We start from the raw sequence: 101,063 nt of genomic DNA on the forward strand, positions 1-101,063 counted from the left end.
GAATACTCAGTCTCCAAATAGTTTATTTATAAGGGTCTGCAGAGCCTGGTCAGTTACACAAAGGGCAATGCTCCCAAGGTGAAAGATCCCCTCCCATGGTCAAATACAGACTATATCTATTTTTCAGGAACAAACAGACTCAGATTACAAACAGATAACTGACTAGAAGTTAGGTATCAGGCACTCCATACTTGGACACAGTTAAAGTCATAGTAAGATAAGCATGCATATTAGAAAAACGGGCACCAAGCATTTCTTATCTCTACTGTGCTATGTGTTAGGTTGTACCAAGTGCACAGGCTCCTCTGTTTTCTTACTGTACACATCTAGGATTTTATCTTTGGCACTATTATTGTCATTCTATGAAGATGACAGCAGGTAGATGAATGCTAGAGAATGCCAGAGAATCTTTGGAAGTAACCCAATAAAAGCAGAAAGACTGATAAACTGAGGGGGACTCCTAGGCTGGCGGCTTTAGGTGATTTTAAATAGATTGATATTAAGATGTTTCTATGGAAAGGACAATCCGCTAGGTTTTTAAATCTAAATTATGACTATTGACTGTGATACACTGTTGCTGCTTTAAGAGTAGCTCCCCACTCAGAGGTTGCTGTTGGGTCCCTCATCTTTGGAGGGTGCTTTTCTGATCTCCAGATAATACAGACTTTCTTAATGGCCAGTGTGGGTGTCTGGTGTCAGATTCAGCCGGCACGGCACGGCACGGCACGGCACGGCACGGCACGGCACGGCACGGCACGGCACGGCGAAGAGCCGCTCAGCTGCGCCTAATCAATTTCGCTGCCCGGCCGATAAAAAGGGGAAGTGAAACCGCGAGCTGATTAGGGCCAGGTGGCGACACTTAACTCAAAACCACAAGCGGATACTTTGTATCAGCGCGGTTTCCCCTCGGGCACTGCAAACAAAGGAAAGCGCAGAGGCTCGGAAGCAAAGCAATCAAGAACTCCCGGCTTTGCGCGCAAACAGGCAAACCCAACAAAGGCAACAATAGCACAACCCATAGACTGCAATCAGAAAGACAAAAGCACCAGACTGAATCTGCCATTTGGGCGAGGGAGGATTACTGCGGGTAATCTGTAACTAAGCAACAGGTAAAGTGCGGGAACGGGGAAGCTATAAAATACCATGTAAGCTATGCCAAGCCAACCCTGGCTTTGTCTGTACTTACTTACGTTACGCTTGAGTAAACTTCTTTGCTGAACACACGTGTCATGAGAGTTTCTCTGAGACGAACGGGGTAAATCTTACATCTGGTTTGGCAGTCCCCCTGCAGGTAACCATATTGCATGGCCTCAGAAAACTGGGCAGATTCCTGGCTTTCGGGTGAGGTTCTGTGGCAGACTAGACCTCTCTGAAGTAGCAGAGATGGCACTGTGATAGTGAATGGCAGCCAGCAGTGATTTCTGGCTGGGGAAAGTCTTTCTGGATAAAGGAGAGGCGGGAGATCACCCACCTGCACCCTGGACAGCTGCTCCTTGTGAGGAGATCATGGCATGGAAGTCTTGTGGTCTTCTTGTGAGTAGGGCAACTGGGGGAGGAGGGAGAAACAGTGCATTTGCACATGCAGTGCACAGTGTTTTAAAGGACACTAAGTTTGACCAAACCCTCACCTTCTTAATCACTTTTTAATACAATCAATTTACAGTTGAAAACAGGTCTTTGAAAACAGCGGGACAAAGAAGAGAACTTCTCAGTGATTTAGCCTTCCTTCTGAATAACAGAAAGTAAAACAAAGAGGAAAACAATACTTTTAAAAGACTTTAAAACAACAGCAAAGTGCTTAACAAGATTCTGACTAAGAAAGTTATAAATGGATAAAGGGGACAGTAGTAATAGAGCAAACTAAATTCAACAGGGGCTTATCTGTTTGTTTAATCAGTGACGCCATCAGGTCATGCTGGAAGTGACGTCATCAGGTTGCACCGGACATGACCTGCGTAACCCTAATCCTCCCCCGGACATGTCCCATATAACCCTCCTCCCCACATGATGCAGCACTCACAAGGCCATAACCCTAACCGGACATGATGTGTTGAACCTAACCCCATCACTGAGAAAGGTGTGATGGTCAACCCTGGGCTGTCTGATTAGCTTAACCCCAAACCTAATTCTATGGGCATTCAGATCAAATCTAAATAAAGCGAGTAATTAATAGAACCCTAGGCTGCACTGTATTTGGGAAGCAAACCCTATTTGGGCCTTGTGAAATAAATAATGGCCCAATGTTGCTTTTAATTTTGTGGAATTTTAAAATCAACGGCGTGAATGCAGGAAAAGGAGATCCTAAAAAGGCTTTATTACTATGCAGTTTTAAAATCACCCCCTCGAACACTGGAAAAAGAACTTTTTAAACCACAGCAGCCCCAGAGTGATTAACCTAACCCAAACCCATATCCTAAGGGAAATCAAAATCACAGACAGCTTTACCTTTTGTAAAAGCTAAAGACATACAGATTGCAAATTTTAATCTGATCTAACCTAATCAGTTTGCACATTTAACCGATAACACAGGTTATGCGGGTCATATCCGGGGAGGATTAGGGTTACGCAGGTCATGTCCAGCGCAACCAGATGATGTCACTTCCATCACGACCTGATTAAACAAACAAATAAGCCCCTGTTGAATTTAGTTTGCTCTATTACTACTGTATAAATTTGAAATATTAACATTTTGGCAAAAATGCTTTTGACATTAATTGGAATTAAGTGAATAGACCAGACTTTCATGGGAATATTGATTGATTGACATCAAAAGGAAAAGAGAATTGGTGGAATTTACAAAACAAGGTGATAAGTATGAAATGAGACAGATTCTATCATTAAAACTATGGACAGACAGATTAGATTAAAACCTTACGGGTATAGTGGAGATGAAAGAGGGGAAAAAAGGAGAAGCTGGCCCTTTATTTTCACCTTTGTAATTGACTTCCTGTACTTCTACTTTTGGATCACAAATAAAAGAATGGCGACCACCAGAAAAGCTGCAAGGCTTGGTGAGGGAAGGAGAGGATCATCAGAACAACCTACAGAAAAGAGAATTACTCCAGCAATATTACAAAGAATGTTTGAAGAGGTAGGGAAGCAAGCATCTGAATCTGTCAAATCTGTTAAAATGAGCTGGTTCCTTTTGAAGGGAGAAAGGAAGAAAGGTTTATAAAGATGAAAGAGGAGACAAAAGAAGAAGTTACCAAAAAAATTGAAGAATCCACAGGGCACTTTACAGGAGAAGTTAAACAAATTAATGACAAAGTGGAAATTTTAGAAAGTAAAGCAGAAATAATAAACAGAGAGATGGAAAAGGACTTAGACAATCTGGCATTACTGGAATGGAGAGAAAAATAATTATGCTTAAAATTTAGAGCCATTTCAGAAGATTCTGGAGAAGACACCAGAGAAAAGGCTGTTCAGTCTTTAACACACTTGTTGGAATGGAATGAAGATGATATGGAGGCACAAATTGACAAAGTCTATAGAATTAACATGCAATTTGCAAAATTAAGAAATGTACCAAGGGATATTCTTGTGCACTTTGTCAGAAAGAAGACCAGAGATCAAGTTTTGCAGTACCATTTTACTACCAGACTGAAGATTAATAATGCGGATGTGATTGTACTTAAAGAAATCTGAATCAGGATACTGCGCAAATGAAGAGTATTTTTTTTTAACTGACAAGTTCAAACAGAAAAAGATACCATTTTGATGGGATAAATTAGAAGGAGTGATCTTCACTTTTAATCAACAGAGCTTCAGACTGAACTTAGTCCAAAAAGCAAGGGAATCTCTAGAAAAGTTTAAAGGGGAATTGGAAAGAATGCAAATGGAAGTGACAAAGGACCCTAAGCAATAGCCATGAAAAAAAACTGAGGATGAGACCAGCACATTAGGTGCTACAGGTATTGACTTTTCTGGCATAAATATGGATTTTAAATGCCTAACGTGAAATATAAATGGAGCAAATGCTCCTCAGAAAGAAGAAAATTGTCAGAACCCTTGCAATCAATCACTTGTACTGCTAGTTTGCTTGCTTCGTTTCTACCATTACAGAGAGAGGGAGGAAGGGGGGGGGGAATGGGAATGTGAATCATTAGGCGCAGATGAGCTGTTATCTCACTCTCAGGGATGCCCAATGCCATACCAACGTGAGAACCTGAGGACATCTTTGACATGCGCAAGAGAGATTCCAAGACTGAAGTCGGGGGGAAATGGGAGTGAGGTAAAATTAAGTTTTGGCACACATGAGACTCAGTTCCAGCTATACTTTAGAACTGTGCACTACTTTCTAGTAAATGAACTTTCCTTTGAACCTGCATTGGTTTCAATGAGAGTTGCTTTCATTGGGAACTGAGTACTATGGTTCTTACATATAGCTGGAACTGCACTTTTTGGATTTTACCTGGAATGAAAGTTCACTGAGGAAAGTCTGTTGGATTCACATCGAGAGGAATTGTGTGAGCTAGAGATGGCAGATGGAATTACCGAGGCGGAAATTGGAGCTCTTGGTGGCAAAGTAGGTGACTCAGCATCTGAATTGGAAATGGAGGTGACAGAGCCAGTGGCAAAATTGGCAGTGAGACTGAAAGAATGGTGGTTAGGCAGGCGGTGGACTAGATCCCAAGAGTCCAGGAAATTACAGGAATTGAATATTGCCTTGTCCTCCAAAAAGACCCCCAAGATGAACTGGTCAATGAGAATTGGTGATGGAGCGGAGGAGGCTCTAGATTCAAAGGGGAAGAGAGAGTTGGAGCCTCAGGTTGCTGTATTGGGGGGTCGTATGGATAAAGTGGAAGCCAAGCTTGATTCCATGACAGATGAACTGAAGTAGTTGAAAAGGATGCTAGGGAAAGTACTAGGCAGCTGAGACTGAGACTGTCAATCCAAGGGCTCCCAAATGACATCTTGGGACAGCGAGGAGGCAGGTGAGGGATCGGAACCCAGTGGTGGGGAGGAGACGGTTCCCCCAGGCAGGAGAAACTAAGAGGAAGGAAACCCATTATGTCAGTGGGGCCTGAAGATGAAGTTCAGGGGGAACCCGGATTTACAGACATCCAATCAGTCTCCACTGTCCCCACAAGGCTGATCCACTCCTTCAGGGTTTTGGGGTTGCCTCTGGCTAGCGAGTGTTCCAAAAAGTCAGGCTGGCATGTTTCCTGAGACAAGTGAGAATTTGCATGGAGAGATGTGGTCACTTATTTTGAAATGATGCGGAGAAAGTGGCTTATGTGCCATATTCCCTTGAAGACCAGGCAGTGGAATGGATGATAGAGATCCATGAGGCTGAAGCGGCTGAACTAACAAATTTTAACAATTTCATGAGTGCTCTGTGTGAGTGCTCTGAGGATCCTTTCACTATTACAAGGGCAAAGGTGAGCATTGAGCAAATTAAACAAGGTAATTGAACATTATCGGATTATGTGTTGGAATTCAGGCGGCTAGCCAAGAAACTCTGAGACTGGCTTGAAGTGTTTAAGATCCAGTATTTTCAGAAGGGGTTACAGCCTGACCTTTTGGAACACTCGCTAGCCAGAGGCAACCCCAAAACCCTGAAGGAGTGGATCAGCCTTGTGGGGACAGTGGAGACTGATTGGATGTCTGTAAAGAGAAAAAGCACGAGCACTCGACCCCCCACAAATTCATTGGGCCCAATAGCGAGGAGATTGGGCTGGAGACAAAAGGAAAGTGGCCAGGATCAACGACAAGGGAAACGTTCTTGCTTCTAGTGTCGAGAAGAGGGGCATTATGCTGTGAATTGCCCTCAAAACCAACTCCCACAGATCGCACCAAGAAGCAAGCAGAAGGGAAATCCCAGAAGGGTCCCAACCCAGAAAAGAGGAACAGGAGTGGAGGAACAGTTTCAAGTCCCATTGATAGTAGAGAGTGAATTCCCCAAGGATGAGTGTCAGCCAGTGGAAAACTCCAGCCACCTGCTTTAAAACATGCCCAAAGGCAGGCGGACTTAATGGTGAGTGGGGCTTGCAATCCCATAACAGTTGGGGTGAGACTGAGGGCATTAAAGACCAACCACAGAGCAGACTTGAATGCATTAATAGACTCTGGGTGCACATGTTGCTTAATCAACCCAGTTATTGGGAATGGACTTGGACTAAGGATGCGGAAGCTAGAAAACCCTATCGTTTTTATGGGACCCAAATTTGTGGGACCTTTTACAATAGAGTCATTGACCCTGTTGTAAGAACTGCTGTACTCAGTCCTCAATGAATGCAACTCTCATTGAAACCAATGCGTGTTCAGAGACAAGTAGATTTATTGAGAAAACAATAGTACACAGCTCGAAGGCAAAAAGAAACAGCTGGAACTAAATTCCCAACGTGCTAAACCCCAATTTAAAGTCTTCTCATTACCCCCTCCCCCTCGATCATCGAATCCTTCCTGTGCAGGTTGTCAGGGCTCTTAGATTTCCTCCATTGCTTTGGCCTTAATCATTCCTGAGGATTCGGAAATGGCTTATTGGCGCCTAGCAGTCCTTGCTCTGACCTTCCCCCCGCAAACAAAGCAGTCGTGTGAAGAAGTGGTAACAAGGATTCTGACATGCCGCCCCTCTGGAAAGAGGAGCAGCTTTGGTCTTCATGGCACAAAACTGGAAAGAGACTAGAGCAAGAGAATAAAACATTTATACCATTCCACCACACTTGTTATTTAGACTTGTCAGGGTATTTTCTATAAAAGTCTCTGATCAACCGGGGTGCTTTGATGTTGCTCTCAGCTGCCCACTCGCTCTGCGCCCCCGGGAAGTGTTTCTACTGAACGAATTGCAATCTCCCCCTACGTATCCTAGCATCCAGAATTTCCTGCACTTCAAAGTGCTGCTGGCCATTAACCATCATGGGCTCTGGTTGCTCTTGTGTGGGGAGCATCTGGGTGATTCCTTGAATGGTTTTAAGAGGCTGCAATGGAATACTGGATGAATCCTCCTGAGGGACTTAGGCAATTTGAGTCAGAATGTAACAGGGTCAATAACTCTCTCTATTGGAAAGGGACTGACAAACTTGGGTCCTAACTTTTTTGATGGCTGCAAAGTTTTAAGATACTTAATTGACAAGTACACCTGGTCCTCCACTTCCCCCAGTTTCTCCAGGGAATGTTTGCAATTGGCATACTTCTTGTAATTATCCCGGGCATCTTGCAGTGCTGATTTAACTATTGGCCATAGGTCTGTTAATTGTGTGACCTACTCATCTATTGAAGGTATGTGAGTGGTTTCTTGAGGAACCTCGGGGAAAGTGACAAAGTCCTGCCCCGTAGCATCTTTGAACGAGATATGTCTGGTGCTCTGATGTACCATGTTATTATACGCAACTTCAGCGAATGGGAGCAACTGTGCCCAATTTTCTTCCTGGTAGTTTATAATTCAGAGGCTCCGTCTATCTGGGGGTGGTTACTCAAACTCAGGGCTCAGTTTGACCCAATTAGCTTTAAGAACGCCCTCCCGAACTTTGAGGTAAACTGTACGCTGCAATTGCTAATTATTCAGGTTGGGGTTCTGTGCAGTCCATAAATGTGTTATATGAATAATTCAGCTAGTTTTTTCGCTGGGGATGGAGGCACACGCTATGAAATGGGCTTGTTTTGAAAACAAATCTGTTACCACCCAAATCATCATCTTTTTCTTGCTCTCAGGTAAGTCTACAATGAAATCCATAGTGATTTCATTTCAAGGTCTCTCTGGGTTCACTACTGTTTGCAGGAGTCCCATCGGCTTCCCCCCGAGCCTCTTCGCCGTAGCGCAGGTAGGACAACCAGCCACATATTCGGCTACTCCTTCCTCATAGAGGGCCACAAGAATTGCTGGTGTAAAAAGTGCTAAGTTTTCACAAACCCAAAGTGGCCCGCCATCTTGCTATCGTGGCCCCTCTCTAACACCAATTTTCTGGCTCCTGCCAGGACATATAACCTCCCATCCCTCCACCATGCTTCATCATGGTTTCCCAAAGCTTCTTAATTTTGTTGGAACCACTCGTTGGCTTGCAACTTGTAGTTTAGATCGCTCAAAAGGTCCCCCACTGGTTTAACCCCTGCGTGCCTACTTTTCGCCTGGGTCACTACTATCAGTCCTGTCTGGGGGTCTGGTATAACGGTGGCAATCACTGTCTCCCTCTGGCTGTTGTGCTACGGCAATCTAGATAAGGCATCTGCTAAGAAGTTCTTTCCCCTGGGTATATACTTTAATGCGACACTGAATCGACTGAAGAATTGTGCCCACCTCACGAGTTTTGGCAATAGTTTCCTTGGTGATTGTAATGCCTCTAGATTTTTGTGATCGGTCCAAACCTCAACGGATGAGCTGTCCCCTCCAGTAGGTGCTGCCAATTTACCAATGCCCACCTCACAGCAAATGCTTCCTTCTCCCACACTAGCCAGCGTCACTAAGTTTCAGTAAAATTCCGTGAAATGTAAGCGCAAGGGTGCAACACCCCACCTACCATTCTCCGAAGTAAAACCACCCCCACCGCCACCTCAGAGGCATCTGCTTGGATTATAAAGGCTTCTCTGGGTCGGGGTGCTTCAGGATCGGCTTGGCCATAGAGTCTTTTTAATTGCTCAAAGGCCTTTTGGCACTCCTCAGTCCAATTCAAAAGTGCCCCTGGTCTTTGGGCTTTCACTTTATTGTCCTTCCCCTTCATCTTTAATAGGTCTGTAAGGGGGAGGACGATCTGGGCGAAGTTTGGTATGAATTGGCGGTAGAAATTGGCAAATCCCAAAAAGCTTTGCAACTGCCTCTGTATTTTCGGTGCTTCCCATCCAACCGCATCCTGCACTTTAACTGGATCCATTTCCACCCCTCTACTGGATATTCAGTATCCCAAATAATCAATTCGCTCCTTGTGGAACTCACATTTGGAGAGCTTTGCATATAGCTGCACCTTTAACAATTTTTTCATCACCGCTCTCACCAATTTTACATGCTTCTCCATCATTTCTGAGTAAATCAGGATGTTGTCCAAATATACCAACACCCCCCTGTACAAAAACTCATGTAGCACCTCATTTATTAGCTGCATAAACACCCTGGGGGCCCCTGCCAATCCGAACGGCATCACTAAATATTGATAGCAGCCAAGGGGACAGCTGAAAGCTGTTTTCCATTCATCCCCCTCCCTAATCCACACTCTGAGGTACGCTTCTTTTAAGTCCAACTTGGTAAAAATCTTTCCTTTTGACAACTGGGCTAATAAGTCCTTAATTAGCAGGTTGTTGTTGTTGTTGTTTAGTCGTTAAGTCGTGTCCGACTCTTCGTGACCCCATGAACCATATTGCGCCAGGCCTTCCTGTCCTTCACTGCCTCCCTGAGTTTGCTCAGTTTCATGCTCATTGTTTCAGTGATGCTATCTAACCATCTTATCCTCTGCCGTCCTCTTCTCCTTTTGCCTTCAATCTTTCCCAGCATCAGGGTCTTCTCCAAAGAGATCTCTCTTCGCATTAGGTGACCAAAGTATCTGAGCTTGAGCTTCATTATCGATCCTTCCAATGAGCAATCAGGGTTGATTTCCTTTAAGATTGACTGGTTTGACCTCCTAGCAGTCCAGGGGACTCTCAAGAGTCTTCTCCAGCACCACAGTTCAAAGGCATCAATTCTTCGGCGCTCAGCCTTCTTTATGGTCCAGCTCTCACAGCCATACATTACTACTGGAAAAACCATAGCTTTGACTATGCGGATCTTTGTCGGCAAGGTGACGTCTCTGCTTTTTAATATGCTATCTAGGCTTCCCATAGCTTTCCTCCCAAGGAGCAAGAGTCTTTTAATTTCATGGCTGCAGTCTCCGTCTGCGGTGATCTTGGAGCCCAAATAAATGAAGTTTGTTACTGCTTCCATTTCTACCCCTTCTATTTGCCAGGAATTGATGGGTCCAGTTGCCATGATCTTAGTTTTTTTAATGTTGAGTTTCAAGCCAGCTTTTGCACTCTCCTCTTTCACCCTCATCAAGAGGCTCTTTAGTTCTTCTTCACTTTCAGCCATTAGGGTGGTATCGTCTGCATATCTGAGGTTGTTGATGATTCTCCCTGCAATCTTAATTCTGGCTTGTGATTCTTCCAGCCTGGCATTTCTCATGATGTACTCTGCATATAGGTTAAATAAGCAGGGTGACAGTATACAACCTTGTCATACACCTTTCCCTATTTTGAACCAATCGGTTGTTCCATGACTGGTTCTAACTGTTGCTTCTTGGCCCGCATACAGATTTCTCAGGAGACAGGTAAGGTGGTCTGGTACTCCCATCTCTTTAAGAATTTTCCACAGTTTGTTGTGATCCACACAATCAAAGGCTTTTGCATAGTCAATGAAGCAGAAGTAGATATTTTTCTGGAACTCTCGTGCTTTCTCCATGATCCAGCGAATGTTGGCGATTTGATCCCTAGTTCCTCTGCCTCTTCGAAACCCAGCTGGTACATCCGGTAGTTCTCGGTTCATGTATTGCTGAAGCCTAGCTTGTAGGATTTTGAGCATAACCTTGCTAGCATGTGAAATGAGTGCAATTGTGCGATAGTTTGAGCATTCTTTGGCATTGCCCTTCTTTGGAATTGGAATATAAACTGACCTTTTCCAATCCCGTGGCCACTGTTGCGTTTTCCAAACTTGCTGGCATATTGAGTGCAGCACTTTAACAGCATCATCTTTTAGTATTTTAAATAACTCAGCTGGAATACTGTCATCTCCACTAGCTTTGTTGTTAGCAATGCTTCCTAAGGCCCACTTGACTTCACTCTCTAGGATGTCTGGCTCAAGGTCAGTGACCACACCAGCATGGACATCAGGGACATTAAGATCTTTCTTGTATAGTTCTTCTGTGTATTCTTGCCACCTCTTCTTAATCTCTTCTGCTTCTGTTAGGTCCCTGCCTTTTTTGTCCTTTATCATGCCCAACTTTGCACTAAACGTTCCTTTCATATCTCCAATTTTCTTGTAGAGATCTCTAGTCTTCCCCATTCTATTGTTTTCCTCGATTTCTTTGCATTGTTCATTTAAGAAGGCCTTCTTATCTCTCCTTGCTATTCTCTGGAAATCTGCATTCAGTTGCTTATATCTTTCCCTTTCACCCTTGCTTTTCACATTCCTTCTTTCCACAGCTATTTGTAAAGCCTCATCAGACAGCCATTTTGCTTTCTTGCATTTCTTTTTCTTTGGGATGGTTTTAGTTGCTGCCTCCTGTATAATGTTACGGACCTCTGTCCATAGTTCTTCAGGCACTCTGTCTACCAAATCTAATCCTCTAAATCTATTCATCACCTTCACTGTGTACTCACAAGGAATATGATCTAAGTCATACCTGAGTGGTCTAGTGGTTTTCCCTACATTCTTCAATTTAAGCCTAAATTTTGCAGTAAGAAGTTCATGATCTGAGCCACAGTCAGCTCCTGGTCTTGTTTTTGCTGTCTGTATAGAGCTTCTCCATCTTTGGTTGCAAAGTATATAATCAATCTGGTTTCGGTATTGACCATCTGGTGATGTCCATGTGTAGAGTCGTCTCTTGTGTTGTTGGAAAAGAGTGTTTGCTATGACTAGCTTGTTCTCTTGACAGAACTCTATTAGCCTTTGCCCTGCTTCATTTTGTACTCCAAGGCCAAACTTGCCTGTTATTCCGATTACTCCTTGACTTCCTACTTTAGCATTCCAATCCCCTATGATGAAAAGGACATCTTTTTTTGGTGCTAGTTCTAGAAGGTGTTGTAGGTCTTCATAGAACCGGTCAACTTCAGCTTCTTCAGCATCAGTGGTTGGGGCATAGACTTGGATGACTGTGATATTGAATGGTTTGCCTTGGATACGCACTGAGATCATTCTGTCGTTTTTGAGGTTGTACCCCATTACTGCCTTTCCCACTCTCTTATTGACTATGAGTGCAACTCCATTTCTTCTAAGGGTTTCTTGGCCACAGTAGTAGATATAATGGTCACCCGAATTAAATTCACCCATTCCCGTCCATTTCAGTTTGCTGATTCCCAAGATGTCGACATTCAATCTTGTCATCTCATGTTTGACTACATCCAGCTTGCCTTGGTTCATAGATCTTACATTCCAGGTACCTATACAATATTGTTCTTTACAGCATCGGACCTTCTTTTCGCTTCCAGATACATCCACAGCTGAACGTCCTTTCGGCTTTGGCCCAGCCGCTTCACTCTTTCTGGAGCTACTTGGAATTGCCCTCCGCTCTTCCCCAGTAGCATATTGGACACCTTCCGACCTGAGGGGCTCATCTTCCGGCGTCATATCTTTTAGCCTTTTGACATTGTCCATGGGGTTTTCTTGGCAAGGATACTGGAGTGGGTTGCCATTTCCTTCTCCAGTGGACCACATTTTGTCAGAACTCTCTGTCATGACCTGTCCGTCTTGGGTGGCCCTGCACGGTATAGCTCATGGCTTCACTGAGTTACGCAAGCCCCTTCACCACGACAAGGCAGTGATCCATGAAGGGGTAATTAGCAGGAGGGGGTATTTATTCTCCTTGCAGATAACGTTCAACCCTTGATAGTCTGTGCATAGTCTCAGCGAGCCGTCTTCTCCCAGAAAAGGACAGGTGCCGCCAATGGTGATTTAGCAGGCTGTATAAAGCCCCTCTTTAAATTGGTATCAATGAAGTCCCTCAGTACTCCCAACTCCTTGGGGGTCATACAGTACATCTTAGGCTTAGGAAATTTCACCCTGGGTTAGATTTCGATCACACAGTCTGTTGGCCGATAAGGGGGGAGTTGGTCCAATTCCGCTTTGCTGAATATCTGCCTCAGGTCCCTATACTGCTCAGTGATTAAAGGGTTATCTCTGGCGTCATTAGGCTTCTGAATCTCCACGCTCACCAGTCTCTAGCCCCTTCCAGTGCTCGATATTCCCCATCCTTGAACCTCAAACTCCCCACCTTCCAATTCACTTTGGGATTCCTCTGTTTCAACCACACTAGCCCAAGTATTAGAGTGTGGTTGGCGATTGGGGTTACTAGGAAGTTCAAAGTCTGCTGGTGGGTTCCAATCTTCATCTCAATGGGTTTAGTATAAAATTCCACAGGACCCCCTCCTGCGATCAACCTGTCCAGTTGCATAAAGATGATAGGGGTTTCCAACTTCTGCACCCTCAGTCCAAGTCATGGGCAAAAGGTAATCAGGACCAGTAAATAATGCAACCACAAGTTAACTACCAGGAGAGGGCAGGCAATTAAGAAGCGGCAACACTGTAGTGCAGCTGGCTTCCCAGGCGCCCCAGGCAACTCCGGCTCACGACACGCCGGAAGCACAGCAATCAGCGGGCAATTCAAACCCAGATTAAAACCACCACCACAAGAAAAGCCCCAGGAACACAAGGGCAGGAGAGACAAAAGAAGCAGATCAGAACACAATAGAAACCGGCTAAATCTGCCATCAAGGTGAGGGGAAGGAAGATGGCCACAAACAGATGGGCAGTCCAGGGCAAGGGCAAGGGGTGGAACCGGGGGGTACTGTGGGTCAAGGGGGGAACCCTATAACAAGAAACCGCGCCAAGCCAATCCTGGCTTTGTCTGTAACTGTTACGTATTATGCCCGAGTAAACTAACTTTCGTCTGAGCTTGTGTCTCACGAGGTTTTTGTTCAGCGCCGAATGCAGCGATCCTTACATCTTACACTCCTGTTTCAAATACCTGGGGGTAGTCCTTCATTCCATTGACAGTAGGAAAGCTCACGGGGACCATGTTGCTGGAAATGCACAGATGAGCTCATCTGCCATCCTTAAATTCCTCAAGAGATGGCCACTATATTCTGCAGCACTCAAATTATTTGAAGCCGAGCCAATAGCACTTCTTTATGGTGCCCAGCTGGGTCCCTTCTCCAATTTTGCACCATTAGAATTTGTACAATCCAAATTTCTAAGATTGGCCTTCAAGTCCCAAAATGTGTAATTCCACCCTGAAACTAGAGACAGGTCTCATGAAAGTGAAGGCTAGAGTGTGGGTGACCATACATAACTGTTGGCACAGACTCTCTTTTTTTCCTCTTGGCTTTGCCCCATTAACTATGAGGGATGATTTTCAGTCCACATGGAAACAGGAAGTAGCAACTAAAATCTCATCCTTGGGCTCTCTCCAGATCTTCTACTCAGCATGGGTTATGACCAGGCCAAAGCACTCATCAAACAGCGTGTAGCAGACACAAAGCACCAATTGGATCTGCCCAGGTCCCCAACCTTTATTGCCAGTGAATCCAACAGGTACTCTGCCTCCTTTATGGCATGCTTAACTAAATTTGAAGTACCTAAACACTGGAAGGCCTTTACTCTGGCATGATGCCATGCCCTCCCCTCAGCTGTCCTTGCAGGCCAATACAGGAAGATCCCTTACCCGGAGAGACAAGGCCCCGTGACCCTGGACACATGGAAACAACAGAGCGTGTGCTTCTCCAGTGCCTGTATTACAGAGACATTTATACTAGACTGATCTCACCATTACTGCATAAATACCCAGGGTGCACAGGGCGATTCCCTGTTGCTTTCAGATACCAACCCTGCTACAACATATAATGTTGCCAGATTCTGCTCAGCAGCGATTAAAATTCATCAGATAATTTGACTTAATGAGCATCTAGTTTGTCATACTAGAATGTTAATTTGATATAGTCTGCCACATACTAACCTTTATGCCCCCTACACCCATCTAATACTCCAACCCCTTCTTTTAGATTTTTTTAGACTCTTGTTTTTTATACATACTTTCTGTTTTAATATGTATATTTTTAATATCTTCTAGCTTTTCATAATTTTTCTTTTAGATCCCTTTTAGATATATAGTTTCTATTTTCTATCTTAGCTTTTTATTATTTTTCTGAAGTATATTCTATGCTTTTTAAACTGACTGTGCCCTACCCTCCTTATGCTGGTCTTTGACCATAATAAAGATTTGATTTGATTTGACACCTCCATTTGAATCTCCTCCAATTCCTCTTTAAATTTTTCTAGAAATTCCCTTGCCTTCTGGATAGAATTCAGTTGAAACCTCTGCTGTTTAAAAGTAAAAATCACACCTTCCAATTTGTCCCATCGAAATGGAATATTTTTCTGTTTTAATCTATCAGTTAAAAAAGAACACTCTTTTCTCTTATACAAAATTCTAATAGGAATATCTTTAAGAACAATTACATCTGTATTGTCAATCTTCAATATATAAATATGCAAAAGAATTCTTGGAAGTCTGGTACTCAGACAAGGCAGCAATTAATAGACACATAGAGATAAACAGCATCTACATACTATTCAAAAGAGACAAAAGACCAGAAGATCGCCTCACCAGCATTCAATTACCAGCAATCATCTCCAGCAATCATCACCCAGATAAGCAAAGGTCACCACCAGGCACATAATCAAGCAGTCAACGTATGCTAATCAATGAACCACCAGAAGAGCAAAACAGAACCCCCACCCCCACCAGCACTGGCAAAGCAGACCACAGCAGATAAATAGAGAGTAAACCTCATCCCATTTTAGCACTGAAGATGTTACCTAGCTGGGTAATGAAACGTTTGCAAAAAAAAGAACCAAGCTCAGCGAACCCCAAGGACTCCACATATCAATCTTCAGTCTAGCATTAAAATGCTGCTGCAAAACCTGATCTCTTGTCTTCTTCCTGACAAAATGCACCAAGACATCCCTTGGAATTTCTTATTCTTCCAAGTCTTGTATTTATTCTATATACTTTACCAGTTTCTGCCTCTGTATCCTCCTCATCCCAGTCCAAAAAAATCGCTAAAGCTTTAATAACCTTTTCTCTAGTATCTTCACCAGAATCCTCTGGGATTGCTCTAAATCTCAAACAAAATTCTTCTCTCTTAATTCCAACAGAACCAAATTATCTAGTTCTCTTTCTAACTCTGTCTATAACTTCTGTCTTACTCTACTTTGTCATTAATTTGTTTTACATCTCCAGACATTTGTTTTACAGAGCTTTCCACCTTCTTAACTTCTTCTTTCATCTCCTCTTTCATCTTTACAAGTCTTTGATCCATTCTTTTTTCAAAAGTTGTTTAGTATCAAGTGATTCAGCTAACTTACTGCCTAATTCCTCAAACATTTTCTGAAGAAAATCTGGTGTAATTCCTCTCTCTGCAGGTTGGTCTAGTGATCCTCTCCTCCCCTCTGCTGTTTTTGCTGCTTTTCTGGTCATTGCCATTGTAATATTGTAATCCAAAATTGAAAGTGTCTCAGTTGCAAGGGAAAGAGTAAAAAGCAACCACCACCACCCTGCCTTTGTTTTTCTGTTTTGTCTTCCTGTGCCCTTAATACTTTCATCTCAAGTGACACTCCGCAGTTAGAGTCAGCATCACAGTCCGGCTCACATTACCGTTATCTTTTGTTTTATAGAATTCACCAACTGTCTGCACTCTTTAATAGCAAACAAAAAACATTCCCACGAAGGTCTGGTTCGTTCGTCTGTTTTAATTCCAATTTGTTCAAAAGCACTTTCACCAAAAATAATATTTCAAAATAACTTTCCCCTTTATCTGTTTTAAACTTTGTTACATCCACTCCTTGTCAAGCTTTTTGTCAAAAATTCTTCATCTTTGAAACCCCTTTTCTTTTTAATCAAGAAAGAATGTTGACTTACCAAGTGGAATTCTCTTATGCTGCCTCTCAGAAAATCTCTCTTTAGCTGTGAATTAATTACATCTGAAAGTGTTTAAGAAACGAGGCTTGTAAATCCTCGCCAGATGCCCTGTGGGACCTGGTCTCAACTGCAGCCAGAACTCACTAGAGCAGGTCATTGGACCCCATCCTACATTGCCAGACTGTCATGGAAAACTCAGAGCACAACACTGAGAAGAACCATGTTTATTGTTACAATAGCTGGGTGCCTGCTTTGCAAGAAAGAGGAATGCTGAACAATGAGAAAGGCTGCTCCCCAAGCTCCTCCCACCGTCCCCTCTAGATGGCCACTTAAGGGGGGAGAAGTTTGGACCTCAGCCATGGCTCCCTCTTCCTGTCAGCCTATAGCCTGGCTGGGGCCTGTGTGGCCTGACAGAAATTCCCAAAGGCCACCCTCAGTAGCCCCCTTCCCAGCCAGGCTGGGCACTGTGGCGCAGCAGCCCCTGGAGGCACCTCTTGGGCACCAAGCTTCTTCCACCTGCTGGAATGAGGGTGCTCCTGGCAGCTGAATGCTCAGCCTGGCTGGCAAGGCTGGTGGGGGGAGCAGGATTTCTACCCCTTGGCCAGCCCTGCAAGATGGGCTTAACCAGCAGCTGGGCAGAAATGAGGCTGGGGAGCCTTTTTGGTTTGGATGTATATAGGCTGGATATTTGCATACCATGGCTTGCATGATTATGATCTTTGTAGGTATAGACACATCATGGCATGCCTAAGATGTCAATCTGTGGTCATTTCATTTCATCTTTCACTGTGTTCAGTGTTCACGCTTCTTACATTCCATGTTCCCACTGTAATTTTGTCTTTGCACCTTCAGATTTTCTTTTCCCAAATGCCACATTGACATCTAGACATCCCAAAGGCGTTAATCATAAACACCACTAGTACTCAAAAGATCCTCAGCTTCTCCTCAGTGGCACATTGAGTGCCATCTGACCTGAGGGGCCCATCATCTAGCACTACACCATGTCAGCCTTGCAAGGTAGTCCAGACAGGAAGCACACCCAGATGAACAAATTCCACTTTATTGTAAAGTGGAATTGTAAATCTTACTTTACTGTAAGATTACATTTACAGTATATCTCCCCCCACTCCACCTTTAACGCCCAAGAAACTAGGGAAGGTCCCTTCTGAGACATTTGCCATGCCCCATTTCTGCTGCAGGTTCAGCTGCCTCAAGTTCTCCTGGCTGCAGCTCTTCCCCCATCTACCATTACACACTATCAGTCATTTTACATTTTCTATCAGTGTGGTTTCCTTAGTAAAAATACAGGTATGGTTTACCATGGCCTTCTCCCGCACAGTATGAAATGATGCCTTTGACATTGTCGCTGAAGTGATCCTCTGCCTCCGCTATCTTCCTAGATCACTGCTACCCAACAGAGGCTCCTGCTGGATTTAGCTGGGCAGCTGGGATGACCTTCAGGCCTTGGGTGACCCTGCTGGGGATATACACTCTTGGCATACACTCCCAAGGTTCTTCTTTCATCCCTCCCAGGAATACGCCCCCCACCCCCAGTCACAATGAGACAGCACAGCTAGACTTGGGGGGTGGGTGGGTAAAATATCCAGGCTTAAAAGTTGCGCCTTCGCGTCATTTCTGACTCCTGGCAGCTGCCCCTGCAGTTTTCAGAAGGGCATTGCCCTGGCCGCCTCCTTCCCAGGGCTGAGACTGGCCCAGAGTCCCCCGGCTGGCCTTGTGCCCATGGTGGGATAGAACTTACCTAGTCGCCAGGTTTCTAGCCTGGTGCCTTCACCATGAGACCAAACTGGCTCTACACATACATGCTTACTGATAACTCATAATTGGAATCAATAATTTTAAGCATTTGAAATTGTTTTTTTCCTTTTTTCTTTCTTTGGAAGTTGATATTGCAATGAAAGAAAAAATTAAAAGAAAACTTTACAGTATACAAAAAGCATTTGGATAGTCCCCTCTTGTTCCCAAGGTCAGACCGGCCTGGACCTTGATGGCCTTCTGGAAAGGCCTGAAGACATGCTCTGTCATCTGGCCTGGGGATCAGGCGATGGTGGTGTGGAACCTATAAAATGGTTATGTTGTTCCTGAATTGACTGTGTTCTCCCATTGATTGTATGGTACAGTTTTAATTGTTTGTAATGTTTGTGTAATTATTTTTTGGTTTCTGGTATTGTTTTTTTAATCTTGTAAGCCACCCAGTCATGTAAGTGAGATGGGCAGCTATATAAAAATAAATCAAATAAATAAATATCCAGTTTTTCTTATGGGTTTCTGATGAACTCTAAAGACATGGCCTTCTAGGAGGTGGAGATTTACCTGGCCCAGTACCTTAGTTGCTGTTTATATTTGTGTGGGAATTTAGCAGCATAGAAACCTTAGAAAATACATATATGATAACAGCAGCAAGGGTTTTATTTGCAGAGGAGGAAAGAGGTGACATTACCTACAATGAAAGAATGGATGGTGATCTTGATGGAGTTGGCTGATGGCGAAATTGACAGCTTTGATTCGAAAAAAGACATGGCGTAATTTTAATGTTAATTGGAAACCTTTATTTGGACTTTTTGCAGGAAACAGAAAAAAAATTATGTTGTATGGATTTGATGACGTAATATGGGTTAATAGTAATAATGGTTATGTTGTAAACTTAGAGCAAGAATTGGATGTATCCTGCTACTTACATCTGCTGTGAGGGTCAGAAGTCCAGTCTTTTTCTTTCTTTGCCTTTTCTTCTCTTTTCGTTTTCTGCACTTTTGACCTTGACTACTCTGTCTTCTTTTTACTTTCTTTCCTTAATATTGATTCTTGTTAATTTTTACTGTTTTAAAGTTTAATAATTTTTTTTTAAAAAGAAACCTTAGGAAATACAAATGTACAGTACCTACCCACCTAACTTAATATTTGTGAAAAATAGCTTCCAACAGTAATTTGTTGGAAATGAAAATGAACCAGCGGTACAGCGTGGTTGCAAAAAAGGGAAATATGAGTTTAAGCTGCATGGTTTCCAAATCACAAGCAACAGCTCCATGTTATACCACTCTGGTCAGACCCCACCTTTAATACCGTGTCCAGTTCAGGGGACCACACTCTCCGAAGGATTCAGAACAATGGGAACAGGCTCGGAATAGGGCAATGAGGATGATCAGAGACTAGAAAGTTACGATGAGAAACTGAGGGAGCTTGAGAAAAGACTGGGGGTGGGGGGTGGGAAGGATATGGTAGTCCTCTTCAGATCCCCGGAAAGATATCACAGTGAGACAGTAAGTCCTGTTTTCTCTCATTCTAGAATGCAGAGTGTGGAAAGAAAAATCCGAGGAACGTTTTCCTGATGGAAAGACCTGTGTGATTATGACAGTGTATGGACATGGTGGGTTCTCCATCTCTGGAGGCTTTTGAGAAGAGGCTGGCAGCTGCCTCTTGAGGAGGGCTTAACTGGTTTCCCTGCACACTGGTTAGTGCAAGTGGTTTCTGAGGTCCCTTTTAACTTCACAGTTCGATGACTCCGTGGACAGATTTAAGTTACAGAAAGGCAGATTCCAGTTGCACATTAAGAGAAGCTGCTTCGGAGGTAACAGCAGTTCCACTGTCAGGGGAGGGTTCCTCTTTATTGGATGAGGACGCTAGGCAGGGCTGCAGAAAACATTCCTAAAGCCAGTAACAAAGTATGCCAACAAATAAAGGGAACTATTTGGATTTGCCCCAAAGGATCAGGTGCCCTCATCCAATGGCTTGGGTGTAAATTATTTTGCTTGCACACACTGTACATAATACAAGCAAACTCATAGTGGTTATTGGTTGGTTATGGTAGTCACATTACACGGAATGCAGGCATCTCAAAAGTTACAGATGAAAAGTTCCCATATGCAGAGATTTATTCTCTCTCCTTTGTCTCTTATATGACCCACATCTTTGTTTACTGTCTCCATGACTGGTTTTGTCAACTACAATGGTGATAATCCTACTTTATTCTACCACAACGGGCATCTGCCTGAAATGCTCTCACACTGAGCAGAGAATTGGACTTTCCTATGCTGTAATGCTGATTCTGCCACAAGAAAATTGAATGCCAGCCCTCGGGGTCAGCAGCAAAACTGTCTTGTCCAAATTCAGCTTCAGCTGGTTCTCTAATGTCCAATCTCTTACAGTCTGGTGACATGCACGTAAACATAGCTAGACTTGTGGACACTAGCTTCCAACCCGTGTGTATAGGAAACTTGGCTCTCCTGCAAAAAAAAAAGGGTCTCAATGGGTTACATGCTGAACATAAGCCAAGAGTGTGAAGCTGCATCTGTAATGAGTTCCTCAGTGCTCCTCAGTGTTGTGCTTTGGTCAGGCTATTCCTAGAACATTGAGACCAGTTCAGGACTTCTGGTGAAGAAATGGCAAACTGAAGAGCAGAGCCGATGACCGTGGCAGAATGAAGAACCAGTGAATAGGCTGGCGAGTACACTGGCTCTTTGTAATTCCTCTCCGGACAAGGAGAGGACTTGAGATCGCCCACAAGTGCTCCAGACAGTTGCTCCTCACGAGAAGACTGCAAGACAGAGGTCTCTGGCAGGTTTAGAGCTCTGGGAGATGAGGGAATAATCATCTTGCTCAAACTGCAGTTGGTGCCTTTCCAAAGAACACTGGGTTTGCATACTTCTTTTCTTAATCACTTTTGGAAATTGCTTGTTAACTGCTTTTCAGATATTAGAAACCTTCAGAACAGCAAGTTTTACTACACCAGTTGAGTCTTCTTCAATCTTTAGCAAAAGACGTTTTATACTAGTTTAAAGGTTTTAAAAATATATATTTTTATTGGAATAAACAGCAAAAGGGTGATTAGAACTTTGATTTTGGAAAGTTACAAACAGACTAACATTTCAGATGTATTTGAAATAAGATTTTGGAATCAATTATAGGAATCCTTCCCATGGGAAAATACTTTTGCTTTGACTTCTTTAAAAAAACACACAATAGGATAAGACTTTGAAGGTTGGACACTAAAGGGAACTAGAAGGAATTAAAGATTACATTTAAAAAAGAATACTTAAATCTGATTTACTTATACAGAACAAAGCAAAATATTTTAACATTAGACATATTGAAAGATATGTTTGAACAATGGACTCAGAAATTAATTTTAAGAATATCTGCCTCTATAGATACACTGTATTTCAAAGATCTTATGGAAGCGGAACAAGTTTTACCTGACAAGACTGAGACTGACCTGAAAGTGGAAGTTAAAAATGATAGGCTACAAGAATGATATGGAAAAATGCTACACTGGACACACAAAAGAAATTGTCTGATGTCTTAATAATTAAAAGGGATATACAAATAACAAACCAAAAGAGTAACCTGGATAATTTTCCTATATTGGATTAACAAAAGAGGCTTGTTAAAACTTTTTTATGAGAAGGGAGAAAGAACAAAATGAAATCACGTTCTCAGACATTATTAGATCAAGATTGTTAAAAGTAAAAGGAATATAAAGTTGGTTTACTTGATCAAGATTAAAATAGATGTTATTTCTGGTAACTCTTAATGGACTTTTGCTGACATCAGGACTGAAATGATGAGGCTTTAAGGATTTGTTTATATGTAAGAAATAGGATATGGGAAGAAAAGATCAGTTATATTTTAAGAGATGATAAGTTACTAAAATTGTTTATTTTGTAATTGTTTAAATTGTTGAAGGGGGAACTTCATATATTTCTTTTTTCTTTACTATATTATTTTTTCTTTCTTTTCTATTTTTTTCTTTTCTGCATCTATTTTTTATTTATTTTTTAGTTTGTATTAGTTTTTATTGTTGCAGTTATAATTTTTAATAAAAAATTACTGTTAAAAAAATTAAAAAGAACATTGAGCCCAATTCTGGGCATGGCACTGTAAGAAAGGCATGTGGACAAACTTTAGCGTGTCTAAAACATAGTCCTTCCCCATGAAAAGGGGCCTGGAAGGAGAAAATGGAATGGTTGAAGGCATTGGTCTGTTTCGCCTGGAATAGACTACCAAGAGACATGAGAAGGGTCTTTCAAGACCTCGAGGGTTACCATGTGAAAGAAGAGGCAGAACTGTTCCAAAAAGCAGGATAAGAAACAGTAGCTTGAAACAAGAAAGTAGATTTCAGGGAACACCAGAAAGTATTCCTACCTCAAATAGTGTTCAACAATGGAACAGACTGTCTTGGGCAGTGGTAGAGGTGTTTGACACAGAGTGGACTTCCATCTGTTGGGGATGCCATAGGAATGGATGCCTGCGATGGGCAGGGGGTAGAACCAGAAGAACTCCAAGCTCTCTTCCAGTCCGTACCTTCTATAACTCTGTACAGTCTTTCCCAGCAGCCTCACGTGGATATCAAGAAGCATAGAAAAATGGAATTATGCAGGACACCCAAGATAATTCCCAAGGGAGGTAAAACAATGTGAAGCAACACCGGGGCTCTCTTCTTTCCTCAAAAACACTCCAGTCAATAGTGAACAGAAGGGGCTGAGAGATCCAGGAGTATCAACAGGACCACACTCCCCCATGTCTGCTGGAAGAGATCACTTCCCTCCACAGAGTGCTTTCTGCTTTCATGCAGCCTGGCGGTGAGACACCAGCAAAACACAACTCCATATAATTATTTCCATTTATTTGGCAATTGCTCACTTAAATACACAAGGAAAGTCACACTCATCATACCAAAATTTCTGTCCTAAAAAAGGTAAAATGAAGTAACTGAGTCTACAGAGCAATTTATCCCAGGTATGCGTATTAAAAAAGTGGATGGCCAGTCAAACTGCACTGATCAAAATAAGAGTTGACTGGAAGATGTAAGGGGTTCGGCAATGTTGTTGGAGAGTCACGTAGTACACAATACAAGGAAGAAAAAGATTCTAACATTAAACCCAGAGCACTTCCACTGCTCTTAAAATAAGCATATTCCGCATTGGGAATATTACTACAATATCAGTAATAGTTCGGCTCGCTACGAAAGTCTATATTGTGGACAGGTGCCTCACGCCTTACGCAAGCACTGCCCCAGCAATCATTTCCTTTAAGATTGGGGAGGGGAGGGGAACTGCGGAGTAGCATTAATAACCTCAGAAACCAGAGTCAATGGAGGCCCTTACCAGACAAGTGGGGAAGGGCCCAAGACGAGCAGTGGCCTGGCTGAACCGATCTGAAGACCGACTACTCTTCCTTGGGACACAGGCAATGAAACAAGCAGACCCCTAGATGCCAAAGGGACATCTGGGTTAACAGAAATTCAAATTGCAGTTTAGGGCAGATGGGACTTGTCTACCAACCAATGCCGCCAACAGCGGCATCATCCGTCCAACAGCACTGAAGGGCCAGGGAGGAGCCTGCTGCTTTGGAATGGTGCCCACAGCACCTCCTGCCCACCAGAACTGCTGGGGCACCAGCTGCCTGCCCTCCTCGCCCAGAGGTGCTCCCTCCACCAAGAGGACGGCTATACTGCTTATGGTATCAAGCGCTGGGCCTTCTGTTCCTCCAGCCTCAACCAAGTCACTAGTGGGCGAGGGAGAGGGAGGTGGGGGGTCTGATTCGAGAAATCCCTTCCAAGGTTACTGGGAATGCAACGGAGTGTGTTAACCCCCGGAAGCCAATCTGTTCATTATCCCTGCAGCCACAAATTTGCCATGACAGCGCAACCTTCGCTAGGCAGCGATCCACCCATGCCGAGGCACCACTTCTGGGGCCCTGCCTATCAACTGCTCTTCTCCAGGCCGAAACCCAGCCCAAGGGTACCATTTGCCTCAGAGCCTGGGGGATGCCTGTGGTTGGCGAGCAAGAGAAACGGAACTTAAAAGAGACATAAAAAAATCCAGCCAAGGTCAATACTCATCTAACTCTGCACACTGCAAATGCAGCCACTAGACGATCCCTAGCCACTGTTCTCTTTTCACAAGTTGTGCAAACAAACCTGAAACATTTACATATCACCCCCAGATGCCAGAGAGAACAGCTCAGGCACTGGAAGGGTGGCGGGGGTGGGCAGGCCGGGACATTTTACTTGGTTTTCCACGAAGGGAGAAACCAGTGCTGGACTGAGGGATGAAAACATGGCCAGACAGGTGGAGCCAAAAGAGAGGCTGAGGCGTGGACATCACACAAGGCCACAGGTTCAGCATATCTGTGCACGTGTGTGTCAGGCTGAAGCAGCAGCAATCTACCCAGCCGGAAGACCCCTCTGCTGCATCGGCCTTGCAAGAGGAGCAGCCTGCTTGCCGCTCACCCCCAGTGACTCCATCCGGCCCTCCCTGCCCAGGTCTCGAAGGCCTCAACCCCCAGGGTCAGCAGTGCCCGCAGGTAGAGGCACAAGGCTGAGAGTTGACGCAAGGACAGGGCCTGGGCTATGCCCAGTTTCCACTGCCACCTCCAAGCCAGGACTGGGCTTGGTTCAGCTCAAGCAAACACTTCCAGGTAGAAAGGGTATTCCCCTGCTCGCCAGAGGACCCAGTGTACTTTTAAGTGGCTGAACTCCAAGTGTCGCCTCCTTTCTTAAGCAGGTCCCTCCCAGCACCCGTGATATGGAGAACAGCCCCATTCTGCACCGCAACCACCCTTCCATCCCCCTCCCCCAGGGCAAAAAGAACAGCACGCGGTCTGTTCTCCTTGTCCTCCCCCATCCCACAGCCTCCTTTGCCCCACTCCTGAGCCACATTTCCTGGGCAGCAACCAGGACCGCAGGCAGGTGTTTGAATCCAAGAACAAGCCCAAGGAGGGCCATTGGTCTGGCATCGCCTCCCGATACCAGTTGCCAGGGTTGCGGGCGGAAGAGGGCGCTGTCTCTGTCTCCTGCCTGCAAGCCCCCGCGGGCATCTGGGTGGTCAGGTGTGCTGTGGCCTGCCCAGCAGGGCTGTCCCTGGGGCTCCTACCTCCACATCAAAGCCTCGCTCAGAGTGCCACTTTCAGGTCGCAGGGCAAGGCCCCTCCTCCAGGCACGCCTGAGAAAACCAGGCCAGGCAAAGACAGGCAGGCTTTGTCCTGAAGGGGGGCACTGCCATGGGCACACAAACAGGCTAGGAGTTAAAGAACTATTTAACCGATACACAAAACAGCATGCTGGGTGGGGCAGACGAGCAAAAAAGAGCCCCCCTCCCATTTCAGCCTTGCAATCGTTTCATAAGGTGCAGGGTGGGGGCGCAGGTCTGGCAACGTTCTCCACGGGCAGGGGGACCAGGAAGATGCCATGCCTTGCCTGCTACGTCCTGCCGACAGCCCTGATATGCTGGAGACGATGGAGTCCTGGGGCTTCAGGCAGCGTGAGAAGAAGCCTTCCCAGGGCTACACACGCACACTGGACCTCAGCCACCAGCCAGCCCAAGAAGGTGCGGTGGTCCTCCCTCACCAAGAACTTGTGCAGCTGCTCAGATGGTGAGCGAGCTGGAGCTAGGAAGCTGGGAGACGGAGGTGGCCAGGAGGGGGCTGGTGGGCAGCACCTTGATGGGCAGGTCCCAGCTGAAAGTATCTACATCCATCTGCTCCACTCCCGCCCAGCTGACGGCTTCTGACTGGTCCTTGGTGGTCACGGGCCCCTCTGCCACGTCTCGGGCGGTGACAAACTCAAAGTGGAGCCTCCACTGGAGGGACACTGCAGAAGGAGGGAGAGCACAGGCACTCAGGGCAAGTGGAGCCAGGCTGGCTTTTGGAGTGGACAGCTGGCCTGCTTCCCCCACCAAACCGGGAGCATGAGATCAGCCCCCCACCGTTGCCCCAGCTCCCAAAGCAGGAGGAGGGGAAAGGAGGCTCCTGGGAGGCTCCTGGTTCTCTCAGCTCACTCGGTGGGGAACTCGCCTATTAGGGGGACTGGTGCACAGCCACTCCCAGAAGATGAGGGCTTTTTCAGGTGCAGCCACCCAGCGAGGCAGAGGCGCACGCGTGGCTCACCAATGTTGGTGCTGAATCCCGGGGCTGAGCTGAGGGGGATGGGCAGGCTGAAGCTGGTCCTGGAGGTGTGCAGGCAGGATTCCTGGTGCCGGGCGTGGGTGCTGTAGGACACGGCCTGCCCCCTCCGGCGCTGGAAAGCCTCCTGGACCCGCTCCTCCGTCTGCAGGCTCACCAGGTACTGGCAGAGACAGGAGCCTGTGAACAAAGGCAGCCTCCCGCCCGTCTGCGCCCCAGGCAACCCCCGAGGGGTGCCAGGGCCCCGCCCTCACCTGCAGACATGGCGTATCCCCCTCGGAGAAGCTGAACGTCCCAACCACGTCCTCCCCAATCTTGTAAATGGTCTTGAAGATGCAGAAAGTGGCCACTCGGCCCCAGGCGTTGCTGATGTTGAACAAGTCTGGGAACAAAGGCAGTGATGTCACGAGACGGGAGGGAGGAGGGGAGCAGCGCTGTGGCCCAGCCCAGCACAGCCCCCAAATGACACAGCAGGTGCTTATGCAGCAAGGGGGGCCTCTGCCTGGGGCTGAGGGGCATGTGGGGAGCCGCCTCCCAAGGCTAACGAAGGTCCCCAGGGTGGAGTTTGTAAAACAGGCAGGGCAACTTCAGTCAACGGGCTGTAAGTGGGAGGGGGCTGCTGCCCTCAGCCTCAAGAGAGAAATGCTCGTTGGCCTGCCTGGGGCAGGAGTGGGCCGCGGGACTCGGCCAGAGCCCAGCCCAGCCCGGCCCAGCTTTCCTCTGGGCTCACCCACACACAGCACAGGATATGAGGCTTTCTCCCAAAGGGAACCGTTCGGCAGAAACCCAAGCATTGGCAGTAGGAGGGGGTGGCCACAGGTGAAGCCCCCCAGGAGGGCTGGAAGCCAAGGATGGGGTCCACAGCTCCAGAGGCCATTATGCTTTGTGGCTGGAAGGGAAACGAGGGAGGTGGGCTGTGAGGGATCATCTGGTGGGGTGGAAAGGCCACATTGTGGGACGGAAGGTGACCTACGCAAACTCCGTCGCGAAGTAGCAACTGTCAGGAGCTCTGTGGCCAGGTCTGCCAGCCGGGAAGACTTCTTCATGCTGCCTTCTTCCTCCTCCAAGAACGGGTTGGAGGGGGCGACAGCCTCATCCTGGGGGAAGGGGTAGTCTCCGAGCCCTAGGGAGACAGGGCACAAAGGTCAAAGGCCTGGCAGGCTGGCATTCCAGGCCAGAGGCCAAGGGTGGCTTACCCTGGAGCACCAGCACTCGGAAGGGGACCCGGAGGAGCTTGATGGCAGAATTCACCCGCTGGCAGCCGATGGTCAGCTTGTAGACATACTTCACTGCCTGGCCACGGAAGGAGGGCGGCCCGTCCACCGGCAGCGTCTCGCAGTAGGAGTCTGGGGACAGAGAGAGGGGAGGGGGCAGCTGAGCCAGCCCAGCCAAGATAGGCGGCCAGCTTTTGGGCAGGCAGAGAAACCCCTGGATGCCACAGCAGCTCCCTTGATTCTTGTCAGATGGGTGAGGTGTGGCGGGTACCCGCTTCTCCCGTTCTGCCCTCAGCCCGCTCCTGCTGGCCCTACAGCTCTGGCTTGACCAGTCTCCCATCCGCCCACATCGCCCCCATGCGCAACTTGGGAGAAGAGTAGGCAGTGCTCACAGCTTTTGGACTCGCCGGGATCCAGCCTCAAGTCGCAGAAGAGGATCTTTGGGGGGGTCGACAGGATGCACTGACCCCGCTCTCCTGCAAGACAATGCATGTCACTGGTCCTGACCCACAGCAAGGGCCTCCCTTTTTTTTTTTAAAATATCACTTTTATTAAGAATTTTGATTATAATAATATCTAATACAAGCTAGACTTAAAAAACAAGATTGGAAAGCAGTAAAAAATGCAAAAAAAAAAAATTAAGGAATATACAAAGCGACTTCTAATCTTTATTATAAGTATAAACAAATTTGGTGACTCTTGTCCTCCTCTGAATCTACAAATATTTATCTCTTCATCCCATATCTCATCTCTTATTTATAAACAACCCCAAAAAATGTCATCTTTTCAGTCCTGGCATCAGCAGAAATTCCATAAAAGGTTACCGGAAATAACAACATATGTTGTTTTAAACTTGATCAAATAAACCAAGTTTATATTCTTTCCTTTTACTTCTAACAGTCTTTAGCTCATTCAAATATTGTCGAATTAGATTTCTCTTAATTTCTTCTTTGTCTCGTTGCACAGACCTCTTCAAGGCTTTAACAAGCCTGTTTTGTAAATCTTCTTAATTTGTCATTTATATTTCCCTTTTAAATTTTAAAACATCAGCCGTTTTTTTTTGTAGATCCAACTAAACATCCTATTCTAAGTCTTTCTCTTGGCCTGCCAGTTGTAAAGCCATTTTTAATACCATCTCTATCTTGTCAGCTAGAATTTGTTCTACGTCTGTCATTTCTTCAATAACGCGTTTTGGACACAATCTATCCGTAGAGGCAGATATCCATGGCTACAGATAGTCCTTGCCTAATGACCATAATTCGGATTGGAAACTGGGTCACTGAGCAAAGCTGTCGTTAAGCAACACACCCACGTGACTGCTTTGCTCAACTATTGCAATCTGGGCACTCCTGATTGTGGCCGTTAAGCAATCTCCCAGATCATTAAGTGGATGGCGTGAAAGAGCTGACTGCTGAAGGATTTCAGCTCCCCAAGAAGCTAAAATTCTTCAGCAGTCAGCTTTTTTGCTCAGTCCTCTTTCTCCTCCCCTGCCAGCTCCAAAATTGCTCACCAGTGTCCCCTCTGCTCAGGGAAGCCGGCAGAGAAGACTGCAAATGGCAATCACATGATTGTGGGGTGCTTGGTAGCTGGCTGTAAACGTGAGCCGCTTGCCAAGCACCAAAAAGCAGCCACGTGACAGCGGGGGGGGAGGGGGCGATGTTTTATGATAGCCAGAAGTGCTTTATGGGCCATGCTGTAATTTTGAATGTTCGTTAAACCAATGGTTGTTAAGCAAAGACTACCTGCGCTAATTTCTGACTGCATTCTTTGAAAGTCTCCTTCAATATTTTCATTGATATGCTTTGCCACCTTCTACAGGCTGGTAAATCTTTCCTGCACCTAAGAACTTTAGTCCCTTCTAGCGTCCAGCTTTTGAAATCATGAAACTGCTTATCTTTGTTTTGCCTTGTAAAAACCAAAACAGAATCTGTTTCCCATGAGAAGCTGTTTGCTCTTTACAATTTTTGCTCCTTCGCAGAGCTGTCTTCAGTTCAGACCAGCAAGGGCCTCCCTTTCCCAGAAGTCAAACTTGGACCCTCCTGGGTCAGGCAGCAGGCACCAGCCCCACGAGGGACGCTCCCGCCAGGCTCCTCCCTTGACATGCAACTTACCTCTGTTGGGCACAAAGACGGTCTCGTTTTCCGCCTGGGCATCGTAGCTGGTGTCTTCTGAAGGTGGCAGAGCCACCCTGCTCTCGCTGGCATGCAACTGGCAGTGGATCTGAGCACTGGCCCAGGCCAGCATTTCACTGGAAGAAAGGAAGAGGACAGGGCAGGCAAAGAGAGAAATGGAAGTGAATGCCAGGGCCAGGCCACTTGGCAGGTCACAGCCAGCATCCCCTGAAAAGAAATAAAGCCCACAGATGGCAAATGCACCTTCTCCCACCAGACAAAGCCATCTCCAGAAGTTGTTTCTGGCTTCCCAGCAGACAATGCTGTTTCCTACATAAGGCCCTTGCCAGCCCTGACATTCGGCTGTTGTTGCTGCCGCCTCCTCCTCCTCCTCCAGTGGTGACAGGACTGGCTCCCCGTTTCATCTGGGACCACAGTGCCAGACCCTGCTCAATCCTTGCAGCAGACTCTCTTTGGGATTTCAGGATGCCAGGAGAGAACTTGGCGCGGGAACGGCACTGCTCCATTCAGTCCACAAGGCTTTCTAATCAGCAGGTACCTTTGGCACTGGTGCGGCTGGCTACGTGCAAGAGCCCACTTCTCATGAAATTATTCACGTCTTCCTCTCCTACAGTCCCGATGCTGCAGCCAGCTGGCCTGAGTGTGGCCCCGGCCAGGGGAGGGCCCGGGGCTCTGGCTCTGCCGCTGAGCTGCGGTTAGGAAGCCGCCGGGCAAAGGCCCTCCTGGCCACAGCTGCAACCTGCTCTCGAGCAGGAGTCCTGAGTCCAGAAGGACTCCCAGACTGCGCCCCGGGTCTGTTTGCAACCCCATCCGGTGCTCTGCGAAAACGTTTATCTAAAGCATTCAGACTCCCCCTCTCAGCCGAGCGATTCTGGCAAGCTACCGACACAGAAAGCACAACGCAAAGGGAGATGCGCCCCGGGGATCTGTCCGGGGTCAACGCTCTTCGCTGCAATGTCGCCCGCTTACACCGGCGCAACGAAGAGCCCCGGGCGCCGGCCGGGGCCTGGGCGACCCCGCCGCGACCCCCTTCGCGCGCACCCAGCTCCGCGGAGGACCCCGCGCTGAGCGCGGCTCCTCCAGCCACCGCGATCGAAGGGCGGCTGCGGTCGGCCCCGCTAAACGCCCTACTCCGTCCGCGGCCGCCTCGCCGAAAAGAGGGCGGCGAGCGACCGGCAGCCGCGCGCAGGCCCGGCCCGGCGCCTTTCCGACCAGCCCCCGCCGGCCTCTGGCGGCGCCTTCTGCGTGCTTGCCGGCCCCCGGCGGGGTCTTCTCCGGGTTTCCCGGGCGCCGCTGCGCGGCGCAGGGCCCGCGGTAGCCGGGTCTTCCTTCCCCCTTTCCGAGGCTCCGGATCGGCCGCGGCCGTGCCCGCTCTCCGGAGGCCCCCGCAGCGTAGGGTAGGAGGCGGCGGCCGCCAGGCCGTGCCCGGCCCCCGCTGCCCGTCCGCGCGAGGGCGCGCTGCGCTGCGCCAGGCCCGAGGTGCCCGCGCGACGGGCCGCTGGGCCCGGAATGGCCCGCCGCGCTGGGGCCGCGGGCGCCGAATCCGGCGAGGCCGAGCCGGGGGCCCGGATCGCGGCCGGCGCGCTTCGGGAGGCGGCCCCGGCTGCCGCGACGGGCCCTCACACCCTCCCACCCGCCGGCCGCGCAGCGAGCGAGGGCCGAGCGACGGACGCGGCGGCGGCGGCGGCGGCGGCGGCCTCGGGCGGGCCCGCCGGGGGGGCTCCGGGGCCGGCCGCTGGGCGGCGGGGGGGCGGGCAGGGGGCGCGCCCACCTGGAGGCGGAGGTGGCGTCGGGCGGGAGCGGGTTGCGCAGCGTCACCAGGCACTCCAGCGCCTCCCCGGCCAGGAACGCGGCGCCCCGCAGCAGTGCCGCCGACACCTCGATCATGGCCGCGGCGCGCGGGGCGGGGCGGGGCGGGCGGGCGCACGCGCGCTGGCCGGCTGCTGGCTGGCTGGCCGGCCGGGGGGGCGGGCTCTCGGGGGCGGGGCGCCGCCCGGCCCCGCCCAGGCGCTTTCCGGCGGGCGCGGGCCGTTGCGCTGCGCTGCGCTCCGGTGCGCCGAGCCGGGCCGCATGGCGACGCGGGGCTGCGCGGGCTGCGGGCGGGAGGCGCGCGGGGCGGGGGCAGAGCTGATGGGCCGCTACGAGGGCCGCGCGGCGGGGCGCGGCGTGCCGCGGTTCGGGTGGCGGCTGTGCCTGGCCCACCGCTTCGCCGAGCGCAGGAAGCCGCTGCAGGCCGCCGACGTGCCCCCCGCGCACGCCCTGCGGCACCTGGGGCTGGCCGTCAGGTAGGGCGCCGGGCCTTCCGGGGGGGCGCCTGCGCCGCGCCTCCCGCGCCCGGCTGACGTGCCCCGCCCGCAGGTACCTCGGCTGGTGGTACCGGAAGACCCGCGTGGAGAAGCGGCGGCCCTTCATCGACCTGCTCCAGCCGCAGCCGCTGCGCCCGATCTACGGTGAGGGGCGCGGGGGGCGCGGGAGGTGCGGGGGGCGCGGGGGGCGCGAGCGCTGACCGCCCTCCCCTCCCCGCTCTCCGCAGGCTGCCCGCTGGGGGGCCTGGGCGGAGGCACCGTCACGCGCGGCTGGCGTGGGGACTTCTGCAGGTGGCAGCTGACGCCCGGCATCTACCACCACCGCGCCGTGGTGGCCGACCAGGTGGGTGCGGGCGGGCGGGCGCGCGGGCGGGCGGGCGCGCGGGCGGGCGGGCGGGCGGGAGTCGCGGGCGCGGGGCCCGGCGGCGGGCGCCCTCCAGCTGCTGCTGCTGCTGCTCCTCCTCCTCCTCCTCCTCGTCCCCGCCAGTTCACGGTCTGCCTGCGCCGGAAGGGCCGGACGGTCTACCAGCAGGTGCTCTCGCCCGAGCGGCCCAGCGGGCTGCAGGGCTGGAACTGGGGCTTCTGCGGCCACTACGCCTTCTACCACGCGCTCTACCCCCGGGCCTGGACCGTCTATCAGTTGCCCGGGCAGGACGTGGCGCTGACCTGCCGGCAGATCACACCCGTCATCCCTCACGACTACCAGGTGAGCCCTCCCCCAGCTGTGGGGGAAGCCCGGCCTCCGCCCCTCCCTCCCCCTCCCTCCCTCCCCCGACTCCCCCAGAGAAAGCCCCGGAGCCAGGACTCCCCTGCCCAGGCCGCCGCTGCTGCGTTGCCCCCCCCCCGTTGCCTCATTGGCCCCTCTCGCCCCGGGCTTGGCTGGGGCTAGAGGGATCTCGTGGCGTCAGCCGGAGCTGGTAGTCAGAGAGGACCTTGGCCTGGGCAGCGCCTGTCGTCATGGGCTGGCCTCCTGTCAAGATTTTCACCCAGAGGCAATGGTGAAACTTCTGGCTTGAGGTGGAGCTTTAAAGGTAGTCGACCTTTTGAGAATACGGGAAAGCAGAACGCGGAAAATTCCTCCACAGGGAGAGACGTTGCTCCCCCAGGTTGGCCGCCGTGCCCCCCGCCCCCCTGCGGCTCTCCTCGCTCTCCAGTTCGTGGAGGCCAGGGGAGCTACGTGGGCAGCCGGATGCCCCTCTGAAGACCCAAGAGCGGCACTGCCAGGGCCGGGGGAAGAGCGTTGCTCCCCAGAAACCGTCCGTAGAACGGTCTCCTTGTCCGACCACCTCTGTAGCATGGCCGGGCCTGAATCCAGTCCAGTTTGTCCCTCTGTCTTTTGGGAACGCAGCCGGTCTCTTAGCGGGCTGCAGCCGGTCTCTTAGCGGGCTGCGTGACGAAAGCTGTGATGTGGCTGATTGGCTTGGGTACCGTGTGTGGGTTCCTAATCTGGGTTTGGGGATCAGCACGTCACAGGAACCCGGTCTTTGAGCCAAGGAGGCTGGAGAAGGAGAAAGCCCACTAGGGACGTGAGGGGACAGAGCCCTCCGGAAAGGCTTCCCCTACCGAATTCAGTGCCACAAGAGGGAGCGGCGGATTCCTTTAGGAGGGACGTGATAAAATGCTGGCGGAGGACGGGCTGCTAGCGCCTTCTAGCCAAAGCTTTGGGCGGGGGAGCGTTTGCTTCTGAATCCCATCTCACTCAAGTGCTCCTGGAAGGGAGCCGGGGGTGGGCGGCCAGACCAGGCAGGCCTGGGGTCTGAGGCTGTGTGGCTCCTCTGAGGTGCTCAGTCCACCTGTGTCGTGCGCTTAGGATTCGAGCCTCCCTGTGGGAGTTTTTGTCTGGGAGGTGGAGAATGAGAGCGCAGAGGAGGTGGAGGTCTCCATCATGTTCACCTTCCAAAACGGCATGGAGACCAAGGAGGACCGGCGAGGCGGGCACTGGAATGAGCCCTTCAGCCTGGAGAAGGAGGGCTGCTGCGTCCGTGGCGTGATGCTGCACCACGTTACTCCTGTGAACCCCTATACCCTGGCCATCTCTGCCCGGGAAAAGGTAAGCCCCTGGGAGACCCCAGGCAGCCCAGAGGCCGGCTTCCCCGGAAGACTTAAAGATGGCCCAGGGCAAGCGGGGTGAGAGAGCCATTCGTTGGGCAGCGGCCTGAAGTGCGGGTGGCTGGGAAAGGCCCGAAACGCTTGGCTGTCCACGGGGCCCTTTGGGGCTCCTCTTGCAGGCCTGTGGGAGGGGGCTTCTTGAAGTTCAACAAAGATCAGGAGCACCTCTTGGTACGTAGCTTTGCTGGTTCTGGCTTCTCTGCGGCTTCTCTACTTACAGCTCCCTGAGGGGCGAGTGCTCTTGTTTAAGGGAAGGGCCGGTAGGTGAATTCCCACCTCCAGTGCACGCGCCTCTGGGTTTTAGATGGCTCCCTTGCCAGTGGCCCCCCAGCCGGCTCTAAGGGTGCCTCCGTTCCTCCTGCGACGCCCGTGGCTGCCTTGGAGCTCCAAGGCCACGGCTCCAGTTGCTGCCCCCTTGGCGCTCTCTTGACTCTTGTCCTGCCCAGACAAGGCTGGGCGGGAGGAGCCTGGCCTATCCTACCCCTGCTGCCTCTTGGCACTGGCCTCTGCCAGCTGCAGATGGACTGGATCGTTTCCTTCTTTCTTGGCCCCTCAGGCAGGCGTCACCGTTACCCATTTCACAGCCTTCAACCCTGCTGGCACGGGACAGGAGGTTTGGCAGGATCTCCTGGCAGATGGCCGGCTGGCATCTCCTCCAGGTGAGTCCTGGGCTGTGGAAGGCAATCAGAGAAGGGCAGGAGGCTCGGCCCCTGACCTGCAGGGCTCTCTCTTGTAGGTCAGAGTCCCCCCACAGAGAAGGGGGAGGCTTGTGCAGCAGCAGTTTGTGCCACACGCGTGGTGGCAGGCCATGGTCACGGAGTGCTGGAGCTGGGCCTGGCCTGGGACATGCCTTGCATTCGCTTTGGATCTAGGGAGAAGGAGCATCATCGGTGGGTGTTTCCCGGGAAGGACTGGCTCATGGGGGGTCTCTGTGCCCACCTGCTCTCTTTCTCTCGGGAGGGTGACCTGCGTGGCTCTGCCAAGAGTGGGCCTCTTCTGCTCTGCGAAGTGGAAGCCGGCGGTCTCCAGGGCTGTGCGGCCAGGGAGCGTGCTCACCCCACGGGGGCTGCAGCGTGAAGTTGTCTCTCTTTCCCCGAAGGGCTAATGCATCTGGTTTCATCAGAGAGCCTTCCCCTCTGGGCTGGCCGGGTGACAAATCTGGGAGGGGCAGCGCTGGCACCTAGGCTTGGCCCAAAGGGGCTGGGCGCTGGGGCTTCGGTGGGTGGTTGGAACCCAGCCCCTTTCTTGGCAGCCCACTAAGTCATCCGAAAGACTCACCCCCAGACCACAACGCCGAGAGCTGCTGGGCCTCCTTGCCCAGAGGCTGTCCCGGTTCCTCGGTCAGGGCCAGGCCCCCTGCCTGCTGCTGCCTGCGGGGCAGGGGGAGCGCCTTGCCTGGAGAGTCCTTTGCGTGGGTCGGGGAAGCCGCTCCCAGCTGTCTTTTGCCTCCTGACTGGTGCCAGCAGACCCCGCTCTGGCTGGTTGAGGGTCCCGCCTTCCTCTCTGCCCGCAGGTGGTACACGCGCTTCTTTGGCAGGGACGGGGATGCCTGTCCAGCGCTCTCCCATCATCTGCTCAGCCGCTACAAGGAGTGGGAGGAGAGGATCGAGGCCTGGCAGGAGCCCATCTTGGGGAACAGGTAGCACCCCGGCTGAGCTCTGCAGGGGCTTCGGAGGTGCTGCTCCGGGCCAGATTTCTCCCTCCATCCCTCCGCTGAGGGGCCACGATCCGCTCTGGCCAAACGACGGCCGTAAAACACGGCTGCTTTCAGGCTGTGCTCCTGCCTGGGGCTGTCCAGGCTCCGAGAGCGTGGGGGGCCCTGCCTCCCCCACCACCCCAGCGCCCACTTTGGCTCCGCTTTGCTTCTGCTGGGCTGGTGGCCATGCCCTCTCTGCCCGGGTTACCAGGCCAGGTCTGCATGCCTGCCGGGGTCCTGGCCCTCCCTCTGCGGACAGCCAGCCCTTCGCTTCTCTGGTCGGATCGAGCCCGCCGCTGGGAGGATGCCCAGCTCCCCCGAGGCCCCTGCTGAGGAGCCTCTTCCTGCCTCTTGCAGCGACCTGCCCCCTTGGTACAAGTCAGCCCTCTTCAACGAGCTGTATTTCCTGGCTGACGGAGGCACCCTGTGGGTGGAACTGTTGCCCGAGGACAGGGCTGCGCTGCACGGCGCCCAGGGCCTCTCCCAGCTGCTTCCGGTCTTGCAAGAGTATGGGAGGTTTGCTTATCTGGAAGGTGGGTGCCTGTGAGGCTTTGCCCTGGGTGGCGTCCTGGGGTTCCCCCATGGAGGGGGCCACGAGGGGCTCCCTGGCATAGCGGTGCCCTAATTGATGCCCTGCTGCTGCTGCTGCCGCCGCTTCCTTCTAGGCCAGGAGTACCGGATGTACAATACTTACGACGTCCATTTCTACGCCTCCTTTGCTCTTGCCATGCTGTGGCCCAAGCTGGAGCTTAGCCTGCAGTATGACATGGGTGGGTGCCCTTCTCAGTTCTCTCTTCCCCGCTTTGAGTGTCGGTGCGGCATTCCTCGGCCAGGATTGCAGGAGGCGTGCCCCAGGTGGCGGGTGTTCCTCTTCTTGGCCCCGGTAGGGCTCTGTGGGTGGCAGGGGAAGCCCCCCCCTTGCGCTCCATCTCTGCTGATGCCCTGGCTTGTGCCAAGGGGGCAGTCCTCTTAGCTGGTGGCAGAGTCTCCCAGGCAGAGGGCTGGGTGTGTGGGCCTGGGGCTCTGGGCTGCTCCTGGAGCGGCTGCTAACTCTGCCCTTCCCTGCTCCAGCTGCCGCTGTGCTGAACGAGGATGCGCGCACTCGGCAGTACCTCATGAGCGGGCAGATGGCCCCGGTGAAGCTGCGCAACGTGGTTCCGCATGACGTCGGAGAGCCAGGTGGGGCATCTCCCGTCCGGATGCAGGCCAAACCCGGCTCCCGCGGTCACCGGGTCCGAGGACGTGGCGCGCTTTCAGCCGGCTGTACCTGGCGGTTAGCAAGCGTCGTAGCCGCTGCCGCCCACTGGCCCCGGGCTCGGGGGTCTTGCTGCTTGGGAGGGAGGAGAGGGTGTCGACCTTCCGGGGCTCTCCCTCAGGAAGGCGGGGGGGTCCAGTTCAGCCCCAGGCTTGCCTGAACGCGCCCAAAGGACAGCTCCCCCGGAGCCCTCTCGCCGAGTCCTCATCCTGGAGAAGGGATCGGGGTGCGCGGGACTGCTCCGGTGGGCTGCACGCCCTCTGCCGTTCCGTGTCTTCGGGCAGGAGGAAGCGTTGGGCTTCTCAGCAAAGGCTGCCTTGGGCTGGGCAGAAGCCTTTGGGGGAATGTGGGGCCCCTCCTTGGGCATGCTGCTGCAGGACCCAAGGAGTGTGGCGGGGCCCCTTTGGGCTTGGCTGGGGAGCAGGGCTGCCACACCTACCCCGCTCTCTTCCGCCAGACGATGAGCCCTGGCAGCGGGTCAACGCCTACCTGATACACGACACGGCTGCCTGGAAGGACCTCAACCTGAAGTTTGTGCTGCAGGTCTACCGGGACTACTACCTCATGCAGGAGACGGCCTTCTTGCGGGACATGTGGCCTGTCTGCCAGGTGGGGAGGCGGGCAAGCTGCAGGGCGGGGGCTGCCTGCGACCCACGGGCCCCCACGGACCGCTTCTCCTTTGCCTCCCGCAGGCCGTGATGGACTCGGAACTGAAGTTCGACACCGACGGCGACGGCCTCATTGAGAACTCAGGCTTTGCTGACCAAACGTACGACGCCTGGGTGGCGACCGGGGCCAGGTGAGGGGTGGCAGGAGCCGTGCGCTCAGTCTTCCACCTCGGGGAAGGCTGTGGGCGTAGCCCGGGCGGAGGAGCACCCATTTTCTCGCTGACCCTTCGTTTTTCACTTTCTGGCTTCCTCTTTTCCTTTCCCCTGAGCAGCAGGGGTGGCCGGCCTTCCCTGAGGGGCTTTGAAACCTGCTCCTGCAACCCCATTTTGTGCCTCTAACCTCACCTCGTGTAAAAATCACAAGCAACTCCTGTTGCATCCCAGCTCCAGACCATTGTCGCCTTTCTCTGACGGAGGCTGGTTAGCCAGAGTCTCCGTGACCCAAGCCCAGGCCTCCGTAGCCAGAGGGTGGTGCTGGGGGTCCATTGGGGGCTGAGCCCCTCCTTCCCTGGAACCCAGGGTGCAGCCTGCCCGGGTAGGCCTCGGCAGGGAGAGCTGAGGGCACAGCGTTCCGGCACAGCGTTCCTGGGGCGCTTGAGCTCTGCAGCGGCTGCCTCGGTGGCCTGGCATTAGGCTTCCATTGAGGGGATGGGCCCCCCCCAACAAATATCACCATCCCTGCTGGTTTCTGGGGTACTGCGCAAGGCCAGCAGCTGTAGCCGGGTGCTCTGCTGCCCTTGCCTCATCTGGAGGGGGCTGAGTAGGATGGAGGCGGCCTCCCTGGTTTCCTGCTCTGCAGAGCTAGCAGAACGGAAGGAGGAGCAGCCACCACAGTGGGCAAGTAATGTGGCCTTGATTCGGGGCTTCCTCCGTGGGCCTCTGTGCCTGTCGTGCCAGGAAGATGACCCGGAGGGAAATGGCAAGGCGCGTCACCTCAGCCAAGAGGGCTGAACGCTCCTGAAGGAGGCAGTGTTACGGTTCCCTGGCGTGGCGGGGAGGCAGTAAAGCACCTCTGCTGCTCGGCAATTCTGCTGCCGATTGATGTCAGCCCCACAAGGCAGATGCGATCGGGACAGCGGCTCACTTGAGATGGGCTCTGGTAACAGAAGCTCGCAAGCCGACGGCGCTTCAGCCACCCGGGAAGGAACGGGGGTCACTCTGGACGTCTGCTCTCTCTGCTCACGTGACGGTTCTGGCCTGCTTCCTTCAGGCTCGCCCGTCTGCCCTCCCGACGCCAAGGAAGGGGGATTGTGGGTGCCCAGCCGTCATTCTGAGGGACGTGTGGCAAGTGGGTCTTCCTGGGCCTCCTGGGTGGCAGTGGGGCATCAGGATGCCCCTCTCCCCCCCCCCCGCCCCGGGGCTGCTCGGAGCAGGCTTCCGCCAACCTCTTCTCCTCTGCTTTGCCAGCGCCTACTGTGGCGGCCTCTGGCTGGCGGCCGTTTGCATGATGTGCCGCATGGCCGAGGTCTTGAGGGACGGGGAGGCCTTGGAGAGATACTCAGCTATCCTGGCCAAGGGCGCTGCGGCGTTTGAGAGGCTGCTCTGGAACGGTAGGTCCAAGCCCGGCGGGGCAGCTCCTCCAGGGTGGGTCAGCGGGCCCAGAAAGCCCCCCGGGACCACCACCTCCTCTCTCCGTTGCAGGGAAATACTACAACTACGACAGCGGCCGCAGCCCTTCTTCGGACAGCATCATGTCGGACCAGCTGGCCGGGCAGTGGTTCCTGCGGGCATGTGGGCTGGGCGAAGGGCGGTCCGAGGTGAGGGCCGGTGGGGAGGGGCCTCGCTAGCTGCGAGGGTGGGCCGGGTCAGGCCGGGCCTGGGTGCAGGCCAGTCTGCCAGCAAGTCTTCCTCTGGCCCGCAGGTGTTCCCCCGCAGCCACGTGCTCAGTGCCTTGAAGACCATCTTCGAGCTGAACGTGCTGGGCTTTTCGGGAGGGGCCATGGGGGCCGTGAATGGCATGCGCCCCTCAGGGCTGCCGGACACCTCCAGCTTGCAGTCGGACGAGGTGTGGGTCGGCGTGGTGTACGCCCTGGCTGCCACCATGATCCAGGAGGTGGGTGATGAGGACTGGGGGATGGGTTGCCAGCTTGGTAGGTGCCGGGCTGACTGGACTTCTCTCACCTGCGCGCAGGGTCTCGTGCAAGAGGGCTTCCGCACCGCCGAAGGTTGCTACCGGACCGTTTGGGAGCGGCTGGGGATGGCTTTCCAGACCCCCGAGGCGTACTGCGAGAGGAGGGTCTTCCGCTCACTGGCCTACATGCGCCCCCTCAGCGTCTGGAGTATGCAGCTGGCCTTGGAGCAGCGGGTGGCACAAGGGCACCCCATCCCAGCTCAGCCTGTGGCCAGTTCGGTTCACCCCTGAGCCAGGGAGAGGCGGTCAGGTGCTTTGCTGCCCCTGGCCTCGGAGGTCGTCTCCACGTTGCCGTCTTGCGCTGGAGCTGGTCCGTGGGTGCCATCCGGTCTGCTCCTGGCGGGTGTGAAGGAAGCCTCCCTTGCCCCCTCTGCCTGGCACAGCGGTGCTGCCTTCTCTTGGCTGCCCTCAGGCCAGAGCTGAGCTCTTTTTGCAAGGGGGGCAGCTTATGATGAGCTTGGAAGTCTCAACATTCTTCCGTTTTCAACAAACGCCTCTTTTTTGATTTGCACACAATCAAGTTCTATATAATCTGGAGTTATTTTTAGATGCTGAATAATTTTAATTTAAAATAAATGGAACTCAGCAAGGAGGCTTTGCAGAGCCGTGTGTGAAGGTGGGGCGGGGGACACGTTGCCTGGGTGCTCTAATGTCTCTCTGGTGCGGGTAGAGCTCCTCCCTGCAGACTGGGGGCCCCCGAGTCTGGTCTCCCCCGTGGTGGCTTCCAGGGTGGGAGGCTTTGCTGCAGCCAGGTTGCCAGCGCCTGGTCTCCACCAGGGTCTTGCCAGCCTGTTCTCCGGAGACTTGGGCACAGGTGCACATTCACCAGGGGCGGCATCTAGCCGGGCAGGCCAGGTTTGGGTCGGGGAGGATTTGCCTCCAGTGGCTCCGCAGGGCTGCCATTCCCTTCCTCTGGAAAAGTTCAGAGCTTGCCAGTCCCGCCTGGCCTTTGTGCACTGTGTGTTGGTTGCCTTGAAGCCTTTGTCCGGCACTTTCCCACGTGGTGCGTAATTTTTGACTGGGTCTCGTGGGCTTGATCTTTCATACGTGTTCATTCACACAAACCTGTGACGTGGAGCTCCATGTTGTTCTTGCCCCTGGGCAGTACACCCTCCCTGACCTTAGCAATAACATATGGGCACTCATACGCTGAGATGTTGTCTCATGACCTCTGGGAGGGGACGCGTGGAGGCAGGCCACGTAAAGGGCTCCAGGGGGCCCTAGCTGGGAGGGGAGGATCACCCGGTGCCCCAGAGCTGCTACCAGAGGAGGAGGAGTTGCTGCGCACCCCTGGAAAGCTCTCAGCAGCAGGATTGGGCTCTGGGGGCACCCGACTGGTTCATGGCAACCTGCTGCAGAGCACGCCCAGCTGCATCTGTTCGGCTCCCTGGCCATCCCCCTCTTCTGCAGCTTGCAGTGACTGCGCCACGCGAGACTTTGGCCCCAGCCCAGGGTTTCAGCAGCTTGAGCCCCCCCGGGAGGTCAGAGAAAGCCTGGGTGCTGCTCCACCTTTCTTGGGGGGGGGAGGTGAAGGGACCTATTGTAGGTGGCACTGCATCCCAGTCTGCTGGCCCGTCCTGGGCGGTCTCTGCCCTGAGAATAGTGGCCCTTCATTGAGCGGACCAGGCCTGGGTTAGCCGTGTGCTCAGGAGGCACAGCAGCGGCTCTGGGGCAGCCGCTCTGAATGCTGACCCACCGAGGAAAGCCTCTGGAACAGCCCTTCTTTGGGAGAGCTGTGCTTAGGGGAGCTGCTGAATGCAACGCCCCCCCCCCGCCCGAATGCAGACTTCTGGTGCAAGACACCGCGCAGCCCCTCCCCTAGCTCTGCGTTTGGGGCAGGAAGGGCAGCACCCGGAAAGTGCCTTGCCCAAGACCCCCTGCTGCTGCTGCAGACCCAAGGGAGTGGGGGGGGGGCTGAGCGGAAGAGCTGGAGGGGCGAAAAAGGCCCCACCCAGGAGATGCCCTCAACAGAAAGGGGAAGTGCGGTTTCTGCTGGCGTCCGAGCTCTCTGAGAAACGAGGCGATTGCCCAAGCCTGCTCCTGCCCCCGGGCGTGGGGTTCTTCGGCCAGAGCGAGGCTTGTTGATCGGCGAGAGGGGACAGCGCGGCGCCGATGCCGAGGGGGAAGGCCGAGGGAAACGCCCTGAGCCGGGGCCGGAGGAGGCGGGGGGGGCGCTTAGGGTGTCGCTCCTCTGCTCGAGATCTCTGCGCGATCGGGGCCCTCGAAGTCTGAACCGCTTTCGGGCCTCCTGAGCTGCTGCCGGCGGCCACGTTTCGCAGGAGCCTCTTGAAGCTGCGGGGCGCGAGATTCGCCCGCCTTCCAAAGCAGCCCCCTCCGTCCTCCTGCGGCCTGGCGGGCCAGTGGGCCGCAGGAGGAGAGACGGGCTTTCTCGGCGCCTTCCTCCTGAAAAGGGAACTGCCGCCGTGAAGAGAAAAAGGAGGAGGAGGAGGAGGAGGAGGAAACGGGGCCGTCACTGGTGCTGACTCCAGAAGGGCAGGAAACAGCAGCCAGGCTTTCGCAGACCCCACCCCGGCCAAGCGCTTCGATTTTCCCGGGAGGGCGTCCGGGGTCATGCTGCTCTGGGGCCTCAGAGGGGCAGCCGAAGGGGAAGGCCGCCGCCTGGGGGCTCTTGGGGCGGAGAGGAACAGCCTGGGCTTACGCGGGGCTCCGAAAAGAAAACGGAGATGACCCCTGAAGACGTATTCAGCAGTCAGACGTTCTACTTCGCGGGGAACGGTTAGTTCCCTTTTGCCCCCTTTGCGTTCGCCTTTCGGTTTGGGCTGCGCACTCACCAAGCCGTGTAAGGAAAAGGACAAAGGGTCGGTTCTTTCATGTGGCGGTTCTGAGCCATTAAGGTAATCTGGAACAGAGTCTCTCCTAATTTGCCGGATGCTCCATTAAAGCACTCGGGACAGCCACCCTCCGAGTTGCTGAAAGCAATTTTGCTAAAAAGGTTAGCACGGAGGACTTGAAGAAGGCAGGCGTTGCTCCTGATTTTCCTTTGCGTTTGTGCCCAGCAGAATTGGATGGAAAATTCTGTCCAAGAAGTAGTGAAAAATTCCATTTGCTTTCATCATCTGTTTCCACTTGTTGAGCAAGTTAGTTGTGTAGATGACAAACTCTTCAAACATTTTCCTCTCCTTACCGAATGGAAGGAACACCTAAACGGATTATGGGAAGAGAGCACAAAGGGAGTCTGTAGTTCTCCCTTTGCATAAAGTCTTCCCTGTGTACAGGCAGCACTCATTTTCTCATTTCTTTCTTAGCGTATAAACTATTTTTGTTTATACAACCACACAAACCTAATATTAAATAATTGTTAATTAAATATTAAACAACTTGTTTAAAGTGAGGGGAAGGGCGGTGTAGTTCTCTCTTTCCATGAAGTGTTATCCCTTTAGCCTTCCTGATAAGCAGATGCCCATCCTCTAATCTCTTTCAAGACAAGCGAGGTGATGAGAAGCACTTGGAAAAAAAGACACAGCTGGCAAAGGAAATCAAAGCTTGAGATAAGAAAAGAAAATACAACTGGAGCGGTCAGGGTCTCCCTGGGTACTTCTCTATCCTGGTACATACCCTGGTTTCCACCAAGCGCCTCCACCCACCCGTGTGTTGCCTGCCCTTCTCCAGGCTTCTGACCCCTCTCTTTCAGGCCCTCCTCAACTCCCCCTCCAGCCAGATCGCCCTCGCATCCCCTTCACAGACAAGGGAGCCCTGCTGATCTGGGGAGCGGGGGAGACCTCAGAAGGGCCCCACTAGCACGCTTTATGCAGAGGCATCAGCTTTCGAAGGCAGGCTTATCCCTTTAATAAAATGTGTGGGACGGAAATGCTACGTAGCGGTAAAAGGACCCCCCCCATGCACATGTCAACTGCATTCACATGCCTCCCCCCCCCATTCATATGAACTGCTTCAATATACACTTTGGGGAATTTTAATTTGGCCAGGGAAGTTCTGATTTTGGGGGGACCCTGTGAGATCAGGGTCCCAGTGATAGAGGCCCCGTGCGAGGCTCTGCGGGGGGGGCACCAGCCAGTTCAAAGGGCTAGTGAATCCCGGACCGTCTCTGGAGGGGGGTTGGTCGGAATTGGTTGGGGGACTCAGCAAAAGATTCCTAGGTAGGCTGCGAGGGGGGGGGGGAGGAAAGGGAAAAGAAAGAAAAAAAAGGGGAAAAAAGAAAATAAAGGGGTGGTGTGTAGTTGGTTGGATTCTGCTGATATTGTGGTTTGTGTACAACCCTGTCCAGTTATTCGCACTTCCTGTGGTTGTGTAAGTTTTGTGTATGTTTTCTAAGTTGAAGCGCATCCAAGAAGAAAGTTGAGGGGCTTAGTTGTTTGTTGGGTACCACGTAATCTTTGTAGGATGCGTGTGTGAGAGTTGTGTCCATGCCATCTGGAATGCCTCCTCTTCTCTGCCACCCTCCAGAGGGAAAGGGGGAGGGAGGCCGATTCCTCGGGCAAGGCTTCGTGTGTAGACGAAAGAAACTCCGTCTCTGAGTGTTTGTGTTTCCCCTGGCTTGATTTCCTGATGGTTCTTCTGCCCAACTGGGCTGCGCAAGTGTGTGTGTGTGTGTGTGTGTGTGTGTGTGTCTAAGCGTGCACAAATCTCCCCTTTTGCTGATCAGGGCTGTGCCTGATTTCCTAGCTGCACGTGGGGAACTGGAGACTGCTTGTGCCCCAGTGGGCTGTGCTCGAGGGGACTTGGGAGGAAGGGTGCAGGTGCAGGTCGGGGATTCTGGCCTTCCTTCTTTTATCACTGCAATACGTGGGAAAACCGCGGGTAAAGCATGTTGTTGTTGCTGAACTGAAGGAAAGTAGTGCCTCTTATGGGAAAGGCTTGTATGCGCCCTGTCTGTGTGGTGTGGTGTTGGTGCATGGGAAAGGCCGTAAGCTAATCACTTGCGAGCCCCCTTTCGCTCCGCTCGGAAGCCCTTCTGCTGACTTGGATGCCTGGCCGAAAAGCGAGGAATGCTCTGCTGAAGCGTGCGCCATGTGAGTGAGTGAGTGAGTGAGTGGCCGGCTGGCCGGCTGCTGCCTCTCCAGGAAAGCATCCAGAGGGAGGAGAGACCCTGCAGGGGCAAGGATGGCATCTGGCTCCAGCCTTTCTCCTGCGTGCCTAATCTCCTCGCAAGCTCAAGGCCAAGGTTGCCTGCCCCGTGCCCGTTTCCTGCCTGCTAGTTGCAAGACCAGGAGCAGAGCGGGAGGAGGAGGGAGTGCTTCCAAAGAACACCAAGGGGAGCTGAACCCCCAAGACCTCTACTGGACTTTTACGGACTGTGCTGTATAGTTTACGGAGTCCTGTTGCTTGCTTTGCAAGTCTCCCATCGACTGCTTTGAGCCTGCACCAAGATTTCACTGAGTGTCTGTTTCTACACCGGCAGAGTGCAACCACCCTGGGACTGGGACTTATCTTGGCTCTTTGGGGACTGCTAGTTTGCACCTTCCAGCGTCATATGGAAGCTATATAACTTTGTTTCCAGTGGCTCCAGTGGCGTTGCGTGGACTAATCGTGCTGGCTGGACGGTCATCCCGGCGGCCAGCCCTCTGCTGCTCATTACGGGAGACCCCTCCCACCGACTGTTTCGCCGGCGGTTTGCGACCAAAGGCAGAGGCGGAAGGCGAGGAGGAAATCACCCCCCTCACCCCGCTCAAGTGCTGTGTCAGGAGCTGCCTGCTCCTACCAGATGCAACACGACGGAGCTGTTTCGAGACGATGTTTCAGCTTATTTTGTTCCTGTTTTTCAGTTGAAAGAGACTTTGGGAGGGGGCTGGGAAAGGATTTGGGGCCTGCAGATTTGTTTGCAACCTCAACAGTTGGACCAAATTTTTTAGCTAATTTAATATGGATATTTATATTTTTACTATTTTTATTGTTTTGGATTTTAATTGTGAGCCACCCAGAGTCACCCTCTGGGGGAAATGGGCGGCATATAAATTTAATTAATAAATAAGTCAATAAGTAAGTAAGTAAAGTACAGATAGTCCTCGCTTAACAACCTTTCGTTTAACGATGGTTTGAAGTTACGACAGCCTTGGAAAGAATGCTTTATGGCCCGTAAAGCACTTCCGGCTGTTGTAAAATTTCACGCTGCCCCCACTGCCATCATGTGGCTGCATTTCAGGCGCTTGGCAACTGGCTCGCATTTACAACCAGTTGTCAAGCGCCCTGCAATCATGTGATCACCATTTGCAGTCTTCTCTGCCGGCTTCCCAGTTGGAAGCTGGGAGGGAAGGTTGCAAGCGGAGGGGACGCGCAGCTGTACAGGAATGGGCCTCAGATTTTCAGGATCTGAGCTCCATTCCTTCACACCGCTGAGAGGGGAGGGCAAAACCTTCAGGGGGCTTTAGGAATGTTTGAGAGCAAAAGGCCTCCCTGCCAGGAGGATTTCAGCACCCTACAGAATTTTCACTCTGAAATTGCTCAGCTGAAATCCTTCAGCAGACAACTCTTTCCCTCTGTCCACGGAAGTCCCAGAAGATTACTAAACAACCCACAACTGGGAGTGCCTGGATTGCAGTCGTTGAGCGAAGCAGTCATGTGGGCATCTCGCTTAACAACTGTTTCATTCAATGAACAAGATTCCGGTCCCAGCTGTGGTGGTTAGGTGAGGACTACCTGTAGCAGGATGGAAACGGGTGATCCTGCTGCAAACAGGATCAGAAGTTACATGTTTGGGGGCCACCCCGTATATCTTTGCATTTGCAACCGCATCAGTCCCTCAGAGCCCTAGGGAGAGGGTCCTGTCAGGGTGGAGGTACCAGAAGAATACGGAAACCATTTCCTTAGCTGGAGTCATTAGCAGCTAAAGGATCTAGAATGGTACCAGATCAGTGCCTAAGGACTACCGTTACTGTCTCGGCTTTAGCCTCCAGTCAGAGAGTTTGCGGGATTATTGGGTTTGGTTTGTTTGTCAACACCTCAGACCCATCTGCCCCGAGGCACTAGCAACGAGAATGCTCTTAATTTGGATGACTGCGTGTTGAAGACCCCCGACGGGCTTCCAGGTTACAGCCAGTAACCTGGAATCTAGTAGGCAGGGATAAATAACAGCCAGGTCACATGGAGGGGTTTATCCAGAATATTCCAACGTCACGCTGTAATTCCCACCGGGTCTGCCTTCCTCTTTGTGCTGGCCTTGCAAAGGAGGGGGCCCAAGGGATATAACCCTGCTTCTACTTTGGCTCAGCAGAGAATCAGCGCTTTGCTGTGGGTCCAGCCTACACTGCGTTACTGCTTGCATGCAATCAAAGAAAATAGTGTTGCATCTTCAGAGTGACTTGGCTGCATTAGGTGAGCCAGGTTTGGGCCACAACGGGCTGCATAGCAATTCCCCCCCTCCCCCGCTGTCGCCAGTTCCTCGGCTTCAGCTTCCCGCGGGACCAGCAGACTGATCGCCGTCAGAGGCTGATCTGCCCAGAGTCTCCAGGTCCCCTTCGGAACTCTGTATGGGGAGCGTCCCCACATCTGGGCACAGAGGTTCCTCTTTACTAAGTCCGGCGTTTCATAGAAAGGGCGGGGGGGGGCCTGCCTCTCGCTTGCCTTCAGAGGATGGGGGCGGCCAGCGCAGCGAGCGAACCTCCCGGTGGAGCTCCAGGCGGGGAAACGGCCCAGGCAGCCGCCCACCCCCTTTCTAAGCCTAGCTCGGGACCTTCTCAGAAAAAGGGTGGAGGTCGGTCACCCCCGCCCCCGCCCCAGGAGGACTGGCAGCTGCTGCAGGGTTTGGGGCAGAAGTGCCTCCCTCCCCGCCCCACTGGGCATGCCGAGGATTAACTTGTGCAATGGGGCGGAGGGGGGAGCCTGACTTAACGGGGGCGGGGGAGTGGCTCACAGAGTGCAGCAGCCCGGCCCTTCGCCCCACACAGCCGCATTTCCCGGAGGCGGGCGGGCAGTGCAGCAGGAGGCGCTTGGGGATCCCCAGGATGGCCTTCGTGGTCTGCCCCCCGCCCCTCCTTGCTGCCGAAGTGCTAGTCAGCACCCGCGGCAGCGGTTTCCCAGAAAGCGTCCGCCCCCTCGGTCGGCGCTCCTGCACCTCCCCAGATGCGGGGGGGGGGGGGTGATAGCTAAATCCGGGGGGGGCAGAGTGAGCGCGAGCTATAAGAGGCGCCCCGCCTGGGGCTGGTCATACTCAGCTCCTGGAGGCCACGATGGCGATGGGCGCAGCTTTCTGGGTGCTTGGCTTCCTGCTCGGCTGCTCAGGCACCTTTGCTGAACCCCAAAACTCAGAGGAGCCCACCATCCCGCAGGTAGGGTGTGGGCTGGCGGGCAGAGGGTCCAAGCCTCCCCCGTGGGAATTCCCCACTACCGCGCCTCTGCTCGGGTGGGCTGCAGGAGCAGGACGGCTCTTGGGGAGCGGGCAGGTGGGCGGGCAGCGCAGGCTCAGCCGCCGGGCAGGCGGACTGCGCCGAGGGTCCCTCTTCCTTGGCATCGAGAGCCAGAGGCAGTGGGTCCGGCACAGCCGGTTGCCTCCTCGGCAGCACACAACACCCGGACGTCCCGGCCTCCCCCGACAGCCGAGCCGACCTCTTCCCTCCTGTGTCCCCAGCCGCGACTTCGGCAGCCTGACTTGGGGTTGGCAGGGCGTTCTCGCTGGCTGGCCACACTGGGGGTGGGCGAAGGAAAGACCAATCCACGGGCGGCCCAACCTGGGCAGGGTCTGGCAGGCACCTCAACTGACAGAGCCTTTGGGATGGCCCTCCTTGTGCCAACACCACAAGGTGTGGGCAGCCCTTGGAATCAGGCACATGAGAGCAGCGAGATTTTTCAGATGCCCTGGGGGGAATGGCCAGAGTCCCTAGCCTGTTGGACAGCTGGACCTGGTTAGTGCTGTGAGCGGCTGTCGCCCCTCCCTGTCTCCTTTAGTGCTCCCTGACTGGCACGTGGGTGAATGACCTGGGCTCCAGGATGGTCATCTCTTCCCTCAACGATGCTGGGCAGTTCACCGGCTCTTACCTGACCGCAGTCTCTGTCACTGATAACACCATCCAACGATCGCCTCTGCATGGAGTCCAGCACCATGTGCACCAGCGGGCGCAGCCCACCTTTGGCTTCACAGTCAAGTGGAAATTCGCTGGTATGGGCACTTACAATTTGAGGTGGAGGCCAAAGGAATGTGGGGAGGGAACCTAGGGGATCTCCCCTTCCTTAGATTTCTGCTTCTTGCCAGATTCTTTCACTGAAAGTTCTTCCCCTCATTAGCTGGAGCTGCCCAAAGACTTTGAAGGCCATAAGACCTCCCCCATCTATGGAAAATATCACCCCCCCCCCAGTGCTATACTACCTTTGACCTGCAAATGAGTAGTCTCTCACTGATTCCCCACCTCAGAATCTACCACCGTCTTTGTGGGCCAGTGTTTCCTGGATGCCGACGGAAAGGAGCAACTGAAGACAACCTGGCTGCTGCGTGCGGAGGTGGGATCCATGGCGGAAGATTGGAAGGCAACCCGGTAAGGAAAAGTGGGGCTGAGCCATTGTGCTTCCTAACAAGGAGGCACTAGGAGTCTTTCTGGGGCACCCTTCCCCCTCCCAATCGGCAAGCCCCTCTGCCTCTTCTTTGCTCTCCATGCCCCCCTTGAAACAAAGTTCAGTTGGCTTGGGTCCCTCAGAGAAGTTCCAGCACCCCGGGCTGACCCAGAGAGGGACTTCGGAAAGACTTTCCCTTGGCCACCCCCTTTGCATTGTCACATGAGTGGGTGAAGGGGGGAAAGATGGGGGCGTGGGGTGGGGTGGGGTGGGGTGGGGTGCTCAGACACGAATCCTAGTCGTGCCACCATGGATTTTGACATCTCTCCCCCTCCTGCTTCATTGTAGGGTTGGCACAAACACCTTCTACCGATCCAGTTGAGAGGATGAAGAGAGCAAGGCTTCTGTGGGTTTTGCCGTGGGGGGCGACGGGAGGGCAGTCCTTCCTACCTCCACCCCGGCATGCATCAGCCGCTCTTCCCCAATAAAACTTTTGCCTGAAAAGCATCAGCCTCCCTGGTCTTTCAGAAACTGCCTGGATGCCAGCCTGCAGGCTTCTGGGAGATGCTGGGTACAACCTGGGGGGAGAGGGCTCAAAGCTAATTCTGGGGCTCAGGGGCCCCTTTCTGGTACTTCCCCCTTATTTGGGCAAGGATCGGCTTGGCACACGAGGTGAGGGACCTGTGTAGATACAGACAGGTGGGGAGCCCCAAGGAGATGGGGGCATGGGGAGGCTCTCCTGAGGGTCACTCACCCTGAGCTGGCTCTTTCTCAGCTGCTGCTCTGCGCTGTGCCCAGCAGCTGCCCTTGAAGACCATTGGAACCTGCAGCTGGTCCACAATGCAGCAGCGGGAGCAGTTGCAGGCACATCCTGGTGCGCCACGGAGCCCCGCTGCCTTATACACTGTGCTGATCCTCAGTGGGCCTCCGAGCGCAAGTCCAGGTGCTGGTGGTCGCCCACGAAGCCCTTTGCAGCACCGACCAGGACATGCGCAGGACCGTCTGTCTCCCACCGTCCCTGCCATCTGAAAGGTTGGACAGGGCTGGCACACTCTGGGTCCCTTCGGTTAACCAGCGTCCTGCGGGGGGACCCAGGAGATGCCTCTGTGTTCATGGACCGCGTACCAATAGATTATTTGTGGTGTAACGTCAATGCAACGTAAGCCTTTCGCAGGATGAATGGTGGAGGGGAGGGAAAGTTTGGCAGGTGGCAGTGGGATGCACCTGAGGGAGGCCACGGCCTTGGAAATGAGGCCGGCCCGGCTGCTCTGAGTGTGTCCCAAGGGGCTTTGAACCGCTCGGTCGGGAGACCGCAGTCCTAGAACGGTCCCCCACCACGGGCAGGGGCTCAGGCCAAATACCGAACGGCCCCTACTCCTGCACGGTGCCAAGAAATCCCAAGGGACAAGGAGCGCAAGGTGCAGGATAGGGCGGAGACGGCCTCGGTCGTGACCTGTGCCTATACTTTCCTCCATTCTGTATTAGTGAATAAATATAAGTGCTCTTCTCCTTTAATTGTAATCTTTAATTCCTTCTGGTTCCCTCTAGTGTCCAACCTTCAAAATCCCATCTTATCATATATATTTTTTAAGTATTCAAAACAACAGCATTTTCTTATAGGAAGGATTCTTATAATTAATTTCAAAATCTTATTTCAAATCCAACTGGACCCTTAGTCCATTTGTAACTTTCCAAAATCAATGCTCTAATCACCTTTTTGCTGTTTATCCCAAAGTAAGAATTTTTAAAATCCTTAAACTTGTATAAAACGTCTTTTGCTAAGGGTTGAAGGAAATTCACCCAGTGTAGTAAAACTTGCCATTAAGAAGGTTCCTAATATCCAAAAATGTAATTAACAAGCACTTTCCAAAGGTGATTAAGAAAGGAATTATGCAAGTCCCGTGTCCTTTTTAAAGGCGCTGAGCCGTGACTTGGGCCACCGTGGCATGCTCTCATCTCCCAGTGCTCTCAACCCACCGGAGACCGCTGTTTTGAGGTCTCCTCATGAGGGGCAGCAGTCTGGGGCACTTGCGAGTGATCCCAGCCCTCTCCTTTGTCTGGAGAGGGGCCACAACGAGTTGGGTTTTCACTCGGGCTCTTCGTTCTGTTGTGGTCGTTGGCTCCACTCCGCGGAGCTGTCTTCAGTTTGCCATTTCTTCCCCAGAAGTCCAGGCAGAGCGATTGATCGATGGATCAAATTTATATGCAACTGCAATCTCAGGACTCTCTCAGTGGCTCACAAATAGCATACAATAAAATATGGGATATAAAGATGGAACAGTGCCCCCCTCCAACACAAAGCATGTCATCAGGCCCAAAGGGCCTTGAGAAGAACTCTGCTTTGTTTTTTCCAGAAGGTAGATAATGTCAGAGACAGATGAACCTCCAGCGGGAGGCCATTCCACAGTATCGGGGCAACCACCAAGAACCCCAGCCTGCTGGCCCACACCCCTGTCATCTTGACTAAGCCCTTTCTCCACATTCTTACAGGGCAGCAGAATCACCTGCTGGGCATAGGCCTTGCAATAATACCTGCAGGATGGTTACAGCCTCCCTGCCTCCTTCTCCTTCCACATAGCCAGCATTACCACCTGGGTAGCAGAGAAAAGAGGTTTCAGCCAAGAAGAACCTTTCATGAGAAAGAGTCAAGCAACTGTTTTCTACTTTGGCTCATCGTATTATTGATCCATGAGTTGATCAAGCCTGATCAGCAAGGGCAGGGAGAGAGCAAACTCACGCAACATCGGCTGTGGAGTCCCGTGTTATGCTAGTGGGGAGGGAAATGGACAGGAGCACCAATCTAATGATGGAAAATGACTGACTGTTGTGCTTATCTATGAGATTTGTATGTCACTGTAATCATATACAGGACTCCCAGCAGTTGACAATATAAGCATAAGAACAGAACAAAACAGGATAATAAATAATATGAAATCATACACAGGAACAAATTATAATCTAGTTCCCTTATTCCCTGTTGCGGTTTTGCTGTCCGCATCAGGGTGGGCCACTCATGGGGTCTCGACAGGCGAGAGTGAAGACAAACACGCAGGTTTTCCTCGAGGTGAGTGAGCCCAGAGCGTGTTCTGAACTACTCTTTTATTGGGTATTACAAGTCAGGAAGCAGGTGGTGGGGGCAGGTTGTGGGGGCATATAGCCTTTTATAGTCATGCAACAGCTTTAAGCAACACTATTGGTTTATTCTATGTTTCCTGTATAGCCTGTCATGGTTATACGTTTCCCTACTTGCTTACGTAGCATCAGGTATTTTTCAAGCAGTGATCGCCTTATCGTGCTTTTAGGTGCTTTTATTATCTGGTACCTTCCCTCATCCTAGGTTTCTGGTTCGTGTGTCGGCCACTGGCCTGGCCACACTGCAGAAGCCTGAATCAAGTTTCTGATAAGCAAGCATTTTATTCCAACAAAGAAACTCGCCAAACTATTTATTCAACACATATACCGACTCCATGGCGCACCCCAGAAGGTCATTTCAGATCGCGGCCCACAGTTTACCTCCAAATTTTGGAGGGAATTTATTAAATTGATTGGTTCCACACAAGCCCTGAGTTCCAGTTTTCATCCCCAGACGGATGGGGCTTCTGAGAAATTGAACTCATTATTGGAACAATATTTAAGATGTTTCACCAATCGCCAACAAGATGATTGGACAGAACTGTCACCTTTTGCTGAAGTTGCTTACAACAACACTGTGCACCAAAGCACCGGGTTTACGCCATATACAATAGCCACAGGGCAAGACTTCATGCCCATTCCTGAGTTGCCTTTAAAGGATTTTCGAGAACTTTCAGCTGATCAATGGATCAATAACATCACAAAACTCTGGCCTCTGATTGTTAAATCACTACAAAATGCCAGAGAACAACATAAGAAATTTGCTGATAGAAAACGTTCTGAAACACCTCCTTGGAAAGTGGGTGACAAAGTCTGGCTTTCTACCAAAAACTTAAAAAGCACTCAACCCTCTAAAAAACATGGCCCTAAATTCGTAGGGCCTTTCCCCATTGAAAAAATCATCAGTCCTGTGGCTTTTAAATTAACTCTTCCAAAACATTACAGGAAAATACACCCAGTTTTTCATGCCAATCTATTGAAATCCTTCAAGGACTCCAGCACGTGGCTTTTTCCCATTGTTCCGTCTGTATAATATGTCCAAAGTTCTTAGCCCGTTTTATCATACACTCCTTCACTTGTTTTTCTTCCGTTTCAAATTTCAATAAGAGTTTATACATTTTGGCAATTATGTCTTCAATATATGTACATAGTTCATAGTTCATAGTTCAGTTTCAAATTCCGCCTTATGTTGTTCAATTCCAAATATCCTTTTATCTACCTTAAATCTTTCTCTTAACTGTGCATTGAAAACTAAATCCCTCTGCAGTCAGTTGATCCCTTGATTTCATCTTATACAGTGGTACCTCGAGTTACAAATGCCTCTGCTTACGAATTTTTCATGTTACGACCAGCTCTGGCCCCAGAAATTTACCTCATGTTGCGAACCACCTCGAGTTACAAACCGGATCCGTGGCCATTTTCCACCTCTGACACGTGGTCTGCGGCCATTTTCCGCCCCTGACACGTGGTCCGGGGCCATTTTCTGCCCCTGACACATGGTCTATGGCCATTTTTCCACCCCTGACTCTCCCTCCAAGCAATAGCTGCCTCCCTGTCCTCCACGCCAGAACGGATTAATGGTAATTACATTGAACCTTATGGGAAAATTTGCCTCGTGTTGCAACCAATTCGAGTTGCAACCAGAGTCACAGAATGGATTAAATTCGTAACTCGAGGTACCACTGTAGTCTCTGTGTTCTTGTTTTAACAGCTCTCGATATGCTAACCATTTCTCTTTGCCTGCTGTTTCTTTCCTGTAAAATGCTTCTTGTGCAGAGAGTGATGGAGAAAACAGAGGGGACCTGAAGCAAACGCACCTTATCCACTCTGGTGGGACAGGAAGATGTCCTCAGGGAGAGCCAGTCCCTGAAATAACCTGGCCCTGTGACATACAGGGCATTAAAGGTGATAACCAGCACCTGGAATTGCACCTAGGAAGAAACTGGAAGCCAGTATACTTGTACAACAGCAGTGTAGCTTGGGTGAACCAAAATTGCACGCACCATTGCATTTTGGACCAGTTGAAATTTCTGGGTGTCTTTGAGGATAGCCACATGTACGAAGTACCGCAGTGGCCCAAACGGGAAGTGACTGGGGCACGAGTCCAGGCATGGGTGCAATTGGAACTCAAGGTAAACCCGTGCAAAGGCCCTCCTAGCCACGGCTGCCATCTGTTCCTCGATCAGGAGCCGCAAGTCCACAAGGACCCCCAAATTGCACACCTCCAACTGTTTGGAGGAAAAGAAGGTAACCCTCCAGATTCAGGGGATGCAAAAACCCAGAGTCACTCTGTCTTGCTAGGGTTGAGTCTCTGCCAGTTTTACTCCATCCAAACTGTCATAGCCTGCAGACATGGGATAAGCACCTGAGCAGCATGACCTGTGCAGCCTAGGGTGGAGATGTAGAATTGAATATCATCAGTGTACTGATTAGACTTAACCCCATGCTGACAGATTACCTCAACCAGCAGCTTCATGTAGATGTTGACTAGGAGGGAGGGAGAACTGAGCCCTGAATTACCCCACATTGGGGGAGCCTAGGGCAAGGTCTCTCCTTCCCCAACACCAACTGGAACCAGTCGTGGAGGAAGGAGAACTACCACAGAACAGTGCCCCCCACCCCAATCCCTAGAGCTGATCTAAAATGATACCATGGTTGATAGTACTGTTAGCCCTTTGAAATAGTCCAGACAAGAAACACTACCAGGAGCATCACCACTATCTTTATATGTAAGGTTACATTAAACAGAATCTTGCAAGACTGAAAGTATTTCTCTCCTCTTCTCTTTTTAGTCTCTGGAAAACTAGGGAGGGTCCCTTCTGAAACGCAACTCAGATGCAATAAGAGTGGAGAAGTAAGTCTTCTTTGCGACTCTCATTGCCACAGGGTAAGTCCTAATAAAGGTTCTTACCTGTGCCTGGTCAGACTTGTCCTTTGCCTTTCTTTAGCAGCAGCCTAGGGGTCTTTTGCACTGCTGTGCCTCCCAGAGCTGTTCCGTAAACCCTGCGGGGACCCTGCGGGGGCTACAAACACACATAATCCACATGGGTGTGATCTGGTCCAAGTCCCTCATCACATCTTCATTCCAAGCCGCAACCAAGACCTCAGCCGGACCGTGCACCAGAGCTCTGGGGATGACCCCAAGTTCCCTCTGAAACTCCACTGGGTCCATCAGATGCCAAGGGTGGGCAGATCAAATTGGCCATTCCTCCCTCAGGTGGGGTTGGCTACAGAGAACTCCAGGGCCAAAGGGAGTGATCTGTCCATGACAAGGGACTGAAGATAAAATCCTTCATCCCCAAATCACATTGCCACTGCTGTCAGAGTCTGCACACTCATTTCCCAAGTTCAGTAAATCCTCTGGACTCGAATTAATTCCATTAAAGATTTCTTTATTGAGAGTAGTATACAGTTTCTATAGATTGTTGAGTCTAACCATTCCCAGGCAAAAGCTTTCCTTTTAACCCCCCCCCCCCGCTTCTACTGTGTTTTCCTGCTTGAAATTCCTCGCGCCTTTGTCCTGGTCTCACGGTTGCTTGACCTTGTTGGTGCCTCTGCCTACATAATGGAAGCACCTGGCTTGGGCATTTCCCTCCCCCTTCTCTCCTAACTTTGATGGCAGGAACAAGCAAGCGGGCCTCCAATTAACCATTCTAACATTTAACCCTGTCAACTATGCATCACTAGTCTACACTAATTAAGCTTTGATTTGTAGCTTGCCCAGATCCTGACATGCCACCCCCCAACAAGACGAATGTCTTCACATTCAGAACAGGATCTGTAAGAGAACACAATATACATATACAATGACAGTTTGCATAACATTTCAGAAATTAATACTTAGGTTTGGATATTTGGCATAAAAGTCTGCAATGAGCCTTGGTGCTTTAACTTGTGCACTATCGACCCATTCATGGTGTGTTTTTGGAAGATGTTTCCATTGAGCCAAATATTGAAGTTTGCCTTTATTTTTCCTAGAGTCCAATATGGCTTGTATTTCAACGTGACTTTCTCCTTCAATCATAATTGGGCTCCGAGGCTGTTTGGCTGGATGCCACGTGCTGGAGTCCTTGAAGGATTTCAATAGATTGGCATGAAAAACTGGGTGTATTTTCCTGTAATGTTTTGGAAGAGTTAATTTAAAAGCCACAGGACTGATGATTTTTTCAATGGGGAAAGGCCCTACGAATTTAGGGCCATGTTTTTTAGAGGGTTGAGTGCTTTTTAAGTTTTTGGTAGAAAGCCAGACTTTGTCACCCACTTTCCAAGGAGGTGTTTCAGAACGTTTTCTATCAGCAAATTTCTTATGTTGTTCTCTGGCATTTTGTAGTGATTTAACAATCAGAGGCCAGAGTTTTGTGATGTTATTGATCCATTGATCAGCTGAAAGTTCTCGAAAATCCTTTAAAGGCAACTCAGGAATGGGCATGAAGTCTTGCCCTGTGGCTATTGTATATGGCGTAAACCCGGTGCTTTGGTGCACAGTGTTGTTGTAAGCAACTTCAGCAAAAGGTGACAGTTCTGTCCAATCATCTTGTTGGCGATTGGTGAAACATCTTAAATATTGTTCCAATAATGAGTTCAATTTCTCAGAAGCCCCATCCGTCTGGGGATGAAAACTGGAACTCAGGGCTTGTGTGGAACCAATCAATTTAATAAATTCCCTCCAAAATTTGGAGGTAAACTGTGGGCCGCGATCTGAAATGACCTTCTGGGGTGCGCCATGGAGTCGGTATATGTGTTGAATAAATAGTTTGGCGAGTTTCTTAGCGTTAGGAATTGAGGCACATGGAATAAAATGTGCCTGTTTGGAGAATAGATCAATGACTACCCAGATGACTGTGTTGTGATTACTTTCAGGTAAGTCAACAAGAAAGTCCATGGCAATCTCTTTCCAAGGTTGTTGGGGGGTAGCCAGTGGTTGTAACAGTCCCAAAGGTTTTCCTCCCCTCTTTTTTGCCATAGCACAAGTAGGGCATGTATTCACATATTCAGATATGTCCTTTCTCATAGTAGGCCACCAGAATTGCCTACATAATAAATGTAAAGTTTTTATCAAGCCAAAATGTCCAGACGTTTTGTCATCATGGCCTCTCTGTAGAATGTCTTTACGTAGGGAGGATGGTACATACAATTTGTTTCCCATCCACCATGCTTCTTGTTCTTTAGTTAAAGTATGTTTATTTTTCTGACCACCATTCATCTGATTCTAATGCTGCATTTATTTTTTGAAGCAGTTCATTAGTTGGTGAAGGCTTAGGATTTCTGGCCTGAGCTCTGGTAAGTGCCATTGAGCCAGGTTGTGTTCTGGGAATCACTGGTGCCACTATTTGCTCTCGTTGGCTGTTATGTTGAGGCAGTCTAGATAAAGCATCAGCCAGAAAGTTTTTCCCTCCTGGGATAAACTTTAGTGTAAATTTGAAATGGTGGAAAAATTGAGCCCAGCGAACTTGTTTGGGAGAAAGCTTCCTGGGTGTTGTGAGGGCCTCTAGATTAGATCAACATTTTGTTGAAACTAACCATTCCCAGGCAAAAGCTCTCCTTTTAACCACCTTTCCCCCTCCCCCCTTCTACTCTGTTTTCCCGCTTGAAATTCCTCACGCCTTTCTCTTGGTCTCACAATTGCTTGACCTTGTTGGCGCCTCTGCCCCTCATCACATCTTCATTCCAAGCCGCAACCAAGACCTCAGCCGGACCGTGCACCAGAGCTCTGGGGATGACCCCAAGTTCCCTCTGAAACTCCACTGGGTCCATCAGATGCCAAGGGTGGGCAGATCAAATTGGCCATTCCTCCCTCAGGTGGGGTTGGCTACAGAGAACTCCAGGGCCAAAGGGAGTGATCTGTCCATGACAAGGGACTGAAGATAAAATCCTTCATCCCCAAATCACATTGCCACTGCTGTCAGAGTCTGCACACTCATTTCCCAAGTTCAGTAAATCCTCTGGACTCGAATTAATTCCATTAAAGATTTCTTTATTGAGAGTAGTATACAGTTTCTATAGATTGTTGAGTCTAACCATTCCCAGGCAAAAGCTTTCCTTTTAACCCCCGCTTCTACTGTGTTTTCCTGCTTGAAATTCCTCGCGCCTTTGTCCTGGTCTCACGGTTGCTTGACCTTGTTGGTGCCTCTGCCTACATAATGGAAGCACCTGGCTTGGGCATTTCCCTCCCCCTTCTCTCCTAACTTTGATGGCAGGAACAAGCAAGCGGGCCTCCAATTAACCATTCTAACATTTAACCCTGTCAACTATGCATCACTAGTCTACACTAATTAAGCTTTGATTTGTAGCTTGCCCAGATCCTGACATGCCACCCCCCAACAAGACGAATGTCTTCACATTCAGAACAGGATCTGTAAGAGAACACAATATACATATACAATGACAGTTTGCATAACATTTCAGAAATTAATACTTAGGTTTGGATATTTGGCATAAAAGTCTGCAATGAGCCTTGGTGCTTTAACTTGTGCACTATCGACCCATTCATGGTGTGTTTTTGGAAGATGTTTCCATTGAGCCAAATATTGAAGTTTGCCTTTATTTTTCCTAGAGTCCAATATGGCTTGTATTTCAACGTGACTTTCTCCTTCAATCATAATTGGGCTCCGAGGCTGTTTGGCTGGATGCCACGTGCTGGAGTCCTTGAAGGATTTCAATAGATTGGCATGAAAAACTGGGTGTATTTTCCTGTAATGTTTTGGAAGAGTTAATTTAAAAGCCACAGGACTGATGATTTTTTCAATGGGGAAAGGCCCTACGAATTTAGGGCCATGTTTTTTAGAGGGTTGAGTGCTTTTTAAGTTTTTGGTAGAAAGCCAGACTTTGTCACCCACTTTCCAAGGAGGTGTTTCAGAACGTTTTCTATCAGCAAATTTCTTATGTTGTTCTCTGGCATTTTGTAGTGATTTAACAATCAGAGGCCAGAGTTTTGTGATGTTATTGATCCATTGATCAGCTGAAAGTTCTCGAAAATCCTTTAAAGGCAACTCAGGAATGGGCATGAAGTCTTGCCCTGTGGCTATTGTATATGGCGTAAACCCGGTGCTTTGGTGCACAGTGTTGTTGTAAGCAACTTCAGCAAAAGGTGACAGTTCTGTCCAATCATCTTGTTGGCGATTGGTGAAACATCTTAAATATTGTTCCAATAATGAGTTCAATTTCTCAGAAGCCCCATCCGTCTGGGGATGAAAACTGGAACTCAGGGCTTGTGTGGAACCAATCAATTTAATAAATTCCCTCCAAAATTTGGAGGTAAACTGTGGGCCGCGATCTGAAATGACCTTCTGGGGTGCGCCATGGAGTCGGTATATGTGTTGAATAAATAGTTTGGCGAGTTTCTTAGCGTTAGGAATTGAGGCACATGGAATAAAATGTGCCTGTTTGGAGAATAGATCAATGACTACCCAGATGACTGTGTTGTGATTACTTTCAGGTAAGTCAACAAGAAAGTCCATGGCAATCTCTTTCCAAGGTTGTTGGGGGGTAGCCAGTGGTTGTAACAGTCCCAAAGGTTTTCCTCCCCTCTTTTTTGCCATAGCACAAGTAGGGCATGTATTCACATATTCAGATATGTCCTTTCTCATAGTAGGCCACCAGAATTGCCTACATAATAAATGTAAAGTTTTTATCAAGCCAAAATGTCCAGACGTTTTGTCATCATGGCCTCTCTGTAGAATGTCTTTACGTAGGGAGGATGGTACATACAATTTGTTTCCCATCCACCATGCTTCTTGTTCTTTAGTTAAAGTATGTTTATTTTTCTGACCACCATTCATCTGATTCTAATGCTGCATTTATTTTTTGAAGCAGTTCATTAGTTGGTGAAGGCTTAGGATTTCTGGCCTGAGCTCTGGTAAGTGCCATTGAGCCAGGTTGTGTTCTGGGAATCACTGGTGCCACTATTTGCTCTCGTTGGCTGTTATGTTGAGGCAGTCTAGATAAAGCATCAGCCAGAAAGTTTTTCCCTCCTGGGATAAACTTTAGTGTAAATTTGAAATGGTGGAAAAATTGAGCCCAGCGAACTTGTTTGGGAGAAAGCTTCCTGGGTGTTGTGAGGGCCTCTAGATTAGATCAACATTTTGTTGAAACTAACCATTCCCAGGCAAAAGCTCTCCTTTTAACCACCTTTCCCCCTCCCCCCTTCTACTCTGTTTTCCCGCTTGAAATTCCTCACGCCTTTCTCTTGGTCTCACAATTGCTTGACCTTGTTGGCGCCTCTGCCCCTCATCACATCTTCATTCCAAGCCGCAACCAAGACCTCAGCCGGACCGTGCACCAGAGCTCTGGGGATGACCCCAAGTTCCCTCTGAAACTCCACTGGGTCCATCAGATGCCAAGGGTGGGCAGATCAAATTGGCCATTCCTCCCTCAGGTGGGGTTGGCTACAGAGAACTCCAGGGCCAAAGGGAGTGATCTGTCCATGACAAGGGACTGAGGGTAACATCCTTCATCCCCAAATCACATTGCCACTGCTGTCAGAGTCTGCACACTCATTTCCCAAGTTCAGTAAATCCTCTGGACTCGAATTAGTTCCATTAAAGATTTCTTTATTGAGAGTAGTATACAGCTTCTATAGATTGTTGAGTCTAACCATTCCCAGGCAAAAGCTTTCCTTTTAAACCCCCCCCCCCCCCCGCTTCTACTGTGTTTTCCCGCTTGAAATTCCTCACGCCTTTGTCCTGGTCTCACGGTTGCTTGACCTTGTTGGCGCCTCTGCCTACATAATGGCTTGGGCATCTTCCTCCCCCTTTTCTCCTAACTTTGATGGCAGGAACAAGCAAGCGGGCCTCCAATTAACCATTCTAACATTTAACCCTGTCACCTATGCATCACTAGTCTACGTTTAATTAAGCTTTGATTTCTAGCTTGCGCAGATCCTGACAACTGCCTTGAGACAAGAAACAGATCACTACCGCTGTGAGTTGAGCCTCCACTAAGTTGGATCAGCTCCATGGTTGCCATGGTGCCATAAATCCCAGACCATCTCTGAATCATGAGTCTAGGGAACTCCACCGGCATCCTCTGCCTGATGCCACACTCAAAACGCGGGTTGCTAGATGTGGCCTCAATTGTCCTCCAAGAGGCCTGGGCAAAACGGTCTTGGTGTTGCTGTTCTTGAAGGTCCTGAAGTAGACCAACTGGAACACGGGTAGCAGCAAATCTTTCTGGAGGTATGACAACGGCAGGCCGAGAGTCAGTGTCTGAGCGTGCACATTCAGCTTCCCGGAGAGGGCATTCGCATGCTTGTCAGGGCTTGTTATGGCTGCTGGGGATGTACGTAATTTCAAAATTAAAATTAATTTAAAATTAAAGCGGGAGAAGAAGAGCAACCATCAGGTTTGTTTTTGTCAATACCTCAAACCCACATGCCCCAAGGTGATAGAAACATGATCCAGGGAGAGGCTCTTAATTTGGATTACAGTTTGCTGAAGTTCCCAGAGAGGATCCCGGGTTACAGGGAGGATCGGTGTGTGCGCGTCACTTTAAGGAAGCTGTCCTCTGGAGTGGCCCTCCTCATCTCTGACTTCTTAGAAAGCCCCTTGCTTGACTTACAGCAAAGGACAGTATTCTTTGAGAATGCTATTGCCGCACTATGCACACGTTGCAGGAAGCATCTGTGAACGTTTAGTTATAGAGTTGCTTCCTCTGATCTCACTGACACTGAAAGTACATAAGGAAGAACACCAAAGTAGGAATAAAGTATGGCCCCCGAGTGACCAACCTAATGCGTGAAAACTGATATTGCTGTAGCATGCAGGCAAACACAATACTTTGCTCAGGTAGGTCTTGCTCAAAGTACGGAAGCTAGTTTGGAAGGTCAGCTGCTGTCAGGTATATGCGACTGTTCTTTTCGCTTTGTTTTCCTAGGCTTCTATTTAGGTTTATGTATAATGCTTGCTTTGCAAGTCTCCCATTGACTGCTTTGAGCCTGCACCAAGATTTCACTGAGTGTCTGTTTCTACACCGGCAGAGTGCAACCACCCTGGGATTGGGACTTATCTTTGCTCTTTGGGGACTGCTAGTTTGCACCTTCCAGCGTCATATGGAAGCTATATAACTTTGTTTCCAGTGGCTCCAGTGGCGTCGCGTGGACTAATCATGCTGGCTGGACGGTCATCCCGGCGGCCAGCCCTCTGCTGCTCATTACGGGAGACCCCTCCCACCGACTGTTTCGCCGGCGGTTTGCGACCAAAGGCAGAGGCGGAAGGCGAGGAGGAAATCACAGCCCATCCCACCCCACCCCAGGTACTGTGTCTGCTGCTTGCTCCTACCCAGATGCGACGTGACGGAGCCATTTCAAGATGCTGTTTCAGCTTATTTTGCTCCTGTTTTTCAGCTGGAAGACCAAGACTTCAGGAGGGGGATGGGAAAAGATTTGGGCCCTGCAGATTTGCAGCTTGCCTGTTTGAACGTTACTTCTGCTTAAGTAGTCAATCAAATTGCTTTGTATGGAAGTGAGAGTTGGGAATGCGAGGAAAGAACACTGTGAGCTGGGTAAGGGTGAGTGTGGGAACGAAGGGCGAATGAAGCGAAGATGGAGATACAGGGTCAGGAATGAACGTGTGACGTCGAGATGGTTTGAAAGTCGACGTGGAGTGAATCGCAGAAAGGACTTGTTTCGTTCCCAGGTTTGCTCTGTTGCTGCGACCCCAACCCCTGGGCCAAACAGTAAAGGAGCAGGATGGAAACAGGGGTGATCCTGCTGCAAACAGGATCAGAAGTTACATGTTTGGGGACCACCCCATATATCTTTGCATTTGCAACCGCATCAGTCCCTCAGAGGTGGGGGTACCAGAAGAATACGGAAACCATTTCCTTAGCTGGAGTCATTAGCAGCTAAAGGATCTAGAATGGTACCAGATCAGTGCCTAAGGACTACCGTTACTGTCTCGGCTTTAGCCTCCAGCCAGAGAGTTGCGGGATTATTGGGTTTGGTTTGTTTGTCAACACCTCAGACCCATCTGCCCCGAGGCACTAGCAACGAGAATGCTCTTAATTTGGATGACTGCGTGTTGAAGACCCCCGACGGGCTTCCAGGTTACAGCCAGGATTGGTGTGTATGCTTGACTAAGGAAGCCGTCCTCTGGAGTGGCCCTCCTTACTTTTGACTTCTTAGAAAGCCCCTTCCTTGAATTACAGCAAAGGAACATGATCATGATCATGATGCTATCCGTTCGATCATGTCTGATTCTCGGCGATTCTATGGACTGGCTTTCTCTACATTTTCCGATCTTGCACGGCGTCTTTCAGTTGTTTTATGTTCTGGTTGGTGTCGGCTTTGATGGTGTCTAGCCACTGTTTTTTGGTGGCCTCGTTTCCTTTTACCACTGACCATTCCGAGCATAACTGCCTTTTCCGGTGAGTTTGATCGCGTGACATACCCGACATAAGCAAGGCGGAACTTTGTGATTTTGCCTTCCGGCAATATGTCTGGTTTTATAGGCGCCAGAACTTTCGTGTTTGTCACTTTTGCTGTCCAGGGAATACACAGGAGTCCTCTCCAACACCAGAGCTTGAGCGAGTCGATTTTCCTCCTGTCGAGTTTTCATGGTCCAACTTTTGCAACCGTAGGGAGCTATGGGAAACGCGATAGCACGGACTAATCTGCATTTCATTGCCAGGCTGACGTTCTTGCTTTTCCATATTCAGTTCATGCTCATCATTGGTGTGCGACCCAGTGTGATTCGATGCTTTATTTCTGGACTGCATTCACTGCTTTGATCAATCTGCAATCCTAGGAAAGTGAATTCTTGCACGCCTTCGATCTCTTCACCATCAACTGCTATTGTGACATTTCCATTCCTCACAGTGGTCGTGAGCTTGGCCTTTTTGATGTTCAAGAAGAAGCCAAATTTCTCGCTTTCTTCTTTAAGCCTTTTGATGAGATGTTTCAGGCCTTCTTTGGTTTCGGAGAGGAGAGTTGTGTCATCAGCACATCAAAGATTGTTGATATTCCCTCCTCCAATATTTACTCCAATTGTTGATTCTTCAAGTTCCAGCTTCCTCATGATCACATCGGCATACAGGTTGAATAAGAAAGGTGAAAGAGTGCAACCTTGCCGGGCCCCTTTCTCTGTCTTGAGCCAACCAGCATCTCCGTATGGTGTTCACTCTGTTTGGTGAATCACTTCCTGATTTGTGTACAGCAACTGCACCAATTTGACCAGATGTGTTGGCACCCCAGGGTCTTCTAGGGCTCTCCACAGCTTGTCACGATGGACACAATCGAAGGCTTTCTTGTAGTCAATAAAGCAGGTGTAGATGTTCTTTTGATGTTCTTGAGATTGTTCCATGATCCTGCATAGATTTGAATATGGTCACAAATGCCATGACCCCTTCTGAAGCCAGCTTGAACACCTGGTCATTCCCTTTCGATGGTCGGCACCAGATGTTGTTGAATGAACTTAAGGAGAATCTTGCCCGTGTGATGGAGGAGGACGGTTGTGCGGTAACTGGAGCAGTCCTTGGATTCAGCCTTTTCTGGCAGTGCAATGAACGCTGATCGTTTCCAATCCTGCAGCCGTGTGTTTGCTTCCCAAACTTTCTGGCACAAGGCTGCGATGGCTGTGGGTGGCACAGGCCTCAGCAATTCTGCCGGGACGGTATCAACCCCCGGGGCCTTGATGTTTGGCAGTTGGCTCATTGCCCAACGACTCCTTCCTGAAGTACGGCTGGTTCTCCTCCTGCTTCTCTTTCCTCTTTATCCTGAGGAGGCTGGGCCTCTCTGCTGCTGGCACATAGCTCTCCTGCATATTCTCGCCATCTGTCCGTGGCACCTTGTTGGTCAGTCGGTTCTTTCCCTTGTTTGTTTTTGATCATACTTTTATGAGCGGGAAGTGGTGTTCGAATCCTTTTGACTTACGCAGAGGCATTCCTGATGTGGGCCTTCGTGCAGGTCGGTCACCCCCACCCCCGCCCCCGCCCCCGCCCCAGGAGGACTGGCAGCTGCTGCAGGGTTTGGGGCAGAAAAGCCTCCCTCCCCGCCCCACTGGGCACGCCGAGGATTAACTTGGGCAATGGTGTGGGGGGGGGGGAGCCTGGGTTAATGGGGGAGTGGACTCACAGAGTGCAGCAGCCTGGCGAAGGAAAGACCGATCCACGGGCGGGCCAACCTGGGCAGGGTCTGGCAGGCGCCTCAACTGACAGAGGCTTTGGGATGGCCCTCCTTGTGCCAACACCACAAGGCGTGGGCAGCCCTTGGAATCAGGCACATGAGAGCAGCGAGATTTTTCAGATGCCCTGGGGGGGAATGGCCAGAGTCCCTAGCCTGTTGGACAGCTGGACCTGGTTAGTGCTGTGAGCGGCTGTCGGCCCTCCCTGTCTCCTTTAGTGCTCCCTGACTGGCACGTGGGTGAATGAGGTGGGCTCCAGGATGGTCGTCTCTTCCATCGGTGGTGACGGGCGGTTCACCGGCTCCTTCCAGGATACAGTCTCTGCCACCAACAACACGATCCAAACCTCACCTGTGTTTGGAGTCCAGCACAAGTCGGCCCAGCCTGTCTTTGGCTTCACAGTCAACTGGAAATTCGCTGGTATGGGCACTTACAATTTGGGGTAGAAGCCAAAGGAATGGGGGGAGGGAACCTAGGGGATCTCCCCTTCCTTAGATTTCTGCTTCTTGCCAGTTTCTTTCACTGAAAGTTCCTCCCCTCATTAGCTGGAGCTGCCCAAAGACTTTGAAGGCCATAAGACCTCCCCCATCTATGGAAAATATCACACACACGCACACACCTGACTGCTATACTACCTTTGACCTGCAAATGAGTAGCCTCTCACTGATTCCCCACCTCAGAATCTACCACCGTCTTTGTGGGCCAGTGTTTCCTGGCTGCCGACGGAAAGGAGCAACTGCAGACAACCTGGCTGCAGCGTGATAAGGAGGGATCCCTGGCAAATGGTTTGAAGGCAACCTGGTAAGGAAAAGTGGGGCTGAGCCATTGTGCTTCCTAACAAGGAGGCACTAGGAGTCTTTCTGGGGCACCCTTCCCCCTCCCAATCGGCAAGCCCCTCTGCCTCTTCTTTGCTCTCCATGCCCCCCTTGAAACAAAGTTCAGTTGGCTTGGGTCCCTCAGAGAAGTTCCAGCACCCCGGGCTGACCCAGAGAGGGACTTCGGAAAGACTTTCCCTCGGCCACCCCCTTTGCATTGTCACATGAGTGGGTGAAGGGGGGAAAGATGGGGGCGTGGGGTGGGGTGGGGTGGGGTGGGGTGGGGTGCTCAGACACCAATCCTAGTCGTGCCACCATGGATTTTGACATCTCTCCCCCTCCTGCTTCATTGTAGGGTTGGCACAAACACCTTCTACCGATCCAGTTGAGAGGATGAAGAGAGCAAGGCTTCTGTGGGTTTTGCCGTGGGGGGCGACGGGAGGGCAGTCCTTCCTACCTCCACCCCGGCATGCATCAGCCGCTCTTCCCCAATAAAACTTTTGCCTGAAAAGCATCAGCCTCCCTGGTCTTTCAGAAACTGCCTGGATGCCAGCCTGCAGGCTTCTGGGAGATGCTGGGTACAACCTGGGGGGAGGGGGCTCAAAGCTAATTCTGGGGCTCAGGGGCCCCTTTCTGGTACTTCCCCCTTATTTGGGCAAGGATCGGCTTGGCACACGAGGTGAGGGACCTGTGTAGATACAGACAGGTGGGGAGCCCCAAGGAGATGGGGGCATGGGGAGGCTCTCCTGAGGGTCACTCACCCTGAGCTGGCTCTTTCTCAGCTGCTGCTCTGCGCTGTGCCCAGCAGCTGCCCTTGAAGACCATTGGAACCTGCAGCTGGTCCACAATGCAGCAGCGGGAGCAGTTGCAGGCACATCCTGGTGCGCCACGGAGCCCCGCTGCCTTATACACTGTGCTGATCCTCAGTGGGCCTCCGAGCGCAAGTCCAGGTGCTGGTGGTCACCCATGAAGCCCTTTGGAGCACTGACCAGGACATGCGCAGGACCGTCTGTCTCCCACCGTCCCTGCCATCTGAAAGGTTGGACAGGGCTGGCACACTCTGGGTCCCTTCGGTTAACCAGCGTCCTGCGGGGGGACCCAGGAGATGCCTCTGTGTTCATGGACCGCGTACCAATAGATTATTTGTGGTGTAACGTCAATGCAACGTAAGCCTTTCGCAGGATGAATGGTGGAGGGGAGGGAAAGTTTGGCAGGTGGCAGTGGGATGCACCTGAGGGAGGCCACGGCCTTGGAAATGAGGCCGGCCCGGCTGCTCTGAGTGTGTCCCAAGGGGCTTTGAACCGCTCGGTCGGGAGACCGCAGTCCTAGAACGGTCCCCCACCACGGGCAGGGGCTCAGGCCAAATACCGAACGGCCCCTACTCCTGCACGGTGCCAAGAAATCCCAAGGGACAAGGAGCGCAAGGTGCAGGATAGGGCGGAGACGGCCTCGGTCGTGACCTGTGCCTATACTTTCCTCCATTCTGTATTAGTGAATAAATATAAGTGCTCTTCTCCTTTAATTGTAATCTTTAATTAACCACTGGGCATGTCCTCGTACGGTGTCCATTTTATAGAGAATTACGAACAAAATTTATTTCTCCAACGATCAGCAGATATCCTGGCTGACCGGACGCTGAATATCTTCAAATTCTCCTCAAAGATGAGTGGAGTAATGTTACAGTGCAGGTGGCAAGATTTTGTGCAGCGGCTCTTAAGAGCCGATGTATTATTGTGAACAATTGATATAAGCATTCTGTGTTTCTATATTTATGTACTCAAAAACCGGTATTAACTCTTAATTTTAATGGTTTATAATGTGTAATTTTAGGACAATTGAAGCCATGGTGCATAAGTTACTGTAAGTGATTTTTAATTATAACCGACGAGTACCTTGACTAGCATACTTTTGGATATATAATCCCTTATTTGGATTGGACATATTTCATGTCCTTCCCTTTCTTTTAATATTGTACTGGTCTAATTGACTGTAATAAAGTTAATAATAATAATAATAATAATAATAATAATAATAATAATAATAATAATCTTTAATTCCTTCTGGTTCCCTCTAGTATCCAACCTTCAAAATCCCATTTTATCATATATATTTTTTAAGTATTCAAAACAACAGCATTTTCTTATAGGAAGGATTCTTATAATTAATTTCAAAATCATTCAGAATACTGAACGGCCCCTACTCCAGCACGGTGCCAGGAAACCCCAAGGGACAAGGAGCGCAAGGTGCAGGATAGGGCGGAGATGGCCTCGGTCATGACCTGTGCCAGAGCCACCCGTTTCAGGTTTCAGACTCACACGCGCGCACACACGGAGTTACTAGGTGATGACAGTAACTTACTCAAGGCTGAGCAGATAAATGGCGGATGAGGAAAGGAAGGTAAATCAAAACAGAGTCGCTTGGAAATAGAACCTGCCTGTTTACTTTCATTTTCCACAGGAACACACAGAAGAGAAGTCAAAATCTGGTCCGAGGTTCAGAGAGCTGAACCAGGTTCATTGGCCAGTCCGGAGGCCAGAATTTCAGGGTCTTTACATGACCAGAAGACGCAGAACGGCAGCCAGATCAGGGCAGGAGTCCGGACTGCCTCTTAAAGCAGGCTGCAGCCGGCTCCCCTCGACGACTCTGCTTCCTCCCTTGCTCGCTCGGCCAGGAGCCGCACCGAGCTGCGCTCTGCCCCGCTCACCGGGCTTGGGGACCCGGCCTCCTCGCCTGACTGCTCCAGCTGTTCGGGTGGGGCCTGTCTCCGAGGTGATCCCTGGCTGGGTGTCTCCAGAGGGTGGCGTTCCAGTGGTTCGGCTGGAGCAGCTTCTTCCTGGGCTGTGACGTCCATCCTTGGCTCCAGTCGGTGTTGACGGGAGGGGAGAGATTTTGTTTGGCTGAATTTGTGTCATTTTTAGATTGTTTTAGTGCGGCTGTCTGTGTTGTTGGCCGGAAAACCGGTGTTGGGTAGGTGTGGGGATCTGGCGCGAGGGTCTCCAAATAGCACGCAGGACGAGAGACACCCGACCCAACCTGACCCGCCTGTTCCTGCCGCCATGAAGGAGGGCCACCCGAGGGGCCCGGCCCGTGGGGCCTCTTGTGCAAGATTCGAATGGGGGGAGGAATAAGATTGCTCGGAGTTTGACACAAATGGCACGTGCACATAGCGCCTTGCCTATCCCATAATATACAAGGGGGGGCAATTATAATACAATTATAATATCCTAGGAGGGGTGGTTTTAGGGCGCTTTCGTCATAAGGTCGCGATAGTTCACCGGTCGAATCATAGAACCGGCCTTGCCTGGCCCGGACCGCTAGTGCCAGGCTCTCTCCTTCTCCCTCAGTTTCATAACCCCCTTTTCAGCCCAGCAAGAGTCAGGATCGGCCATCCGTTGGTTTTAGGTTTCATCTGTTTTTATGGATTTTGTGAGGGGGGGATGAAGCCATAGAAGAAGACCTAGGTTCAAATCCTCGATCAGTCCGGAAGCATAAACCCTGCTTCTCCGGCAAGCGCGTGGCCCCCTGAGCCTTCCGCTTCAGTAGCTTTGCCGGACTGATCGAGGATTTGAATCTAAGTCTTCTTCTATGGCTCCGTGCAAGTTGGGAAGTAATGCTTCAAAAAGGCAGTGTTGGGGGAGGCGCGTTGTTCCATATTTATGTTCCATATTTGATTGTATGTTCTTATTTTGTGAGCCACTGAGAGAGTCCTGATTGCATTTGATCGATCGATCGATTGATCGATCGTGCTGGCCGCAGAGAGAAGACTGGCCCCTTCAGTCTTGGTATTCCAGAAAGCCTTAAAGACTCCCTTTTTAAACAAGCATTTGATCTGAGTTGATGGTGGCTGGGGGACCATTTTTTGCTACATTACACTAGTTGGAGGGTGTTGTGTTTTCATTGTGAATTGGTTTTTTTTATGCTTTTATTTCTGGCCACCCAGAGTCCATTGATTGGGTTACCACGTTTTCACAAATAAACAAACCACCAGAGCAGAATCGCTAGGAAGCGCAGCCGCGTGTGTTGGAAAAGGCATCCGGGGGCTGAAAAGCAAGCTGCTGTGCTCACCTGGCACAGAGCATCTGGGAGCTGCAGTTGGCGCAAAATGCACCTGCGCAGGCAGCTGTGGGCGCTTCTCCATCTGTGCGCGTTTTACCTCTGCCCCGTGAGCTGCACCAGTTGCCAGTTTGCTTCTGGGTTCAATTCAAGGGGCCGTTTGTTGCCCATGGAGCCCTCCGTGGCCTTGGCTTGCGGGGCTGCCTCTCCCAAGTCACGTCCACCCGCCCCGTCGGATCGGGCAGGAGAGGCGTGCCACTGGTCCCGTCCGCTTAAGAGCACCACCTGGCGGGGCCTGGGGAGAAAGTCTTCACTAAACGATTATGTTACATAATACTTCCCTGAGTGTTACTTTCTTCGGTTTAATATTTGGAAAATTGCAGACGTTGTTTAGAAGCAAGAGCTATAAAAGTGTTCCTTGCAGTACTGGTGCTGTAGTTAACTGGATCCCATGGTTGTTAGGCAAGGCAACTTCCTGCCAGCTTCTCACTACCCAAGTCAGTGGGGAAGCCAGCAGGAAGTTGTAAATCCCTGACCCTCGTGGGGTTGTGCGAGAGGCACCGTCTGAGTCAGGGAGTGTGTGTGGGGGGCATGAGAATTGCTGCAAGGGTCAGGGAGGGTGCGCAAGAGTTACTGTGTGGGTTGGGGAGGGGTGCGGGAGTCATCGCGTGGGTCAAGGAGGGTGTGTGAGAGGTGCCACGTGGGTTGGGGAGGGTGTGAGGAGGTGCGCGAGAGTTGGGGAGGGTGCACAAGGGTGCAAGAGGTTGTGGTATGGGTCAGGGAGGATGCACGGGGCTGTGGCGTGGGTTGGGGAGGGTGAATGAGGGTGCAAGGGAGGCACAACAAGAGTCAGGGAGGTTGCACGGGGGGTGTGAGTGGCTGGTGCAGTGCGAGCACAGAGGGTCTGGGGGAGGGTGCGTGGGTGGGGGAGACTTACCCCAGCAACTTGCAACCTTTTCTGCAGGCTTCCCCATTGGCTTTCTGGGGAAGCCAGCAGAGAACATTGCAAATGGCGATCACATGATTGCAGGGTGCTTGGCAACCGGTCATAAGTGCAAATGGGTTGCCAAGGGAAAGGGAGAGAAAGGGAAGAAAAGGGAAATGGAAAGGGAAAGGGAAAGAAAAGGAAGAAGAGGAAGAAGAGGAAGAAGAGGAAAGGGAAAGGGAAAGGGAAAGGGAAAGGGAAAGGGAAGGAAAGGAAAGGAAAGGAAAGGAAAGGAAAGGAAAGGAAAGGAAAGGAAAGGAAAGGAAAGGAAAGGAAAGGAAAGGAAAGGAAAGGAAAGGAAAGGAAAGGAAAGGAAAGGAAAGGAAAGGAAAGGAAAGGGAGGGTCGTTCCTTTTCCTCTTTCTGTCAGACTCCAGATTGGCAGCAGGGAGGACTTGGTTTGTTCTCTTTCTTTGGCAGATTCCCCAAGGGAAGCGTGAAGAAGCCGGTCAGAGAGCTTGGAGCCCGGCCCCAGTTAGCCACCATTCCCCTCTCCTCCTCCTCCTCGTTGCTCTGCTGGGAGGAAGCTGGCTCTCATAAACGGTCTGTGGCCTTCCTTTCCTGCTGGACAACGAACCGTACTGGCAGTGACGGTGCGATGGGCTGGCTTGTTTCTCAGTGGCCCCTTTGCCTCGGGGCCCAGAGGGCTGCAGGCTCGGAGCCACCTTAGAAGTCTTGGAGCTCCGATGCAACGCGCGTCTCCGGCGGCCCAGCTCAGCCAAGCTGGCTCGGGGCTGCTGACCAGCAAAGCGAAACGAAGCAAAGCCGCTTCAGCGAGGCCCGAAGAAAAGAGTCCAGAATGCAAACAGCCACAGCACACAAATAATGACGAGACGGCAAAGCAGAAGTCCAAACATCAAGGGCCGCCTATCAGCCCCGACCCATGCAAGGCCCACCGCTGCGTCACCCGCGGACGACCATCCGGCCTCCAGCAGAAGGCAGCTCCCTAGGTTGGGCGGCAGCCTGTCCCCCATCCCCAGAGCCCGCTGCTTCTGGCCCTGCCTCCCCGAATGACCGCAAATAGCTGTAGCCCACCCTCCACCGCATGGCGCTTCAGCAATCTGAAGATCGTTATCGGATCTCCCCTCAGTCCTCTCTTCTATGGGCGAATCATAACTGTGATCACGGAACGCCGCCGTTCCTCAGAGGGCTCGGTCTCCAGACAGCGCACGCTCCTGGTAGCCCTCCTCGAAATCCACCCCAATTTGTTACTGCCCTTGTTGAACCGAGGAACCTGGTATCCTGAAGAGCTGTGGCCCAGGAAGAGCAAAGGGGAGCAGTGGCTCTCTGCGATCGGGACTCACCACTCCTGCCAATGCACCCCAAGATGGCATTTGCCTTTTCAGCAGCTGCAGCACACTGTTGGCTCATGACTAATTTGGGTTTCACAAGAATACCCAGATCGCCTTCACCTGTGCTACTGCCAGGCCTGGTCTCCCCCCTCCTGTGCTTGAGGGGAGATCACAGAGGTTAAGTCATTCTTCCTTCATGGAAAGTCTGAGCGATATGATTACATACGGTCAAATTTTAATTTTTTAAGACTTGATGTTGTGGGATATTTAATTGATCTATATTGTTGTTATCATTTCCTTTGGCTTTTTTTTTTTTGCTTTGAAGAGAAGAGAAGAGAAGAGAAGAGAAGAGAAGAGAAGAGAAGAGAAGAGAAGAGAAGAGAAGAGAAGAGAAGAGAAGAGAAGAGAAGAGGATGACTTTATTGCCATTTCACTACACTATACCCCAAGCACATAATAAAATAAAATTACGTCACAATTGACTCCCAATTTGACCTGACTAAATACAATTTAAAATACCATGGTACTATACAATGTACATTTTTACCATCTGGCAGCAGATTACATTTTGCATTTCATAAAAAAAATGTAATGAGTATTCAAAAGTCTACTAGCCTGGGAAACAAAACTGTTACTCAATCTGTAGCTGCCCTACATCGAATATGGCGGAACCTCTTCCCAGAGGGTTACAAAGAAAACAGGCCATGATGTGGGTGGGAAGCGTCACTGACAATCTTTCGCGCTCTGGACAGGCAGCACGCATATGCTAGGTCTTGGATGGGAGTCAGAGATCCCAGTTATCTTTTCTGCTGCCCTTACTGCCCTCTGCACAGACCTTCTATCCGAGGCACTGCAGCCCCCAGAACAGATGCAAATACAATTTGTAAGTGTGCTCTCTATAGCGCCTCCATAGACAGGAAGGAGAAAGGGGGACGGAAGGTGGACTTTCCTCATCCGGCGCAGAAACTGCAATCGTTGCTGTGCTCGTTTGACCTGGAATTCGGTGTTAAGGGACCAGGTCAGACTGTTCCTTAGCTGTGCGGCTTTGCAGTCCGCATCAGGGTGGGCCACTCATGGGGTCTCGACAGGCGAGAGTGAAGACAAACACGCAGGTTTTCCTCGAGGTGAGTGAGCCCAGAGCGTGTTCTGAACTACTCTTTTATTGGGTATTACAAGTCAGGAAGCAGGTTGTGGGGGCAGGTTGTGGGGGCATATAGCCTTTTATAGTCATGCAACAGCTTTAAGCAACACTATTGGTTTATTCTATGTTTCCTGTATAGCCTGTCATGGTTATACGTTTCCCTACTTGCTTACGTGGCATCAGGTATTTCTCAAGCAGTGATCGCCTTATCGTGCTTTTAGGTGCTTTTATTATCTGGTACCTTCCCTCATCCTAGGTTTCTGGTTCGTGTGCCGGCCACTGGCCTGTCCACACTGCAGAAGCCTGAATCAAGTTTCTGATAAGCAAGCATTTTATTCCAACATCTCCTCCGTTTTTGTTTTAAAAGTAAAACTGGTGGATTCCAACTCTTCGTCAGAGTCTAATATGCGGAGGGATGCTTTTTCCATATTTTCTCCAGACCGTATTGGTTGGTAATGGTGGCGTTCCAGTACCATATTTTCCAAGGCACCTATTTTAGTTTCCACAAATTTTGTTAGGCGAGATAAAATGCAGGGGCCTAATGTACATGCAAGGAGTAGCAATATCAGTGGTCCTGCTATGGTACCTATCAGGGTGGTCAACCATGGGGAAAAGTTGAACCAGGATTGAGACCATCCTTGCTGACCCTCCCTCTCCTTTTTACGTTTATCCAGGCCCTCCCTGAGTTTGGTCATGGAGTCCTGCACTATGCCAGAGTGATCTGCATAGAAGCAACATTCTTCTCTTAAAGCCACACATAACCCCCTATCTTTTAAAAAAAGTAAATCAAGGCCTCTTCTGTTCTGCAAGACCACTTCTGAGAGGGAGGTTAGGGATTTTTGTAAGTGAGAGATCGAAGTTTCTATTCTCTCTAAGTCTTCATCGATGGCTGCCCTAAGGTGGTGATATTGGACATACTGATTTGCAAAGGATGCTATCCCAGTTCCTGCTCCTGTTAGGCCAAGTCCTACCAAGAGAGCTACTGTGAGGGTGGAAATGGGTTCACGCTTGTGTCTTATGAGTTCTGACCCTGAGTAAGTGTTGTAAACTTCTTCTTCTGTGTGGTAGTATATGCGTGGCATGACCTGGACAAGGATGCAAAAACCTTTGGTGCTTATTACATGACCATGGGCACAGGCCGTGAGGCCTGTAGAGCAAGCCCACCATCCATCTGTGGGTGGTATGTAAAAGTGTTGTATCAACCTCACTATGTGTTGTGTTGCAGTATTGTTTATACTGTGTGGGAACCTGTCCAAGGCAGGTTCCCTTGCCTGAGATTGACTGCAATGTTTGTGAGCCATGTTTCCATCTGCATGCCTTGTCATTCGAGGAAGTGTTGTATGGAGAAACAAGCCCTACAGCCTCATAATATGGGGGTCGAACATCGTAGCAAAACCAGCAGGCTGTAGTAAGGTTGGGATTGGTGTCATTGACCATGTGATAGGTGGCTGTGACGATGTCCCAAAGGGGGTTCCCAGGGCGGCTCCGTGAAGGGGAAAAGAATAACCGATGGAAGTAGGCGAACTTTTCCCGGGAGTGGGGGTGGGTTGTGGGGGTGGCTCCCTGCGGTTGGCTGGTATTGTCTTGGGGCCCACCGGTACCGGGGGTTCTATGGGGGTTTGTGTTAGGCGTATAGTAAAAATATTCCCTGGCTCCCCGGTTTTATCATGAACTCGGCCTCCCCAAGTGACCCCTGACTGCCACCCCGTGTGTCGTTTTCCCTCAGTGGTGAAAGAGATTTTAACCGGATTACAATTAACATATGTTCCAAATTGGTTTTGCTCACATCGTACGTTCTCACCAGTCCGTCTGAGTGTAATAAGATCACCTCTGAAAGGGGGGTTCCATGTTATTTCTCCCGTGGAGACGCAGCTCCAGTCCGCACAAAAATAATCGTTTTCCCCACCACACTTCTTCCGGTATGTTGTTGCCCTGACATGGCCGGGGCAGACATAAAGGGGCCATCTCTTGATCCATCTGTGGCTAACCATACCCGGTCTGTTGGGAGAAGTGGTGGTGTCCATCATCACTCCAAAGTCAAAGTACAGGTCAGGAAACCAGGACCCCGGCACCGCCATAGATGAAGTGGAGTTCAGGATGTCTGCGTGTGCGTCCAATACCGCCCACGTTAGGTTCTGGGGTTGATGGGGATTGTGCTGCGCATAGTTAGGTGCGCAGAGGGCAACGCTCAGTAGCTGAAGGGCAACCGGGAACCACAGTATTCTTCCCAATTGAGGCAGATGTGACATTTTGATTGAGGCCCTTCCCTTGGTCTACCTTCTGTTGTCCCTGCTGTCCTCTTCCTCGGCCGTATGTTGAGGGTCAGCTTCCGGAGTGACACCAGTAAGGCCTCTTATGTGGGGAGGAGGAGGGACGTCTTGGGCGTCCGGCGAAAGCGGGAGATGACAAGGACGGACGCAGCGACCAGGGACCCACAGAACCTTATCGGGAAGCTGAATGGCCGCGTAACCTCGACCCCAGGTGATGAGTTGCGCAGGCCCTCTCCAGGCGGGGTCTGGCAGGCAACGATAGTAGACAAGTGGTCGTTGGTGGTCAGCAGCAGGTTGTGAGGCAAAGTGACGACAAGCAGCAGAAGTGGCAGGTAGTCCGGTCAAGTTGAGAAAGTTAAGAGTATAGAGGCAAAGGTTGAGAATGTCTTGCACCGCTGAGGCTAGGGGCCCTTTCCCCTTGGTTTCTATATATCTGTCAAGAGCATGTTTTAAGGTCTGATTTGCTCTTCCAATTATGGCTTGACCTTTGCTGTTGTATGGTATGCCGAATTTGTGTGTGATTCCCCATTTCTGGCAAAAGGCGGCAAAAGCACTGCCTGTATAGCCAGGCCCATTGTCTGTTTTAAGTTCTTTTGGGCGTCCCAGCGTTGCAAAGGTTCGAATACAATGATTAATAATGTGTTTAGAGGCTTCGCCCCTTTGAGGGGTGGCCATGATGAACCCCGAGTAAGTGTCAATGGAAACGTGTAAGTACTTCCATGGGGAAAAAGAAGCATATTGGGTAACATCCATTTGCCAAATTTGGTTGCACTCTGTCCCCCTGGGGTTAACTCCCATGGGCACAGAGTGCGCTTGTTTGCTACAGGTGGGGCATTGCTGTAAAATTGCAGTGGCCTCTGTAGCAGAAATTTTGAACTGCTTAATGAGCGCCTTTTTATTCTGGTGGAAATAGGAATGACTTTCCCACGGAGTGGGTGAGGAAAAGGCAAAAATGAGTGGGGAGGAGGATGCAGCCGCGGCCGCAGCGTCGGCCACGCTATTTCCTTCCTGGAGGATACCAGGGAACGGTTGGTGGCTACGAATGTGTGCAACATGGAAAAAATGAGTCCTTTTAGAAATGAGGTGTTGTAAGGACAGAAACAAAGATAGAAGAGTTGGTTCGATAGAGGGGGATAAATAGGCTTGATAAATGGAGGAAATAATTTGGGAAACATAAAAACTGTCGAGAATAAGGTTAAAAGATTGATGAGGAAAGGCCTCAAAAGCAAGGATGGAAGCATAAAGCTCTGCCCGTTGGGCGGAGGATTGTGGAGGGGTGGTTTTTGTGTGCCATTGGCCGTCAATCTGCCAAGCGCAGGCGCCAGATTTTTTGCTGCCGTCGGCGAAGACAGTGACTGCATCATGAATGGGGAAAGGAGACATAGGAGTTTGCCAAATAAAGGGAGTGGTTCTGAGAAGTTGTACCCGAGGGTCTGGTGGTGGATGGCAAGAGACAGTGCCAGGCCAGTCAGCGAGGGCAAACTGAAGGTGGTCGCTGACCGCTAGCAGTGACTCCCATGTGGAGAGAGAGCAAGGAACATAAATGACAGAGGGTTCAACACCAGCTAGGGCCTTAGACCGCAGCCGACCTTTGGTAATAAGGGAAGCAAATTGAGCGGGTTTAGTAGTAAGCGTTGCACGAGGCGTGTGAGACAGGTGGATCCATTCAAGGATTAGCAATGAAGGTGTCACCTGAACCACCGCACCTGTTGGCAGTGTCAGCGTGTTCAGTAGGAGCAAAGAGAAAGGCAAGTTGTCTTTCATGCGATCCACCCATTTGGTACGTAGGGCCTGATTAATTAATTTTACAGCGTCCAATTGTTCCTTTTGCAAAGGGATGACATCTGCAGGTTGCTTTCCTTTAGTTAGTGCCGTGAATAAGGGAGAAAGTTGAATGGTGGAAAGACCTATATAGGGGCGGATCCAGTTGATGGATCCCAAATATTGCTGTAATTGTAGCAAGGTAGGCGCAGGTGGCAATTGAATGTTCGGCAAACAGGGGTTAGCGTGTGATTCAAGCACCTTGTGTCCCAAATAATGAAAAGGTGATGAAAGTTGTACTTTGTCTGGTGCAATATGTAATCCTCCTTGTTGCAATATGTGTTGTAGGTGAGGCAATGTTTTTAAGACAGTACCTTTGGGTCCTGGTGCAGCAACCAGAATGTCATCCATGTAATGATAAACTAAAAATGACGAATATTTATCCCTATAGGGTTGTAAAACCTGCGATACAAAGTATTGACACATGGTGGGGCTGTTCAGCATTCCCTGTGGCAAAACTTTCCATTGATAGCGAGAAGTTGGTTGAGAATTATTGAGCGCAGGTACAGTAAAGGCAAAGATATGTTTATCTTTAGGATGCAAGGGTATAGAGAAAAAGCAATCTTTAAGATCAATGATCATCATATCGTAACTTTGAGGAATCAAATTTGGATTTGGGAGGCCACATTGCAGCGCCCCCATTGGTTTGATAATTGCATTCACCGCCCTAAGGTCATGAAGAAATCTCCATTTACCGGATTTCTTTTTAATTACAAAGACTGGAGTGTTATAAGGGCTTAAAGAGGGCTCAAGGTGCCCATTGTCCAATTGTTCATTGACCAATTGTTTTAATACAGTGAGTTTTTCCACTGTGAGCGGCCATTGATCTATCCAGACTGGAGTTTGAGATTGCAATTCCAGCCGCAAAACAGCTGAAACAGCCATTATTGCAAAATAAGCTTGGTTTGGAATTGGGACATCAAATCTCGTCCCCACAAGTTAGTATGTAAAGGTAAAACTACAGGCTTAATGAAAGCGGTAACAGGGCTTGTGGCTGACGTGACTGAGATCCAATTGCAGCTGATCTGAGCCGTCTGGATCCCTCCTACCCCTCTGACGGATGGGGCAGGGTCAGTAGGCCAATCGGCGGGCCATTCAGCTGAGCAGATGACCGAGACGTCGGCACCGGTATCTAGAAGACCGGAAAAAGAACGTCCATTGAGTTTAAACTTGGCTACTGGCCTTTTGGAGTTGACGTTTTGCTCTATAGTCATACAGTCAGAAAAAGTCTCAAGGGGGATCATTGTCGCCACCACATCTCCCTGTTTGATGGTTACCGGAGAATTAACCATAATTGCCAAGGCAAAATCAGAAAAGGAGTCAGCACTGCGCAAAAAGGGGGCAGCTATGACTCCTTGAGCGGTAAGGTCCAAGTTAGGGAAAACAAGCACCGGCATTTCGGGGGGCAATGTCAAAGGCAAGCGAGGCGATATAAAAAGATGATAAACATGAGCGGGTAAAGAATAGGTCACGGTCTCGTCCGCAGTCATCTCTACAGAGTGAGGGGACGGGTCCTCATTGGGTAATTCAGCCTTGGGGGTGGGGCTGGCTGCATGCCCCACAATCAGTTTCCCGAATTCTGCTGACTTTGATTAAAGGACCTGCATTGGTTGGCCCAATGAAATCCTTTTTGCATTTTGGACAAACGGTCTTAGGCTTGACTGCCTGTTGGGAGGAACTGCGATGTGCGCCCTCCTGGTGCCCTGCACTGAGATTTGAAATGACCAGGTTTCCGCAATTGAAGCAATTTCCGGCAGGGCGTGACACAGGAAGTGCGTCTTGTGGCGCGAGGGAGGAAGAAGAAGGCGGAAGCAAGGTTGTGGTAATGGCGGAGGCCAGCGCAGCCATTTTGTGGCTGGTGGTTCCGACAATACGACATGCTTGGAGAAAATCAGCCAGGGTGATGCCAGGTTTGTTAGCTATGGGCTGGAGCACCTTTTGACAGTCCGAATTAGCATTTTCATAAGCCAATTTCATACACAGTTCACCTCTAGCATCTACGTTGTCAATTTGGCGTTCTAATGCAACTTGAAGGCGACTAATAAAGAAAGAATAGTCTTCTGTAGGCGATTGAATTATTTTAGAAAAGGTTTGCAAAGGTTTGCCCTGATTGTCATCAACCTTTCGTAAGGCTGCTAAGGCACAATTTTTAATAATAGGAAAAGCAGCTCTATCGGAGTTTTGCTGTTGTGCAATAGTGCTGATGGTGCCAGTCCCCAGGACATCGTCAGCAGTAACATTTTGAGGGAGTCCAGCATTTATGGCAACGGCAGCCTGTTTGCCGTACTCCGAATTCCAAATTACATATTGAGCAGGGGTTAAAATCATGCCAAAAAGCGACTGCCAATCTGCAAGCAGCATTTCCACAGCAGCAGTAGAAAGCGAAGTAAGCAAGCCCATAACATAACGCGACTGCAGGCCATAATCTCTAACAGCACTTTTAATCTCTTTGATTTGTTTGTAATCTATGTGCGTATGCACCGGCTGGCCGGGAGCGCCCGCAGCAGCTCCGGCGGGCACCACCCAGGTCACCGGAAACATTGCACACGCTTCAAGATCCTCAGCAGAGAGTTGACCTGACTGCTGAGCAGTCTGCATAGCTCTGATTATGTGACCTCCCCTTTGAGGTTTTATAGTCAGGGGGGAGCTTGGAGCCATGGGAGCCGTGGGACCATTGGCTGGATCAAGGCACCCAGAACCTGCTGACATGGGAAGTAAAGTGGCCGGAGAATTTTTAACAGAATCATACGGGGGTGGTATGGGTTCTGCCGGCATTTGGTTTTCGAATTTATGGTGAATCATTAAGCATTCCATGACCACACGCCATGAGGTCAGAATTTGGACCGGGGCCCTAGGGGCCGCGTGGAAGTATTCCCCCAATTTTGTCCATGTGGATATTTTCAGTGACCCTTTTTCAGGGTATGATGGACATTGTTGCCAAATGTAAGACAAAAGGCCAATTAATTCTTTGTTTTTCAAACGGGGAGGGTTTTGCCTCCGTTTGAAGAAATTTTAGAGGAAGATTCGGTTAATTCCCTCAATTCCTTCAGATGCGCTGTCTGTTGTTGAGAGAATTTTCCGCCCATACTTACGAATATCCAGCCGTGTTTCAGACGGGACGAGTGCACAGCTCCCCTCGAGCGAATAAGTAAGGACGGTCCGAGACGCACCTCGTGAAGTCACGCGATCACGTCGGGGTCACCACAATGCGGCTTTGCAGTCCGCATCAGGGTGGGCCACTCATGGGGTCTCGACAGGCGAGAGTGAAGACAAACACGCAGGTTTTCCTCGAGGTGAGTGAGCCCAGAGCGTGTTCTGAACTACTCTTTTATTGGGTATTACAAATCAGGAAGCAGGTGGTGGGGGCAGGTTGTGGGGGCATATAGCCTTTTATAGTCATGCAACAGCTTTAAGCAACACTATTGGTTTATTCTATGTTTCCTGTATAGCCTGTCATGGTTATACGTTTCCCTACTTGCTTACGTGGCATCAGGTATTTCTCAAGCAGTGATCGCCTTATCGTGCTTTTAGGTGCTTTTATTATCTGGTACCTTCCCTCATCCTAGGTTTCTGGTTCGTGTGCCGGCCACTGGCCTGTCCACACTGCAGAAGCCTGAATCAAGTTTCTGATAAGCAAGCATTTTATTCCAACAAGCTGCACCCCTAGAAATCTAACACTGCTGACTCCACAGCCATGTCATTTATGAAAAGTGGAGTGTGACTACACCGGTTCTTCCTAAAATCTATAATAATCTCCTTAGTTTTTTCCATTTAGAACCAGGCTGTTTTTATTACAGCACTCCACCAAGCCCTTCGCCTCCCCCGTAAGCCCACTCATTGTCATCCCTGATAAGGCCCACCACCGTTGTATCACCCGCATATTTCACAACCGAATTGGTGGTGAACCTGGCACAACAGTCATGGGTCATCAGGGTGAACAACAATGGGCTCAGGATGCAGCCCTGCGGGGAGCCGACGCTCAGAGAGATCGAGCGAGAGATATTGTTTCCCACTCGCACCGACTGAGACCTCTCAGTAAGGAAGTCGAGTAGCCAGTTGCACAAGGGAGTACTGAAACCCAGTGAACCCAGTTTGTCCACCAAATGCTGGGGAACAATTGCACTGAATGCTGAGCTGAAATCTACAAACAGCAATCGCACGTAACTCTTCTTCTCCTCAAGATGTACCAGGCTCGTGGGAAGAACAGAGGAGATGGCATCCTCCACAGAGCGATCCTGCCGAAAAGCAAACTGAAGTGGATCAAACGAAGGAGGGAGTCCGGAAACAACGTGGTCCTTCATCAGCCTCTCAAAACATTTCATCACGATGGGGGCGAGTGCTGCCGGGCAGTAATCATTGGGACCCGTGATTGTAGATCTTTTTTTTTGCTTTTTTTCCTAGGCTTCAGTTATTTTCTGGTTTATTTTGTTTGTATTATTGTTTACTATCATACCTGATTATTGTTTTCTTTTATTATAGGTGAAGCACAATATATTTCAACATTACATGTGATGAAAATTGAATTTACCCCAAGCAGTGAATTCGATCCTTCCCCATGAATGTAAAAGCTTTCTCCTCCTGCCTTAGGAAAGATTACAGTTCACTGGCAAGCCATGGAAGAGCATCCGCACCCCTTGCGCCGTGTCCGGCCGCTGGCTGAGATGGAAGGATTGTTCCCCCAAGGGCTCTCCACCCCTCCCAGACCCACAGGAGGCTCTAAAGCGTGCTGCCGCTGTTGCTCTCCCCTACCCTGCCAGCACAGATGAGGTCAGCAGATGGGGTGGTCCTTACTCCCTGGATATGAGGCCAGTTAAGGACAGAGATTGGCTTCCCTTCCTTTCCCTTCCCTTCCCTCCCACTAAACATCAGCAGCCACCATTCTCTTTACCCTGGGATGGAGCTGTGGGGGGGTGGGGGGCTTGATAGATGGCCAGAAAATGGATTTAGCCATGTGCTGCAATTCACGGTTTGGTGCAAGCGTGTTATGCAGGTGCATTCAAAAGGAGCCTATCAGCTGACAGGACTTTGGTTTGATGCTATCCCACTTCCTTTCTCCATCACTGACCAACAGCCTCTCCTCCTCCCCCCACCCCCGGTCCTCACCGCTAGGCCGCTGCTGTCCAGGCTCATCCAGGCCTCCAAACTGGAACGGGACCGGCTTGCAGACCTGGTGCAGAGGGGAGAGAATGGGAGCCTTCCACTCCCCAAAGCTGAATGGCCCTGGCCCCCCCACCAGGGGGGAGGGGTGCGATAGACGGTCTCTCCTGGCCAACAGGCATTGGGCCGATGGCTCTGATTTTCGGAGCTGAGTCGCAGTTTTCTCAGCATGGAAGGAGGCTGGGTCATCCCTTTTCTGCCAGGGTGGCCTGGGAGGACTCATGAGGACATGGGCTGGTCTGCTGGCGAAGGGCATTACAGCTCACCAAACCCCTGGGACAAGGGGAGAAACCCCCCTTAGACAGGCTGACCCACAAGAGCTGAGACTGGGGAGGAGGAGGAGAAACAAGTGAAGTGCTTTTTCTTTCCAAGATGGGAAGCAGGCAGCAGCAGAGACTCGTGGCAACACCAGCCCAGCACCAGGAGGAAACACGGCAGGCCAGCCTGGCCATTATTCTCGCCTGAAGACGTTTGTGCCAACCCTGCAAAGACAGGCAGAGCAGTCAAGGAGAGGGCAGCCGGGCCTGCAGGGGTCAGCCACGGGGTCCGGAGCCGCCCGGGCCTTCACGCTCTGTCTTCCAAGGGGCCCCTCCTGCGACCCCACCCGGTCTGCGTGAGAGAGGGGGCTCTGGCGATGATGAGAAGGGCAGCCAGCGCAGGCAAATGGAAACAGGCCACCTCCGGATTCCAAAGGAGGAGGCGGACCAAGCCAACCAGCGGCCCGGCCCAGGCAGTGCCCCCCATTCCTTGCAGCCTGGGGGCCTGCCCCTACTGCACCTGGTAGCTTTCCAATTGTCTCCAGCAGAGTCCATCTCCTCGCGCAGGAGCCACATCGTCTCCAGGGTCTCCTCGCCCTTGCTGTCCACAAACCTCTGCCCCACAAAGACAGTTGTGGAATCTGCCAGGAGGACAGGAAGCAGAGATCTTGGGAAGGGGCCAGAAGACCCGGGCAGCTGCCAAGAGAGTAGGCAAAGCGCCATCCGCCCTTGGCTGCCAGCAGCGCCCCTCTTTGGGACTTCTGGGGCTGGAGGATCTTATGCAAGGGGCTTGGGGGTCAGGTGAGGTCCCAGCCCCAGGGAGGGTGGAGGGCAGCCCTGGCTCAGCCCCCCACCTTCTCCCCGTCAGCGCTGCTCACCTGAGAAGGCCCAGTTGACAGTGAACCCGAAGGTGGGCTGGTCCTCCTTCGAGGGGTCATGCTGGACCCCAACCAGGGGCGATTTCAAGATGGGCTTTTGGGCGGCAGAGACGGCAGTCAGGTAGGAGCCAGAGAACTCGCCCTTGGCATTGGGCGGTTCCAGGACCATCTTGGAGCCCAGTTCGTTCACCCAGATTCCAGCCAGGGTGCCCTGCTGGGAGGGAGGGGGAGAGGGAAAGGGTCAGGCAGGGCAGCTGGCCGGCGGTGGCTGAGCACCCGCTGGCGATCCACCCTGCTGCCGCTGCTGCTTCCAAGCTACTTCCCCCCTCCCTCCGGTCCGGGGCTGGTCCCAGTTTCGAGGGAGGTCGATTAAACCGCCTCCCCTAGCCGACAGCTACGGGACGTGGCGCCCGGAAGTGGCAGCCGGCGACGCTCCGAGGGGGACCCCGCCACGCAGGGCGGCTTGAGTTCGGGGCACGTCCTCCTCACCGACTCCTCCGCCAGGGCTCCAAACCCGGCACAGGGGAGAAGCCTCCCCTTCTCCCGGGAAGGACGGGGAACAACGGGGTCCTCGCCCGGTCTCCTCCCTCCCTCCCGGCGGCAAGGCAGGAGGCAGAGCCGGGTCCCCGAGGAGCCGGGCCCGGATGCTCAGCGCCCCGGCGGTCCAGGTCGGGCGCGGGCTGGGGAAGCCGAGCGGAGGAAGGAAACAGGTGCCGGCTTACCCGCTTGTTCTTCTCCGCCGCCCTGATCACCGGCAGGGCCTGGCAGCTCTGCACCGACGAGACGGTGGTGGCGGTGGCGGCGGCCGCGCACAGGACGCCGGCGATCACTTTGGTCCACATGCTGGAGGGCTGCGTGAGCGTGACTGGCCGGCAGCTGCCCCTTTTATCGCCGCCGCCGCCGCCGCCGCCTTTCCTGGCCGCCGCCGTTTCTGAGAAATCAGGGGAACTGCTTGCATCCGAAAGCGAAAGCGCCGGGCCGCCTGCTGAGTCAGGGGATTTCCCAGACGGGCGGCCAGGAAGGGGCTGGTCCGCTGGCCGGCCTGCCGGCGAACCGAGCAGGGAGCTCGGAGGAGGCCCTCCCTCCCCTCGCCTCCCCTCGCCTCGCCCGCCGCCGCGTGCCAGCCAGCCAGCCAGCCGACCTCTGTGGAGCTCGCCTGCCAGGCCGCCAAGGAAGCGGACCCCGACCGAGGGCCCCAAGCTGGCGGTTCGAGGGAAGGCGCCGCAGCCGCGGAGATCAGGCGGGCCCGGAGGGCACGACCTGCGGCTGGCTGCCTTGCTCGTGGCTTGGCATGCTGGGGGGCCCACCCCGTCGCGCCTCTGCTCTGGGCCAGCACGGCTGAGCGCTGCCCGGCGGCAGCAGCAGCAGCAGCAGCAGCAGCAGCAGCTTTCGCGTGCCATCTGCGGCGCCCCCGCCCCTCCCCTGGGCCACGCGCAATTCCTCCCCATCTCGCCCCCGCCCCGCCCGAGACCGTCCCACGGACTGAGCCGCGACGCTTCGCCCAGCCCGCCGGGAAGCGTTCCCGAAGCACAGCTCGCGCCCCCGTTTCCTGGCCCGGAGAGGCCACCTGACCTCTCGCCGCCCCCTCTGGCCGCAGAAGCGTCGCCGAAGGGCCCGCTGCTGGCGAGCGCACGGTCTCGCTTCCCCGCGAGCGGGAAGAGCGTCTCTGTTTTACTGGGAAGCCGCCGGTGGGTGCGAAGCTTTCTGTTTGTCTGTTTATTTAGCCACCCGACTCGACAATGACTCTGGGCTGCAAACAGTAATAAAAGTAAAACAAATACATATTCAAAAATGAAAATACCAGCGGCTGAAAAACCAAGAGTCCTCCAGTAGCCAGGTCCTTTCACGCACTTGGGGTGCTGGGGGCCCTTTACAGGATCATCAATTTATAGCCCCAAAATAGCTCTAAACAACTTACGTAGTCGAGGACAAAAATAAAATAAATATAAAAAGAGAAGAACAGCTATGCCCAGACAAAATCGCCCAATACATTATCAGAAAAAAACCGCAGGGGGGCTGACAAACAACCCAAGGAGCAACCTAACTCCAGGCAAAGCCAAGTTCTAGAACACACAGAACCCTCCCGGCAGGCAGTTCTGCCAGCTCCTGAGGAGATGCCACTCCAGAGGGCAGGTGCTGCGGCAGAGAAGGCGTGCTAAATGTCATCGTTTAATTAAGGGGACCCAGAGCACTCCCACTCTGCCTGAACTTACTGGATGGGCAGAAACCATTGACTTTCTTCCTTGGGCTTTCCAAGGAAGAGGAACAAATAGGAAGTTTCATGGGCTTCTACGGGAGGGATGCCACCCAGCATTCCAGGAAGAGGAGGGAGAGAAAGGCAGGCTGCCACGGAGACAAGGAACCCAGGGACTCCCCCAAGAGCGAAAGACGTGTGGCGGGGATGGGTGACTCGTTGAGAGGAACAGAGTTGGCAATCTGCAGACCAGGCATGATATCAAGGGAAGTCTGTTGTCTCCCAGGTGCAAAGACCCAGGCTGTGACAGAGCCTCACCCAACTAATCAAACCACTGACTGCTACCCCTTTCTTCTGCTTCATGTTGGAACAAATGGCACTGCCAGAAAGAGCCTGGGAAGAATATCGAGGGGCCTCCATCGAGGAGCCAGGCAGGAAGGCAAAGGTCTTTGGAGCCCAGGTGGTGTTTTCGCCCGCACTTCCATCTGGTGGTCACGGCCCACGAAAGGAGCAGAGAAATCCGGAGGTGAATCGCTGGCTGAAGGGATGGCGTAACTGAGATAACTTTGACTTCCTGGACCACGGTCTTCACCACCTACAGGAAGGGCTTCTGCTGAGAGTAGGGCTAAACCTCACAGAGCCTGGGAAGGATGTCTTTGGAAGACATCTCGCTAAGGTCACCTGGAGGGCTTTGATTAAATCTGGAGGGGGTGGGAGACCATTACCGAGAACCACACCCAAAACAGAAAGGCGGTAACCCTTACAACAAGGAAGGAAGCTGACACGGGCTGCAGACCACACCCCGTCCCTCTTCTCTGGGCCATGGCTGCATTTCCTCTTTTCCAGCCCCCTCCCAAGCAGATCCGTGGAATCCGCCCCTCCCCTCCCACTGCAAGCACAACCCAATCCAAGACAGAGGGCACCTCTTGCATTTGCCCAACCTCCCACAGCATTTGCCTGATCAGCAGGTTGGAGGCTGATGTGACCACCTTCAAAGCCCTCTGGGCAGTGAGCTGTGCCCCATCTGCCTCCCGCGCGCAGTCTCATCAGCCAGGTCAACAAAGGCCCTCCCACACTCTGCCCGTGGGGCTTCACCAGCCCGCAGCCTCGCTTTTAGCGGCATGTCTGCTGGGGGGCTCGGCAAAGCAGAACCTCGGCTTTGCCCGTCCCCCTGGCCTTGCTGCACAGCTCCCCGCTCCGCTCCTTCCTCCACCTCTTGGTCGCAAGACCACAGAGTTCCCCTTCTGTCTTTCCGGATTCCCACCCGTGCCAGCTGTTACCACCCGCACGTGCAATTCTGTAGTGTGTAACCTCCTCTCCTCCGCCTTTCCTAGGCCCAACTGACAGTTGCCACATGGCGTTGGCTTTCCCAATTCTTGGGCCTCCTGGCAGGGGGTCCTGCCAGTTCCCTGGCTGCATACACACCATGCCTAGTTTGCAGCTCAGCATTTGTAGCTAGGGCCTGTCACTGAGGGCAGTCCAGAGGAGCCGCCCCACCCCTGCTCTGTTGTTCCTCTTTTCTCCAGCCCTCAAAGCTTTACATGCTGTCTCGAGAGCATGCTTCTCCTGCGACTCTGGCCACAACTGACCTGCTCAGCCACAGGGGGCCACTTTCCGCACTTTGGGCACCGAGGGATGCAGCTGGACATCCCTGTCCTACCTTTTCCCCCCAAATGGAGGCATGTTGCAATGCTTGGAATCTGCCCACAGCCCCAGTTGTATTATGGAGGGAAAGGAAGCCCTCCAGACAGCAGAGCCTTCCATAAGAAACAAGTGTTAATTGGGTAGAATGTGCCCTAAAGGCTCTCCTGCTCTCTACTGCCTATTTGTTTATATGCAGGTAGTCCTTGACTTACAACCACAACTGGGATCAGAACTTCTGCCACTAAGTGATGTGGTTGTTCAGTGACTCGTGCCTGATTTTATGACCTTTTTTGCCATGGTCATTAAGCAAATCTGGCTTCCCCCATTGCTTTTGCTTGTTGGAAGCCCCCTGGGATCACAAATAGTGATCACGTGACCACAGGATGCTGCAACCATTATAAATACATGCCAGTCACCAAGCACCCAAATTTTGATCACACGACTGCATGGATGCTGCAATGGTCATAACTGTGAGGACCGGTCGTAAGGCACTTTTTCAGCACTGTTGTAACTTTGAATGGTCATTAAATGAATGATTGTAAGTCAAGGACTACTTGCATTCATTTTTTTGGATTTAGAAGTCTGTCCAACTCCATAAGACTCTGGGTGGTGTACAAAATTAAAAGATAATTAAAAATCAGTAAAACAGTGAGAAACATACCCACTTTGCCTGATTGTACGAGATGCATGCCATCAGAGATAGGCAGCCCACAAGCAGGGTCAATGTCATCTCAGTACCATGCCCCAGTCTGCAACCTGACTGAAAAAGGTCTAGATCATCTGTTTCCTCCAGGGCTCTCTGGAACCGCCTTCTCAACAATCTTCCTTCAAAAGGAAAGGTTGGAAACTGGCCAGGACTGTTGGGTCCAGGGGTGATTTCTTCAGGAAGGGGGCACTATCACCTCCTTCAAGGCCATGGGACCGCCCCTTCCTCAAGGAAACCAACGCTGACTCATGGGCCCAGCCACAGATTGCCTCCTGGTGGCTCTAATAAAGAGATGGCTGGGCTCGCCACCCCAGGGACCATCTCCACCTTCTCAGGAACCGCAGGCGCGAGCACCCCAGCGCCACCTGCCGGACGGTGCCTCAAGCACCTCGGCAATTCTGATCGGAGCCAAGCAGTTGCAATGGGAAGGGCCACACGCAGTTCTACCACCGAACTCTTCCCAGGGCACCGGGGCCCTTCTGTCATCCACGCTGCCTCTATTCTTAGCAACGGGGGGCCAGAAGCCAACCCTGGCAATACTGACGCGCTGTGGGGCTGCCCTTGGGTGGTGCCGGATGGGGAAGGAGGACTTAAGGCTGCCCCGCTTCTGCGGGGAGCGGAGCAGAGGAGGAGGCGGTGCAGTCAGGGCATGCTTGTGCCCTGCTTGGGGGCAGCGGGGGAAGGGCCATTGTTCAGCTTGCCAAAGTACCATTTTCCCCTTGTTCTGAAACCTCGCTACACCCTAACCACCCGTAAACTTGCAGGAAAAGACAGGCGCCCTTCTGTGGGAGTGATTGGAGAAGTCTGGGACACACTGAGAGACACTGGTCGCTCCCCACCACCCAGCCAACTCCTCACTCACCCACTCCACGAGCATACTGCTGTCCAGTTCCTTTCGGACACAGTTGGTCCACCTGCCCCCTTCTGTTCCTGGCGCCTCGTTTTTTCCCGGCTCCCAACAAGGGAGCAGGCCTCTCCAGTTGTCTTTGGGGAACACGGGGGGGGGGGGAGGCAGGTTGGCACTTGCTTGCCAGTGTCCCTGATGTGTCTGTTTCAGTCACTTGCGCCCCTCTCCTTGAAGGAGCTACTCAGTTTCCATCGATACCGGACTTTGGTATTGCACAAACGGGGCAGAGTCTGCCTTTCTCCCCCTAGAAGCAAATCAAAATAATGCCTCCACCTCCAGGACTTTAAACTGGGATATTTTAACAAATGAAACAGGAACCTAATCCTTGAAATTAGCTTTTCTGTTACCTGCATTTACCGCTCCTCATAATCACCGCCATTCGTTCTGAGCGTTGCAATGCAGTGCTTTAAGTTGATAGTGGTGCCAGGTTCAAGGAGACACACGTGAACCCAACACCTGCATCCCAAAGTGTATAACCACGTATTTTCCTGCTAAAGCCTGGGATGTGAATTTGGGCGGGGGGGGGAGCAAGTTAAGTTTTGCGATGATGTTCCATAGACTGACAGTTTGGATCATAAAGATCAGCCCACGTTTTGTCAGCAGTCATAATGCTGTGAAAAAATTCACCTTCGTTCTTGTAGCAAGACAATTGCTAGCAACATTTAACTCCTTAAACTTTCATGCCTGCTGTCAGCATGCAAGAAACTCATTTTCAGAATCTTCCGATGTTGAAAAACATCAATAACGTGACTCGCATGCTCCTGTGAAATGCCATGCTTGACAGCAATTTCCGTTGGTGTGTTCTGCCAATTGTCTTTAGGCAGGTCATCAAATTTTCTCATGTGAAACTCATCAGTTGCTGTCACAGGCTGTCCATTCTTGATGGCACAAATCAATTCTTCCCAGTTCACCATCATTACATTTTTTGACACACAACACATAGGCTAACAGTCATCACCATAAACAACCTGCATTTGGTGGTGAATTTCAATTGGAGGGACTTCTCTGGCAGTCAAACATTCAATTAGCACTGACAGGCAAGCGCTCGCGGCAGGTTTCCATATCGGGAACACCACCACCACCTCTTCTGACGGCAGCTTCTGCCAACTGAAGTGAAAGAACAGTTGCTAAACAACACCCCAGGCCATTTCTAGTGCATCAGGGCTGCCTTCTGCTGGTGACACTGGAGTCTACTGTTCATGCCACCCTTGTAGAATCACAGAGTTGGAAGGAGCCACGAGAGCAACCTAGTTCAGCCTGCTGCCACGTGCAGGGGAACCAATTAGACTGTCCTCAGGCGGTGGCTGTCCGGCCTCTTCTTCAACCCCTCTAGAGCTCGAGAGCCCCCAACCTCCCAAGTTAGGCTGCTCCACTGTTGTAAAAGGAAGCCTTTCCTTACCTTTAAACAAAATCTAGGGAGCTGCAACTGATGCTTGTTATTTCTGGTCCTAGAAAATAGTTTTTGGCTGCCTCCTCCACTCTGATTCTCACTCCCCTAAATGTGCCTCCCCTAAATGAGCCTCCGCTGATTCTCCCCTAAATGTGCCCTAATGTGCCTCCACTCTGATTCTCAGTCTCCTCTCACTCCTCCAGACGAGCACATCTTTGATAGGGTGCTTGTTCTAAGGCAGCCCAAAACCGTGTTAGCCTTTCTAAACGTCATCTCACAGCCAGCTCACGCGCAGCTTGTTGACGATCATGTTCTTCTCTGACATAATTGTTCAAGGCCCTCAATCCCCCATCTTATACGCACCCCCTTCTTTCTCCTCCCTAAACAAACGTCTTACATTTTGCCCCATGGAAGAACGTACTCCCCTCTGCCCCGTCTCAAGGTGCCCGGGCTGCTACCTCCTCCTGCCTTCCTGGGGGCTGGCCAGACCCGTCCATGTGGGGCCTTCTGCAACTCCGACAAGCAGCCCGTCGCTCCTCTTGTCCCAGAAGGTTGAACGGCCCCAGCCCCAGGGCAGGTCTCTGTGGGACTCCACTGATTACCGCCCTCCAGGGCAATGTACGGCCTTTGCTGCAGACCCTCTCGATATGGCAGCCCACCAGTGGTGGACACTGAGGCTGTTTCCGCCCAGGGGTCCTCCATGTGTTTCTTTTAGAGCAGCAGCCAAACCTTCCAAAACTAACATAGCTGGACCTGCAGCAGCCGAAGGTCGAGAAGAGCTTGGTAGCAAAAGCTGGCCCTTTTTCTGGGTTTCCCCCATGAACCAAAACCAAATTGCGCAGGGTGGCTTTGCTCACCATGCCCAGCCCTGCTAAAACTAACCCTGGTCAGCACTGTCTTAGTCCAGCCACTAAGTCTTTCACAGACCTGCTTAATCCTGTTGTGCAAACATGGCCATGCTTCCGCCGCGGCCCACCATACAGGCCTGCAGCCAAGAAAGAACTCCCCGTGCCTGCCGCCACTGCTGGAAGGGAGACGCTGAGGAGTCTGCGGCAGGCCTCCACGGGGCTTTGGATTCAGCAAGGAAGCAGGGCTTGGCCACGCAGCCCAACGCAGCCCTGCGGGCGGTCCAGCTGAGACGCCTTTGACCCGGGACTGCAGGGGAGCGCCTGTCGCAAGGGAGCCCAGCACCGCTCCCACGCTCTCCACGTGAAGCCCCATACTTCTCCCACCTCCTTTCCCAAAAGGCCCCGACGCTGGGAAAGGGAAGAAGAGGACGGCCAGCTGCAAGAGGGATGGACTCGGTCACAGTGGCGACGGAGGCGCCCTAGGGAGAAGGCTGGGGCCAGATGACCCTGGAGGAGGCCTATCGAGGCGGTCGCTAAGGCGGCGCATAACCCCCAAGTGGGAAACGAGGGGTTGGGATTCCTGAGAGTTCACATGGGAGAATGCAGGCCACTCCACAAGGAGAGTGAAGAGGAGAAGCCTCCTCCTGAGCTATTTATTTGTTACGCTTCTCCGCTGCACGAGAACAGAACACGAGGCCGCACTAGAGCAGTTCTGCAGACGCTTAAGCATTCTTCCGCTTCAGGCCAGGCCCGTCAGCCAATCCCCCCACCTGGTCCTTTCCTCACCACTAGCTGGGGTGGGGAACCCCCCCAGAGGAAGAACAGGTGACCAAGATGGGGCAAAGAGTCTGGCCGGTGAGAGAGAGCATCTTCTCCACAGTGCCCACCTGCTGGGGGTCGCAGCAGACCTGCCTCTGAGCCTGGTGATGTCTGGTGCCCAGGTGCAAAGCCGAGCGTTCTCCGAGAGCGACTGTTCGCCCTATGTGCCCCTCACAGCCAGAGGAGCCCCTCCAGGGCAAGGCCACTGCATTGCTGAACAGCCACCAGTCTTTCCTGCTCCCACCCTCTGAAGGACTGCTGCAGCCCGCTGCTGGAGACCTGCCTGCCCCCCGCCCCTCTGCAGTCCTTTCCATCCTAGATCTTGGTGCCTACACGCTGCTGGCAAAGTGGAACAAAGCCTCACATTTCATCAGAGCGATGGGACTGAAGAATGATGCTGGTGGCACCGTTGACCCAGCCAGGCTGCTGGTCAACAGAGGCAGGTGGGAGCGCCCTCTCCTTCCCTGGAGGCTGGTACTCAGCGGGCAGTGCAGGAGAAGGCAAGTCCAAGGAGGAATTGCCACTGCTGGCAGAGGGGGATCGGGCTGCCAGGGGACTCTGTGGGCCCTCCAGAGACCCGTTGAGGCTCCCTGCAGACCGGAAGCCTCCGTGGGACACCGCTTTCTCCGGTGACAGCGGCCCCAGGGACCCAGGAGGGAGGGACGCCATTGGTTCTGCCAGCTGGGGGGCATCAGCCAATGCCCGGGAAGCCCCACTCGGGTACTCACGCAGCTTCCGGGACAACACTGGAGGGGGAAAAGGTGGCGGTTACAGGATTGCAGGGGACTCAGGCTGCCCCCTCGGGGTTCCTGGCCCTGCTGGCTTCCCCTTGGAGCCCCTCCTTGCGCCATGCGATAGTTTTCACCGAAGCCTTGAACGGCTCTGTGCTTCTTAAAGGATCCAAGTCTCCTGCTTGTCCCTCTCTACCACCCCGCTTTGGAAAATGTTATCAGAAGCGCCCCAAACCCCCTCCGGAGTTGTCATCGTGCCCTTGGCCATGAAAAAAATCATTTCTCAAAGTTGTCTGGTGAGGGCTAACGGCTTCTGGAGGCTGAAATCCAGACCCCATCTCCTGACAGCCTGCGAAGTGAGTCGACAGAGCATCTCCCTTTTCTCATCCCTGTGCCCAAATGCTCTGGCTTAAGAACCTCAGTTCTGCACCCTCAAAGCCGGCCGGACAGCCCGGGCTCCCATTTCCAGCCGCAGGAGGGCCAAAGGCAGCACGGCATTGTAGCCCGGCAGGAGTTGCTCAGCCTCTGCAGGAGCTGCTGCTGGAAGGCAAAAGGCTTTCGGCGTGCACATGGCTAAAGTGGCCTAAAACACGGAGCCCACTGGCCGTAGCAAGCACCAAGGGACCCCCCCCCCGTCGTATGCAGAAGACGGCCCACCCTGGGGGCGCAGAGGTCGCCGGAGCCAGCCCCGCCCCACCCGCCCCAGGGACTCACCTCCTCGCTGCTCCAGCGGTCGCTCCCGGCCTCCCAAGGGATAAATGCTGGGCAAGAGGACCAGGCAGAAGGAGAAGAAGAGGACCTGGGGAGAGAGGCCACGCCAAGGACGTCCAAGGCGACCAGGCAACCGGTTACATGGTGGAGACCTGCCCCCCCCCCCGTTGCAGCTGCCCTCGGTCCCAGTTTTGGAGGACTGGCGAACAGAGGGAGGTGCGGGAACTCACCATGATGCAGGTACTGGCTGTAGCGGTCTTGGTGGACGAGTGCTGGACAAGGGCTTGCAACTTTCTCAGCTGCTCAAGCAGGGACCTGCAACATAGCAGGGGCTGCCGGTGAGGCTCAGGCTGCCCCCCCCCCAGCAGAGCAGGTCATGTATCTTGCCGTGGTGCAGAGCCCCCCCCCGCCCTAAACCCGGGCCCTAGGCTCAGATTTGACCCACACGTGTGCACAACTGAACAATGGGCGGGGCGGCTGCGGCTGCCCCGCCTTGGCCTCGGGGACCCATGAGAGGCCAGCTGCATCTTCCCGACTCACGTGTTCTGCTTCTGAAGCAGCTGCACCTTCTTCTGAAGCTCGTCGTTCTGCACCGTGCAGGCAAGCACCCTGCAAAGAGACGGGTCAGCAGGGAAGCCCAGCCAGGGTGGCCGCTTGGCGGGGGGGAGGAAGGGAGTTCTTGGAGCGGAGGCAGCTGGCTCTCCGAGGCCGATGCCCCACTCCTCCCCGCGGGCCCCGCTTGCCTCCCCACCTGCTCTCCAGGTTGTCCACGTAGACCTTCTTCCTGCGGCGACTGTCCTGGGCCGACTGCTTGTTGCGGATCTTCCTTCGGACGCGCTTCAGGACCCGCTCCTCCGCCTTGCAGCACACACGTCCAGGGGAGGCGGTCAGCTGAGGGCCCCCGCCCCTCCTGGAGCAGCCCCCGCCTTCACAGCTGAGGCGTTTTAGCTTCCTCCAGCCCTCCACCGCGAGCAGCGACCTCACCCCCGCCCCACTTCTCCGCCGCCCAGGGGCACAGCGCTGGCCAGGCTGTGCGGGAGGGCCCGAGGCATGGTTCTGGCGGAAGCAGGGCTTCTCTGCTCTTCCTCCCCCAGCCTGGAGCAGAGAGGAAGGGGGGCTTTCCCCGTCCGGGGCAGGCAGGCCGGCATGCATTCGCCCTCCCGGCCTATGGACATCCTGCGTGCTGGGTGGGCTGGAGGAGAGGTGGGGAAAAGCCACGGGAGCCCACCTTGGTCAGGGGCAGGTTGGAGGGAATCGAGATGCCCTCCTTCTCCAGAAGCTGCTTCTCCTCCATAGTCAGGACCAGCGGGGGGAAGTCCAACTGGAAAAGCAGAGGCAGCTGGTGATCAGGAACAGGGCCCGGGAGGCTCTCCCCCCAGGCGATTCCACACGAGCCGGCTGCTCCAGAAAGAAGGCCCCGAGAGGCAGCTTACCTGCAGGCCTGCTCCTGCCGGGGGCTCCGCTGTGGGCCCTGCGGTAGGAAGGCCAAGGCCCTCGGAGGTCTCCACATCTGCCCACATCTCTGGAAGAGAAGAGCGGATTGTGCAATCAGCAGCACCGTGAACCAGCGCTCCCAGCACAAACCTCGCCCCTGCCCTGACTCGGCGGCTGGGTTCGCACAACACACCAAGTGAGCTAAAGCGTGTCTGGCTAGTCCGAGGCTCTGCACGTTCGGGGGACCCAGCCAGCGCATTGGCTTGCTGGCAGAACCTGGCCATCAAGTGCCACGTGACCCTGATGGGCGCGGCCCGGGACGTCAGTACAGCAGCTGGGTTTGGTAACTGGTTTCAGGGCTAGGGCACAGATCAACAGGAGGCGGCCACAAGACGAGTGGAGTTCCAAGAACCCAGTTTTTGACCCGAGGTGGCGTTTCGTATAATTATGCCGCCAAGAGCCCAAGGATATCCCGGGGCCATCACCCCCAGATTTACCTCTCCGGATCTTGGTGCTTTGCCAAAATGTGCATCCCGCTGCCTTCCCTTGCAGCGGAGGAAGCAGCCCCTCCGGCCACTCAGGGAAGGGGCCGGCAAGAGCGGCCTTGGGTTCTTAGGATCCCGCACAAGTTCGCACCCCCGTTCGCAGCCAGCCAGCCAGCCTCCCTCCACGCAGAGCTTCACGCGAGGCAAGGCGCTTTGCGCTCTTTCAGACAGCCCACTGTAGCCTCCCTGTGAGGCTGCAGACTCAGACGCGTGGGAAGCGTGCCTGCCCGTGCGTCGGTCAACGGCCGAGGCTGGTAGAAAGGCAGGGAGGGAGGGGTGCCTCACCTCCACAGCAGCCTCTGACTCCATGGCTGGAAACGCCAAGAAGCTTGAGAAACCGCAGCAGACGTTTTGCCTCAAAAACCTGCTGTTTCTGAAGCTTGGGACAACTAAGGCAACCACACCCAGGAATCTCTGCCAGATGTTTTGGGTTCTGTGTTGCGCTTTATTTCTCTGTGCCACTTAAGAGGAACAGAGCACAATTTTAGCCTTTATCTGTAGGCCAGACTGTGCTTGTGAAACGGGTTTATGGGGGGAGGCTGAACCCTCTAGCCTCTGCACTGCTGTGGCTTTATAAAAACATACCTCGCTGTTTCTCCTTTGACTCTTGGCCTGCCAGAAGGCCAGCCTGAGGTGGGAAGGGGAGGCTGGCAGGAAGTCCCAAGCTGCAGGACTGGAGCGTGAAGGCCCAGAGGGCTTGGAGGAGGAGGAGGAGAGCTCGGGACCGCCACCTCGGCCTCGGCCAGCCCTTCCTCGGAGCCCAGACCAGGGAACCGAAGCCGGGATCGCGGCGCGCTGCCCCCCGCCTGCCTCCGGAGAGCTAGGGAGGGCCCCTTCGGGGACGCTGCTCTCCCCTGACGCCGCGATTCCCGCTTTGGGCTCTCAGGCCGGGCTGCGCCCTTCCTCCGGCCCCTCCCGCCTTCCTCTTCGCCACCGCGAGGGAGCCGCAGGGGCGCGGCGGCCCAGGGAAGCGCCCTCCCGCTGCCCCGCTCACCCAGATCGATGGCCACGTCGCCTTCGCCCATCCCCACGGCGGACTCCCATCTCCAAGGCGGCGAGGGCGCCCCCGGGTGCAAAGAGTAGCTGTGGTCCGACTGCACGCTTCCCGAGCCGGGGGGGTCCTCGGCCAGGCTGCCGCGGCCGGAGGGCTCCCCGGAGCCATCCGACTCCTCCCCGAACGGGCTCCAGAGGCACCGCAGGAGCTCCTCCAGCTCGTCCTCGTCCTCCTCCCCCGCCGAGGGGCTCCCCGGGACCTGCGGGGCGAGAGAAGGAAGGAGCAACCGGGGCCGGCCGAGGGCGCCGCCCGCTGCCCCGGCCCGGCCCGGCCCGGCCCGCCGCTCACCTGGAGCTGCGGGAAGCCCCACTCCCCAGGCTGCGGCGGCTTCCCCAGGAGAAGCTCGTCCTTCAGGAGGAAGTCCAGCAGGTCCTGCTCGGCCACGGCCCCCGCCTCCTCCGGGCACAGCATCCTCTCGGAGCAGAGCCGCCGGGCGCGGCGGCCAGGCGGGAGGGCGGCTCGCGCGAAGAAGCCGGGCGCTCCGAGGGCGCCCGCACGGCCCTTCGCCCGGCCCAGGAGGGCAGGCAGGCAGGCAGGCAGGCAGGGCGGGCAGGCGCCGGCCAGCAGCCCCACCGGCCGCCACTCTCTGCTGCTCTGGCTGCGGGGCCGGGCGAGGCTGCGGCTGCGGGCTGCGGCTGCGGCTGCTCCGCGCCCCTTCCAACGCGGCACGGATGACGTCACCCACCAGGCAGTCTCCCGCCCGCCCGCGGCTCCTCACTGGCTGGCGGCAGCGTCACTCGCGCCTGGGAAATCCCGCGGCTTTGACGTCATGGGGCGCGGGCGCCAGGCTTGCCCTCCGCCCCTTCGCGCGGGCGATTGGCTGCCGCGGCCGGGCTCCCCGCGTTCGCGGGGGCCGCGTAGTCCGGCCGCGCTGGGGAAGCGGCCGCGCGACCCTTGCTTGCCGCCCCGCCCCGCGCCGCGCTGGGCCCCTGCCCGAGTCCGGGGGAGCTTCCGCGCGTGGAAGATCCCCCTCCTTTTGGGTTCCGGGTGCTCGCCAAGGTTTTCGTGGCTGGCGAACTGCCGCGGGCGGGGTTTCCACCCGCGAGCACGTCCAGCTGCTGGACCTCGACCGCCGAACTCCCCAGCCGCCCAAGGTTACGTGGCGTCAGGTGGCGGCCGTGTGCGCAGACCCTTTCGGCGTCAGTGTGGTTGGTCGCGCCGTCCGCCAGATGTTAGACTGGGTCTGGCATTTTCATCCGCCCATCGAGTCCCTCCCAAGGGTGTTGCTGGACGGCGCTGGAGGTGCCGGCACAGGCTGGAAGCTGTTCCGAGTAAAGCTGCCTTTCGCAGTGGTGATTTTGTCCATGCTGATGGTCTTCAAGGGGTGCTCCAGATGTTTTGGGATGGGACTCTCTTTGCTTTCTTTTGCCAGAGACGTTCTATTTGCAGGTCTCTGTATCTTGCGATTTTCTCCAGTTCTTTCTCTTCTCTTCTCTTCTCTCTCCTCTTCTCTTCTCCTGTCTCCAGGTATTGCAGTGTCCATCGTCATCATCATCATCATCATCATCATCACCACCACCACCACCACCACCATCCAAATGTAATATAGCCAATGGATTCAATGAATGAATAAAGTTTGGATCTCCCTCTGGAAGGCTTCCACCTGTTGCTTCTTGTCCTGCCTTCGGGCAGGATGGAGAATACGTCCACGGGCTCTTTTCTGTGACAGCCCTTCATGCGTCCCAAGACTGCTATCCCATCTCCCCTCCCCTATTCTTTGTCAGGCTAAACATGTCCTGAGCATAGCCCCAAGCCCCTCACCACCCTTTCGCTCTTCTCTGCCCTCTTTCCGGCTCCTCAGGATCCTTCCAGTGCTGGGGGGACCAGAACTGGGCCCAGGATTCCCGCTGCGGTCTGACCAGCGCACCAGTGAGCCTCCCTCCGTACCTCTGGGGATGCAGCCCATAACTGCATTGGCTCTTCTGACAGCTGCAAGACCGACCGAGCAGGGCAGGACAAGGACCCGGGAGGCTGCGCCCGAGCTGGATCCCTGGGCAGATGGGAACTGTGTCACCTATGCGGTGACACCCGAGGGGAGGCGCTGGGAAAAGAGCCCTCCGAACCGGTCGCTGGGCTCGGCCTTCAGCAAAGCATCCGTCAGTCATTCCGATGAGCAAGGAAGGGAATGGCTGGGCCGGATGCAAGTGGAGAGGCAGCGTGCTCAAAAGTTGTGCTCCTTGGCGGTGCCTGGCGAGGGAGGTACCAAGCGAATCACCACAAGGATCGGTCCTGGGGCCTTACGGTCTCTTCTTAGGAGTGACTTGGAGGAAGAGGGGAAGCGGGGTGCTTATCAAATTTGCAGATAACCCAATATTGGGTGGGATAGTTAATACCCTAGAAGACAGAAATAAAATTCCATCAGTTAGAGAAATTTGCTGAAAGTAACAAAATTAAATTTTAACAGAAACAAGTGCAAAGGTCTTCCCTTGGGAAACAAACATGAAATGCAGGATGGAGATCCTTGGCTTGGTAGTGGCGCTTGTGAAAAAGACATGGAAATGGAGATGGAGAGCCAGCTGGGTCTCCTGGTGAAGGCCCCAGGCTAGAAACCAGGAGGGGCTGAGTTCTCGTCCCACCTGAGGCATGAAACCCGGCTGGGGGACTTTGGGCCAGTCCCTCTCTCTCAGCCCAACCCACTTCACAGGGTTCTTGTTGTGGGGGGGGAAGAGGAGGAGGAGGGAGGAGGGAGGAGGGAGGAGGATTAGGTATGTTCGCTGCCTTGAGTTATTTATAAAAACAATAAAGGTGGGATAAAACATCTTTAAAAAAAACAAAACAGCCAGGCAGTCCTCGGGTTAGTAGGATAATTGGGACCGGAATTTCCATTGCTAAGTGATGTGGTTGTAAAGCGCGATGTCATGTGACAGCATTGCTTACTAACGGCAGTTCCAGTTGCCTCATAACCCAGAGACCTTGCAGGTCGTTAAGAGGACCTCACTTGACCGGAGGCCTAGGCAAGCAGGCCGGCAGGCGAGAGCTGCGGGTGGCTGAGTGCCACAGGTGGGCGCTATGGAGCATGGGTGGGGGAGCGCTACAGAGTATGAGATCCCTGGGATCTCATATTCTGTAGTGGGGCTCCTTGGGAGAAAAAGTGATGGGAGCAATTTATAGGAGCAACTTGGTGACCTTCTCTGCCAGCTTTCCCATTGACTTTGCTTGTGGGAAGCCAGCAGGGAAGGTCGCAAACGGCGATCACATGACTGCGGCTTGCTGCATTGTCATAATCACAAGCCAGGCACTGAAGCGTCCGGATCACTATCGTGTGACAGTGGGGACGTTGCGACAGCCGGAACTCCAAGGACTCGTCATAAGTCCCCCTCGTTCAGTGCCTTCATAACTTTGAATGGTTGCTGAACAAGTGGTCATAACCTGAGGACTACCTGTATTTTGCACACTGAATATGAATCAGTTATTTTAGGCTGTATCAACAGAAATACTTTATAAATCACAGCAAGTAATGCAACTTTATTTTGCTGTGGTCAGACCCCACCTCCAGTACTGTATTCAGTCATGCGCAATACCGTTTAAGAGAAGTGGGAGTTGGCTTAAACAAGGGCAATGAGGTTGAATGAGGAACAGAAACCCATGACTATGCAGAACGATGGAAAACCCCTTGGGAAGGGAATGCAGGATACAAGGACCTTCCAAGACCCAAACAGAAAGAAGACCAAGGCCTGTCTTCTCTCAT

At 52.3% G+C, this 101,063-nt stretch overlaps 6 protein-coding genes and 1 long non-coding RNA gene across 10 annotated transcripts; 4 read left to right on the top strand and 3 right to left on the bottom strand.

Annotated features, from left to right (window-relative positions):
* Positions 1–23,212: 23,212 nt before the first annotated feature.
* RGP1 (RGP1 partner of RAB6A GEF complex) lies at positions 23,213–31,781 on the bottom strand. Of its 2 annotated transcripts, none has more exons than XM_088152953.1 (8): positions 31,625–31,781; positions 29,833–29,969; positions 28,114–28,197; positions 27,704–27,853; positions 27,481–27,630; positions 26,762–26,889; positions 26,493–26,670; positions 23,213–26,196 (listed from the first exon to the last, which is right to left on the bottom strand). In XM_088152953.1, the coding sequence occupies exons 1-8, from the start codon at positions 31,738–31,740 to the stop codon at positions 25,973–25,975; spliced, it is 1,167 nt and encodes a 388-aa protein (XP_088009079.1). In that variant the 5' UTR covers positions 31,741–31,781; the 3' UTR covers positions 23,213–25,972. The 2 variants fall into 2 exon arrangements, with proteins under 2 accessions (XP_088009079.1, XP_015746410.1); XM_015890924.3 differs by lacking the exon at positions 31,625–31,781 and adding an exon at positions 30,097–30,360.
* A 66-nt stretch (positions 31,782–31,847) lies between these two features.
* On the top strand, positions 31,848–40,610 carry GBA2 (glucosylceramidase beta 2). The gene is made up of 17 exons (XM_088152952.1): positions 31,848–32,138; positions 32,212–32,303; positions 32,387–32,502; positions 32,647–32,865; positions 33,970–34,209; positions 34,825–34,927; positions 35,005–35,158; positions 35,782–35,907; positions 36,322–36,497; positions 36,630–36,734; positions 37,036–37,143; positions 37,677–37,828; positions 37,912–38,018; positions 39,295–39,437; positions 39,529–39,644; positions 39,749–39,940; positions 40,019–40,610. Exons 1-17 carry the CDS (start codon positions 31,924–31,926, stop codon positions 40,247–40,249), a joined length of 2,595 nt encoding a protein of 864 aa, XP_088009078.1. The 5' UTR covers positions 31,848–31,923; the 3' UTR covers positions 40,250–40,610.
* Positions 40,611–47,975: 7,365 nt separating this feature from the next.
* LOC103064171 (avidin-like) lies at positions 47,976–49,981 on the top strand. The gene is made up of 4 exons (XM_088152848.1): positions 47,976–48,261; positions 48,878–49,088; positions 49,341–49,461; positions 49,826–49,981. Exons 1-4 carry the CDS (start codon positions 48,163–48,165, stop codon positions 49,857–49,859), a joined length of 465 nt encoding a protein of 154 aa, XP_088008974.1. The 5' UTR covers positions 47,976–48,162; the 3' UTR covers positions 49,860–49,981.
* Positions 49,982–54,135: 4,154 nt separating this feature from the next.
* Positions 54,136–67,050, top strand: LOC107326755 (avidin-like). Its single transcript, XM_088152870.1, has 5 exons — positions 54,136–54,189; positions 62,682–62,857; positions 65,943–66,144; positions 66,405–66,525; positions 66,895–67,050. Exons 2-5 carry the CDS (start codon positions 62,711–62,713, stop codon positions 66,926–66,928), a joined length of 504 nt encoding a protein of 167 aa, XP_088008996.1. The 5' UTR covers positions 54,136–54,189; positions 62,682–62,710; the 3' UTR covers positions 66,929–67,050.
* Positions 67,051–68,868: 1,818 nt separating this feature from the next.
* LOC112543186 (uncharacterized) lies at positions 68,869–73,351 on the top strand. Of its 2 annotated transcripts, none has more exons than XR_015798293.1 (2): positions 68,869–68,936; positions 71,997–73,351. It is a non-coding gene; the product is annotated as an uncharacterized LOC112543186 (long non-coding RNA). The 2 variants fall into 2 exon arrangements; XR_003086573.2 differs by lacking the exon at positions 68,869–68,936 and adding an exon at positions 68,958–69,308.
* Positions 73,352–82,552: 9,201 nt separating this feature from the next.
* Positions 82,553–85,820, bottom strand: LOC103060358 (uncharacterized). Of its 2 annotated transcripts, none has more exons than XM_088152916.1 (4): positions 85,115–85,820; positions 84,393–84,603; positions 84,035–84,155; positions 82,553–83,739 (listed from the first exon to the last, which is right to left on the bottom strand). In XM_088152916.1, exons 1-4 carry the CDS (start codon positions 85,790–85,792, stop codon positions 83,709–83,711), a joined length of 1,041 nt encoding a protein of 346 aa, XP_088009042.1. In that variant the 5' UTR covers positions 85,793–85,820; the 3' UTR covers positions 82,553–83,708. The 2 variants fall into 2 exon arrangements, with proteins under 2 accessions (XP_088009042.1, XP_088009041.1); XM_088152915.1 differs by having other exon boundaries at positions 84,393–84,606.
* Positions 85,821–92,700: 6,880 nt separating this feature from the next.
* On the bottom strand, positions 92,701–97,924 carry CREB3 (cAMP responsive element binding protein 3). Its single transcript, XM_088152914.1, has 9 exons — positions 97,664–97,924; positions 97,316–97,574; positions 95,776–95,864; positions 95,571–95,663; positions 95,094–95,200; positions 94,883–94,951; positions 94,573–94,657; positions 94,346–94,430; positions 92,701–93,646 (listed from the first exon to the last, which is right to left on the bottom strand). Exons 1-9 carry the CDS (start codon positions 97,784–97,786, stop codon positions 93,261–93,263), a joined length of 1,296 nt encoding a protein of 431 aa, XP_088009040.1. The 5' UTR covers positions 97,787–97,924; the 3' UTR covers positions 92,701–93,260.
* Between the last annotated feature and the right edge of the window lie 3,139 nt (positions 97,925–101,063).

This window comes from Python bivittatus, unplaced genomic scaffold (assembly GCF_059951505.1).
Source record: "Python bivittatus isolate LINGU-HERP-01145 unplaced genomic scaffold, Pbiv_v1 ctg000570_np1212, whole genome shotgun sequence".
Classification (NCBI taxonomy): domain Eukaryota; kingdom Metazoa; phylum Chordata; class Lepidosauria; order Squamata; family Pythonidae; genus Python; species Python bivittatus.

Coding starts and splice junctions, on each gene's coding strand:
- RGP1 (XM_015890924.3), bottom strand. CDS start 30,359: ATGGAGCAGTGCCGTTCCCGCGCCAAGTTCTCTCCTGGCATCCTGAAA. Junction 27,854..28,113: donor TCCCGGCGAGTCCAAAAGCT/GTGAGCACTGCC, acceptor CTCTGTCCCCAG/ACTCCTACTGCGAGACGCTG. Junction 26,197..26,492: donor GGGATTCAGCACCAACATTG/GTGAGCCACGCG, acceptor CTCCTTCTGCAG/TGTCCCTCCAGTGGAGGCTC.
- GBA2 (XM_088152952.1), top strand. CDS start 31,924: ATGGCGACGCGGGGCTGCGCGGGCTGCGGGCGGGAGGCGCGCGGGGCG. Junction 32,866..33,969: donor TCATCCCTCACGACTACCAG/GTGAGCCCTCCC, acceptor TCGTGCGCTTAG/GATTCGAGCCTCCCTGTGGG. Junction 34,210..34,824: donor CCATCTCTGCCCGGGAAAAG/GTAAGCCCCTGG, acceptor TTGGCCCCTCAG/GCAGGCGTCACCGTTACCCA.
- LOC103064171 (XM_088152848.1), top strand. CDS start 48,163: ATGGCGATGGGCGCAGCTTTCTGGGTGCTTGGCTTCCTGCTCGGCTGC. Junction 48,262..48,877: donor AGGAGCCCACCATCCCGCAG/GTAGGGTGTGGG, acceptor TGTCTCCTTTAG/TGCTCCCTGACTGGCACGTG. Junction 49,089..49,340: donor AGTCAAGTGGAAATTCGCTG/GTATGGGCACTT, acceptor TCCCCACCTCAG/AATCTACCACCGTCTTTGTG.
- LOC107326755 (XM_088152870.1), top strand. CDS start 62,711: ATGCTGGCTGGACGGTCATCCCGGCGGCCAGCCCTCTGCTGCTCATTA. Junction 62,858..65,942: donor CCCATCCCACCCCACCCCAG/GTACTGTGTCTG, acceptor TGTCTCCTTTAG/TGCTCCCTGACTGGCACGTG. Junction 66,526..66,894: donor AATGGTTTGAAGGCAACCTG/GTAAGGAAAAGT, acceptor GCTTCATTGTAG/GGTTGGCACAAACACCTTCT.
- LOC103060358 (XM_088152915.1), bottom strand. CDS start 85,792: ATGGCACGCGAAAGCTGCTGCTGCTGCTGCTGCTGCTGCTGCTGCCGC. Junction 84,607..85,114: donor CGGCGGAGAAGAACAAGCGG/GTAAGCCGGCAC, acceptor CCTCCCTCCCAG/CAGGGCACCCTGGCTGGAAT. Junction 83,740..84,034: donor GACAATTGGAAAGCTACCAG/GTGCAGTAGGGG, acceptor CTGTCTTTGCAG/GGTTGGCACAAACGTCTTCA.
- CREB3 (XM_088152914.1), bottom strand. CDS start 97,786: ATGCTGTGCCCGGAGGAGGCGGGGGCCGTGGCCGAGCAGGACCTGCTG. Junction 94,658..94,882: donor CTGCTTCAGAAGCAGAACAC/GTGAGTCGGGAA, acceptor GCTATGTTGCAG/GTCCCTGCTTGAGCAGCTGA. Junction 94,431..94,572: donor CAGCCAGTACCTGCATCATG/GTGAGTTCCCGC, acceptor CTCTCTCCCCAG/GTCCTCTTCTTCTCCTTCTG.